This window comes from Mytilus californianus, unplaced genomic scaffold (genome assembly GCF_021869535.1).
Source record: "Mytilus californianus isolate M0D057914Y unplaced genomic scaffold, xbMytCali1.0.p SCAF_2, whole genome shotgun sequence".
Taxonomy (NCBI): Eukaryota; Metazoa; Mollusca; class Bivalvia; order Mytilida; family Mytilidae; genus Mytilus; species Mytilus californianus.
This window is the reverse complement of record NW_026262668.1, coordinates 49,241,071-49,384,543: the sequence shown is the minus strand read 5'-3', so window position 1 is coordinate 49,384,543 and position 143,473 is coordinate 49,241,071. Positions and strand designations below refer to the sequence as shown.

General features: G+C 32.6%; 4 protein-coding genes and 1 long non-coding RNA gene across 5 annotated transcripts; 3 read left to right on the top strand and 2 right to left on the bottom strand.

Moving 5' to 3' along the window:
* Positions 1-32,678: 32,678 nt before the first annotated feature.
* On the bottom strand, positions 32,679-75,674 carry LOC127729917 (annexin A6-like). The gene is made up of 26 exons (XM_052237854.1): positions 75,563-75,674; positions 70,105-70,242; positions 66,553-66,706; positions 65,567-65,765; positions 64,414-64,525; positions 61,464-61,663; positions 59,974-60,145; positions 58,644-58,747; positions 58,388-58,463; positions 55,050-55,195; positions 54,017-54,098; positions 52,582-52,676; positions 51,909-52,022; positions 50,888-50,978; positions 49,916-50,242; positions 46,662-46,843; positions 45,714-45,792; positions 45,090-45,175; positions 43,495-43,576; positions 43,220-43,314; positions 41,680-41,793; positions 39,955-40,045; positions 38,694-39,020; positions 37,994-38,175; positions 34,823-34,907; positions 32,679-34,415 (listed from the first exon to the last, which is right to left on the bottom strand). The coding sequence occupies exons 2-26, from the start codon at positions 70,214-70,216 to the stop codon at positions 34,402-34,404; spliced, it is 3,321 nt and encodes a 1,106-aa protein (XP_052093814.1). The 5' UTR covers positions 70,217-70,242; positions 75,563-75,674; the 3' UTR covers positions 32,679-34,401.
* An 18-nt stretch (positions 75,675-75,692) lies between these two features.
* On the top strand, positions 75,693-90,064 carry LOC127729930 (nascent polypeptide-associated complex subunit alpha-like). The gene is made up of 7 exons (XM_052237913.1): positions 75,693-75,758; positions 77,994-78,138; positions 82,223-82,316; positions 83,194-83,324; positions 84,277-84,414; positions 88,767-88,889; positions 89,958-90,064. Exons 2-7 carry the CDS (start codon positions 77,998-78,000, stop codon positions 89,970-89,972), a joined length of 642 nt encoding a protein of 213 aa, XP_052093873.1. The 5' UTR covers positions 75,693-75,758; positions 77,994-77,997; the 3' UTR covers positions 89,973-90,064.
* LOC127729936 (uncharacterized) lies at positions 78,574-86,382 on the bottom strand. The gene is made up of 2 exons (XR_007994902.1): positions 85,999-86,382; positions 78,574-78,860 (listed from the first exon to the last, which is right to left on the bottom strand). It is a non-coding gene; the product is annotated as an uncharacterized LOC127729936 (long non-coding RNA).
* An 8,014-nt stretch (positions 90,065-98,078) lies between the features above and the next one.
* LOC127729924 (acetylcholine receptor subunit delta-like) lies at positions 98,079-100,011 on the top strand. The gene has a single exon (XM_052237904.1). The coding sequence runs from the start codon at positions 98,209-98,211 to the stop codon at positions 99,397-99,399; it is 1,191 nt and encodes a 396-aa protein (XP_052093864.1). The 5' UTR covers positions 98,079-98,208; the 3' UTR covers positions 99,400-100,011.
* A 15,861-nt stretch (positions 100,012-115,872) lies between these two features.
* On the top strand, positions 115,873-128,025 carry LOC127729928 (thrombospondin-2-like). Its single transcript, XM_052237910.1, has 5 exons — positions 115,873-116,015; positions 120,252-120,407; positions 121,012-121,161; positions 121,748-121,897; positions 127,585-128,025. The coding sequence occupies exons 1-5, from the start codon at positions 115,922-115,924 to the stop codon at positions 127,899-127,901; spliced, it is 867 nt and encodes a 288-aa protein (XP_052093870.1). The 5' UTR covers positions 115,873-115,921; the 3' UTR covers positions 127,902-128,025.
* The last annotated feature ends 15,448 nt before the right edge of the window (positions 128,026-143,473 follow it).

The following is a 143,473-nucleotide window of genomic DNA, read 5'->3' as shown; positions in this document are numbered from 1 at the left end:
GTCCTTGAGAGAGATCAAAGACCGATAACTCTGCATGGGAGATTGCAAACGTTCTTGAGATATTCTTCCGCATGCGTTAACACAATTTTTCTGTACGTGTGCATAGATATTAATGATTTTTCACTTATATATATATATAACAAAACATTTTCATATTATTAATTTATGTTCTAAAAAAAATATTTTATGAGTATTCATTGAAGAAATGAATTTATAACAAGCGATAAGGAATGTTATTTTGCACTCAATGATGTCCGCGTATTTATAGATTATATATCGGTTACCAGTCAAACACGAAAGTTACGTAATGGAAATCTCTCTCGCAACAATACATCGGAATGCCTTCACGGTCATCGCGATGTAAAAACCAATTGTCCAAAGAACAAATGAAGGCCTTTCCACATCAATGTTCTAAATAATTGATAAGAAGCTACTTCTTGTTTACTCAAAGTTACTATTGGCGTCCGATCATAGGTTTATTCATACTGATTCAATAAATATATGGTTCTATATACTTTTGCCTGCAATGAAGGAGATAAGTGCCAACTTCCGGTTTAGAAAATGTCACTTCCAGTCTCATATGATAGCTTTATTTACACTGATTCCAAAAATATATGGTTTATATATACTTTTGCCTGTAAAAAGGGAGATAATTTGCTACTTCCGGTTTAGAGAATGTCACTTCTGCTCTCATATGATAGCTTTATTCACACTGATTCCAAAAATATATAGTTTGTATATAATATGCCTGTAATAAGGGAGATAATATGCTACTTCCGATTTATAAAATGTCACTTCCGGTCTCAAATTATAGGTTTATGTATGCCCATTTGAAAAATATATGGTTTTTTAGGTATTTTTTCCATGAAATAAGTGCAAACATGACTACTTTCGGTTCACTCAAGGTCACTTCCGGTTGATATTTTTCAAGGTCACATGTCACTTAACATTCTCTAAAAGACCTTATTGCTTTATCATGTACCAATCTGAAGTAATAATCAATTTACCTTAAGATAAAACATTTCAGGGGCAATAACTCCTATAAGATGGCACTGGATTGTTTCAGATGAAATGTATCATATCTTCATCACAATAAAACAAACATTTTGCACAAGTTCTTTTATGTATAACGTTAAAAATATCAGAGAAAATGCAAAAATAAGCAAAAGACAAAATTGAGAACATGACCTTGACCTTTGACCTTGACCTTCTTTTCTATGTTATTATCCAAGGACCTCAAATAAAAAGATTATCGGTTTATAAGTCTTACGGTTTATGAGTAACAAAAACATTACGACAAATCTATTTGATAAAGGTAGATAGCTCCTATAAAATTTCACTGGATTGCTTCGATCCAAATCAGCCAAAAATTTCTTAGGATGTAATGAACAAATATGAAAAAGAATTTTGTTGTTATCTTTTTTGGTTACGGAGGAGATACACTAACAAGAAAAACAGTATTTGGGGAGATAACTCTTACAATAACAAGGCTTCGCCTTAACAAGATGAGTTTTAAAAGTTCAATAACTGTTCGATATGATATCCAAAATATCTAAGCGACATCTTGCGAAACAACTTTATACCGCAAGAAACAATAGGTCTTTCCACAGAAAAGTGGAAAAACCTAATAAATAATCAGAACAAATACAATAGGTCTTTCTACAGAAAAGTAGAAAGACCTAATAAATGGAAAAAATGGAAAGAAGGCGAAAGAAAAGGGATGGGTGTGCGCCAGGGAGACATTTTGGGATATAAATAGTAAATTAGAATGGTTAAAATTGCACATTTATAATATAAATCTATTGTTTTGTATACAGTTGTTAGCGGCGGTCTTTCCCCTCCGAAACATTATTGATTGATTGGTTGGTTGGTTGGTTGGTTGGTTGGCAAAAAAACACATTGGGCCTAGACTGTAGGAACATGCGAAAAGCAAAAGGAGATCCCTCATCCTCTATTAAACACATGGACCAGACACCTTCATGAGTGGTTGATTGTTTGGTTGTTTGGTTGGTTGATTTGTTGGTTGGTTGATTGATTGATTGATTGATTGGTTGATTGATTGATTGATTGATTGATTGATTGATTGATTGATTGATTGATTGATTGATTGATTGATCTTGATGATCACTTTCTGTGTGCGAGGCAGCGAACTTAACGTCTATATTCTGACCGAACGTGACTGCGTATTTATACATCCCGCACAGCCAAACGGACGCCTGAGATGTCCTCGTAAAAATTGATCCTAGCATCCTTCGTTTATAAATTTTCTCTATTTTCTATGTCATCTATTTGTTGTGTATGCGTTTTGTTTGAATTTGTAGGAAAACTGAGTAAATTTTATCTTGGAAGTTTCACTTTCTTTATTTGGATATTGAATGTTTTATTCTAAATTTAGGTCCGCGCGCATGATGGTGTTGTGAAGTCACATGATCCTCGAATATATATGTCTGGAGTTAATATCTTTTCAAGGGAGACCGTTGAACAGAGCACATGTGTATTGATCAGAGTAAAACGATAACTATTGATTTTATTTTTAAAGGTCATTGATGTCGGATCATGCATGCATTTTACGCACACATGTTTACGGGAGCACAGATTTGTATTTTTAAGCATGTTTAGAAATTTGATTGTAGGATTTCAGTAATTTTTACGAACTTGGGAGCGATTTCTACGTCATGGATTTTAATGTAGTGTAATAGACCACTTTCGAGTTCATCCTTCACCGGAAAAAACTGTTTTGTAAGTACTTAATCACAATTCCCTAATGACAGCAGTGCTGATTGTCAATTATGAGAATTTAATTTTCCGAATAATTCGTGCAATATAGCATAATACTTTTCCAACCTCTCGCTCAACGTTGGAACGGAAGTGACGATGCCCCTAAACGCACGAATGATGTTCACTAAAACCAGAGTTTTTGACGGAAATGCATCGAACTCGAAAGTTGTCTATTGCCTTGTAGTTCCAGGGGGTTTCCCCAGCCTGTCACGAGGGTACTGGTACAGCACCGAGGGATCCGAAGGGACACATGACACAAGGGTAACAGTTGGGTACTTCCAGCCTCTACTTCGAGGGTATCTCTCTCTTACCGCGGAACAAGCAAGGCAAGGAGTCTGAGATCTAGGACCTGACGAGGTTAGCAGGGACTGACACCTAGTAGGAAGGTAAGGGCACTCTCACACTAAGCATAGCTTGTATTAGCCCCTGGGGTAACCGTAGAGCCCAGCGAGACAGGCCAAATAACACTTTACTGGTAGTTGCGGGTGGTTTTAAATTTTGGTCCTGCAGGGGCTGGGACGCCATTTTGGGCATCACTTCAAAATTTTGAGTGCCTTCGGTCAACCCTGAGAATTGGTATTTCGTCCTTAAGAGTCATACCAGGTCCCGTGTTTTACTTTCTGGGTGAAAGTAGGGAAAATTACATCGTAATTGAATAGTTTTTGGGCCCGGAAAAACTTTTTGAAAGTTGCTGTAGTTTGATAGCGAGGTCACGCGAGGTTTTTGCCGCGAGATTTGGGCGCCATCTTAAATTCTTAATTACGGATGTAAACAAACACGGTGTTTTTGTGCATATTGTATAACGGTGTATACATTTTTGGGAAGTTTGCTAAAGCAATACTATCGTAAGGCGTCGGCCTTAAACTTTCCGTGACAGACTATCGCAAATGTTCTGCTCCAAGATAATGTAGTACTAGTGTTTGAATACTGATTCTAGGAAGATGCTTTTGAAGTTTTGAGTCCTTTTGAAAAGATTACAGCTTGAATAAAAAAGGAATGAATGTTCACCGACAATTCAACTGAATTTAACTTCATTTTGAAAATTTGAAAATGAGTATCACAAACACTACTTCGCGGATTTTCCATGCGCTGAAGTGAAAATCAAAAGAAATCTACGCGAGACATCGTTTTATTCATGAATATTCATGAATATTTCATGAATGATCATTTCCCCGCGAAATTTTTATTACGTACGATATTTACAAATGTCTATTATTAAATATAAAGTAAAAGCCCGAGTGTATCGAAAGAATCCCGTATGACTGACATTTCTGAATGCAACATGTGTATATTTTGACCAAGCCGTCGGATAATTGACAAGTGATAAAAGTTTGATTGAACAATTGTACACAGGTGACAGAAATAATCGATAATTATATGGCTTATGTCGCACGCCAAGGCTGAGTAAAGGTAAATACCGGCTATGATAGAAAAGTATGTATGTGAAGTTAGCAGCCGGTTCGTTATTCGATATTCGATATTCAATATCCAACCGGCTGCTAGCAGTCGGTTGGATATTCAAAATTTAGTTGAAAATCATAAAAAAATTAAATACTTGATAACATTAAAAGCACGATTTTCATAGTTAAGAGGACTAGTTGATAAGATACGTAGGAAATCGTTCGAATATAAACCCTTTTCTAAGTTGCATATTTGTCTTTATGTAATATAGATTTTTATCAATAAAACAACTTCAAATATGTACTTTTATATAGGATATTTCTTAACACAAAAGGAAAAACCTATAACTCTAGAAACATTAAGAAATATAAATAGAAATATTTATGGAAAGCCCAAAAAAGAAATATATAGTGAAAACCTACCTGAGACCGCTTAAATGAGGGTGAGACCCCCCTGGTCTTTCAATGTCCATAGAATTCAACGTAATCATAGACTCTGTATATGTAAAGGTTGTATTAGAAGGATTTCCTAGAATAATGTCATCTTCGATATCTACGGAGGGGTTAGATTGTCACTTTTCAGCTAAAAATTGTCAAAATGTTAGGACAAAGGGCACAGGGCAATGGTGAGAGCTCCCTGATCTCTCAATCTTTCTAATATTATGCAGACATTTAGTTAATAGGTAGATACAAACGTGACTAAAAGGAATTTGGGTACACTTCCTGTCTTCCATGTTTACGGAGCGCCCAAAGTGCCAGTTGGATATTCAAAATATATAGTGAAAACCTACCTGAGACCGCTTAAATGAGGGTGAGACCCCCCTGGTCTTTCAATGTCCATAGAATTCAACGTAATCATAGAATCTGTATATATAAAGGTTGTATTAGAAGGATTTCCTAGAATAATGTCATCTTCGATATCTACGGAGGGCTTAGATTGTCACTTTTCAGCTAAAAATTGTCAAAATGTTAGGACAAAGGGCACAGGGCAATGGTGAGAGCTCCCTGATCTCTCAATCTTTCTAATATTATGCAGACATTTAGTTAATAGGTAGATACAAACGTGACCTAAAGGAATTTGGGTACACTTCCTGTCTTCCATGTTTACGGAGCGCCCAAAGTGCCAGTTGGATATTCAAAATATATAGTGAAAACCTACCTGAGACCGCTTAAATGAGTGTGAGACCCCCCTGGTCTTTCAATGTCCATAGAATTCAACGTAATCATAGACTCTGTATATGTAAAGGTTGTATTAGAAGGATTTCCTAGAATAATGTCATCTTCGATATCTACGGAGGGCTTAGATTGTCACTTTTCAGCTAAAAATTGTCAAAATTTTAGGACAAAGGGCACAGGGCAATGGTGAGAGCTCCCTGATCTCTCAATCTTTCTAATATTATGCAGACATTTAGTTAATAGGTAGATACAAACGTGACTAAAAGGAATTTGGGTACACTTTCTGTCTTCCATGTTTACGGAGCGCCCAAAGTGCCAGTTGGATATTCAAAATATATAGTGAAAACCTACCTGAGACCGCTTAAATGAGGGTGAGACCCCCTGGTCTTTCAATGTCCATAGAATTCAACGTAATCATAGACTCTGTATATGTAAAGGTTGTATTAGAAGGATTTCCTAGAATAATGTCATCTTCGATATCTACGGAGGGCTTAGATTGTCACTTTTCAGCTAAAAATTGTCAAAATTTTAGGACAAAGGGCACAGGGCAATGGTGAGAGCTCCCTGATCTCTCAATCTTTCTAATATTATGCAGACATTTAGTTAATAGGTAGATACAAACGTGACTAAAAGGAATTTGGGTACACTTCCTGTCTTCTATGTTTACGGAGCGCCCAAAGTGCCAGTTGGATATTCAAAATATATAGTGAAAACCTACCTGAGACCGCTTAAATGAGGGTGAGACCCCCCTGGTCTTTCAATGTCCATAGAATTCAACGTAATCATAGACTCTGTATATGTAAAGGTTGTATCAGAAGGATTTCCTAGAATAATGTCATCTTCGATATCTACGGAGGGCTTAGATTGTCACTTTTCAGCTAAAAATTGTCAAAATTTTAGGACAAAGGGCACAGGGCATTGGTGAGAGCTCCCTGATCTCTCAATCTTTCTAATATTATGCAGACATTTAGTTAATAGGTAGATACAAACGTGACTAAAAGGAATTTGGGTACACTTCCTGTCTTCCATGTTTACGGAGCGCCCAAAGTGCCAGTTGGATATTCAAAATATATAGTGAAAACCTACCTGAGACCGCTTAAATGAGGGTGAGACCCCCCTGGTCTTTCAATGTCCATAGAATTCAACGTAATCATAGACTCTGTATATATAAAGGTTGTATTAGAAGGATTTCCTAGAATAATGTCATCTTCGATATCTACGGAGGGCTTAGATTGTCACTTTTCAGCTAAAAATTGTCAAAATTTTAGGACAAAGGGCACAGGGCAATGGTGAGAGCTCCCTGATCTCTCAATCTTTCTAATATTATGCAGACATTTAGTTAATAGGTAGATACAAACGTGACTAAAAGGAATTTGGGTACACTTCCTGTCTTCCATGTTTACGGAGCGCCCAAAGTGCCAGTTGGATATTCAAAATATATAGTGAAAACCTACCTGAGACCGCTTAAATGAGGGTGAGACCCCCCTGGTCTTTCAATGTCCATAGAAATTCAACGTAATCATAGACTCTGTATATGTAAAGGTTGTATTAGAAGGATTTCCTAGAATAATGTCATCTTCGATATCTACGGAGGGCTTAGATTGTCACTTTTCAGCTAAAAATTGTCAAAATTTTAGGACAAAGGGCACTGGGCAATGGTGAGAGCTCCCTGATCTCTCAATCTTTCTAATATTATGCAGACATTTAGTTAATAGGTAGATACAAACGTGACTAAAAGGAATTTGGGTACACTTCCTGTCTTCCATGTTTACGGAGCGCCCAAAGTGCCAGTTGGATATTCAAAATATATAGTGAAAACCTACCTGAGACCGCTTAAATGAGGGTGAGACCCCCCTGGTCTTTCAATGTCCATAGAATTCAACGTAATCATAGACTCTGTATATGTAAAGGTTGTATTAGAAGTATTTCCTAGAATAATGTCATCTTCGATATCTACGGAGGGCTTAGATTGTCACTTTTCAGCTAAAAATTGTCAAAATTTTAGGACAAAGGGCACAGGGCAATGGTGAGAGCTCCCTGATCTCTCAATCTTTCTAATATTATGCAGACATTTAGTTAATAGGTAGATACAAACGTGACTAAAAGGAATTTGGGTACACTTCCTGTCTTCCATGTTTACAGAGCGCCCAAAGTGCCAGTTGGATATTCAAAATATATAGTGAAAACCTACCTGAGACCGCTTAAATGAGGGTGAGACCCCCCTGGTCTTTCAATGTCCATAGAATTCAACGTTATCATAGACTCTGTATATGTAAAGGTTGTATTAGAAGGATTTCCTAGAATAATGTCATCTTCGATATCTACGGAGGGCTTAGATTGTCACTTTTCAGCTAAAAATTGTCAAAATTTTAGGACAAAGGGCACAGGGCAATGGTGAGAGCTCCCTGATTTCTCAATCTTTCTAATATTATGCAGACATTTAGTTAATAGGTAGATACAAACGTGACTTAAAGGAATTTGGGTACACTTCCTGTCTTCCATGTTTACGGAGCGCCCAAAGTGCCAGTTGGATATTCAAAATATATAGTGAAAACCTACCTGAGACCGCTTAAATGAGGGTGAGACCCCCCTGGTCTTTCAATGTCCATAGAATTCAACGTAATCATAGACTCTGTATATGTAAAGGTTGTATTAGAAGGATTTCCTAGAATAATGTCATCTTCGATATCTACGGAGGGCTTAGATTGTCACTTTTCAGCTAAAAATTGTCAAAATTTTAGGACAAAGGGCACAGGGCAATGGTGAGAGCTCCCTGATCTCTCAATCTTTCTAATATTATGCAGACATTTAAGCGGTCTAAGGTAGGTTTTCCCTTATATTTTGAATATCCAACTGGCACTTTCGGCCCTCCGTAAACATAGAGGACAAAAAGTGTACCCAAATTCCTTTTAGTCACGTTTGTATCTACCTATTTACTTACTCTCTGCTTAATATTAGGCAGATTAAGAGATCAGGGGGCTCTCACTATTGCCATGTGCCCTTTGTCTTGAAATTTTGACAATTTTTAGCAGAAAAATGACATTCTAAGCCCTTCGTAGATATCGAAGATGACATTATTCTGGGAAATTCTTTTGATACAATCTTTATTTGTACAGAGTCTATGAATTCGTCGAATTTTATGGACATTGAAAGAACAGGGGGGTCTCATCGTCATTTAAGCGGTCTAAGGTAGGTTTTCGCTATATATTTTGAATATCCAACTTGCACTTTGGGCCCTCCGTAAACATAGAGAACAATAAGTGTACCCAAATTCCTTTTAGTCACGTTTGTATCTACCTATTTACTAAATGTCTGCATAATATTAGGCAGATTGAGAGATCAGGTGGCTGTCACCATTGCCCTGTGCCCTTTGTCCTGAAATTTTGACGATTTTTAGCAGAAAAGTGACATTGTAAGCCCTCCGTAGATATCGAAGATGACATTATTCTGGGAAATTCTTTTGATACAATCTTTATTTATGCAGACTCTATGAATTCGTCGAATTTTATGGACATTGAAAGAATAGGGGGGTCTGATCGTCATTTAAGCGGTCTAAGGTAGGTTTTCGCTATATATTTTGAATATCCAACTGGCACTTTGGGCCCTCCGTAAACATAGAGGACAAGAAGTGTACCCAAATTCCTTTTGGTCACGTTTGTATCTACCTATTAACTAAATGTCTGCATAATATTAGGCAGATTGAGAGATCAGGGGGCTCTCACCATCGCCCTGTGCCCTTTGTCCTGAAATTTTGACAATTTTTAGCTGAAAAGTGACATTCTAAGCCCTCCGTAGATATATAAGATGACATTATTCTTGGGAATTCTTTTGATATAATCTTTATTTATACAGAGTCTATGAATTCGTCGATATTAAGGAAATTGAAAGAACAGGGGGGGTCTCACAGTCATTTAAGCGGTCTAAGGTAGGTTTTCGCTATATATTTTGAATATCCAACTGGCACTTCGGGCCCTCCGTAAACATAGAGGACAAGAAGTGTACCCAAATTCCTTTTAGTCACGTTTGTATCTACCTATTTACTTACTGTCTGCTTAATATTAGGCAGATTGAGAGATCAGGGGGCTCTCACCATTGCCCTGTGCCCTTTGTCCTGAAATTTTGACAATTTTTAGCAGAAAAGTGTCATTCTAAGCCCTCCGTAGATATCGAAGATGACATTATTCTGGGAAATTCTTTTGATACAATCTTTATTTATACAGAGTCAATGAATTCGTCGAATTTTATGGACATTGAAAGAACAGGGGGGTCTGATCGTCATTTAAGCGGTCTAAGGTAGGTTTTCGCTATATATTTTGAATATCCAACTGGCACTTTGGGCCCTCCGTAAACATAGAGGACAAGAAGTGTACCCAAATTCCTTTTAGTCACGTTTGTATCTACCTATTAACTAACTGTTTGCTTAATATTAGACAGATTGAGAGATCAGGGGGCTCTCACCGTTGCCCTGTGCCCTTTGTCCTGAAATTTTGACAATTTTTAGCTGAAAAGTGACAATCTAAGCCCTCCGTAGATATCGAAGATGACATTATTCTGGACAATTCTTTTGATACAATCTTTATGGTACAGAGTCTATGAATTCGTCGAATTTTATGGATATTGAAAGAACAGGGGGGTCTCACCGTCATTTAAGCGGTCTAAGGTAGGTTTTCGCTATACATTTTGAATATCCAACTGGTACTTTGGGCCCTCCGTAAACATAAAGGACAAGAAGTGTACCCAAATTCCTTTTAGTCACGTTTGTATCTACCTATTTAACCTACTGTCTGCTTAATATTAGGCAGATTGAGAGATTAGGGGGCTCTCACCATTGCCCTGTGCCCTTTGTCCTGAAATTTTGACAATTTTTAGCTGAAAAGTGACATTCTAAGCCGTCCGTAGATATCGAAGATGACATTATTCTGGGAAATCCTTTTGATACAATCTTTATCTATACAGAGTCTATGAATTTTATGGACATTGAAGGAACAGGGGGTCTCACCGTCATTTAAGCGGTCTCAGGTAGGTTTTCACTATGTATTTCTTTTTTTGGTGCTTTCCATATATATTTCTATTTATATTTCTAAATTTTTTCTAGAGTGATCGGTTTTTGTTTTTGTTTTAAGAAATATTAGATATAAAATTACAGTTTTGATGTCGTTTTATTGATAAAAATCTATATTACATAAAGACAAATATGGAAATTACATAAGCATTGATAAAGGTTTAAATTTGAGGACAACGAGAGTTTAAGACAACTTGGAGGGGTCATAAAACGATTTCCCACGTATCTTTTCACTCCTTTCAGCTATAAAAATCATGCTTTTAATGTTATCAAATATTATATTTTTTATGATTTTCAACTAAATTTGAATATCGAACCGACTGCTAGCAGCCGGTTGGATATTGAATATCGAATATCGAAAAACGAACCGGCTGCTAACTTCACATCCATTAGAAAAGTGCGTTTTTGTCAAAACATCGATCGGAAGGTTAGTTTTGATGCCAAAACATTTGAAAACTTTTAAATTCCGCTATTTAAATACTAGCTATTTCACATTCCAATGTGGATTTAAGGACCTTCACTCGTCCAGCATGCCCAGTCACGTGGATCAAACTGACAGCTAAAAAACATTGACTCGACGACAGTTCGTACATATCACATGCAGCCTCCTCAGTGTTACGATTAACAATTACATTTGTACACAAATCGTTACAAGGATAAGGCAGACAAGTCAGCTTCTACTTAAAATGACTCAGCTAGTGTATCAAGACAAATGATGTAGCAATTATATAATGATCTGTCCATGTAATAGCAAAATGACTCTTTAATAGTGCTAGTCCAAATAATTATGACGCACCAAAAATCTCACATGTTATTGCCTCAATGCTAAATTTCACAGCATCAACTATAAAATGTGTTACAGGGTTATAAGCACCTCTATGAATCTAGTGTATATTAACTTTTTATTCCTGTCATCATACTGCTATTGTTATGTCCCCACCTATTAAGTTTTACCCTATTTCTTCTGTAAGTATGTACGTCCCTTATTTGTACATACGTCTGTACATCCAAAAATTGGTTTCTGTTCTCTAACTTTAGTTTTCCTAAACCAAATTGTATGAAACTTATATGCAATGCTTATTTCCACAAAACACAGGTCAAGTTGAATTTTGGTGGCGTCGATTTTACAATACTAGAGTTATGCTCCTTAACAAATGAAAAAGTTGCTTGAATTTTTTGTTTACGATCTCTAACTTGTCTCAACCAAAAGTTATAAACTTATACACAATGCTCATTATCACAAAACACTGATTAAATTTGAGTTTTGGTGGTGCCAGTTTTACTGTGCTAGAGTTATGCCCCTTTACAAATTTAAAAATTGTGATTGTTTTCGAGCCTTCGACTTTTGTAGAAAAAGTGAGACATAGCGATCCTACATTGCGTCGGCGGCGTCCACAAATAATCACTTTGTGGTTAAAGTTTTTGAAATTTTAATAACTTTCTTGAACTATCCTGGATTTCTGGAAGAAGCTTGTTTATGATCATATACGATAGTACCCAGAAGTAAATTTTGTAAAAAAAAAAATCCATTTTTTCAGTATATTACTTATAAATGGACTTAGTTTTTCTGCTAGAAAACATTACTTTCACACTGTGGCTAAAGTTTTTAAAATTTTAAAAACTTTCTTAAACTATCCTGGATTTGTACCAAACTTGGACAGAAGCTTGTTTATGATCAAAAGCTAGTATCTAGAAGGAAATTTAGTTAAAATTTTGTTCTTGTTTTTCCATATTTTACTTATTAATGGACTTAGCTTTTCTTCCAGTTAACATTACATACAGTCTGAAGTTAAATTTTTTAAAACATTTATTAGATTCATAAACTATCCTGGATTTTTACCAAACTTGGACAGAAGCTTCTTACAATCAAAAGATAGTATAGAGAGGAATATTTTTATTTATTTTTTTTCCTCATTTTTGTTGAGCCTGCGATTAACAGCAAAAGTAAGGGAGACACTGGGTTCCGCGGAACACATACACATTTTTTTTCAATTCCGTGCTCTAACTTTAGTGTGCCTCAACCAAATGTTACGAAACTTATACACAATACTTTTAACCACGAAACCAAGATCTAGTTTGAATTTTGGTGCCGTCATTTTACTGTTATGGTTAGGGTTATGCCAAGTTACAAATGGAAAAAAAATACTATAAAATCACAGGCCCTAGATATGGCATGTGCACTTTAAGAAATTAACAGAGCGTATTGTATATATGATTATTTTAGAACAACAGTTTAAGGTTGCTCAAGTTGCATTAGAGAATATCAAAATTTTATATGACAAACATATGACAAAAAGTGATTTTTATACGACCGCAAAAACTTTTTTCGGTCGTATATTGGTATGACGTTGGCGTCGTCGTCCTCGTCGTCGTCCGAAGACACATTGGTTTTCGCACAATAACTTTAGTTTAAGTGAATGGATCTCTATGAAATTTCACCATAAGGTTCAATACCACAAAAGGAAGGTGGGGATTGATTTTAGGGGTTATGGTACCAACAGTTAAGGAAGAAGGGGCCAAAAAGGGGCCAGAAATAAGCAGTTTTGTAACTTCCAGACAATAACTTGTGTGTTAGTGTATGGATCTCTCTGACATTGTACCACACGGTTCCATATCACAAAGGGAAGGCTTGGATTGATTTTGGGGGTAATTGCCTCAAAATTTTAGGAATTAGGGGCCAAAAAAGGGGCAAAAAACAAGCATTTTTCTAGTTTCATGACAATAACTTGTGTGTAAGTGTATGGATCTTTCTGAAATTGTACTGCAAGGTTCCATATCACAAAGGGAAAGCTTGAATTGAGTTTGGGGGTAATTGCCCAAAACGTTTAGGAATAAGGGGCCAAAAATAGGCATTTTTCTATTTTCCAGACAATAACTTGTGTTCAAGTGTATGGATCTCTCTGAAATTGTACTGCATGGTACCATACCACAAAGGGAATGCTGGGATTGATTTTTGGGGTAATTGCCTCAAAATTTTAGGAATTAGGGGTAAAAAAGGGGCAAAAAACAAGCATTTTTCTAGTTTCAGGACAATAACTTGTGTGTAAGTGTATGGATCTTTATGAAATTGTACTACAAGGTTCCATATCACAAAGGGAAAGCTGGGTTTGAGTTTGGGGGTAATTGCCTTAAGCGTTTAGGAATTTGGGGCCAAAAAGGGGCAAAAAACAAGCATTTTTACAGTTTCCAGACAATAACTTGTGTTGAAGTGTATGGATCTCTCTGAAATTGTACTGCAAGGTACCATACCACAAAGGGAAGGCTGGGATTGAGTTTGGGGTGATGAATCATAAGGGGGTTCAAAAAATTAGGGGGGGATTTTTTTTCTTTTATTTTTTCTTTAAAATTTTCCATTTTAAGTTGGTTATTTTTGAATTATATATAAAAGCAAATAATAATGATATGGTTTGATTTCATCAAAAATTTAAATATTGGGGTTCTTTATTATGCTGAATCTGACCGAGTATTTAGATTCTTAATTTTTGGTCCCATTTTCAAATTGGTCTACTTTAAGGTCCAAAGGGTCCAAAATTAAACTTGAATTCTTGGGGTTCTTTGATATGCTAAATCTAACCGTGTATGTATTTAGATTTTGGATATTGGACCATAATAGGTAAATTAAAAAATTTTAAGTTCTTAGACCACATTCATTCTGTGTCAGAAACCTATGCTGTGTCAAATATTTAATCACAATCCAAATTCAGAGCTGTATCAAGCTTGAATGTTGTGTCAATACTTGCCCCAAATGTTCAGGGTTCGACCTCCGCGGTCGTATCAAGCTGCGCCCAGGGAGTATTTTATTTATAATTGCTGAAAAGAAAATGGTTTAGTTTAAAACATCAAAGCTGTGATTAAATACATATTTGAAATAATACACATCTATAACCTATTTGAAATAATACACATCTACAGTTGCAAACTTCCCATAGGTGCTATCCAGCACTTTGATTATATTGACTTTTTTTATTTTGAATAAAGGTTTATTGTTGCTTTAATTACATTGAATATTAATTATTGCTTTGTAATTTATATTGAAATAAAGTAAAATAAATTAAATAATTTAAATATTATAAGTCATTATGGAGAGAGGAAGAGGGTACACTATAAAGATAAACACCTGTCCTGAGGTGGTACTGAAGTGTATGCCTGGCATAGGGGATGCCATAGGAAACAGGATAATGGATATCAAGAACAAGGGGATCTACATTGATAGGGAGGTGTTAGAGCAAATCCCCTATCTGAGAGTAACTGAGGGTCTCCTGGGAATGATTGATTTTGAATCTAGCCCAACTAGGGAGAATGCTGGTGCAGGGCACCCCAGTATTCCAGTAGTAGACAAGGACAGACAGTCGACGCCTATTTTTAGCCCGTTATGTGTGGATACACATGAGGATATTAGAGACGCGCCTTTGCGCAGTATCTGTTCTGACCCAGATGTGGGTAGATCAGAGGCATATGGAGATTCACCATATTTTAGGCCTATTCCTGCTCATCAACATGAGGAGAACAAGCAAAAGATTGCAGAGATGTACAATTTTGGTAATAAGGTCAGTAATTGGATTGAAGAACACCATGCTAATAGGTTCACACACAGGTTCCTATAAGGTCAAACCACACCTGAAATCAATTGAACAGCCTGATTTCAGACAAACAATCTCACCTTTTGCAATGCAATCAGTCCTTGAGTCCGAGTTAGAGAAGGTGTCTGGTGAAATAGAGAGTTTGCTCGGTGAGCTGGGACATCTCAGTGATGTGTCTGATAGGGATAGTCTGACACCTTCCCCTCGGACCAATATGGTTGTTCAACACCAACAAGAACAACAACATTTTGCTGACAGCCTACAACCACAAGAAGTTCTAGACCTGAGTACACATAGCCATGATATCAAGCTAGTTGAGAATCAACAAGTACCACCTGTGGCTAATTTTCAACAAATAGACCAACATGGTATCAAAAGACCTCAACCAGTCAACAACAGCCATCAACAAGATATATTACCTGTGACGACTGATGAAATGCCAAGTAACCATGTTCTCCACTTTCCACCAAGTGTTCAACATGACAACATCTACCATCAACAAGATCAACAGGTAGCCAGCCACCTTCAACAGACTTCACCGGCTTATCACAGGTCGTCAACTAGTGAAAATCCTGTAAAACAACATAGGGATATATACAAACCTGACACGCCAACAGTTGAACGTGTTCAACCATTCCCACTACCTATTCAACATGATGACTACCACCGACAACCAGAATTCAACCAGCATGTAAATCAGACATCTGGTATTCACCGCCCTCCACCAATATCCAACAAATTGGTAGAACATCAACAACCAATTCACCATGTAAGTCAACAACACGACTTCAACAAGTATCAACCAGAAAAGTTACCTTCTGATCATGTTCACTTCTCATCGAGTGCTCAGCATACAGAATCCTACCTTAACAAGGTTACAACCGTCAACAACAGGATATTACATCCCATCATTTTCAACCAACTACACAGGGAAAATGTTCAACAGCCTTACCTTCAACTAATCAATACCAACTTAGTATTAACAACATACAAAGCGGTGTCAACATGGTTCAACAACCAACGGTACAATCTCAGACTTATGTACCGAGTCATCAACAGGTATCCCAACATCAGATTGGTTCCACCAACCAACAGCCAAGAATCAACAAGGTTCAACAACCGATGTTGCCAGTTAAAAAAGGTTTGCAATTGCAACAACAGGTACAAGGCCTACACCAACGGCTAGCCCAACTATGCACAACCTATACAACAACAAAATTCAGCTTCTGCGCCGGTTTCCTTACCTCAACAGCAGCCGAATCAACAACAACCCGTTTATCAACAACCAGGGTACCAACCACCAAATTTTGTACCAAGGACACAACCACCTACAACGATTGGTCACCCAACTTCTATGTTTCAACCTCCTAGGGGTGGACCACCACCACAAGGACCAAAACAGTCCTTTCACCAACAAAACATGTCTAGTGTAACGTACCCAGTCGTGGGTCAGCCTACCTTTTCAAGGCCTCCAGACACAAGTAACTATCAGCCACAGTCACACACATTACCTGTGCAACAGCAGCAACCTTCATTATCAGGAGCACCACCAGCACATAACAGCCAACCGTCAGCAAGACGAAAGGAGTACGATAGTGATTATCACGAGAGACAGCGTAGGTGTGATCCAGGTCGTTATTACACAACTGTTTCGGACACGTCTGATGCTTCACCATACCGCCAGACCAGGAATAAGCGTAGGTCAGAACCTGCTTACCTCGGTGATCATTCACACAGAGACTTCTCACCTATAAGAAGTGCAAGGGCCTCACCAGTACATAGTAGACATAGTTCTAGGAGAAGCCATACTGCTAGAGAGTCGCAATCAGAATCTGAGACAGACAGTCGACATTCGAGGAGTCAGTCAAAGAAAACCAAAAAGATTGAGAAAAGACAATTTCTGTCCTCAATTCCTAAAACGCTCCGTTATAGTGGGAAAGGCAACTGGAAAGCCTTTTATACTAAATTTTCTGGTTACGCTAAAATTGCCGAGTGGACTGACGAACAAAAAAGGGTACAGCTCTGTTGGTGTCTGGATGATGCAGCCAGTGAGTATTTTACCTTACTGCTGGAAAACAACAAAACAGCTAGTTTTACTAATATCATATCTAATATGAATAAGAGAGTTGGTCACCAAGAACTGCCAGAAACCTCAAACGTTCAGTTCCAGACAAGTGCCCAAGGCGAAAAAGAGACCTTGGAGGAGTGGGCGGAACGAGTGTTGTCTCTTGCCACTAGAGACTACAGCAGATACAGTGAACAACTGATGACTGAACAGGCAATCATGAGATTTGGCCAGGGTTGCAATGATACTGTTGCTGGAACAGAAGCCTGTATCTCTAAACCTAAGTCTATGGATGCAGCCTTGGACATTCAGTCAGCGCCATTCAAAAACCTGGTAAACCAGCAAATGAATCTAGTTCAGAGAAGCCAGGTAACTCACCAGTAGTTCTTGGTGTAGGTAGCACCAAGTCCAGTATGGACAATCGTCTCTCCCGCATAGAGGAATATATAGTGAAAATGATGTCAACAGTAACCAGTTTGGTTCAAGAACAATCAGCCACACAAGGAACCAGTACTATCTCTAGGTCACCTAACCAAGACAACAGATCATCCAATTATTCGCCTAGACGTAATTATGGCCGAGGTCGTGGGCGAAGGAATAATTCGGGTGATAGGAGATATACCAGACGTGGTTATTATAATAATGAATGCTTTAATTTTCACAAGCAAGGTCATTATGTCAAAGACTGTCCAGACCTATATGTACAAGATACTGGAATTCGACAGTCAGTACAGAAAGAGCCAACATCTCAACAAGTATCTTTAAGTGAGAACAAAGATGATTTTTATGAATCTGAAGGAGTAGTATCAGGAGTCAGTACAGTTAGATCACTAGGAGCAGCCAAACTCTTCAGAGTTGAAGTAGATATAGCTGGAAAGAAAGTACTTGCTCTAGTTGACTCTGGTTCTGAAGTAACTATTCTAAAGGACACAATTTTTGACACTTTGGAACCTAATCCCTATGTTATCAGGGAGACCACCATGTATGGTGCTGGTACCAACATGACCATGCCATGCAGGCTTACTAGTCCTATCAAGTTCAAGATTGGAGATATGCAGTTCAATCAACAACTGTATGTAGCTCCAGTTTCATGTGATATGATACTGGGATGTGACTTTATCATACATAACAAAGTTGTCTTGAATATTGGAGAATTATTTTAACTGTACAAAACAGGAACATGCCATTATTCCTAAGGGATGATAATACTGTCCATGAACCGATTGTCAACGTTGTTCATGGACCGAACACTGCAGATTCATCATCTGATGAGAAAACCAGTACAGAAGGGTCAACACAAAGGGCTGATTTTCATTTTGAAACAGTCATTCCTCAAGTAAAGTCTAACCTAGGCATGATGGCCTCGACATCTACACAGGAATATGATGAAAGAGGAATACAAGAAAAGCCTGATCAATGTAGAGACAGTAAGGATCAGTGCTGTTCTAACAAGGTAGAATCAAGAGAAAACCTTGGGTTTTATACTTGTCCTAAAAGTGGGAAAAGGGAGAAGACTTGTGTTCAAAGTCTTACAGACCGTAAATGTCCTGTAAAGAACTGCCCAGTAGTGGTAGATAGAAGAGACGTAAAACGACATTGTTTTGAAGAACATCTTTCTGAAATCTTTCAGACCTATCATTCCAAAAGACTCCTGAACGACAGGGGATTTCACCAAAATAGAGCTTATGTGGTTATGCTTATAGGAAAATGGTTAACCAGGCAGGAAACAGTGACTGCCAAGGATTTGATGAACTTCCTTAATGAGAAGTCTTTTGTGCCTCGTTCTATACATGATACAGGGATACATATGCTAATTCATCGTACAGTGTGTAAAGAGATGGGGTGGACAAATTATTTCAGGTATAGCTTGAGACCGATAAACAGCCCTGCTTGTTTACTCAACTGGAGAGTTCTAACTTCAGTACTTAACTTTTTAACCCCTGAACAACAAGATATGGTAGCCGAGGGATTTAACTACAATCCTAGAAATCCTCCAGAACCTGAGGAACTTGCTGAGATGAATGCCAATTTCTGGCCTATCTCTGATATTAAAACTCAAGATGAGTCAGCAATCCTTCAAAAAGGGGGGAGGAGGACAATGTTCAGTCTGAACAAGAAGAACGTACCATAGTAATGGACGAAATAGAAGAAATTCACTATGAGAGTGAAAGTTTGAACACTGACACATCTAGCAAAAAGAGAAAATTGCAGTCCAATATTGCTGACAATGACACAGATGCACACCATACTCCGGAGAATGAAACTGCAATTCTCCTGGAACGTCAAGTTTCATAACTAGCTGAATCCCAGGTAGAGACTTCTTCGCAGCTCAAGCCGATCCAGAGCCCTCAAGTTCCAATACTTGTAGTTATACAGTATGAAGTTTTGCAGTGTATGGCAAGGGTTAGTTTAATGGCAGAACTGTACAATGCGGTTACAGAACGGTTCCCTGAAAGTGGGAATGTTTCACTGATCTGTGAAGGAACAGTCTTAGATGATAGTGAATGCTTTGACCTGTTAGGTCACCGTCCTCACATTGAGGTGAGGCGCCTTTAGTAGTAAAATTGTCAGAACAGAACAGTTTTCCCAGATTGGGGTTTAACGCCTTTGAAATTGTGTTGAGTGTGAACCATTATTGTATTTTATGTGATTTTTATTAATTATTTGCTTCACACTCTCACATGTAAAGTGTACAAATATGTTAAATAGTTGCAACTGATATTAAAAGCGGTGTCATGACTCTGATATTATGTAAATTGTAGTTATACTAACTATTACAGTAGTAAAATAGTTAAATGTATCCTTATATAGAGGCACTATATAGGTGGGATTTTTGACAAGAGTCAAATTATTTATGGTCATGTACATCCTTCCCAGTTATGGGATTACAGACATATATTATTTTGTCGGTTGTAAATTAGGTATAAGGGTATACATATTAGTTATTTCATTTGGAAATTCAGGGCGGTATTGATGAATTTGTCATCAGGACTTTTAAGATTGTTTTATAATTGTGCATTTATATTTTGAAATATGATTTTCGTCAGTTCAGGTCTGAACAGTTGATACATATACTTGCATGTTAACGTTACACAGAGTCGGGGATTTTAGACGTGTTGAGCACGCAGTTTATTGTCTTGTAGTGAGACCTGTGTCCAGGACTTGATAATTTGGAATAGCATATGGCTATGGTCGACGTGGAGTTCGACTGTTATTTGTCCTGAAAAACCTGTTTAGGCTAGCACCCTGTGGCAACTCTGGTTTGTAAATTGTTGGGAGTTTGGATACTCTATAGCTAGATAGCTGTTCAGTCCTGAATTTTCAAGGGTAATAATTTTTTTTTCTTAGGGAAAGATTAAGTTTGTTCAATTTTCCCCTTATCCAGGATTTCGGGGGGGGGGGGGGGGGGGGGGGGGAGGGGGGGGGGGGGTAGATATTTTAGATACATTGTGTCATGGTGGAGTTAGGGAGTTAGTAAAAGACGCTGCCAGTCTTCCCCTGGGGAGTTTTTGTAAGATTTTACAGTCGTTTTTTGTCGGAACTAAAGTTCCTCCTTTTTAAGATGGAAGGGGGGTGTAGTGTAATTGCCCTGTAGTTCTAGGGGGTTTCTCCCAGCCTGTCACGAGGGTACTGGTATAGCACCGAGGGATCCGAAGGGACACATGACACAAGGGTAACAGTTGGGTACTTCCAGCCTCTACAACGAGGGCATCTCTCTCTCTCTTACCGAGGAACAAGCAAGGCAAGGAGCCTGAGATCTAGGACCTGACGAGGTTAGCAGGGACTGACACCTAGTAGGAAGGTAAGGGCACTCTCACACTAAGCATAGCTTGTATTAGCCCCTGGGGTAACCGTAGAGCCCAGCGAGACAGGCCAAATAACACTTTATTAATTTCTCAATCAAGCGCACCGCACGTGTATTTATAGCTAACGGGAATATATTTTCTTGATTCATTTTACAGGTAAACTGATTTCTAATCGCTGATCACGAGTCTTCATTCATTGCTGCTATAGTATTTTAACAAAACGTTCATCGATTAAATTCAGAAAATACATAAATTGGAGTAGATTTTTGCAGTGATGGATTTCTATTTCAAAAGTTTGTTCATAAGAAGGATTGTAAATTTTACAGTAAAATGTACGGGACTGAAGGCGATTTTCAGTTTATAGAAATAAAATTAAAAAAAAGGGGTTGTTGTTGGGTGGTGGGCCTTTGTTGATTAATTAAGATAAGATGCATGTATATATCATGATAGCTGCTAAGTTTGAAGCTATAATTGGTTAATTTGTTCATTTTACCATTTCAGTGGGATGGAACCCAACAAAAAACAATGACGCGTACTATTTCGACAAAAACTGCAGTTATATCATGTTGCAACTTACATTTTGATCAAATTTTTTTTGTCGATATCTTTAACTTTTTCTGAGTAGAAGCAGCATGAAGTGAATGTCAAAATTTAGAACATGACCTTGACCTTTGACTTCATTTTCTAAGTTTGGACCCAAGGACCTCAAATAAAACGACTGCTTATGGTTCATGAATAACAAAAATATTACGACAATTTTTTTTGGTTAAGGTAGATAACTCCTACAAGATTTCACTGGATCACTTCGATCCAAATTAGCCAAAAATTTCTGAGGAAGTAACGAACAATTCAGAAAAAGAATTTTGTCGTTATCTGTTTTCGTTACGAAGGAGATGCACACACAAGATAAACAGTGAATTGCGTGATAACTCTTACAAAGAAAATTATTCAGCTTAGCAGGGTGAAATTTAAAAGCGCATAAACTGTATGATACTTATAAGAATTAACTAAGCGACATATTGCGAAACAAAAATTACACGCAAGAACAAAATTTGGCGGAAGAAAAAAAAAATGTAATTGAAAGTCTTTCCACATTACATTTGTAATAACTGACAAGAAGCTACTTTTGGTTTACTCAAGGTAACTATTGGCGTCCAATCATAGGGTTTTTCATACTGATTAAAAAAATATATGGTTTCTATAGGGTCCAATCAACAGTTTTTTTCTATGACGTCATATTTTAAGGGACCATGCCTTAGTGACCCTTAGTGGTGGAATGGTTAATAAAGATACTTGTATAAAACTAGATATCACTGGAATCAGATTTTTCTCTAGTTTATATTGAAATAAAAATATAGTGTACTTTTAATATAGTAAAAAAGTTCTATCCAGAGAAAATGGGGAAAAAGTTACCTAATCTGAACATAAAAAACCTGAAATCAGGTCATGTGCATAGCAATGTAAACATGATACAGGCACATTTCCCATAATCAAAACTGTATGAAATTCATAGGTTTTTACCTGGCCATTAATAAAAATCTTGTTTCAGGGTACGGTTTGCTGCTTCGAAAAGAGCTACAGTGGCTGCAAATAAGTTTTCAATTTTCACTGCAAAAAAACAGGATGTTTACAGTGTTGTCTCCCCTCAAAACATGTATATCTAATCTAATTTTTAAAATTATTTTAATCATTCAACCTGTTTAAATTGAAAGCTAATTAACTAATTTTTACAATCAAATACAAAAAACATGATACTTTTTCACCAATTATATGAATAAAAAGGGATTTCCCTCCATGGTTATTTTTAGTCGGGGAATAACCCCTAGTTTTTTTATACGAAACTGTTTATAGCACCCATATTCTTTTGACTTAAATATGGGAGATAATTTGCTACTTCCGTTTAAGAAAATATCATTCCCAGACTGATATAATAGCTTTCTATGCACTGATTCCAAAAATATATGGTTTTATATACTTTTGTCTTAAATATGGGAGATAAATCCCTACTTCCGGGAAAGAAAATGTCATTTTCGGTTTCATTAGATATTTTACTTCCACTGATTCCAATAATATGGCTTCTATATACGTTTCTTTCAAATAAGGGAGATAATTAGCTACTTGCGGTTTAAAGATGGCAGCTTCTGGTGTCATTTAATGGTTATTGTATGCTGATTTTAAAAACATATAGTTTATAAGTATTTTTTCCTTGAATTAGTGCAAATATAGATACTTCCGGTTTGCACAAGTTCACTTCCGGTTGATATTTTTCAAGGTCATGTGTCACCTAACCCTTTGGAAAGACACTATGGCTTCATCATGTACCAGAATGAAGTTATATTCGATTTACCTTAATTTTAATATTTAAGGGGGCAATAACTCCTATAAGATATCATCAGATCGCTTTGAACTAAATATACTATTTGTTTGTCTCAACATCCCAAGCATTTAGCATCAGTTCTTTTATATGTAGCTTTTATAGTATAAGATAAGATGCACACACAAACAAAGGGCAAAATTTTGAAAATGACCTTGGACTTTGACCGTGACACCATTTTATATTTTGGTGGACCAAGGACCTCAAATCAAGATACCCTAGGTCTCTATCACTTACGGTTCATGAGTTACATTTGCAAATCACTTATGTCAAATACAAAAGGGGAAATAACTCTAATATAGAGTCTCAGTATCGCTTCGGTTAAAATTGACCGAAGCATCCTGAGAATTTAACGAGCAATTTGGAAAAATAATTTTGTCGATTTCTTTTACGGTTTCAAAGGAGATGTACACACAAGATAAACAGTGTATGGGGAGATAACTCTTACAAAGAAAATTGTTCGGTTAAGCAGGATCAAAATTAAAAGCGCATAAACTATTCGAAAACATATAGCAAATATCTAAGCGACATGTTGCGAAGAAAAAATTACACGCAAGAACGGTTTAAAATGTCATTATCAGTGTCAAACGATAGCTAATTGTTTGCTGATTCCAAAAATATATGGTTTCTATACAATTTTGTTTGAAATAAGGGAGGTAATTTTATACTTCCGGTCTGAAAAATGTCATTTCCGGTATTATTTGATAGTTGATTTGAAACTGCTTTCAAAAATATATTGTTCTATATACTTTTACATGAAATAAGTACAAAAAATACCCACTTCCGGTTTACACAAGGTCGCTTCATATTTGCTTTTTCAAAGTCATATGGCTTGTAATTTAATGCATAAAGTCCTATGGATTTATGATGTATAAATATGAATTTAAAGCAAAGGTCAAAATCTAGAACGTCAAATTTACCTATGACCTTGACCTCAATTTCAAGGTCATAAACCAAGGACCTCAAATCAAAAGACACTAGGTCTTTATTATATATGGTTTATGAGTTATATCATCATACGCGTAATTTTAAATATAATAGGGGAGAAAACTCCCATTTAATGTCAGCTTACCCTTTCAACCAAAATGTATGTGTTACGATATGTCGCATGAAAATAAGCCAAAATCAAAATTTAGAATATGACCTTGATCTATGACCTTGACCTAATTTTGTTTTTTTGGACCAAGGACCTCAAATCAAAAGACCCTAGGTCTGTATCACTTATGGTTTACCAGTTCGAAATGCATATCACTTATATCAAATGCATAAGGGGAGATAACTCTCATATGGAATCTCTATACCGCTTTGGTCAAAATTAATCAAAACCTCCTGATGATATAACAAGCAATTTGGTAAAATTAATTTGTTCTAATCTTTTACGGTTGCGAAGGAGTAGTACACACAAGAAAAACAGTGTTCGGGGAGATAACTCTTACAAAATAAAATATTCCTTTAAGCGATGTCAGCTTCAAAAGCGTATAAACTGTTTGATATCATATACCAAAAATCTAAGCAACACATTTTGAATTAACAATACAGCGGAAGAAAAAAATTAGGCAGAAGAAAAAAAAACCAAAAGCAAAAGGTCTTTCCACGGAAAAGTGGAAAGACCTAATAATAATCAGAAGAAAAGCAAAAGGTCTTTCCACGAAAAAGAGGAAAGACCCAATAATAATCAGAACAAATACAATAGGTCTTTCCACAGAAAAGTGGAAAGACCTAATAATAATCAGAACAAATACAATAGGTCTTTCCACAGAAAAGTGGAAAGACCTAAAAATAATCAGAACAAATTCAATAGGTCTTTCCACAGCAAAGTGGAAAGACCTAATAATAATCAGAACAAATACAATCGGTCTTTCCACAGAAAAGTGGAAAGACCTAATCATCAGAACAAATACAATAGGTCTTTCCACAGAAAAGTGAAAAGACCTAATTACTTCAAAAAGTATTACTTCAAATAGTGAAAGCTGGAATACTGGATGGAATATCAAATATCAGTGTCAGTAAATAAATAAACAAACCAGTTTATTCATAACTATTATTTTTTATATTCCACTATGCATGAACACTTTGTACAAGGCTCATGTCAATAAGTATTGAACAAATGTCTAAACGAAGGAATGCACACATTTGTTCTGGTGTTTTTTAATCCTGGAAAATTATGAAAATTATGAAATAATTAAGATTTCCACGAGAGTGAAAAATAATCTTTTGAGTTATCTTCCATTAGATAGAGCGAATGAGATAAAAGAGGTCTTTTTCAACAATATAAAAGAAATCCAAGCACTCATAGTATTTGAATTTGAAAACATTCAGAGGAAATGTAGTGCATTATATGACATGCAAGTTAATACCCTGCAAGAAAAAAAAACCCATATAATTATATTCTTGTTCTGGCTTGCTCACTCTTGAAATTTGAAATGACAGTAAAATAAAAATCTATCCTTTTTCGCCTAATGTTGTGTTTGGAAATTGTATGGCCAATTACTTCAAGGAATACATTCATTTCAATGAAAAAGATTGTAATTACAATGTGTATTCCCTTTACTTATTTTAGAATTATCTAAAGAAAAACATGGGGAAATGAAATTTTAAAAAAAATCAGCAGTCTTTAGCAAATATAAGAACATGGAATACTAGTAATTTTGCATATTTTGGCCATATTCGAGCTTTTTGCATACCATATATACTTATTTTAACTGTAGGCATGTTATGTTATTTCACAACGATAAAACTTGAAACCTTAATGGCACATGGATAAGTTTTGAAAAACAGTGACAATTGAACAGGTAAATCGATGGGACAGCATCAAGGTAGACTGTATATGCATGAGTGATTACCTATTGTCAACTCTTAACAATACCAACTGGTCAATTTAAATGTCCCAATTGTATTATCAATTTTACAATCTGGTAAGTCTACAAAATAGGTAAAGGTAAACAGCAACACCTATAGTCAAGTCACAGTAACATGGCTTTTGTTTATGATAAATTGAAACATAACTAAATGTATATTGTTATATATGTACATTTATGGATACTCATGGTCCTACATCCTGTCGATACTGTTTAATTATATTTTGGCATTGTAGGTCTTGCGAACCTCGGGCTGTTTATGATATCTTTACACTTAATCCTTTGAATTTGAACTGATTGATACTTTAGTCTGGGAAAACATGATTTATTTATTAGTTGTAATTGGTTTTGAAATAGTTTTCTGTAACTGCTTATACGCTTATATCGGTACTTTATTTCTACTGTTTTTATGTTATTTTGGCTTGTTTGTGCTTCGTATTGATCTATTGAGTTAATCCATTTGCAACTGATTTTTTACAGTTTGTTCTTTTGGTGTGCTGTAATACCAGTGTCCAATGTTAACCACTGTCCCATTTTAGGGGAGCGTTGAGCGTTCACAAATATATTCAACCCCACCACATTTTGTATGTGCCTTTCCCAAGTCAGCAGTCATGCCGTACGGTGACCTATAATTGGTTATCTTCGTCCTTTAAACTCTGGTAGATGGTTACTTTTATATTAAAAATATATCAACATATACTGGCAAATGGTATCCCAGGGGTTTTGAAGTCCTCCAGACTCATGCAGTACCTATCCAGTGATCGTAAGATAACATACGATACCGATTTCAATGCGCACGGCACTTATTTCTTGAATGATCTTCACCAGGTAATCTCGTCTTCAAAAGTTTTGAAAGCCAACATTTAAAACGTTTGAGAGCTTAAAGACCAAAAGCGCATAAACAAACAACAAAATCTGTCAAAGTCAGCTTCGCTTTAAAGAGTTGCAACTTTAGTTGTAGAACAATTACAAAATTTATAAACTGTGAATTGGAAAATACAAAATGCATTCAATCTATTTTAAAACTGAAGAAGATGACTAGAGTGCAGTAAAGAAAGACCTTATTCCAAGAAAAACAGACAACATCATTGCAAAAAGAAAAACGACGAGTAGACAAACAACAACCCCACATAATAAAAATCGAAAATAAAAAATAATCAACATGAATCGAGCAGCTTCTGTCGTATAAAATTTTAATCCTGGTATATATGATGAGTTTATTAACACAGCTTCAATACCTTAGCTGTATGTCAAAAATAATAGTTCTGTGCATTATGCAATAAATTTTCTTCTCATATTTGCAAAACAGAACAGGAATTATCAGGAGTTTAATAGAATCTGCAAGTACCCATTAATTAACTGCTTACCAAAAATCAGATAAAAATACTGATAACAGAGCAGAAAATGTAATCGACATTAATTTTTTTTTTTTGAGCGAAAGGAGATCAACTTTGGAATCAATCATTACGTTATTAATATAATGTACCAAACATCAGCACATGACTGAAAATGGATCACAAAACGGTTTTCTAGAAAAAAATCTTGGTCCAATGTCCATTATAAGGTAAAAAGTATGGTAGCTAAAAACATGTGGACACTTATATATGATGCCCCCGCTTGCATATCATATAGTTATAAAGAGACATAACTGAAGAACGGTAAAAGTGACGCTACCCAAATTTGAACTTGATCGGAGTTTTGTGGTAATAAGCATTGTGTGTAAGTCTCATAACATTTGGTTGAGGCTAACTTTAGTAGAAAACAGAAACTAAAAATTCAGCAATTTTTCTATTTGTAAACACGCATATCTCTAGAACAGTTGTGTATAAGTTTTATAACATTTGGTTGAGACAAACTAAAGTTAGAGAACGGTAACTAAAAATTCATCAATTTTTATGTTTATAAATTGACATAACTCGAGAATGGTAAACGTGTCGCCACCAAATTCCGTACTTAATCTGTATAATGTAGTAATAAGCATTGTGTATAAGTTTCATAACATTTGGTTAAGGCAAACTAAAGTTACAAAAACGGAAACAAAAAATTTGCACTTGATCTTAGTTTTGTGGTAACGAATATTGTGTATAGGTTTCATAATGTTTGGTTGGGGCAAACTTAAGTTACAGAAAGGAAACTAAATATTTTGCAATCTTTCGATTTATAAAGGGGCATAACTCAATAATGGTAAAAGTGACACTACCCAAATTCAACTTGATCTGTGTTTCATCAGTGGAAGTCAAAATCAAACATTGCATTGTATAAAGCATTGATTGTAGTTGATTCAACTATAATCATGGACAAAGGAAGATAACTCCAATCTTAAAAATTACTTGATATTTAGAAGAAAATAAAAAATTTGCAATTTTTAGCTCACCTGGTCCACAGGGCCAAGTGAGCTTTTCTCATCACTTGGCGTCCTGCGTCCGTAAACTTTTACAAAAATCTTCTCCTCTGAAACTACTGGGCCAAATTTGACCAAACTCGGCCACAATCATTATTAGGGTATCTAGTTTAAAAAATTCGTAAGGGTTCCGCGGAACCCAGTGTCTCGCCTACTTTTGGTGTTAATCGCAGGCTCAACAAAAATGAGGAAAAAAATTAATAAAAATATTCTTCTCTATACTATCTTTTGATTGTAAGAAGCTTCTGTCCAAGTTTGGTAAAAATCCAGGATAATTTATGAATCTAATAAATGTTTTAAAAACTTAAACTGCAGAATGTATGTAATGTTGACTGGAAGAAAAACTAAGTCCATTTATAAGTAAAATACAGAAAAAATGGAACAAAATTTTATCAAAATTTCCTTCTAGATACTAGCTTTTGATCATAAACAAGCTTCTGTCCAAGTGTGGTACAAATCCAGGATAGTTTTAGAAAGTTGTTAAAATTTTAAAAACTTTAACCACAGAGTGAATGTAATGTTAACTGGCAGAAAAACTAAGTCCATTTATAAGTAAAATACGGAAAAAATGGAATTTTTTTTTTACAAAATTTACTTTGGATACTATCTTATGATCATAAACAAGCTTCTTTCCAAGTTTGGTAGAAATCCAGGATAGTTTAAGAAAGTTATTAAAATTTCAAAAACTTTAACCACAGAGTGAATGTAATGTTTCCTGGCAGAAAAACTAAGTCCACTTATAAGTAAAATACGGAAAAAATGGAATTTTTTTTTTACAAAATTTACTTTTGAATATAATCTTATGATCATAAACAAGCTTCTGTCCAAGTTTGGTACAAATCCAGGATAGTTTAAGAAAGTTATTAAAATTTCAAAAACTTTAACCACAGAGTGAATGTAATGTTTCCTGGCAGAAAAACTAAGTCCACTTATAAGTAAAATACGGAAAAAATGGAATATTTTTTTTACAAAATTTACTTTTGAATATAATCTTATGATCATAAACAAGCTTCTGTCCAAGTTTGGTACAAATCCAGGATAGTTTAAGAAATTTATTAAAATTTCAAAAACTTTAACCACAGAGTGAATGTAATGTTTCCTGGCAGAAAAACTAAGTCCACTTATAAGTAAAATACGGAAAAAATGGAATTTTTTTTTTACAAAATTTACTTTTGAATATAATCTTATGATCATAAACAAGCTTCTGTCCAAGTTTGGTAGAAATCCAGTTTAGTTTAAGAAAGTTATTAAAATTTCAAAAACTTTAACCACAGAGTGAATATTTGTGGACGCCGCCGACGACGACGACGACGACGACGACGCCGACGCCGACGCCGACGGAATGTAGGATCGCTATGTCTCGCTTTTTCGACAAAAGTCGAAGGCTCGACAAAAATGTGTCCGGCCATCCCGCCAACCAACCAAGATGGCCACCATGGCTAAACATAGAACATAGGGTAAAAATGTAGATTTTGGCTTATAACTCTAAAACCAAAGCATTTACAGCAAATCTGACATGGGGTAAAATTGTTAATCAGGTCAAGATCTATCTGCCCTCAAATTTTCAGATGAATCGGATAAAAATGTAGATTTTGGCTTATAACTCTAAAACCAAAGCATTTACAGCAAATCTGACATGGGGGTAAAATTGTTATTCAGGTCAAGATCTATCTGCCCTGAAATTTTCAGGTGAATCGGATAACCCGTTGTTAGGTTGCTGCCCCTGAATAGGCAATTTTAAGGAAATTTTGTTGTTTTTGGTTATTATCTTGAATATTATTATAGATAGAGATAAACTGTAAACAGCAATAATGTACAGCAAAGTAAGATCTACAAATAAGTCAAAATGACCAAAATGGTCAGTTGACCCCTAAAGGAGTTATTGCCCTTTATAGTCAATTTTTAACATTTTTTTGTAAATTTTTGTTATCTTTTACAAAAATCTTCTCCTCTAAAACTACTACAACAAATTTAACCAAACTTGTCCACAATCATCATTAGGGTATATAGTTTAAAAAATGTGTCAGATGACCCCGCCTGCCAACCAACATGGCCAACATGGCTAAAAATAGAACATAGGAGTAAAATGCAGATTTTGGCTTATTTCTCTTAAACTAAAGCATTTAGAGCAAATCTGACAAGAGGTAAAAATGTTCATCAGGTTAAGATCTATCAGCCCTGAAATTTTCAAACAAATCAGACATTCCGTAGTTGGGTTGCTGCCCCTGAATTGGTAATTTTAAGGAAATTTTTGTTTTTGGTTATTATCTTGAATATTATTATAGATAGAGATAAACTGTAAACAGCAATAATGTTCGGCAAAGGTTAATCTACAAATAAGTCAACATGACCAAAATGATCAATTGACCCCTTAAGGAGTTATTGCCCTTTATAGTCAATTTTTAACATTTTTTGGTAAATTTTTGTAATCTTTTACAAAAATCTTCTCCTCTGAAACTACTGAGACAAATTTAACCAAACTTGGCCACAATCATCATTAGGGTATATAGTTTTAAAAATGTGTCCGATGACCCCGCCTACCAACCAACATGGCCGACATGGCTAAAAACAGAACATAGGGGTAAAATGCAAGTTTTGTCTATTATTTTTTGAACCGTTATAAATAGAGAAAATCTGAAAGTAGCAATAATGTTCAGAATAATGAGCTCTACCAATTGTCCATATACATGTATGTTTTTGGGGCCCTTTATAGCTTACTGTTCGGTGTGAGCCAAGGCTCCGTGTTGAAGACCGTACTGTGACCTATATTGGTTTACTTTTATAAATTTTGACTTGGATGGAGAGTTGTCTCATTGGCACTCATACCACATCTTCTTATATCTATGTCAAAATTGTTAGACAAATTCTTATAGTTTTTGCCCATAAATGACAAATTTTACCATTTTTTTCATTTTTGCCTATTATCATGAAAACTATGATATTTAGAGAGAAACATTTTTCTGTTATGCCTTATATGATTTAAATTATAATAGATAAATAAACACTTTAAATCATAAAAATTATCAGCAAGACAAGATCTATGAAAAGGTAAATTTTGCCGATATAGTTAGTAGACTGTCACTCTTCATAGGAGTGATTGCCCTTAAATGAGATTTTTTTTTACCCTCTATTGTGTTTTGAGCAAAAACTAAAGACAATAGCGAGAAACTAAACAGAATAAAAGATCAGTAATACAAGATCAATAAAATAGAGATTTTTGTCATGAAGTCTATTCTCGTCTACAATGTTGGAGAGTGTCCTTTGTTTGATATGCACATACACCAAGGTGAGCGACACAGGCTCTCTAGAGCCTCTAGTTCCATTTATAAAGGGGCATAACTCAAGAACGGTTAATGTGACACCACCAAAATTCAAACTTGATCTGTGTTTTGTGGTAATAAGCATTGTGTATAAGTTTCATGACATTTGATTGAGGCAAACTTAAGTTAGAGAACGGAAACTAAAAATTTTGCAATTTTTCAATTTATAAAGGAGCATAACTCTAAAACGGTTAAAGTGACACAACCAAAATTCAAACTTGATCTGTGTTTTGTGGTAATAAGCATTGTGTATAAGTTTCATAACATTTGGTTGAGGCAAACTTAAGTTGGAGAACGGAAACTAAAAATTTTGCAATTTTTCAATTTATAAAGGGGCATAACTCTAGAACGGTTAGAGTGACGCCATCAAAATTCAAACTTGATCTGTGTTTTGTGGTAATAAGCATTGTGTATAAGTTTCATAACATTTGGTAGAGGCAAACTCAAGTTAGAGAACGGAAACCAATTTTGGGACGGACGGACGGACGTACGGACGTACGTACAGACGTACGTACAGACGGACAAGGGTAAAAATTAATGCTCCCACGGCCACGGCGGGGTCATAAAAATGTCATATGTGATCTGTAATTATGCATTACATAATCATACATCAAATGTTATCCACACAGATGCAAGGTTGGCTGGCATAAAATCAGGAAATAAAATTAAAATGCAGCAGCAGTAATTATGCCGGTACTTGGGCTAACGACTTTAACTAAAAATGAAGAAATAATACGAAATAAGTAGATGATACCATGGCAATACCTAACATATGCCTTTAGTTCTATGACATAGAAATATTAGACATGAATGCAGGAGCAATGAAACTGATCCTTAAATGGCCTGGTCAGTCAAGTCAATATTTCATTTCATTTATTTCTTTTTATTTAATATATTATTTAAGACTAACAATAAGACATGCATTTACAAAATATAGTAAACAATTATCACAGATAGTAACAAATAAACCTTTACAAAAAAATTATTGGAATGACAAAATGAATTAAAAAAAAAGCTCAGCCATCAACATTCTGAAAAAGTTCCAAAGTTTCTGATAAAAACTAACAGAATGTTTTATAACAAATTTGTTGAATTTTCAAATTGGTTGTGAATGACGGTATAAAATTTGGCAAAAAATTTTTTTTTTTTTCAATCAATGAGCTTGATTTCATGTGTGTCTTCCAAAAAATGGGAAATAATATTTTATGGTACATTTGTCCTTGACAGGCACATAAAAATGGATTTTAAATTATAAACATATAGTCATTGAATTTAAAAGGTAATCTACAACCAAAAAATCAAACATCCTAAATTATATAAATTCTTTCTATATAGTTTGTCTAACATATAAATGCAAAATGTATTATTTCATTACTTTTTTATATAAATAAGACATTGTCATTGAGAATAGACAAAACAAGATGGAATGTCACAGAAATAAATTACCTATTAGAATGTAGACACTTAATTATTCACAATTGCAAATAAGCTTTTAATTATTCTATTTCAGAAAAATAAAACTGACGGAATGTTGTATTATTAGAAAGTGTCTGTTAATATTTATTTATCTCGAGTCTTGAAATAAGTATATATATCAACACAAAACCCTCTATTTCAGAAACATTAAATATAAAAATACCTTTTAAGGTAATGTGATGGAATGAAAAGATTACAATTAAAATGCTAAGTTCATGAACAGGGTTAGCAATATAAACAAATAGAGCTACATACAAACATATGTAATAGGCACCAAGAAAACAAAACAAATATAAAATAATGAACTACAACAGTATCAGAAGACATTTGGCAGGTCATGGCTACAGTTGTAAAATGATTACAAAACAATTATTATCTTGAAGAACATTACATAATTCAAATTACCCTCAATATTTCTTACATTACAAAGTAAAATTTCAGTTTTTAAAGTAAAAATTAGGTATTGGAGTCTCATTTCATCAGCTTTATCAGAATATTGTTAACATACTGAAAAACAGATACACGCTAATATAATATTGGCTGACTCTTATACTTTCCCAAAGTGAAAGAAATGAAAATATAGAGTAATATGTCTTCAATTAAAATTCGTACAGATCCCTGATCCTCTGTACCTGGTGTTCTTATCAATTTAAAAATTAGCATAATTTTATCAATTAATATTTTATGAATTGAAGAAATATTCTGGATGGAGATTATACTGAAAACATGATAAGATTTAGTTTTGTTTTTTGTGATCTAAGTGTATAAGAAAACTAAGTCTTTAAAAGTAATTTTTGGAACGACCATCATAAGCCATTGTATCATCTTTCCATCAAATAGTTAACTTTCTATTTGTTTCTTCAATACAAGTATTTATAATACATAGCAGAATTTAACTGCAGTACATATACATATTCTATATCATATAATGTTGTAAAATGCAATAGCTTTATAATATCCCTTTTATCTATATCTAACATTTAAAGCTTGGTCCCTATAACAGTCTACCGGTATATCCTATTCTAAGATCCAATATATCTATAATTCAATGAGTCTCTTTATTATAATTCTGGGTAACTGTTCCACATCATTGCTTCACCATTCTTTATGAGAAAAATCCTGGAAAAACAAATATAATCATGTACTTTCAGTATTGTAACAGTATTCCTTTTTGTAACTATTTAATGAATCATTGAAACAGGTAAAGAATACGAAAAGTTGAATCTTTGAAATACATGTCTCTACATTAAATAATGGTCGCTGTTAGCAATTACAATTACCTAGTTTAAATCATTGATGTTGTTTAAATTCCATGTAGAGTTGTCTTTGTTTTCAATAATTTGAATGCATGTAATTTTTTGTTAAATGTCAATAAATATGGAGAAAAAAGATGGGAGTATATATTTATGACCAGGTTCCTTATCAAAAAGCATATATTTGATGCTTAAGGAAAAGACCTAGTCCAATGTATCAAAATTCATGATGTTTCTCCAATTTTTTAGTGAACAACTAATGCTATAAATTACCTTTTTTCTTCTTCTCTGCAGGTGCTGCTTGCTGTTCTCCTAACAAAGCTAAACATAAATCTTTGTAGTCACCACTGACATCATCCTAAAATACAAATTTTTGTTCTTCAAATTTCATTTACTTTGGATTTTTCTCAAGGACAAATCAATTTTATTTTAATTTTTTTATATGTTAGGGTTAAAAAAGAGATGCCAGAATGTAAATATGATATGGAATTCTTATTTAATAAAAAGAAATCTTGCTGTAAAATCTAAATTCTAACATCATTAAAAATCCTATTTATATCAATTCAACATTTTGTGAAACAAAAAAATTATCATTGGAATTAAACAGTAACAAGAGGCTCTCAAGAGCCTGAATCGCTCACCTTTAATTTTTTGCTTAAATCTTTCATCAATGATTATTTTTGCTTTTCAATATATATTAATGAGTGGCTTAAAAATGCAATTTAAATGTTCTTTGTATCTGTCATATTTTCTTCAAAAGCCAAAAAATGCATTTTACCCCTATGTTCCATTTTAGCAATAGTGGCTATGTTTCTTGATGTACAAGGAAATAAAATACAAAATTTATACTAGATACTCTGAAACTCATTCAGCCCAAGTTTGGCTGAAATTGATTCAGTAGTTAGAAAAGATAAGATTTTTTGAAGTAAGCAAACTAGATGAACAAATTGTGAAAAATTGTCTTTAAAGGGCAATGACTCCTTAAGGGGTCAATTGACAATTTTGGTCTTAACTGTATTTGTAGATCTTACTTTGCTGAACATTTGTGCTGTTTACAGTTTATCTTTATCTATAATAATATTCAAGATAATAACCAAAAACTGCAAAATTTCCTTAAAATCATCAATTCAGGTGCAATAGCCTAAAAATCAGATACCCGATTTGGCTGATAAATTCAGGGCAGGTAGACCTTGACTTAATGAATATTTTAACTGATTTGCTCTAAATGCTTCAGTTTTTGAGATAAAAGTCAAAAAACTGCATTTTACCCTATGTTCTATTTTTAGCCATGGCATCCATTTTTTCTGAGAAAACATAAAATAAAACACCAACTTTATTTTAGATAACTTAAGAATCATTCAGCTTAAGTTTGGTTTAATTTGGTTCAGTAGTTTCAGAGGAGAAGATTTTTTAAAGTTGACATTTTTGCTGTTTACAGTTTATCTTTATCTATAATAATATTCAAGATAATAACCAAAAACTGCTAAATTTCCTTAAAATTACCATTTTAGTGGCAGCAACCCAACAATGGACTGTGAGATTCATCTGAAAATTTCAGGGCTGATAGAACTTGACCTATTGAACATTTATACCCCATGTCAGATTTGCTCTAAATGCTTTAGTTTTTGAGATATAAGCCAAAAACTGCATTTTACCCTTATGTTCTATTTTTATCCATGGTGGCCATGTTTTTGTACGAAACAGAAAATTAAACACAAACTTTATTCTAGATACCCTAAGAATCATTCAGCTTAAGTTTGGGTGGAATTGGTTCAGTAGTTTCAGAGGAGAAGATCTTTGAAATAGTTTACACCGGACGGACAACGGACTCCAAGTGATGGCAAAAGCTCACGTTTCCTTTTCAAGGAAAGGTGAGCTAATAATATTTTCATTGCATTGTATCTGCCTTTTTCTATTACAATAACCTTCTCTAACAATGGTCTAAAATATTTCACCAGTTGATCAGTTCGAATTTGAATGCCTCTTTAAAAAGTGTTTTTGTCCATTGGTGTTTGAAATAGCAAAACTTCTTGGATAAGTACATTCATATACTTTATTTCTCTACTTTAACAAATCAACATACTAAAATTCATCTTGTTCAAAAACCAAATGGATTTGCTATTTTTTTTTATTTCCTTATTTAGTCTTACATACATGTGATTCTTCCAGCGGGAGTCAAAATCTTTCGCTTTTCAGACCCCTTCCGTCCCTCCCGTTAAAATTTGAAATCTTCCGCTTTTTGAAAATCTCAACCTCGAAAAAAATTTCAGTAGACATTTACAAAATCGATACGGACAGAGAAAAAGTCAGAGAAACTCGAAATTGATATGGTAAAACTCCGAGAAAAACGGAAGTCGCCATTTCCTGTGAGGTTGAGTAATCAATGAAGGTGTTTAGGATTAGACTGTATATAAAACAATAAAAGATGATTGGTAATTGCCTTGTGATCAACTAGCTAGTTTAAGACACACACCTGGATGATTAAAAGTGAAATACTGACAATGGATTATTAAAGTTGTATAAACAACAACTCTGTAATCTTTGATGCTGTTGAAAACATGGAACTGAACCTCAAAGAAATAATTTGATATTTATGGCTTGTTTTATATCCAAGCCAATGGAATACCTATATAAGAATGTTTGTAATGCTGACACAGAAAGAACATTCTCAATGCTAAAGAAGATCCAGTCCGACTCCAGAGACAACCTAGCTGATAAGACCATAAGACCATCCACAGTCTTCTAAGTGTACAGATCAACAATTCAACAGACTGTCATTATCTTGAACTAAATATTTGAAAACCCCTATCTTCTATTTTTATCAAGTAAAAATGGCTATACAGGTTTTTAAAGGTAAGGAATCATTGTTCTTTTAACAAAAAAGGAAGATATGCAGTTTCAACACAAAAAAACCCCAATTGCGTACGTTGATAAAAAGGTTGATAAAAAATCACCTAGTTTTGAGGCCCAAACTCAAGCTGAAAATTTCCAAATCTCCAGTTGTGGCTTGACAACTCTGTCACATGTCTGGTCTTAGTAAGAACCCAATCAATTCTGACTACCCTGAATATATATATCTGCATAATATCTCATAAGCTTTTATCCTGTATCTATTTTGGTGGTGTTGTAACAGAATACTTGCTTATCTAGTTCAATTCCAAGTAATGTCAAATCAAAGACTTCAGAGTTGTTTAAATGCCTATGCATTAGAAGTAAGAGCAAAAACTAGTTGTTTTTTTATGATCTGTCCTGATTGAATGGCATATCTTCCTCTGGACTATTACTTTGTAAATTAGTAAATTAAATCTCATTTCTGCAGGTATGTCTAGTACAAAGCAGTTTCATATTGATATTGTATCATAACATAATTGTCTTGTAAATAGGTTTAAGATCTTATTGCATACAGCTAAAAGGTTGTTTCGATCTTTTTATTCATATACTTACACTGATATACATAGCCAGTGTTTGTTTGTATTTTTTCTGGAATTCTTCTTTGATTTGAACCATGTCTACTTCACATCTAGACACTAGTACTCTACATAGCGTATCATCATCAGTTCCCAATCCCTTCATAGATTTGTACAGCTCATCACAGAAATGAGAACTCTTGCTTCTAATGCATCTTACTGCATAAAACAAAAAAATAGTTAATTTATACAATATAGTACACAAAATCAGATTAACAAATTTTACATGGTAACAAGAACATTATTGCACTACAAAAATGCAATTTGACCCTAATAGAGGTTCATGCCTCCTGACATTTCATGTGGTATAACTAGCCTTGAATGGGTTTGACAAATTACAACTTCTTTGGTTTAATATTTATTCCTGCATTTATTCTAGCATTTTAATAAATAATATCTGATTGAATACAAAAATCAGATAAACTTGTTTAAAAAGAAGTTTAGGTCTAAGTGTAAATGAAGACAATTCAAAGTGAACTTTCTTTTTGTTCACACATGTATCACATATTTCAAATAATTTTGAGTTTGATATCATGAAAATGTTAGCTGAAAAAGAGGAGAGTACAATTTTAAATTAAAAAATTAATTAAAACAAACTTTCATTTTTTGAAGTTTGTGATTCTTTTTATATCTAATTATTTACTCTAAATGAAAACAATAAAAAAAAAAGAACATACCAACAGCTAAGAAGCCTTTGAGTAAGTCACCAGACATTTCACTCTTCAGAGTATCTTCTATATCTTTATTAGCTGCCTTTGCATACTCCTGGAATGTTGCACGTAACTGGGCATAGCTCCTAGATACCAAAATAACATTAAATCTCGACTCATCTGTGCCCCATTTCTTTTCTCCAGCCTCTACAAGGGCTTGAGCATCTTGTTTAGCTTTGTTTCTATCAAATTCTTTACTTTCATCTCTGTTCGCTTGTAATAAACCAACTAGCAGTCGTTTGAAATTACCCGAGGTATCGCCAGCTACGTCAGCTTCTAATTCTTTGTTATATACTGCAGAAGAAAAACTTTAAACATAGTTTATCATCTACATTTATTTTAATATTATCAATATGGATACAAATTTATTGAACAGTTAAGGAGCATATCATTGCAGTTAAGTAAGAGATATCAATGAGAACCCAAGAAGCAACTTTTCTTAATTACAGCTAATATAAAATCTTCAAATATCTAAATTCTTGTGTAGTGTATTAAATCCTGAGTTTCTATTAATCAGGTATTCTTTTGGTTTGTTGAAAGCTTCAATATAAACAAACAAGTTGTTCTTTTTCAAGATTGTTTTCGTGTTGTTTCTATAGACTACCATTGAGATAAGCATCATGGGCATCAAAGAAGAGATTACACAGATGAGTTGCACATCTCAGGTTCTTATCTATATCTCTGGTGAAATATAAATAAACAAGAATGTGTCCATAGTACACGGATGCCCCACTCGCAGTATCATTTTCTATGTTCAGTGGACCGTGAAATTGGGGTCAAAATTCTAATTTGGCATTAAACTTAGAAAGATCATATCATAGGGAACATGTGTACTAAGTTTCAAGTTGATTGGACTTCAAACTTCATAAAAAAATACCTTGGCCAAAAACTTTAACCTGAAGAGGGAGACGGACGGACGCACAGACTGAAAAACATAATGCCCCAAGGTGGGGCATAAAAAGTGACCTTCAAGATATAGAAAGTTACAATATGTTGTTCATGTTGTTCTCTTGAATTCCTTTGCTTATAATTTGGTGTTATTTCATTCACTTTCACCCCATATATATAAACTGGCTTCTATTTAACCCTTACTAACTTAGATAATTATATATATAAATGACCTTGAAAACTTCAAATTTATATGTCTTAATATAACTAAATAGAACAAAAGTTTTAATGATAAAATTTTCCTTTACAGTTCAAAACTGAAACCATTTCCTCTACTTACATCTTTTATATGCCTCTTTAAATGCTTTTATCTGTTCATTACTCCTAGTACATATAACTTCTACTAGAACTTGTTCATCTGTGCCTAAACCCTAAATACAAGTCAAAATATTTATAACACAAGCATACAATAAAATATCTATTATATTTGTTTCAATGAAGTACCATGATTTCCTTTTGAAATAAATAGAGAATATCATATGGTTTTCTGTCATGTGAAAAACATCTACTTGAGGTATAAAATAAAGTGTACATGATATGGCTTTTTTAATATCACACCTGTATCAACCAGAGACACTACTGAGGGTTGATATGGTGTGATATTGTAAATCATGAATAAATGTTATGCTTTATTGTGAATCATTGACCGCTGAAAAAATGCGAAATCTAATTAAAGCAATTGCTAAAATTTTATGAAAGAATATCAATTCTGAAATTAAGAATGAGAGTTCTATTATTGCAAACCTGATACTGTTGCATTTTTCCCGATAAGTTCTAAATTTATTTTTAAGGCCTCACAAATGCATCTTAATCAATAAAAAATATGAATTGGATCATGTTTGGACATTTCCTGGTTTTCATATGTTCAATCTAATACAATTGTACACTAGAAAATATCAACAACCTCCCTCTGAGCAGGTTCATTGATGCTAGTTTTTGTTAATTGTTGGTTTTTGCTAAGTTTTTTTTATTCATGTTGCAGGAATTTGGTGTTGATGGCTGATCTTGACATAGTTCCGTTTTAATTCATTCACAACTTTTTTAATAATGTTTACTGTTTATATGAAAATTCTTTCCCCACAAATGATAAAATTTTTCAAGTACATTGTATTTTTAAATCAATTCAGTTAAAGGGATCAATCAATATCAAATACAAAATCTTCAACAATGATAATGTTTATAACATACTGTGGATTCATTTATTTTCGTGGATATCAATTTTCGTGGATTGAGGAAAACTTACGTTTTCGTGGGTATCAATTTTCGTGGATTGAGGAAAACTTACGTTTTCGTGGGTATCAATTTTGTGGATTGAGGAAAACTTATGTTTTCGTGGATATATGATTTCATGGTTTAGCAATCTCTGTATACAAAGCCTATATAAAATTTTTAATTTGTTGAACATTTGAATTCGTGGTTCATCTGTACCCACGAAACCCACGAAAATTTGTATCCAACGAATAATACTGAATCCACAGTATGCTAACATGAAGATGTAGATCTATATACTGAGCAGTTTGCAAAAATGGTATACTTTACTCTAGGGCTGTTACATTTACTTGATTGTTTGCTTTTCTCTCCACCTATTACATAATAAAGATATAAGAAGATGTGGTATGAGTGCCAATGTGACAACTCTCTATCCAAGTCACAATTTGTAAAAGTAAACCATTATAGGTCACAGTACAGTCTCCAACACGGAGCCTTGGCTCACACCGAACAGTAAGCTATAAAGGGCCCCAAAAATTACTAGTGTAAAACCATTCAAACGAGAAAACCAACTGTCTAATTCTATATAAAAAACTAGAAACAAGAAACACTTATGAACCACATCAACAAACAACAACTACTGAACATTAAAAATTCTGACTTCAAACTATTCAACTGGTCAGAAATGCTACCAAACTGATGTAAAGGAACCCCACTAAAGTCTTGAATGTTCCAATTTTTTTGTGTTAGTGGATGTATGTTCAGATTATTACATCTATTGTAGTTGTATGCTAACCTTGATGGCTTTGTTGAGATTCATGGCATCAAAATCTGGAGAACTCATACACAGACCTACACATAATTTCTTCAATCCTCCACTTAATTCTCCCTTCAACTCATCTATCAAATCCTGATAAAAGAAATGATTCATGGCATTTCATTATTTTCAACATTACTCTTCATAAATGTTAAGTTACATTTAGTTATGTTGTAATCTGTGATGATTGAATACACTAATTTCAAAATTTGAGTACCGTAGAAAGGCTTGTATAGTCCGCGGTTTTATTCTCCAAAATTGGACCTTCCAGACGGGGTGCGGACTATAGAGTACAATAAGCAAGAAATAAGAGAAAAATTTCAATTTCGCGGTCGAGGTGGTTTGTTTACGTTCCGCCATCTTTGTTATTTCTATTGTAGAGGGCGCTCTTATCATTTTTCAAACTAATAATTTTAACTCATCCATATTAATAAGTTATTTCTATTCAATATCAAATTAATACTGATAAATATAAAAACTAAACCTTTCATTACAAATTTCTCGTTTCTTTTCAATGCATTGGTTGAAATAAACTGGTATCTGCTCGATTGAAACGATACAAACATAGTGAAAAAGACAACCGTAAACCAGCTTAGAATTTGTAAACTACAAAACGAAATCGGTTATTGTTCGTTCCGTTTTGGTGTTTCATACTGACTAATATGGTTTGTATTAGCTTAAGACCCTTCAAACATTAATGTGATAGATATATTAAAGACTGTTTTACAAAAGGATGGGACTGTTTTGCTTTCAAAGTCGTATTATAGTGATATCTGTTATGTACGGATTTCGACTCTCACCGGTTAATTTCTTCTTTTACACGTGCTTTTTAAACTTCCTGTTTAAACATACACAAGTTTCTAAATTGTTTTTTAAGTGAATTAAACTTATTTTAACAATCATGAAGCGTTCTAGAATCATTAACAAGCAGTTTCAGCTTCTGTTTGATGATGGAAAACAGGTTTTTCCAAGAAAATACCGCAAACGACCGCACAGGATTTGAAATTACCGGAGTTTCATTAGACCTTTTCAAACAGTTACAAAAAGTTTTTTTTCCTAAAATTTCGTGGGGAGAAGGGGGTGCGGACTATGTACCACTGCGAACTATACAAGCCTTTCTACGGTACCTTAATTTTGCACCAGCCAACTTTATAATATTTGAAAAAATGGCTGTATTGGTGTGTGCAAAATAAGTAAGGCATCAAACGTTTTCTGTTTGGCCAAAAAGAAATCTATGGAAGTTATGTTCTAACTGCCTTGAAATGTAATTGTTTATCTTATCAAATGAGCCACTGAATTTTAACATTAGATATTGTATTTTGAACTCAAATCAAGTGCAACCCTTTAAAATTTTGAATCAACATATTGCAATGGTAAAGTTCCCTAATTTACATTTGTGTTGAGGTCATTTGTTAACATGAATATTCATATGCTGAGAACAAAAACTCATATCTTGAAATCACTGATGGCATTTATTGACTAGAAAGTAGAACTATTTACAATTCAGAATTTTCCTTACCTTTCCAACCATAGTTTTAAAAGATTTGGCAATTTCTAATCTCTGAGCATTGTCTCTAAAACCCAAGACATTTATAATAGCTTTTTCATCAGTACCTGAAAAACAGCAAAGTAAATCAATCATTTTGGATGTCTTTTTGAATAAAATATTGTATTTGTTGAGAAAAAAATTGTATAAGTTCAATATAAAACCACTTTGGTTATATTAAAAAAATTTATGACAAGATATTAGTTAAATTATTACAATACAAAAAAGTTAAATTATCCTAATCTTACCAAATCCTTTCATAGCTTTCCTTAAAACTTCTACATCATTTTCTGCATTAAAGTTTTCAGCTGCTTTTACAGTAGGGTCTTCCTATTCAAAAACAAAAAAAGGATTCATGGGTGAAATAAATCTAAATTCAAATTGTATATCAACCTATAAATGTAATTTTGTTTTTATTTAGTTCTTGTCTCATTCTTTGTATACTCCAAATTCCCTTTATTCATAATGACTGTTTTTTACTCAGTTGTATTATTTATTTCATGTAAACAAATTGCATATATTCTAAATAAAGGAAACAGCATAAAAACTGCTCCTGAGAACTATGATCTTTTCATCTGCTTAAAGCCTTGACATAAAGGTTTCTGCCTGATCTAAAACAGCACATACAATATTCATTTGATATAAGAATAGGAGAAGTCACCTTTGAATTGAGGTTTAAAATGCATGGGTATTACAACAGCAAAAAAAGAAAAAGGTCACAGAAGAAGACAGGTTTTTGCTTATTAAATGTGACCTTTATAGCAGGTTGACTGTAAGCTTTGTATGCCAAAAAACTCATCAAAGACACCAGGCTTATAATTTTGTATGCGCCATACGGCCCCAAATGTGAAACAATTAAAAAAAGAAAAACTAACAGCCTGATTTATGCCAAAAACAATAATGATTGGCAGCAACCAAGGACAACATATTTATCCATTTCTTTTTTAAAAGCCTTTTTATCTATTTTTTTAATTTTTGACCCTTTTTAACAATTAGAAAACAACTGATATTAACAGAAAAAAAACATCATAAGCACTGAATGAAAATAAATTTATAGCAATTATTTTGTGATAAATAAGATAAGTCAACTCAGGAATTTCCTAAATTGACACAACTCACATTTTCTAGCAAAGGACATACATGAATATCTAGATGCAGTCATAAATTAATAAAAGTAAGCAAAGACTTCTGTTTTACTTATCTTCTTTATGATTTTGAGATGATGATTTAAGGTTTTATCAAGGTTGTGTAGTATTTTGTGCCAAGAATTAATTATAGAATAACTAATCGAAGAATTCAAATAGAGAAAAATATTCAACGAGTGACCGAACAACACATTAATTCACGAATGCGCATAGCGCATGAGTTAATTATCAGTGTTGTTCGGTCACGAGTTGAATATTTTTCGATATTTGAATTCTTTGATTAGTTATTCTTTTTATTACATTGGCAAATGGCTTTTTTTAATGAAATTAATGTAGAAAATGTAAGGAACTATATCTTTTTTCTACGCATTCACAATTTGTTTTGATCCGACGTTATCGACGTCTTGACAACGCCTATTGTTGTATGACGTCAGAGAGTGAAATAACCACGTTTATTTCACATGTGAAATTATCGGTTTTTACTTGACTGGGAATTCAATGTAATTCAATGCTACCAATGTAATAATACATTTTCTATTACACATATTTTCTGAAATGTACTATATTTTGACCAAAGTAACATTAAATTGTCAGAATGTTATCATTTTTCAGTTTTTAGATAGATAATCTATGTTGATTGTAATATTTCAAACCAAACAAGATAAATAATGCTTTCAAAGGAGGTAAACCCAATCAACCTGTATATTTTCGGATTCCATTTTGACTTCTTCATCAAGTTCTTCTTCTGTTTTATTTTTAACAGCTTCTACAAATGCTTTGCCAGCTAGAAAATTAATAAAAGAAACAATTTGATAAAATTTTCATAAAATCAATAAATTGTTTATATTTCAAAAGAGATCTTGATTCAAACCAATATATTTGGATGTCATTGCTGAATAAAGACATATCTGTTCATAATACATTATTCAGATCATGTTGAGTTATGTAGATCATATTATTTTGGGTATTTTCCGAATTTCCTAAAATTAACAAAAGTTTATGTAATATGTATTTAATATTGGTGTTCTAAACTTCACAGATAATACAAATGTAATACTCCTTTTCACACAAGGATTTGTCTGATATATTGTGTATAAAAAGCACAAAAATAAATTAAAATCTGTTCTTTCCAAATATTTTCTAAATATCCTGAAACTGAAACATTTTTGCAATAACAGTCAAAGAACAAAAATATAACTACATAATATCATATAGAAAATGTTAGAACTATAAAATGATAATAGCAATCTTACAAGCCCATCAAAAAATCACAAAGATGAAAAATGCCTTGCAAATAGAATGCACTGGTACATTGTACTTACATTTAGCAGCAGATTCTGGTGGTGGACCTCCTGTTACTATAGACAATATTATATTTCTGTAGTCTCCGCTTAAATCATCCTGCAACATAAAAAGCATAATTCCCCAAATCATGTCAAAAAGAGATTTATTCAGGACTTTAAAAAAATATTGATGTTAGTCTAACAAAGACTTAAACGTGATCCCAACAGTTGACCCAACCCTGATTATTTTTGTTTTTATCATAAAAATTATTCATACAAATTCCCCAAAAACATGTCATAAAAATGTACACAGAAGACAAGCTGAAATCAATTTGGTAGATATAGACATGTGATAGCATATAAAAAATGGTTGGTAGGACTTTTCATTTACAAAATTCAGCTCCTATGTAACATTTCAAATACATGTAAATAAAACTCCATTAAGTGATTCAACGCTGTTGTGTTTACTATTGGTAGAGACTCCTGAAGTGGATACCTTTGTAAGCAGGTTTGTTAATCAATATTTTAAAACAAAGTACCAATTTGACAACAATACAATTTCATTAAATCTAAAAAATGTTATCAGAACAATTTACATATAGAAATTAAGTACTGAAGTATAAATGTAATTGTATGATCAAAAGGTTTAAGAAAATTGCATGGATCAGTATCTTTTTCTTTAGCTGTCAGAAATTGATGTTATTTTCTTACTTCAATCCAGTGTTCTTACATTTTTCTCTCTAGTTTGTAGGATATGAAAATATATTAACTACAGTAGAAATTTGATTCTAGAACACCAATGATTAGAAAACCAAGTATTTTTGACACATTTCTAGCTGTTTATATGATTTATAGGTCTTGAAGTCAATGTTGCTATGTAATAAATGCCCAATTCAGGGGATTTTAACTTATATATTTTGATAAGTCTGAGATTGATCACTTGTATTAAGAAAATTACACATGTATGGTTTATGCAAAAAAACTTACAGCTACAAACTGTTCCAAACTTTGTCCAGTAAGTTTCTGGAATTCTTCTTTTATCTGTACCATGTCAATTTCACATCTAGATACAACAATTCTGACAAGTGTATCATCATCAGTTCCCAATCCTTTCATGGTCTTCTGCAACTGTCTAGCAAAATGTCCAGCTTTGTTCTTTACACATCGTACTGTAAAAATAATATACAGTAAAACCTGTATAAACCAGTCGGCTATTATGGACTAGGAAAAAGGGCCAGTTTGGACAGTGGGTTGGTTTATTCAGGTTTCCATTTTGACAGGAAGTTATTGACTTGTGACGTCAGATATTGTGCATGTAAAAGTTCTGTTTTATTGTTAAATGTAAACTAATAAATTTATACAAGCACCATAATAATCTATTTATTAAAAGTTATGTCATGATTTGTGTGGAAATATTGTGACAGGAACATTACAAGTGTTCCCTACCTTTTCACTATTACCGTTTTGAGTCTTCATATTCATTGGCTTTAGAAATTTCAGAAATTGGTTGTCCCCCGAATTCAAAATAATAATGTTTTACATATCCTCATATGTCAAATCGACCTTGGTAGCATAAGTCTCTGACTCGTCAGATTCAGTTTCACTTTGAGTTCATTGTTTTCATTTGCACCAGAATCCTTGCATTGTTTGAACTGTTCAATGAGAGTTTCATTTTACTTCCATCATTCATTTCCCACGTTGGTATAGCCGATTCAAAAACAAGAATTTTATCAAACGAAATTTCATCATGATTGAAACAGTGTCGTACAATGTATGATAACCATACACTCAACAATGGAATGTCGTCATCCTGGTCTTCTTCATTATCACGTTTATTGGTTTTGGGGTTCACAAGAGGGAAACCAGCATTTTAAAAACATGATGTAAATTTCTTACTCAGCAATTTGAAAAATTTATCAAAGTTACAACATAAGTTCTATCTTGAGATATATTCGGCGTTTCTTTTAGTTTATTTCAATTAAAACTTAACAGTGCCTCAATAATAAAGCTCACTACTGTAAGTTCACTGTTGAACACCTTGCTAATTGATTTCTTGCAGGGATGGGCACGATTACTGACAAATGTAATCGATTAATAATCGATTACATGAAGGTATTTTGTGCAATCGATTAATAATCGATTACTCAGATTTTTGTATGTAATCGATTGCAATCGATTACTTTATCAAAAGTAATTACATTACTTTTCGATTACTGTCAATTACATGCTTCAAAATTTAAAAAAAAATAAAGTAAGTTAAACACTATCATGTTGATCAACGTTTGTATAGTAGATGTTTAGAACTTTACCAAAAAAACAACATTTAAATCATTGTTTCCAAATTATTAGTTGACAGTTGTTATCTAGATGGAATCTCTTACTGAGGATCAGAATTATTAAAAAAATCTTGAAATTTGACTTTCAACATGAATTAGAGATGACATTGCATTCCATCAATCACTTATATATATGTTTAAAGTTTTTTTCAATAATTTTGCTTTCGTACTGACTTAACTTAGCTTTTTTGTTTTTATTCATTAAAAGCAGGTATATTTTAGCATAGTTATTTACAATGTTGGAAGTTTTCTCAGAAGAAAATATAAAAAAGTAGAATTATTAATTAGTTCAGCTAATTTTAAGGATCAAAATTTATAATTATAATGACAAACATGATTTAATCCTTTTGTTTGAAAACCACCTTAATTATAGGTTATAAAACTGCGAATGGAGTACAATTTATAACCTGGGGCAAAATAATGTAAATCTCCATCTTAATTAGACAAACAGTAATTGAAATAAAAACAAAGTATGTGTCTTATATAGTGATTAGAAGACTTTGATCATCTGATTAGTAAAGACAAGTTTGTTAAGATTTTTTTATTCTATAATAAAATTATAAACAGTATATATTTATAGTGTCAACGAGGGATACATGTATCTTTTTCTGAAAAGAATTTCAATGCATAGGCATTGGTTCATTGTTAAAAGGATTTTGTGTACTTATTTTTCATATACATGTATATCTTAACATTATAAGAAATCAACTGTTTTATCTATTCTAAGCTTAAATCTTATTGAAAATTATGCTTTTAGGAAATTTAATACAAATAACCTTACTACTTTAAGGAAGTACAGAACTTAACTTAAGACACATTTCTTATTTTAAATCCATTTTCTTATTTTAATATAAAAGGTGTTGACTTATTGACAAGCACATCAATCCATTTGTTTCAAAAGCTAGATATAAAGTAAATTATGGTAGGGGATCTGGTTGATCATAATGCAGCTTGAGACAATAGATAGAAATATAAAGGCAGTTGATAAACTCTTAAGTCATATCAGTACTTCAAAGTGATGAATACATACATGTTTTCATTTAAAATACTAGGTTATATTTCATCAAACTATTTTACTAAAGTAATCGAAATGTAATCGAAAGTAATCGATGATTACATCATGATTTTTGCTGTAATCGATTAAATTACGATTACATGTAATCGAAAATGTCTTCGATTACAGATTACAGTCGATTACTGGAAAAAATGTAATCAATTACAATCGATTACGATTACAGATTACGATTACCCCATCCCTGATTTCTTGTATAAACAATTATGTTTTCATTGCATATCAATCAATACTGTTATCATGTTAAATTAATTAAACAAACCGGTTGTGACAGGTAATAATTAATGTAATTAAGAGTATTGGGAATGCATAATTAGACGGAATTCGGAAATACACAGTGTCCAGTTTACAGGGGCTATTTTAACAAAGCCTTTGAAGGGGAAAAAATGGGATTTCAATTTCAGGCCGGAATGAACAGAAAACCGGTTTATTCAGGGTCCAGTTTACCCAGGTTTTACTGTGCAATGTTAGTTGAATTTTCATTGGCCAATGGAAGTATTTTATAATGTTATTGACTTCTTTTAACTGGTTCATTCAGATGTGACACACCATAACAAAGTACATCTTTCATATATCAAATATCAGTCTTTTTTCTATATATAATTTCAGATAATACAAAAAGTGTTCATCTTTATAAAACCTTAATTCTAAATAGAAAACTTGTACAAATCAAACTGTTTGGTGTTCTTTCAAGAACAAAGAAAGATTCACTATTTTAAAATTATGTGTTGTACTTGCTAGATCTCTCATAGTGATATGGAAAACCCTTCAATAATTAAAAAATCACAAAATGTTTGATACCCAAGAACAATTTGTGCATAAAAAAATCTTACCTATCGTTAGGAATCCTCTTAATAAGTCTCCTGACATCTCGCTCTTCAAAGCATCTTCAATATCTTTTTTAGAAATTTTCTTATATTCTTCAAAAGTTGCCCTGAGTTGTGGATAGCTCCTTGACACAAGAATGACATTAAATCTAGATTCATCAGTTCCCCACTTCTTTTCCCCAGCTTCATACATAGCCTTTGCGTCTTGGTGAGCTTTGTTTCTGTCTACCTCATTACTGTCACTACGATTAGACTGACACAGTCCCACTAAGAGACGCTTCAAATGTCCTGATGTATCTCCTATAATGTCTTTTTCTAATTCTTTATTAAATTCTGGAAGACAGGACATATTATATGAGGAAAGTACTTATTTATAAATGAGAAGAAATGGTTTAGCAGGACTGATTTTACTTATTCATTTTTGTTAGATAAATGTAAATTATCTCCCTTTAACATTGTTATTTGCTGAACATCTTGTTGCCTACTTTGTATGAGACATTTTGACCATTAAAAAAAACAAACTTTAAATAGTATTGTAAAGGCATTATCTAGAATTACTCCAAAGATCTACTTTTGGAATTTTTATGATTATTTCAACAATAAAAGAAGTCCCAAAATATTAAAGTAAAATAGTTACTGAATATGAACAAAAAGGAAAGAATATGTATGCCTCAAGATGACAGCAATCTAAAAACACAACAAAACTAAATAGATATCTTGAACATATGTTATTCAAAGACAGAAAAGTGCTTAAGATATATGTCAAGCCTTAAATTCCTGTTGGTCTATGTGAATAAATTTAACAGACTAACAAACATATGCCATCAGCACCAAACAAACATGGACAACAGCTGACATGGCTTCTGACTTGGATGTGCACATCAACATATGACAAGGTTAAAATAATTTTTGAGTGTACTAAATCCTCCTCTATGATACTCTTGTAATTTTCAAATAATGTCTCAGAAATAAGCTTACTTTCTTTGTACACTCTTTTGATTTCTGTTATTTGAGCATTTGATCTGGTACATAAAATTTCTATCAGCACATCTTCATCAGTTCCAAGACCCTGAAAGCATAATTAAAAATATGGTCATTTTTTGCTTTTAAATTTAATGAAACAAAAAAAACTCCTTAAACAATGTTGAGAAAAGAAATTTGTTTAAATTGGCTGAAAGTATTTGATGCAAAAACAAATGTGTAAAACAAAAGAATTCTCATCATAATTTTGCTTCACAATTGTTCACCACACAAGTAGATTCAATGATTAGCCAATAGAGCATGCAGAAGAAATACTGTACAAAGTTTCTTCAATTATTTCATAGTAACTGAAAATATTTTTTTCTTATCTGTAGATACTTTTTCTAGACATCAAAAAGTAAAATTACAAAAATACTGAACTCCGAGGAAAATTCAAAAAGGAAAGTCCCCAATCAAATGGCAAAATCAAAAGTTCAAACACATCAAACAAATGGATAACAACTGTCATATTCCTGACTTGGTACAGGCATTTTCTGATGTAGAAAATGGTGGATTGAACCTGGTTTTAAAGCTAGCTAAACCTCTCACTTGTATGACATTCGCATCAAATTCCATTATATTGACAACGATGTGTGAACAAAACAAACAAAAACAATAGGTAAAAATGTCATAAATAGGGGTAAATAGTCTAATTCGGTAGGTCACATTCGTGTAAAGGGAACGGGATTGTAGCTACGACATAAGGAACATATCCGATATCATCTGTGAAACGGATATTCCATAACGGTCAACCAACTCGTGATGGCGTCTGTAAAATTTACAAAGTGATGATTTCAACTTCACCATTGGGAACTCTTGGAACTCAAAGTTTAACAAAAAAAACATATATTTGACTCCACTGATTTGTATGTAATAATTGCCCAAAGCATTCTTTATTAATTTCATATATTTAAAAAGAAGAAAAAAACAAATTATTTTACAAATAAAAGACATTATTATACAATATGATTTTAAATACCTTAATTGCTTTGCGTAGCAAGTAAGCATCATATTGAGCTGGCTGCATCAACAATGCTTTACATGTATCTAAAAATCCTCCACTTAATTCACCCTTCAAATCTTCTATCAAATCCTGCAATGAAAATAAATTCTTAAAAATAGCTGATGAAACTCCATGAGCTTTTATTTCACAATATCTTTTCTAAATTTGTATAAAAATTGGCAATTGTTGCTAGATCTACACATGAATGTGGTTTATATTAACAAACCAACAGACATAGTAATTCTAACTGAAGAATAAAAAGAACACTTACTTCCATACGATGGATACGAAACCATGAGAGAGAAATCTAACCACAAAGTTTTCTACTTTTAATATTCTTGAAATTGTAAATATTATTTTTCTGCAATGCAAATGCATTTTTAGACCTGAACCGCTTTGCATATCAAATAAGAATTATATTCTGTTGACTACATCAACATTTTTCTTTTACATCCATTAAAAAATCTACAATAAATTATATAGTTTTCTGGCTAACGCACACCAAACATAGTTCAGTGCACAACAAACATTTATGCCATGTGACCATTGGACTTGTTTGATCCTTAATATGTCATTTATCCTAATTTGACCATATCCTATCCATTTGTTCCACATAGAAAGGACAGTTTAACAAAAACTAGACTATTACCTTTCCAAACATTGTTTTGTACGTAGTATATATTTCATGTCGTTGAGGATTAGATCTATATGCTAACACATTGATGATTGAATCTTCATCAGTTCCTGTAAAATATAAAACATATGTTTTAAGGATGTCTTCGATCTTGTTTCTGATATTTTGTCAGATATTCCGAATCCTCTGGTTTTATCCATGAAGTGCCATTAAATATTTTGCCCTCTTACCCCTACATTTCTTTTTATCATTTCAATACATATAGTTTAAAAAGTGCCATGTTAAATGTATGATAAATCTAAGAGAGAATATTTTCCCACCAAATTTTACAGGGCTTATATCTCAAAAAAAAAAGGACACAGACCTTTCATTTTTGTTCTGCTTTTTAGTTTGGTTATTTATTTACTATCAATTTACAGCAGTCTTTTAAAAAGCTTGTTATTTATAAACAGTGTTGCAGCCATCCATCAATTAAAATAGACAGGAATTCATAATTTTTAATTTTTTTTTAATATATGCATACCATTCATTTTTTATAAATATTATTTTAAATAAAATAAAAATTCTATGTGCACCAAAATGTTTGTAAAAGATTACCTGCCATGCATGCAGATAAATTTGTTACATTATAATAATATTCTTACGGTAAACTAACTATATAGTGAAAGAAAAATCCACTACAATTTTAATGTCTAGAACACTATTACATGTAGTGAAAAAAAAATCATGAATTTTTTGTTAGTTTTTTTAAGCCCAAATAAGTTAAATTATATTGTAAGACATCTGGATCATAAACCATCCCCTTGATTGTTCTAGATGTGAAATTCATACTGTAAAACAACTTATTCTTAATCTGGTATAAAATTTGATTCTCTCATAAGTCTCATTCCATGAAGGTTTACAATTTTATCATGTCAAAAAAGTTTAATCCCAGACTGTCTGTGAATGTTAACTGTAAAACACTATGTCCAACTATCAGAAAATACTGAAAATGAAAAAAAATTATTTTCAAAAGTTTGCTTTAGAATCTTTAGACATTATCTCTTAATCATAAAAAAGGTTCTGCCAAATTTTCATAACATTCTATGAAGGTTTGATAAAGTAATTGATGTGTAACAATCTTTAAACCCCAGACTGAATTTATTTGTTAAAAGTAAAAAAAAACTAAGTCCATTTATCAGTTAAATATGGAAAAATGAAAATAAATATTTTCAAAATTTTTCTCTGAATACTGTATTTTGGTCATAACTAAGCTTCTGTCCAAATTTCATAAAATTCCATTAAGGTTTGACAAAGTTATTGATGTCTAAAAAAACTATAACAACAGACTGAAACTAAATGTTGACGCCGATGACAGAATCTAGGATCGCTATGTCTCGCTTTCAAAAAATAAATTTTGCAGGCTCAACAAAAAGATCCAATTAAAAACTATGTAGCAAATTTTACTTACCAAGTCCTTTCATGGCATTTCTTAAGACTTCAGCATCTTGTTCAGCATTGAATTTATCATATGGTTTCACTGTCCCTTCAGTCTGTAATTATATCAAGCCCTAACATCACTACTTCCATCCCATTATATTTTAAAATGTTTTTTTTATTTGTTTGTATGTACAATTCTTGTCTGATATGTAGCATAGGGAAGCCTTTTAAGATAACTTTAAAAAGTTAAGGCAGAATTCACAATTTCATAACCTATGCCCTCTAATTATGTAGATATGGCAAAGTCTATGTTTGCTATGGAAAATCCCAAAAATCAATGATAAAAAAACAAAATAAGAGATATACAATACCATTATGTACTCATCAGGTGTTGGTGGTTGGTACACTCTGTTGTACTGTCCAATATATTTGGTAATTCTTGTTATTTTTCATATATTTTTGTATCATGATTCATTGGAATATTTATTGAAATCCTGAGTTGCTTAAGGGTTGTAAGCACTCAATACTGTATACCTGGTTTTATTCGAATGTGTAAACTTTAGTGGTTCTACATTGAAAAACTATATGTGAATTTTTTTATTTTAGTGGATTCCTAATTTTTCAATACATATTTTGGCTAATGCTGATCTGTAAGATGGATTGTCAAATTTAACATTTCACATGTAAACTGTAATCTTCAAAATATATTTCTTGATAAGTCATATTGTCAATTAAATGTATGTAATATTTGCAATTGAACATTTCAGCAAACGTCAATTAATCAATATAATAGACACATATTTTGTTACCCTTTGAACAAAATTTCATCTTCTGAATATAATATAAATAAAAATGCTTGAAGACCAGAACAACTCATGAACAAGGATTTTCTGTGCTTGTCTACATGTCTTTGTAAAGTAAAGTTGTTTCTTTTAAAAAATATTCATAAACCACCTGCTGGTTGTTGTTTGATTTATAATTTTTCAACTCTGCTTCACACTTGTCTTTCAAATGGAATTGCCTTTAAATAATAAAATCTCAAATTTCCTTTCATATTTGTATACCTCTAAATTTTCTGTTTCCATGGCAAAATATGGATCAGACTTTTTAGGTGGAGGTGTTTCTTTAGGTTTTGGTTTACCATTGCCATTTGTCTTTTTCTTTGGTTCTACTTTAGGCTCAACTTTGGGTGGTTTTCGAACAGATCCCCCTGGCAAATACAAAGAAAACAATAGTGAGAATAGAGTTCATTGTTTTTTATTATCTAATTCATATTTCATTTGTACATATTCATCTAATTATACACAATGGTGATATATAATATGCAAATATAACTTCATATGTCATTTTAAATAAAAAAAAATACATAAAATACAAAAATGAAATATTGAAATAAAACTCAAATATCACAGGCATTGCTTGTTATTTTTTGACCGCCAATAAATAGATTAGAAAAAAGAAAATGTGTTCATAGGGCACTCTAACTATCACATTTCCATGTTCAGTGAACTGTGAACTCAGGTCAAACTGTAAATTTGGCAGAAGTTTAAAGTTTATTGGACCACAACTTCATAGTAAACTACCTTAACCAAAAACTTTAACCTTTAAAAATATCTCATTTTTGGCATAATCTAACTTTTTAAGCTGTATCAATTTTATTGTATAAGGGGCATGCTGACTTTCTATCTGACAGGTTTTAATGTTTTTTTAATTGTGTTTCTATGTATATATCTAATTATGCTGCGATACAGACAAAGAATGTTCAATGGACATAATATCGGAAAGATGCACAGACCAGAAAACATAATGTTCCCAACTATACTAAGGGGAGCATATAAATATTCTTTCTATGCACTAAGTACAATGTACCCTCGGTATAAAAAAACTTTTTCACTATACACAGGACAAGCAAGGTAATTAATCTAAGGATACATTCTAACAGAAATTATACAAGCTTAAAAGTGTAAAAAAAGTAGGGAGCCCTACATATGACTACAAAATTTAAGCAAAACTCTTTAAATAAAAAAGAATAATATTAAATTACTGTACATCCACTTTGAAAATAAAAATTACATGAAACTTACAGTGGCTATAAAATAGTGGTTAATTCATTAAATGCAACTAGTTTTAGGTCATTCCAATTAACAGTAATGTGACTATGAACCGACATGAATTAAAGGAACAATTTTAATATTTCAAGATAAGGAATAGGCTCCCAGTTACAGGATACCAGTTCAGTACCTACGAATAAAGTCCCTTAATAAATCTTCCGTCTTTTAAATGGGATATTGCACAGAGATGAAAATTATGTAAAGATGCTAAAAAATGTAGTACATGTATATCTAAAGGGTATTCATTAAACTTACTTCTGTTAAATTTTTAGTGATTCTTAAATGTATAGGGTTGATGATTGTCTGAGCAAATGGTCCAAATTTTATTTTCGATTTTTACCAGGAAGTTAATAAAATGACCCTATTAATACTCAAAACAGTATTGCTCTCTTAAATGCCTGCCACGACCCTCCAAGAATTATTTAATGAATTATGAAGGGGGCTACTAAGAGAAAGTAACTGAAATTTTGCAGTCTAATATAGGGAATATAAAATCTGCCCCTCAATTTGGATAAAATTGTATTGAAATAATTAAGAAATTATTGGGTCCCTGTTCCATTATTTTTTATCAAACAAAGCATTAAGAAGTTCTTTGTCCATTAATTACTAGCAAGTGTTTTTCCTGATACAAGTACTATGGTGGCAGATATAACATATTTCAAACATGTATTACAACCAGCATTGTATAAAAAAAAAATGTAAATTATGTCTATGAAAAAATTTGAGATATGAAACTGTTATACATTTGTACTAATCATGCATAGGCAAACATAAACTGACAGTATGAAATATCTCCAAATTCCATCAATCCCAGACCTAACTATAACATGTATAATTTGAAAAATTAATAACGCACAAAAATATTGTCCTGAAATAACTAAACAATAATGTTCACAATACAAAGCTCTTTCAAAACATTTAAATAACATATCATTGTTTATGGTTACACACAAAAGTAGTTAGTCTGGTATCATACATTACATTATTTGGGAGGGATGTTCTAGAGAGCTATAATTGTAGACAGCATTAAAAGAATTAAGATACTACTCTATTACATGTATTCATAATATTAAAGATGTATTAAAAGATCTTTAATAAGACTTTAAACATTTTTTTTATTACAAAGTCAGAGATGTCAGTGTGGAAAGAACTGAACCTTGGTATTTGAGACCTGAACATGTACATAAACCCTAATATAAATCAGTGCAGCATGAAATCAAGGTCAAAATGACCTTCTTTTTGTGGTATACTGCCATATATACTTTCCTTAATAAATCCTTATATCTCAACTTAGAATTGGCTGCAGACAATAACAAAAATACACATGGTCACATGAAATGCCAACAGCACTCCATCAACTTCATTGAAGCCCACTGAATATATAGCCATTTTCTTCGCATTTTGTTATGTGGAAGGCAGAAGGAGGATATGCCAATCAGATAATGACAAACAGAATGTCTTTTATATTTTTACTATATGAACTGTTGAACAAGAATTTTTAAAAATTCAGAAATATTAAAACATTTATAAATGTGCAAGCCAAATATCTTTAGCAATAAAAAAGTATTGTTCCTACAATGAAAACATGAGTATCTAATATAGGAGAAAGTATGATTTGGGACTAAAACATTCCTTATACATGTATGTGATTGTAAAATTAATTTTCAAATTTCTTTTATTAGCAGAACTAAACTTTTAATCAATTTTCTTCAATAAACATTGTTGTATATGTAAAAAGAATTGTCCTTTCATCGGTAATACAGACATGAAGCAAAATGGTAAAATTGTACAAAATCGATTGTTTGACATGCACTTGCAGAGAAATAGCATAGAGCACATATTGTTCTTGAAGCTTTTATTCAGAAATATAAAAGTTATTTAAAAAAAGGTTTCACACAAATTCTGTATTCTTTATCTAAATTTACCAGGCTAATAGCATAAGACCCAAAACATACCTTCACCTTTACAGTATACATTCTAAAGCTAAATAAAATACACCTATATGTACAACAAGAATTTTGTTCTATAATAACATCTAAACTAACAGTAACAGAAATCTGTTGTATATTTGAATTACCTTTTCAGTTCTATTTATTTAAGTTAAAGAAAATAGTAAGACTTCATAATAGAGCTTTCTACTAATTGCACCTAAAATAATATTTGATTGACATGTAGTTTTGACAGAAATGTTGAAACAAGGTGAATATCAAAGCAACAGATTTCAAAATATCACAGAATATGTTATATAAAATGCTAAGTTGTTATACAAATGCATGCTGCAGTTCACTTACTGGGCACACCTGGCTTTGCCATGACAACTGAGACTCTATATCCATCACCTTCATCTTCAAACTTTGCTTCTAACATCTGGAATTGTAAATTCATATATCATAATATTTTCGAAGGAATATTTCATTAATTCTTCACACTTCTTTGATACTGTTTAATAGAATGCAAATAGATGGTAATTTTCTACCTTAAAAGTCTTAGTTAATTTTAGTGATCCAGTGAACAGAAAATAAAATATAGTTTAAAACTAGAATTTACCTTTCCCATTTTTGGCTCTGCTACCTTCAATCTGAAATCTTTATTTCCTTTTGCATATTCAAGCATATGGGCATATACATGACGTATATTTTCTTTAAAATCACCTAAAATAAATAATCACAATAGCTTCACAAAGAAAAAAAGAAAAGAAACAAAATTTCATAAATAATATTATCACAACAGGGAGCAAAGAGATTGGTGTCATAAGTGGAGCAGGGACTGCTGACCCTTCTGCAGCCCCTGAGTTTACCTTCCCTTGGTGGGATAAGTGTTTCTCAATCTTTGTGTTTCCTTTTTTAGTGAAATGCTGTTTGTCAATTTATATTTTTCTTTTGGGAATGCTATTGTCCAACTTTCTTTGACTTATGATTTTTGATTGAAGCTCCACATGACATGTATATAATTATATCATAAGAAATTATAAAACAAATATGATCATGTAAAATAATACTATGCAAGTCACTCTTTGTGAAAGTCCCTTTAAAAGATTTTTAATTTTAGATAATAAAACTAAGCTTATTTGCAGATAAAGTACATTAAATTTTGATTTTGGTTTAATAGCTTTGTAATACTTCAGAAATAAATAATCTTGGGATATTTTTCTATTAATAAAATTTCAAGACAATGCAGTAATGTTAAATGTTGATTTTTGAAATATATCCTTGAATGCAAGTAATATAAAAGAAACAAATTAAAATACTCTCTCCCCACCCCCACCCCCCCCCCCCTTCCAATAATATTTTCTACTTTTAGGTTTTGACACATTTAAAATGTAAAAGAAATATATTTGACCATTTATTATTCTTTATATCTGCCTCTCAAGTATACTAAATGTAAAAGATAGAGCATCTATTTATTAGAATGTTGGTATGCAATCTCTTTAGGGCTATTCCATTAAAATGTATGTGGGAGGGTAGTAAGGGAAGTTTAATTATTGAATGTGGGTCATGGGTCTTTTTTCAGTATGCATCTATTACCATTATACAAAGTTATCTAAAAAATGGTTCTTGGTTGTAGGGATATTTTGAAAGTCCCTTCCTACCCACATACATTTTAATGGAATAGCCCTTACACAACTGGGCACTTTTTTAAACATATAATCCAGAATGCATTCATTCTCAAAATAATATGAAATAACAAGTATGATTTCATATTGATAACAAGACAATGTTCCCATGCATGGTTACAGATCAGCCTCTGTAAAATCAATATCATCCTTAGTCTTACAATCCAAAAAATATTAAACTTAATTCAAAATGAGTGTCCCATCATTCCTTGAAATTAAATTTTTCATTACAACATAAATTAACAAAACTGTCAATTTATTTACCATTTCCAGGACTAATAGTATTTGGTACAGGATCTTTTGGTGGATATTCTATAGCAGGAGGGGGCGGACTTGGAGGTGGAGAAGGAGGTTTTTCTTTTATTTGAGGTTTTCTTCCTTCCATTGATTTTCTAAGTTCTCCAACTGTAACATGTCTGTTTTCTGGATTACAACCCTAAAAAATCAATTAATAAGTTATATGTATTGTTATTTCAGAATATTGCTGTATATAAATTAATTCAGGTCTATAAGTATATACACAAGTAAGGCATTTGCATATAAATATAATCTATGTCAGACACTTTATTCAATTACAATATTTAATTACACTAATAATTTGGGATCAGTACATAGACTTAATATCTGCAAAATTCAAAACGTGTCTGTGATCTTTTTCAAAATTATAATGGAAGAAGCAAAGATTATAGTAACTATTTGGGAGGGTTAGATTTCAAGAAAAATTCTGATTCATGTACGATAATTAAGATAGCCTAACGACAATTAATTTCTGTTTGCATGAAATCAGTCTGAATCAGACACTGTGACTAAATAACAATCATGAAAAGACCACACTATCTTAAGTATCAAATACTTCAAAATAAAAAAAAACAAAACAGAGATATAGGTTCCTGAAAGGGTCAATATTATCAGATTATTACATGGCAATTTTCATATCAGATGCATTATCAGCCCAAGGTTCAATATCAGCCCAAGAACCAAAGGCTCTAGGGCTGAAAATACATCTGATATGAAAAATGACATGTTAAGATCTTTTTATCATATGCTTCAACAATGGAGAAAAATAACAGTTTAATATATATTTATCCTTTTAAGTGGTTCTCAAGTAGAAGTTCATAAACTGAAAAGTTTGCGGACGACGGACGCCAAATGTAATACATCCGATATGAAATCTTTCTATCATATGCCTCAACAGAGGAAAAAAACAACAGTATAATATATTTTTATATTGACGATAAAAAAAATTAACAAAACATAATGAACACTGTTTGGAAAAGTCAACATTTGTAAAGTAACTTGCTAAATTATGCTGGAAACTTTGAAAAATGCATTTATTGTATCATTTGTTTTGCATTTTACATAATACATTTTCCTGTTTCCTAATATTTGTTTTGTACCCTACTTTGTTATGTTTTTCACTGAAAATGAAACTATTGAGGTGTATTTTCCGGAATTTGCCAAGTAACGTCTGAATGCCATGCGATAATAGCTGGAAGCAGTTGATAAATTTTTCATATCAGCGCGCAAAGCACCATTTCGGGAAAATATGGAATTCACGTAAATTTAATGCTATTATCATACTGTAAAAATTATAAGTTATTTACTCTAAGTATATGATAATGTCCCTTATTATCCATAAAAAGTTCAGTAATTTTCATAAACAAATAGTGAGTTTTAGGGTCATTCTAAGGTTTCCTGACCCTTTTTTCCTTTAGTGAAGTGACAACACAGTTATTAACCAAAATCAAAATTACCTGAATCATATTTTCTGTAAGGTAACCAAATTGTGTAGAGTAAGGTGACATTCCCTGATTAGGATGACCAAATGTAACTGCGCCACTGTTAGCATTCATGCCTGGCCATGCATTAGGATTACCTCCCCATACATTTATCTGTGTTCCTGAGTAATTCACAGGATTAAATGGTCCATCTGGTATCTCAGGGGTGGGATATTCTGAAACATTCAAATATAAAATGATATAAAAAAACACATATTTTTCTTCAATAATACCAGTGTTTACTGGTGTACATAAGTGGGGCTTCCAAATATATTTTTATTACCAAATTGGAAATGTCATTCTAAAAACAGTCACCTTAGAAGAAAAAGAAGTTCTATTTTTTCTTCACTTTTACCATTTTTTTCACCGCAAGTAAATCCTCCTCATACAAAATTGACAAGTCATTGTTGAAATGTTGACATCAACGGAAGTGTAATTCTAACAATTTTCTGTTTACATTACTTCTAATGATGTTAAATTCTTAATTTTATTATATTCATGTTCAAGATATGTTGCACCATGTACATTCTATATGCGACTACAATGAATTTGATTTCACAATATTGAACATTTCTATGCCTGTAATTCTTTTTTCAAACTACTTGATATAATCCTTAATGACACAAATGAAGTTCGATATTCATGACCTTCCTTCAGATGCATGGCTGTTATTTGCTTTTTTTTATTATTCCTTTTTTAGCTCACCTGGCCCGAAGGGCCAAGTGAGCTATTCTCATCACTTGGCGTCCGTCGTCCGTTGTCGACCGGCGTCAACCGGCGTCGTCCGTCATCGTCGGCGTTAACTTTTTACATTTTGAACTTCTTCTAGAGAACCACTGAATGGAATGAAACCAAACATGGCATGAATGTTCCTTATGAGGTGCTGACCAAGTGTTGTTACTTTGTAGCGGATCCATCATCCAAGATGGCCGCCAGCGGGGGACTTAGTTTAACATAGGACCCTATGGGAAATACATACAAATGTCTTCTTTTAGAGAACCACTGAATGGAATGAAACCAAACATGGCATGAATGTTTCTTATGAGGTGCTGACCGAGTGTTGTTACTTTGAAGCCGATTCATAATCCAAGATGGCCGCCAGCAGGGGACTGAGTTTAACATAGGACCCTATGGGAAATACATACAAATGTCTTCTTTTAGAGAACCACTGAATGGAATGAAACCAAACATGGTATGAAATTTCCTTATGAGGTGCTGACCGAGTGTTGTTACTTTGAAGCCGATCCATAATCTAAGATGGCCGCCAGCGGGGGACTTAGTTTAACATGGGACCCTATGGGAAATACATACAAATGTCTTCTTTTAGAGAACCACTGAATGGAATGAAACCAAACATGGTATGAATGTTCCTTATGAGGTGCTGACCGAGTGTTGTTACTTTGAAGCCGATCCATAATCCAAGATGGCCACCAGCGGGGGACTTAGTTTAACATGGGACCCTATGGGAAATACATACAAATGTCTTCTTTTAGAGAACCACTGACTGGAATGAAACCAAACATGGTATGAATGTTCCTTATGAGGTGCTGACCGAGTGTTGTTACTTTGAAGCCGATCCATAATCCAAGATGGCCGCCAGCGGGGGACTTAGTTTAACATGGGACCCTATGGGAAATACATACAAATGTCTTCTTTTAGAGAACCACTGAATGGAATGAAACAAAACAAGGCATGAATGTTCCTTATGAGGTCCTGACTAAGTGTTGTTTCTTTGAAGCCGATCCATCATCCAAGATGGCCGCCAGAGAGGGACTTAGTTTAACATAGGACCCTATGGGAAATACATACAAATGTCTTCTTTTAGAGAACCACTGAATGCAATGAAACCAAACATGGCATGAATGTTCCTTATGAGGTGCTGACCAAGTGTTGTTACTATGAAGCCGATCCATAATCTAAGATGGCCGCCAGCGGAGGACATAGTTTAACATAGGACCCTATGAGAAATACGTACAAATGTTTTCTTTTAGAGAACCATTGAATGGAATGAAACCAAACATGGCATGCATGTTCCTTTTGAGGTGCTGACCAAGTGTTGTTACTTTGAAGCTGATCCTTCATCCATAATGGCTGCCAGATGGGGACAATGTTTAACAAAGGACACTATGGACAATACATACAAATGTCTTCTTTTAGAGAACCACATACTGAATGGATTGAAACCAAACATGGCATGAATGTTCCTTATGAGGTGCTAACTAAGTTTTGTTACTTTGAAGCTGATCCTCCATCCATGATGGCCGCCAATGGGGGGACTTCCTTTAACATAAGACCCTATGGGAAATACATACAAATGCTTCTTCTAGAGGTGCACTGAATGGAATGAAACCAAAACATGGCATAAATGTTTCTTATGAGGTGCTGATTAAGTGTTGCTACTTTGTTGCCGATTTACTGTTCAAGATGGCCACCAGGATTTTTTATTAAATTACAGGACCAATATTAAACCAAATTTGGCCTCACTCATTATTAGGGTATCTGTTATGATTTTAATCTATTTTTACATGATTTCCAAAACCAAAGTAGAATCAGGTGAGCGACACAGGCTCTTGAGAGCCTCTAGTTACAATTTTCAACACAAGAACTGCTTTATACTATAACAATTTATATGGCCTATTTTTATGAGTGTTTAAGTGTCTTGGCCTTCCTATCAGCATATCAGGTACTGTTTAAACAAGTAGTATTAGATTCAATTATTGAAAGAATTTTAGTAAAATAGAAATTGTTAACATAATTTGTAGTTCATGAGAAAAAGTTACTGAAATCCCATTGGACAGATGGACGGACAGACAGGGTGAAACTTTGTACCCCTCCCTTGGAGCAGTGGCATAAAAATATGAATTATTACAATAATTCAACAGTATACTTTCAAAATGAAATATTTCTGTATAATCACTATTTGTACCTGGTCCATCATAAGCTCCCACATCTAGAACAGGTGAACTACTACTGGCCCATGCTTCTTTTGGTGTCTTGGTCTTCCTGAGAGGGGATTTACTTCTGATTGGTGTTGTACTCTGAAATATATAACAAAAATACATTAAATTTAATCAAATATAAAATTAATTCAATTTACTTATCACAGTTTGGATTATATTGCAATTTGTTTATAATTAGCCTGTCAGTTTAAAAAAAATACCTGTAGAAAAAAAAATAAGAAGATATGGTATGATTGTGAATGAGATAACTATCTGTGAAAGACTAATGGACAAGGATGGTTATTACAGAACTGTGTGTCATATATCTCTTGGAATTGATATCATGGCTATAATTCTCTTTTTTTTTTTAATTTCAAAATTAACCACAAAATATTCTAAATAATAACTTTTCAATAGTTTTACACTACCACTTTCCTTTAATATTCATTCAAACATTCAACTTTTCCAAAAAGGCATTTTTATTATGTAGAAGACCTTCACAGTGGAAAAATAATCCATTTTGGTCTTTTATTTGTTATTGTTTTGTGTATGTTTGCCAATTTTTTTATTTCAAGAACAGCTTTCAAAATACAAATACACTTGATTTTTTGATAAAATTATATGGGGTAGGTCTTGAAAAAATGTTTTCCTTTCTCTCTAAGCTTTATAAGATGATTTTTTCTTTAAATAACCCTTAGATGAAACAACTTGACTTTTATATCAGATTTACCCATGTTCTGAACATATAAAACTTGTTAAAACAGTTCTCATAACATGTAAGCACTGTGGAATCATTACTATTCATGGGATACCAATTTTGTGGATTTCATTCAGAGGTGGATTAAGGGGGGGCCAGGGGGCCCGGGCCCCCCCCTTTTTGGGGAAAAATTTGGTTGATTATATAGGGAATCACTGAAACATGACTGGAGCGGGCCCCCTCTTAGGCAGTCAGTGGGCCCCCACTTATGAAAATTTCTAGATCCGCCACTGTCATTAGTAAAGGTGAACAACGAATTTTAATGTTTAATGTTTATATTGTATACAGACTTTGGCAAAGCCAGGAAAATCCATGAGAATACAATTTTTCCTCAATCAACAAAAAATAAATCAATCAAATGAACAATAAGTTGAGAGATTTACCCTCTGAGGTTTCTTCTTTAGATTTGATTTTTTATGTGATGACTTTAATGTTGATCCTGATGTCAATGTACAGTCTGTGTCTAGGTCTGATGTTTCAAAGAAACTGTTGTAGTCATCTGTGGTATAATCTGCAGTTGGAGCACCAATATCTTCCACATTAAACTGTTTTGTGACAACGTCACTCTCTCGCATCCCATCTCTGAAAAATTTATATTTACATTTATATTCATGATTGTGCTTTGAATTGAAAACTGCATTAATACAATTCATTTGTAATGAAGTTTAATTGCTGATATTCATACTCAATATCTATTCTACAAGGCATTAGACATTATGTATTTTTACATTAGTGCAAAAAGATAAGTTGAATCTGTTAAGTGCAAACAAAGTTATTCAGTTGTAACTTCTAAATGTCTTAGTGATTTTCACTATCATGATGGTTAATTTACCACTATTCTGAATTTTCCATGCATATATTCAACACAAATCAGAGTTTTGCATTTTACTACCTTTTTTTGCTTATTTTCTCTAAAAGCAACAAACTGGAATTTTGCTTTCACAATGGATAACAACAATATTTTTTAGAAAATTTCTTTTTTTATTTAATATAAAAATAAGGAGATGTGGTATGATTGTCAATGAGACAACTATCCACCAAAGTTCAAATAAAGTGGATGTAAGCAATTGTAGGCAACCGTACGGCTTTCAACAATGAGAAAAACCCATACCGTATGGTCAACTATAAAAGGCCCTGACATGAAAAATATGAAACAATTCAATTGAGAAAACTAACGGCCTAATTTATAACAAAACAATTTACGAAAAACCATTTGACAGACATGAACCAACGACAACCACTGAACTACAGGCTCCTGACTTAGGACATGCACATAAAGAATTAAGACAATTTTATACACAAATTTTAACACAATTTCCAATTATTTTTAAAAAGTACATATTGATTTAATTAAAATGGATATACATACCTGCTGACAGCAATGGCTTTGAGAGTTCTTTTGCCAGATCTTAGTGTAAATGGGCCTACATACTTAAATGTGACTTCCTTCCCACCTATCTTCCTCTGGAAGGCTGATGGTTTACTGCCATCAGAGGTAAAGTATAATTTACAATCAGGAGTATCTATAAATTAATAATAGAACTTTTTTTAAGAAATATGCAATTTTAATATTCTAAAATTAGAAACCTTGTCTGGACTTGTCTTCACTGTTATTCATTATTTGGAGAATTGGGTCTTTATAACAGATCTTTGATTGTTTCTGTAAACTTTCTTCACATGTTTTATATACATATACTGGGACATATTTTTTCTGTTTTTAAAGGTTATTTAACTCTTATACTTAATATTTCCAGGAAAGAGGTAAAAAAATCATAGCAATATTTCACTTCATTTTACTTCTTTATCACTAAATCTTTGAATCAAGAATCAAGAATTTGAAATTTGAATTAATCAAACTTTTTTGGAATTTCAAATACCAATTATATTATTTATTTTTCTAAGTTTGAAGTGGGTCTCATTGGGGTCTAAGCGTGACCCGGGATTGCCGATTTTTTGTAAGCGTAACACTTGAAAGTCAAAATATTGTGCAGTGAAAACGGGAAATGAAGTCTAGCGGGACACAGGAAATTACAAAAAAATGAGAATTGCTTACGTACATAGTGTTAGCGGGATACGGGAATCTGACAAAACAGTAAGCGGGATCCGGGATCAGAACCCCCCCCCCCCAATGAGACCCCCTTTGAAAGAAATTAAAACCAGATGAATGTAAACAAACATAAATATGATGTCCTCTATGTGTCTTATGGTTTTTGTGTTGCTGTCTCATTGATGTTACATGTATAATCACCCCTTATATCTTTTTATTTCTATGAATTAACTTTTTAATAAGAACACTTCACTGACTTCACTCACACCTGAATTTAATTTTAAAAGATGATTTTATAGACTATCCACCAAATATTAAATATTCCTTTGCATTGTGTAATAGAAATATAGATATATATCTCAAGGTCATTAATTTCAAAATTTTAAAAGTCTCTATTAAATTTATTCACAACTTTGCCAGACTATAAGCGATTTCTAGCTGGACATGTTGGTATGACACTATAGCTGAAGACTTTGACCTCTAGATGTTTTTTTCTTTGTCATTTGGCTACTGTGTCATTGTCACATCTCAATTTAAATATAAATAAATGATTAGCAACTATAACTACAGATTATAATACTAGGACTATTTTTTAGTAATTATTTATTTTAGAATTTTACTTCAATATCTTCATAAAATGATACACGATCATGAATAAGAAACACTTTTAATACATGCCAGCTCTTAGTTACAAATGCTAACGGTTTTATTTCAGTTTTAATATACAAAAAACAGACCTTTTCATCGCCAATGCACCAAATATCTATTTTTATAAAAGTCTTTAGTCAATATGTTTTGTACCTAAGCTATTTCATGTATGTCTTAGATTTTAAAAAAATTGTAAAGTTAAACTATATACATAGAGATCCAATTTTATAAATTATCTTAATCTTTGTTTGCATATAATTATGCCAAAAATATAAACTATTTATACCAATTTTTCATTAGTGACACTATAATAATGAATAAACAAAACTAAAACAACAAACTTAAATGTGGTTGCATATGTACATGCATTTCATGCAAACAATCATTACTATAAAAAACAGCAACTTCATCAAAAGCTGTGTTAAAAAGCATATTTTATTATATCCTACTTAAAAAAAAAGCATATTTTATTCTATCCTATATAAAACTTCAATAACATATGAGAGACTAAAGCATTCGCATAAAGGTGTCTAGACTATAAACATGATAAACAAAAAGGCAATCAAAATTTGATATTTAAAAAAAAATAAAAAATAAATGAAACCATATGGTATCAGTTTTTTTTAACAGACAGTTTGGGTAATAGTTATACAAGTAACTAGTAACAAGTAAAAAATACTTGTATAAGTACATTTCTGGAAAAAGATAAAGGGGAGATTATTCAAGCCTTCTAAAGAAAATCTAAATATGACAAGTAAATATCATGAATATTACTTAAATCTTCCAGAACATAAAAATTACTTGTAAAAATATATTAAATACTCCTGACTTTTAGCATATCCAGAGTACTGTAAAAACATGTTTGAATTCCCAAAGAAATTTACAAGTTGAAAAGTGTTTCATATTAATGATTTCCGATATCTGCCGAAAATCATGATGTTTGCAGATTTATGCAGAATATCCAGGGTTTTTTATAATAGTGTGGTCAATTATTGCCCTAAATACCTTGAAATGTGTATTAGTCACAAACACTTATATTTCACAATGTATATACCCATATTAAATTAACATGCTCTTAACATTCTTGTTTCATTATGATCATCTTACTTCTTTTTGAGGATACAAGTTCAAATCATATTGTCTAAACTGTGGATCCACATGCCATGCTATTTTAGCAGTTACACATAAGTGTGTCAGCATAAGCTTTTGAGCCATTAATATAAACAATATTCATTTGAATTAGTAATATAGTATATTATACATGAAATAGATAGGGTTCAGAAACAAGCCAAGTTGCTTATACTACTCTGTCTCCTAGCCATTGATATCATGACATGCTTTTTAGCAGTTTCAGCTAAAATTAAAACCTAGTTTTTCCATGCAGACTTGCCTGACTGAATGGCCATGAATGTCTTGGTATCAATATTTGACCCAAGAACACCAATTTTTGGGCGGCGTAATGGAACAATTATGGGACCTGCTATTCCTCCACTAAATGGCATGATGAAAATAATGGATTGTTTCAATAACCTCTGATGAAATTTAATTCAGGATTTCTGGAGAGACTGTAAATATTGCAAAATGAACATGAACAAGAAAGCTTCAAACTTATGTAATAACTTACAATGTTAATGTTTCTAAGAACTGCATACAAGAGATATTTATCATATTAAGTGATGCATTTCCTATAAGTCAACATAGTAAATTGTAAGTTTACAACCACCACTCCTATTTCTACCTAAATTTGGCAACATTAATGATTCTTTTAACAAAAATACCTTAACCTGACTCAAACCCACATCATATGTTACACCTTACTAAAGCATATGTCTATGGCATCACTGCTCAAATTCAAGCTACACCTATAGACTAGCTTTGTCGTCCATGAAAGTCATTATTACATTTCTCTTACTTCCTGAGTTATCATTACATGTATATTGTATAAACATTGATACAGTATGTGTACTGTAAATTCAGAAATTATTGTGTGCATTTATTATTACGATTCTTAAAGAAAGGACAAAAAAGAGATTTATTATTGCAATTTCAGGAAAATCTGCATACACTCATATGTATAAGATATCATAATGCGACTTCTTATTTTTGCAATTATCACCCAGACGCATTATTTGCAATAATATAATTCCCACAATAATTTCTGAATTTACAGCATTTAGTTTGTGATCTTGTTTTTCATTTTTACAGGTTTCTTATTTTTATTATTACCTGAAACTAATTCAATTAAAGTTGTAGTATCAACCTTTGACTTTACGATACCAGGTATGTGTTTACGTAAAGGAGTAATTTGAGGGGGACAAACAGCACCAGCACTTGGCATTCTAAAACTTCAAGGATCAAATTTATCTGAAAGTAAAGAATATATATTGTTGTAATAATATTGCTTTGAAATTCGATATTTGAATTCCGAAAAGAAACTGTAAAGTGACAACTCTGTTGAACAAAGGGAATAAGTTTTGTATGCATGCCCTTTATTCATAAAAAACAAAACACTGAGAGAAATTCCCCGCCTAGGCACAACACAACATTCACAACTTAATTAATTATATGGAAAAAAATCATGCGTTTATCTCTGTTATTGATCTTTAATTATTTAAAATAAAATTGGATGAGCGCAATCCGTATTTTATTGCTCGTTAAAAGTCCTTGGTGAAATGAAAAAAAAAGAATTATTTCAACAATTACTATAGAAAAAAATCAAATATATATACGAAAAATATTAAAATGAAATTATATCGTGTACCCAGATGCTACAAGAAAAAAATATGTGAAAAAAAAAGTGGACAGGATTTTAACGATCTACACATTTTCACAGAGGATCTCTACCAACACCCAACTTAACGACATGCATCGTGTTTTCATCTTCAATAAATTTATATTGTTGACCATGGACGTATAACTAATGTTATGGTCTACGTCCTGTTTTGACTGATAAAACATTAAATAGTTAAAGAAGACGTGTGTTCGTTTATTCGGAAAAGGATTATATTTTAGATTCCGGTTAATCAATTGTAAAAGGACCTTCTAGAGCCTCAATACTAACGCACAAAAATTTCAATCATTAATACAAAGCAACTTTAAAAACCTGAATGAATTTTCCCACTGTCGTTCAGAGAGGTCACCTGAGTTTACTGGTACGTGATATTATTTCCCACCATATATATATCTCGTGCTGTGGATAAAATTGATGTCAGCTATTTTTAGCATTTAATATTGTGAGCGAAGTCAAGTTCAAGTTCAACCACACACTGTTGATCACTGAGATGTGTATCATCGAATTGTCTTCCTACGGCAAATTAATTTCTTTTAAAATCTTTTAAGATCACTGTCCAAAATACAACACACAAGTTTACATTCATTGTGCGTAAATAAATATTATGCAAAGACGAGTTAATTTTTTTATGATTAGATGATTAATTTTTAATTGGGATCTATCAGATTAGCTGTTAATCATTTTAATTGGTATTTACAAAGCTAATTTGGTATTATTGTTCTGTGTTTGGTGTTAATAAAAATACAAGTAATTGTTTTGATAAGAATAAAAACAAAAAAGATTTTCAATAAACAAGAGTGCACACGCTGAAATGTCTCGCTTTCTTTACTAATCATTGGCATTATGTTGATAGTCCTAAATATAAAGCTTTATTACAACTGTCACATAAACTTAACATTAACCAAGTAAACTAAACATTGACTAATGAACCATGAAAATGATTTCAAGGTCAGATGAACCATGCTAGGCAGGCATGTACAGCTAACAATTCTTCCATACAACAAATATAGTTGACCTATTGCTTATAGTTTAAGAAAAACAGACCAAAACACAAAAACTTAACACTGAGCAATGAACCTTGAAAATGAGGTCAAGGTCAAATAAAACCTGTGTGACTGACATATAGATCATAAAATATTTCCATACACCAAATATAGTTGAACTATTGCATATAGTATTAGAAAAAAAAACCATAACTCAAAAACTTAACTTTGACCACTGAACCATGAAAATGAGGTCAAGGTCAGATGACACCTGCCAGCTAGACATGTACACCTTACAATCATTCCATACACCAAATATAGTAGACCTATTGCATACAGTATAAGAAAACAGACCAAAACACAAAAACTTAACTATAACCACTGAACCATGAAAATGAGGTCAAGGTCAGATGACACCTGCCAGTTGGACATGTACTCCTTACAGTCCTTCCATACACCGAATATACTAGAGCTATTTCTTATAGTATCTAAGATATGGACTTGACCACCAAAACTTAACCTTGTTCACTGATCCATGAAATGAGAACGAGGTCAAGTGAAAACTGTCTGACGGGCATGAGGACCTTGCAAGGTATGCACATACCAAATATAGTAATCCTATTACTTATAATAAGAGAGAATTTAACATTACAAAAAATCTTAACTTTTTTTCAAGTAGTCACTGAACCATGAAAATGAGGTCAAGGACATTGGACATGTGACTGATGAAAACTTCGTAACATGAGGCATCCATATACAAAGTATGAAGCATCCAGATCTTCCACCTTCTAAAATATAAAGCTTTTAAGAAGTTAGATAACACCGCCGCCGGATCACTATCCCTATGTCGAGCTTTCTGCGACAAAAGACGCAGGCTCGACAAAAAATTGAAAGACAATTATTTTGAACAGCTTGGAATCTTCTGCCTTTCTTTAACAAGTCTTAGAGACAAATCACTTAGTCTTCAATTGATCATCATGACAATATTCATTATTCTGACATTTTGTCAAAATAATTCATAAAAAAAAACTTATTTTCTTTATTTTATAGCAATACACTAACTCATACCTGCCAACTTTCCCGATTTAGGCGTGTATTACACGATTTTGACCCTTTGTCACAATTGCACGATCTTGATTGTGAAAATACCTCTAAAACACGATTTTGTGAAAAATCTACACGAAAAATTGTTCCTGATTTTGAATTGTTTCCAAGGGAAGACAATCATGATCAGCCAATCAAATTCTGTGTTTCTTATGATCAAATTAATAAGCCAATCAAAAAGGTTTTCTCTGAAGATTATTCTAACATGCTAGATTTTGAACTTGTGTTGTATTCCTCTGTGTGTTAGCGAGAATTGTAAAATCGTGAACATGGAAGATTAATTTTCATCTGCAAGGAGGTTCTTAAACAGCTTAAGAATAAAAGCATGGCTGATTGACAAAATTCAATATGCAGTACTGCCATCAAGATAATAAATGGTAGTTTATTCACTAATTTATTGACATTACACTTGCTGTAACATATGTCATTTTTGTATTCAATTAAATTACCAAATGGGGCAAATCATTTAAAGTACAATGTACTATACATTTTGTACTTCATTTTTTACAAGGACCAAACAAACCCCCAAATGAGGGTATATCCCTCAAATGAGGGACTGTCCACAAGACATTAAGACAAGGGGTCATTTTACTGTTGTAAATAAAAAAAAAAAAACTTAAGATTTTTTATCTTAAAAGTGGGAAAATTCATTATATTTGGAACAACTTTTCTAAATGAGGGGTCCAATTATTTTTAATAATAAAGAAGATAAAAATACAGGAACATTACAAAATTCTTGGACATGTTTTGACCATATAATACCAGATAGATGTATAATTCTTTAGGAAAAGTTTCTTCAAATAATATAGATATGTGTTCATTTGTACTTAAAATTGGGTTTTAATGTCCTTACATTGAGGGTTACCCCTCATTTGGGGTGTTGTTCCAGTGTTCTCCATTTTTCACTAAGGTAAGGTGGGTGTTTTGAAAAAATCACTTGCAACCGGTTGGTTTTTTTGTTTTTGTTTTTACCTTTCCAACCGGGTTTTTCTTTACTGTTTTTTGGGACACAAAAAGAAGGATTAGTATTGTATTCACATTTAATAAAATTGAACCGTTCTTTGCTATCACTGCTAGCCTTTTATTTGACAAATTAGTTGTTAGCATCTCGGATAGCAGATATGGCTTTTGCAGGACTCCCTTCTCCTACATACATATATATATGTATGCATTGCTTATCAATCCAAGTTTCTGTCCTGTTCCTCGCTCTAGTGTTGTATTTTTGGCACACAGAACAGAAATATCCTCCTTCTGTGCCGATTAGCCATTTAAAGTCCTATTCATATTTATCAGCTTGGGAACAACCCCTCAAATGAGGGGTAAACTCTCAATGTAATGACTACCCCTTTTATGAGGGGTACATTTCACGAGATACAAATGAACTCATATTTATTTTATTTACAGAAACTTTTCCCAAAGAACTATACATCTATTTGGTATTATATGGTCAAAACATGTCCAAGAAATTTGTAATATTCCTGGACTTAATCTGCTTTATCATTAAAAATAATTGGACCCTCTTTTAAAAAAGTTGTTCCAAATTGACCAAATATAACGATTTTCCCCCTTTTAAGTTAAAAAATCTAAGTTTTTCTCTTTTCTTTTCTTCAACAGTATTGACATGACCCCTTGCCAGAGAGACAGTCCCTCATTTAACGGATATCCCTCATTTGGGGGATTGTTCCCAACCTGTTCATCTTCGCGATCGCTTGCGTGCCTTTTTCGTTGTTTGATACTTTTTTTTCAATTTCAACAATTTCAGTACAACTATCCGTTTTAGTTGACTTATTTGGCATAGAATTTTCCTTATTACCATCGTCACCTGCCTTTCTCTTCCCCTGATTATATAAAAAGAAAACATTGAAATTTGACGATCCGCCATTTTTGTCAATGAAAACAAATGCGAGGCGCGATTAGTATTTGAATTTTTACGGTGCGGAACCGAAAACAATCCGGAATTTGAAAAAAAAGCCAACAACCTCCTAAAATGGAAAGGTGGTCGGCTTTCAAAAGAAGGTGGTCGGCACACCTGGCTTAAATGCCGAATGGAAAACACTGTGTTCCCAACCTGATAAAAGTCCTTCTTTGTGTATAATTTTAAATTTTAAACGTCAACAATCATTTGATATCCTAACACAAGAAAATAAATCCTGATCTTCTAGCTACAGATTCATCTTTTCTACTGATATATTAATAATAACTAGAATCATGCTAATAAACTTAAGAAAAAGGCTTGTAAGCTCATCATACAAATATGACACTTTTTCTAGACCACAAAACAGCTCGCGCAAAATATGTCCCAAAGAATTGTTGTCGCGCACTAAAACCCCCATGGTGACTTTCAAAAGTTGGCAGGTACTTAAGCATGATTCAAAACTTATTCAACACAAAATGCACCTTTAAAAAGGTTGCAAATGTACCACAGGTGCGAATGTAAGGGGTGAGAACGTGAAAGGGGGCGAACGAGTATGGGAGCAAACATGATTTTGGGTGAACTGACCCGGATTCCCCCCAAAAAGAGCATAAAATTTTCCATAAATTCTATATCCATGATATCTGACTGCCCAAATGTATGAAGACATGAATTAAGACAATAAAAATGAAATTCTTTCGATTCCACAAAAAAAACTAAGAGAGCTCACTCATCTGGCTCGTATTTCCATATATCGACTGTGCTAAAGTACAAATAATCATTATAAATATATGAATGGACATGTTATGTTTGAAATTTGTGTTGACACATGGTGTGAAACGCAAGGTATTTTGCTATAATTTACCTTAAATTTAGATCTCTTATTGTATTTACCTATAAACTGGTCGTACATATGTACATGATTTGTAAAAGGTTGTTTAAAATTCTCTGTTTTGGAAATATTTATGTTTATGTGTTGTCAGGCCGCCAATCAACCTAATCTGCCTTCTTTTTAAAAGAGCGCGCACCTGCCGGAAGTTTAACAACCGGAAATTCCTTTTTCACCATATTCGAACCAGTACACAAAACCGTAAGCATGACAGGCAAAAATCCACCCTAATCATCTTCTTTAACAATTAAAAATTCACCGGAGACATTAAGATGATTACTTAACATTTCGATAATTATGATCAAGCGTACATTTCTTGCAATTGAAGTATGATGAGTAGAAAATAAGGATTTAAAAGTGCGAAAGTTTCAGTGCAGCATCGCATCTCATTTCAAACTTAATATTTATATCGACCAATAAGGTCAGAATCTGACTAAGTTATTATTTTGCTATTTAAAACTCTTGGGAGGAATGATCAAATATCGCCGACCGGCATGACTACCCACATTTTGAATGAAATATATTCTTCAGAAGTTCATTTTGGAGAGCTGCATTAAATATACAAACCGAACTCCATGACATTATACAGATCCGAATTTTCGGTACGTTCTATTTATATTGTCTCGAAATTCGGGTCTGTTAATTGGGGCGACCTGAACATGGGTTGCAATTCTGAATGATTTTACACATGATGTCATGAGTAATCTACATGTAGCCACACAAATTTATATCATATGAATGGTCAACCAATAAACAAAAAAATGTCCCATATAGCACAAGAGCTAGGGTTATTATGAGGAGTAAGTCCTCAATAACAGTAGATCAATCTGCGAAACTTTTTCTTCAGCTTGCATTTGTGCAGAAAACATTTCAGGTATTTTTTCTTTCTTCCTGTATCCTACCCTAGTCTATAATCGGTCATCATGTGGGTTCGATTGGACTTTGTTATTGTACTTATCACACGGGAAAACTCCGCATTGGTGTCACTACACTAATACCAGCGTACAAAATTAGTGCAGAATACATTATTTCTACTCGTCTAAATAAACAAACATTTCTAAAGATATGTTTTCATTGTTATTCTAAAGTATTGTACAGAAATGCCAATTTTCTAATGGCCGTTTCAAACCTGACTTCAGAATGCCTAAAAACATTCCAGAACTTCAGAAAATCCCTCTTCCAGCCTCCATTGCTTTGTTTACATTTTATTAATATAAGCGTCATCAATCTTAATGGCAGACCAAACAGGCCAAGCAAATCGTATTTTTAAGAATTTCAAAATGGCAAGCACCTTGCGAAAAAAAACCATCCAAATTGAAAGAAAAACTTTGGGAAACAAACGATAATCATGCCATATTTATGTTCAGGAATATAGAGTAGGTTAATAAAAAACAATATACATATATTTTTCAAAAAAAAAAATTTGGTTCAATATAAAGAGATCGATATTCTGACCATAAGTAAATATTCATATAAAATTCCAGTGATGTCAAATTTCATGGCTAATAATGAGGTTTCCTATTGAATAAACCCCAAATTTATTGCAAACTATTTCAAAGCAATATCATACAATATCATACAAATAATATAATTGCCTTGTACTAAAAAATCACCTAATTGACAGTAGAACAATTTGATTGGATATAACGATTCAATGTGTCACGTGGTTTTGAAGCCATTAGAATTTGAATGTAAACAAACAGGGTCAGCTGCTGCAGTATGGAACAACAATGTGCATTCAGTGACTGAGAAACAATTATGAGTAACCAAGCTTGACAATACACAGTAATAAAAAAAAAAGCTAAGTCTACAGAAAAATAAAATAAAAAATGGCTTTAAGTGCACGACTTACCACCATTGCTGGATATATTGTTTGTTTTGGAGGCTGCACAATATAGGAAGAACATCATATGATTTCCAGGAAATATGTATTTGGATACCATAAGATTATTGGCAGTCAAACAACTAATATAAATTTCTTTTCAATTTAAAATGAGTCGAGTGCTCATTAAACATGTTTTATAGCAAACAAAATGTGTTCCCTCGGGAACTCGCTGGATCAATTGGGCAGATATCAGTACCTGATAGGAATAACAAGCCTACTCTGTATCTTCATTGTTTAACAGTATAAACATGATAAATGATTACATTTTTATTCAAATAATTCTTAATATGAAAAAAACATTACCTGATGATAGCGTTTCTTTGTTTACAATGAAAATGATGTCTTATAAACTAAATTTAAAATCTTGTAACAACAGGACCAATACAGAAACGTTTCCATATATTTTTTTCTTTTTTTCCAACAGAAAAATTATTTAAAAAATATGCTGGGAATACAAGTAATAATTTATACGGAGTTTATCCTCTCTCACAGGTTACACCTGCTTTTTTTTTTAAGTGATTTAATAACCAATTGTTTGATATCATTTACAGTAAAATGCCAACAGAAGCAGTAGAGAAACCTGTCGAAGAGACAAAGGTTGAAGATGGATCTGGATCAGGGAGCGAATCTGAAAGTGATGACTCCACTGGAATACCAGATCTGGAAGAAGGAGATGTCTCTGCTCAGACAAGTCAGGTACGGTAGGTAATAGTGGGAGAATTAAGGTTCATTATAATAAATTGACAAAATGGCTGTTTACACTAAAAAAATTACTCCGTGGTACAGACAAACTTATGCAGTTGCAAAAAGTTTTAATGTCTAGCTTCTGATGAATCTTAATAATTTGAGAGTTGAAAAACAAAACTCAGATTGTAAAGTTATTTGTTTTTGGAGTATGGAGGAGACGATTTTAACAGACTAATGTTTAAAAAAAAACGAGGGTGCTAGCCAATGATTGAATAGAATCCTGTTTGCAATGATGATAATTTTCCCCAACCTATCGATAAATGACGATAGTGATGCTGTTATATAGCCAGTACAAATCTGATGCAACATGATTCAGTAACAATACAACAATCTTAGCATTACCTGCATTTTGAAATGAATAATTTAAAGGTTTCTTTTCTTTAAGAGTGAAGTCTGACATAGTGTAAAATAAATGTAATACTGTTTTATGTTTTGTTATGTAAACATTGAAAATAAAATCATAGAGTAATTTGTATCAGATTCATGGAATGTGTTTTTTGTTGTCTGATATTTTTCTCATGTGAATTTTTTAAGAAGACAATTTTGGTTATTCATGAAATCACATTGTCTGTTTTTTGAAGAAAGAGTTTTCCAATTCATATATTAAAGCTTAATTTTGAAGAAAATGTCCATAAATATGCATGTTTACTATGATGACACTTTTCCCCAACCTATCGATAAATGACGATAGTGATGCTGTTTAATAGCCAGTACAAATCTGATGTAAACATGTTTATTGGTTTTACTTGAGAAAAGAGTTTCTGTTCTTTTTTAAGTTTTTGACTATATGGTGTTGATGGTTTAAGGATGTTTTAGTTAACACCACTAATACAAATAAATCGAATGGACTTTGAACCTTGAATTGTTGTGTAAATGAAATATTTTTTTTCATATTGTGTAATGAATGTTTCTTATGGCAGAATAATGTTACAAGAAATAATATCTCATAGAGAACTTTATTTAAATAAACAAGCAAGATGAGACCAAACATGCAAAACATTAATTGGGAGAATGGGGAAGATTATTTTAACTAATACTATTGTGAAGGAAGTATTGGCATGTAAACATGACATAGTGTCAAAAATTGCAAATTTTGTTGATAAATAGGAAAATGTTTGCTATGATGATAATTTTCCCCAACCTATCGACAAATGACGATAGTGAAGCTGTTATATAGCCAGTACAAATCTGATGCAAACGTAATATAAATCAACTTTATTGTCAATGGCATATACAGTACAAATTTCGCGAAAGGCTTCCCAAACTCCGAACACCAAGTTTTTTCTTGGTGTGACACCAGGAAACTCCGACATCCCTCCCTAAATTCTCGGAGAAATTTGGGAGTATTCCCTCCGACTTCCGCGTAAATTCGCTACCTTTTGTTTATTGTATTAGCGACATCTCTCCCAGTCCGGTGTGACGCGGTGTCACACCAGGTAATTAATTGCCCTAATCCTTCTGATCTATACCGGCACGCGACAGTCAAGGTATGTGAGATTACTTATGTAATTAAACAATTGTATTTCCTGTCTATTGATAATCAGGTTATATTTCTGATTGCTTGAAAAATAAAAGATTTAAAAGCAAAACGTTGTTGTTAATTCTTTCAATTACACTGTACATTTAAAAATAGTTTTACTAAAAAAAAATTATATTTGATTTTTACCTCGTTTTTTTTTTCTGGTCAGTAAATTAATATTTAATTTACAAAAGAGATATACTTGTGTAAAAATAAACAGAGACTTACGCTGAATAAATGTGGGCAGTTTAAAGGAAAATTACATGTCTCAAAGTTTCGTATACCAGTAAAAAAGAAAATATTATTCACTATTCGTTATGCTAATAAGTCCACGCCATTTTCATTTTACGATTACATAATTGCTTGAAACAAATTAAAGATTTAAAAGCAGAATGTTGTTGTTAATTCTTTCAATTGCATTAAAGTTTTATAACAAAAACTATACTTGATTTTGACCTTGTTTAAGTTCATCGGTAAATTATTTTATTTACGAAAAGAGACATACTTGCGTAAAAATAAACGGAAACTAACGCTGAATATAAAAATGAGCAGTTTGAAGAAAATTACGTGTCTCAAAATTTGTATATGCAAGTAAAAAAGAAAATACTATTCACCATTCGTTATGCTTAATAAGTCTACGGCATTTTCTCTTTACGATTTGTTGGCATTACTTCCTGATAAATAATTACATTTCGGCTACAACAGGAATACTTCTATAGCTGCATCAACTCGTCGTTGCATAATATTCATTTACGCACAATGAATGTAAACTTGTGTGTTGTATAAAGGGCAGTGATTTTTAAATTTTTTAAAAGAAATTAATTGCCGTGGGAAGACGATACACATCTCAGTGATCAACAGTCCGTGGTTGAACTTTGAACTTGACTTCGCTCACAATATTGAATGCTAAAAATAGTGACATCAATTTTGTCCACGAGATTTTTATTTGGCGGGAAATATCACGTAACAGTAAACTCAGGTGACCTTTCTGGATGACCGTGGGAAATTTCATTTGGGGTTTAAATTTGCTTTGGAATGATTGACATTTGTATGCCTTAAGATTGAGGCTCTAGAAGGTCCTTTTACAATTGATTAACCGGAATCTAAAATATAATCCTTTTCTGAATAAACGAACACCAGCCTTTTAATTTTACGTTTCTCAGTCAACACAGGACATAAACCTGGACATTATTTATACGTCCATGGTCAACAATATACATAAATGGTAGATGAAAACAGGATGCATGTCGTTTAGTTCCTGTTGGGCGTTGGTAGAGATCCTCTGTGAAAATGTGTAGATCGTAAAAATCCGATCCACATTTTTTTCACATATTTCTTTCTTGTAGAACACGATATAATTTCATTTAAATATTCTATAGTATTAATTGTTGAAATACTTCTTTTTTTTATTTCGCCAAGGACTTTTAACGAGCAGTAAAATACGGATTGCGCCCATCCAATTTTATTTTAAATAATAAAGGATCAATAACAGATCATAACAGAGATAAACAACACATGATTTTTTCTTCTTCATATAATTAAATTAGGTTGTGATTATTGTGTTGTGTCTGGGCGGGGAATGTCTCTCAGTGTTGTGTTTTTATGAATATAGGGCACATTGCATACAAAACGTTTTCCCTTCGTTCAACAGAGTTGTCACTTTACAGTTTCTTTTCTGAGTTCAAATATTTCAAGTCGGTAATCTAGCGAGGTAGTGAAACATAATATTTTACATTGCAAAATAAATTGAAAGTAACAGAGTTCACTTATTGATCCGATAAATTAACTCTTGGGTTTATATTGGACAAATTACCGTAAAAACATCATTTTGTTTTAAGCCAGTTGATATTTATATATTGAACAATTATAATGAACCGGATATTGCTCACTGAGTAGGTCATAAAAGATTCTAATTGTAGTAAAATCGTCTTTGTAGAAAAAACAAAAATTATGACCTGACCGGACTATAATAAAAATACAAAATAAGTGTTTTATTCGTATTTTTATACGTTTGTACGTTTTATTTCAAATGACAATGACATGGAGCAAATACATACAAGAATAATTATCTTATTTTGAATGAAAATGTCACATTTTTATCTGTCAAAGAAAGGAAATTTTAATACCGTGTTTTAAAGCACACAGGTGCAATCAAGATCGATTAAATGTACAAAGGTAATAAATCTGGCTAATCCGATTATGTTGTCACGCCTCATTAATTTTCAGTACATCCGATGGGCAATAAACCAATTAACAGCCACGCGGTGTTGGGAGAGAATCTTTGGAGGAAATTGGGAGTATAATCCGTGATTCGCGGTGTGACACCGCTACACTCCGAAATCCGTGATTAGAGTTCGCGATTACAAACTCTCTGTGCGTACTGTAGGTTAGGGTAACCAATTTACCCGTACAACAAGCCACCTACTATCACCCCAGCCTATTTCCAGGCTGGAACATTCCTGTGGCCCTTTAGATTTACACAGAAATTTCATGTTATCAATTTTGTTTCAACAGGTAGCACAGGCTGCAGGTATTCAAGAAGAGCTTGTCAGTAGAGCTAAACAGAGTAGAAGTGAAAAGAAAGCAAGAAAGGCAATGTCAAAACTGGGTATGTAATGCACCACCTGTACAATAAAACACATTTTGAATATAAAATACATTCATATTTGCTGTACTATCAGTATGTGACACATGTACAAGGGGCCTCAGTGGCCGAGTGGTCTAAGTAGTTACTACTGTAATCACTAGCCAGTCAACACTGAGGTTGTGAGTTTGAACCCCATTCATGCAGGTGCACTCGACTCCATTCTTAATTGACTAGGATTGTCACTTTTCCTATCGAAGGTCGGTGGTTTTCTCCGGGCACTCCGGCTTCCTCCACCAATAAAAACTGGCCGCCACGAAATAGCCCAAAAGCGGTGCTTAAAAGTGGCGTTGAAACACCAAAAATCAAAATCAAATCACATACATGTACATGAATGATTACAGATATCATGCAAACCTTACACTTAATGCACACATTTTCAATACATATATGCATACTAGCGTGGTAAAAGCTTAAATAAAGTAATTGTTGAATTAGATTATACTTGAAGTTATGAGTAAAAATTTTATCAGAAATAAACACTATATTTGTGAATTCATTAAAAAAAAAGATTTCATGAAAGTAGATGAACATATTTAATAATATAATTATATGGCTTTGATTACCGAACAAAACATTCCAACCTCCTCCAGTGATATGCTTTTCTAATATTTGCCAGCAAATAAAAATACAGAATATAATAAAAAGCACGATAGGAATATAAAAAAAATGGATGTAGTTAAACAGGCCACACGAACAGCTGACACACAACCATGTGAATAACCAAGCACAATAATTGGAAGAGAAGTACTCAAAAGGTTTAATGATTTTTCAGAGTGAGATACTAGAGACACTTTTATTGTTTTCACTTGTTGATATTCCTATAAATTCTATTTTCCAGGTTTAAAACAGGTAACCGGAGTAACACGAGTTACAATCAGGAAGTCCAAAAATATTTTATTTGTAATTAACAGGCCAGATGTATATAAATGTCCAGCATCTGACACCTATATTGTATTTGGTGAAGCAAAGGTACGTTTAAACAGTGTCTTAATACACTTTCAATTTCCAAATAATTCGTGTGGGTATTGGATCCACTAGTGAAACATTCATTCTTCTCTGAGAATTTGTCACTTTGGTCTAATAATCTTAAAAGCCTTTTCTTATGATAATCATATATTAGAATATTAAGGGTACCAATATTACTGCATCAGATGCTAATTGTCTATCAAAGGTCTCTTTAGTGATCCTCTAAGCCAAAAAATATATGAAAATCCCAAAACCTAGTAGAAGTATTGAACAGCTCTGTCCAATTCATCATTGACATTCTTTTCCATTTAAACTTGTCCAATTGTTCAGATTTAAGATGCTCAGTGATTTTGGACCCTAAAAAACTTCTTTAAAACATCATATCTAAACCCAATATATATATAGTGTGCTTAATTAAAACAATTGTTATATATCGTGTCTTTACTCAAATTTCTTTTTTTGATAAAAAGGTAGATAGTAATTGTAACATAGTTGCATATATACCTATGTTGCACTTAATAATATATAAATGTTATAACCCTGCTATCAGACAAAACCAAGATGCCAGATGACCATTTACCTAGCCTTGATGATACACAAACCAATTGTCCTTGATTAATATTAAGAAACCAGAAACATAATGATGATGGATACCTTAGTATCCAGAACATTAATTGACTTTCAATAAACTTATGATTTAGAACATTAGTACCTCACCATGTGTCTGTATTACAGAACCTCTAGTATACGATCACCAGACAATCTTATGACTCTATTAATTGATAGACATTTTGTAGCTTGTCCAGAACTATCTTGGACTCACACCGATGTGCATATAGACATTTATTTGTTCTCGTATTATGTACATGTAGTTCTAATAAAATTTATCATTTAAACCTTTGTGTTCATAAACCATATTAAAGTATCTAGTTTTCCTTATTGCATATTTGTGCAGATTGAAGATTTGAGTCAGCAAGCACAGATGGCAGCAGCTGAAAAGTTCAAGACACCAACCAACCCTGCTGGTCTTGGAGAAGATATCGCCAACCCTGTTCAACAACCCATCCAAGAAGAATCAGAGGAAGAGGGCGAGGTAAAAAAAATATAAGCCTAATAAATACCAGTATTTCATACAAAAAAATTGAAAGACTATTAGAATAGTTTTAAGGGATAGTTTAAGCATCCAGTATAAACATATGTTTTCTGGGGTTTGTAGATTATGAAAGGTCCTACAAGAGCTCTATTTTTGGAAGAGCATGAAATGAAATGGTAGGTTTTTAAGAATTGAATTTTACTGCATGCTTCAAGCAAAATGACGGACTGAGACATGACAAAGAGTTAAACAATAAAAGTGTATTAAAAAATGGCATGTAAGTTGAAAACAAATAACACAACATACAACATTTTTTCCCAGTCATCATAATGTAAACACATGCCTACAGAAATTTGCCATTATACCATGTTTACGTTCCAAAAGTAAATCTTTCAACTGCTGTAATCCTGGTATCTTAGTAATGATTGAAAAACATTCATAGTAGCATATCTGTTTAAACTGATTCAATAATTTTGAAATAAAATGTCTCATTAATAAGTGCTGAATAAGATCCATAAATAGATTCATGTTTGCTATGATGATACTTTTCCCCAACCTATCGATAAATGAAGATAGTGATGCTGTTATATAGCCAGTACAAATCTGATGTAAACATGATTCAGTAGATGTAAAGCAATTAGTTGTGCTTGCATTATGGAATAAATAAGTTGATAGTTTTGTTTGTTGATTCAGATACACAACAGAACTTGTGAAAAATATATATTCATTCAAGAAAGGAGAAAATTGTCAAATTCAGTATTTTTTTCTCACTTGACAATTGCAACTGTAATATATAAATCAAATCAACTAGTATTTGGAGATATTTTTTAACTTTTGAACATTGTGTTAATGAAGTCACGTTTCATGTTGTAAGATTTAGTGTTTCTTGAGGCAATACATGATTTTTTTTTAATGAAACTGAATAAAAACTCCATTTTTGAAATTGACAAGCATAATTTAAGTAGAGATATGATAAAATAAAAGTCTTGGTCATCTTTTTGAAGATTTATAAATTTGCTAGATTCCTGAAAAAAGTATAAAAGCTTAGATTGAAGAAAATGTCCGTAAATATGCATGTTTGCTATGATGATACTTTTCCCCAACCTATCGATAAATGACGATAGTGATGCTGTTATATAGCCAGTACAAATCTGATGTAAACATGAACAATACATGATTTTTTTTAATGAAACCCAAAAAAACTCCCATTTTGGAAATTGACTAGTGTAATCTAAGCAGAGATATGATAAGTTTGATGAAAATAAGCAAATCCTACCATTAAAAGAACAGACATAAATTTTGAACAGAACTTAGAGTAAAAATAACTTCATGAGGTTACACAAAAACTCAAAAGATGTAATGGGTGCTCATGGAAGGGATGAGGTTTTTTTTCTTTGAAATTGTTCTTTTAGAGAAATTTTTGAGTATTTGCTTGTGATTTTCATGAAATCCATGGTCAGTCAGCCTTTTCATGCTTTTGAAGAATTATAAATTTGTCAAGATTCCAGAAAAATGTATTAAAGCTTAGTTTGAAGAAAATGTCCGTAAATATGTATGTTTGCTATGATGATACTTTTCCCCGACCTATCGATAAATGACGATAGTGATGCTGTTATATAGCCAGTACAAATCTGATGTAAACATGAATAATATTGGGTTTCAATTTTTTGTGGCTTAAAGGTATCCACCAAGTGTCCAGGATTTTTATTCTAATAAGAAATTGAACTTTATTTGTTAAAAACACCATTTATGTTATTTATTTCATGGCATTTTTGACTAGATGGGTGAAAGTTAAGAATTTAAAGGAAGTTTGAAATACAAATATGAATATTAATGGTAATTTGTTTGAAGAGGTTAGGTAAACAATTTGTTAGCGAAGTCATCTCATGAAAATATCAAAAACTTTGATAAAGGTGTGAAATTAAGGTCATATTTGATACACAGAAATAAAAATTCCAACAAACACCAGGAAAATTAGGAGGGTGTGGTAGTCCTGTTTCCTGTTCATTATATTTTGTGAAAGGCCACAATCATGACAATGCAGAAGCCGTGAATTTATTAATATCTTGATTTTAACTTTAATTTACATGTTTACTATGATGATAATTTTCCCCGACCTATCGATAAATGACGATAGTGATGCTGTTTTATAGCCAGTAAAAATCTGATGTAAACATGTTTAATATTGATTTCACTTGAGCAGAGAATTTCTGTAATTAAAAGGTATTCATTTAGTATTGAGGATTCTTATTAGGACAATACACAGAAATTGGAAAAAGTTTGTTAAAAATGCAAGTAATGTCATTTATTTCATTCCCGTTGGGATAAGCTGTGTAAAAGTTAATAGGAAGTTTGAAGTATCAGAATAAACATTAATAGCATATGATCTAGTTTCTAATAGCAGGGTAAAACAGCTTCAGTCTTCTTAGTGAATATGTTTGACACAAATATAAAATAGGGTTAATCCAGAAATGATGGTTGATACATGTAAGGAAAAATGCTTCTTGCATTCACCAGGATTATAATAAAAGAAATCGTGTTTCGCTCTTTTCATTTACTATTGGTGATGCCATACTGCAATCATAAAAGTGGATGTTTTAGTGGCTGGATTATTTATTAAGATTGCATGTTTACTATGATGATAATTTTCCCCAACCTATCGATAAATGACGATAGTGATGCTGTTTTATAGCCAGTACAAATCTGATGTAAACATGTTCAATTTGTACTTCCTTACAAAAAAGTGTGTTTAAAAACTTGGTTCTTATGACTTTTCCATGAATAATACCCTTCAATTTAAAGAAAAAAAAAATTACAATAGCATTTTATTAAAAAGTGTTTTTCTATCTGATCTAACAGCTAACTGAAGAACAAATTTGTACTGGACCATACACTTTGTCTAAGTTGTAACTATATTTCCTCTTTAATGAAATTGTTTTCAATAACATGCAAACACAACTGAAATTTGATGTTTTCATGGAAATAATTACTTTAGCACAAACATAGATGACAGTGCCACCTAGGTTATACTGTTACTTCAAAATTTTGATAGTTGCATGTAGATTTGAAGTTTCTAAAGTAAATGCAACTTAATACATAATATTAGCTTTTCTTCAAAATCACTTTTTGGGCTAGTTGGACACCATACATATGAATACTTCAGCACAAACATAGATGACAATGCCACCTAGGTTATACTGTTACTTCAAAATTTTGATAGTTGCATGTAGATTTGAAGTTTCTAAAGTAAATGCAACTTAATACATAATATTAGCTTTTCTTCAAAATCACTTTTTGGGCTAGTTGGACACCATACATATGAATACTTTTGTAATAATATGTAGTGTAATTGATAAAGATAGTTTTAACAAAAATTAATTTGCATTGATTGGCATTGATTTTACTTAATCTTTATTATTAAAATTATATATAGCTTAATGTACAAAAAAATGCAAGTTTTGATACCTGTCTTGAAAAAGAGTTTTTGATCTACAATAGGAGTTAATTAGGCAGTTGTAAGCTTGCTATGATGATACTTTTCCCCAACCTATCGATAAATGACGATAGTGATGCTGTTTTTTAGCCAGTACAAATCTGATGCAAGCTTTCAATTTTGCCAACAACCTACACATAATGGAGAAATTTTTTTTTCATCAAAAATTATATTAAACCTTCTGTCTGCCTTGTTAAATTCCTACCACTTTTCAGGAAATTTGTCACTGAATAATTTTGAGGGAGAGCAAGATAACTGGATAACATTGAAATCAACTCATATATCACGTATCTTCCGTATATAGTTTCTAAAGTCTGGTCTTACAGGATACATTTTTTTTTGGTAACACCTGAACATGCTCAAGTGGCAGACTAATGTTTCATAAATATTTTGATGAAAATCTTTAGATATTTTCACAAATACCCAGTATAGCCAATATCAGTATTATCATGTAGATGACATGGATAAAACCAATTTGCAAATTCATTAGCCACTTGAAAGTTTTACAAAAAAGGATAAATGAACTCTTTTCGTTGATATTCTATTTTGGGTTTTTGTTTTTATTCCACAAACTTGAAGAGATGTGTTCTAAACACCATCAGCTTGCTATGATGACACTTTTCCCCAACCTATCGATAAATGACGATAGTGATGCTGTTTTATAGCCAGTAAAAATCTGATGCAAGCTGTTTTTCCAGTAAAAGATTTCGAAAGAAATTCAAAAACAGGGGAATTTATTGTATATAAAGCTTTCAGCCAAGTAATTTATGACTTAAAATGTTACAAAAAAGCATTTGTACAAGTTATTACTGGAACACACTTTCCATATTTGATCACCTTTCAACTGTTTAATTTTCAGGTGGATGAATCTGGAGTAGAAGCTAAAGACATTGAACTTGTGATGTCCCAAGCCAATGTATCTCGAACAAAAGCTGTGAAGGCACTTAAAAATAATAATAATGATATTGTGAATGCAATTATGGTAAGTTGAGTTCTTTAAGAGTTGGTTTCAGTGGAAATGAAATGAGTATCTCACAACTGCCCAATATACTTTTCTAAGAAAAGTTAAAATTTTAAAAAGTCGTTTGAATTCAAATATTTATTTTAATTCTGGTTTTTTGTTGTGAATTTTCAAATTGAATTTCAAGAGTCAAACCCAATTGTTGATTGGAAAAAAAATTCATTTTGACGGTATTCTATAAAAAAAACTTTTTGTCTTGTATACATGTAGCAATGTATAGGGGACAATGTCAGTGAAAAAATTCTTTTATTTTAACTATTATATTATTTCACTAGAATGAAAGATGATTTGAGGAAGAAAATTCTTCAATATATGCATTGAAGTATATTGACATGGTTGTAGAACATTAAGATATTTTGCAATGCTTGCTATGATGATACTTTTCCCCAACCTATCGATAAATGACGATAGTGATGCTGTTATATAGCCAGTACAAATCTGATGCAAGCGTTAATAACTTGAAGAAAGATGTTTCTATGACAATTGACATTCAGTACTCACTGAACTTTGTACATAAATTTGAAATACAATGTGAAGAAACAATTCCAAATCAATATGACAGTCTATCAAAACATAATAGTCTACAAAACCAAAGATCAGTGCATTTACTGTAGCAAATCATTATGTGCTGTACACACAAGGTTATTCAGGAATATAGCACTGTTGCTCGATTGAATCATTTATAAAAATTGTGGAGGTGATAACACTCTTTGACTAAAGACCTGTCTTTTTAGTAACCATGGAGACAGTGGTTTTTTATTGAATCGCTTGTTGTGTACTGTACTACAAGAATATTCCTGACGTAATAGTAAAAATAAAAATATACAAATAAATTTATGTAAATTGAAACTTTGCCTTGATGTAGCTTTTCCTCAGTGACAGAAAGTGGTTTAATGACTCCTTGAAGCAGTCTAATTTGACAAATTTGGTGATTTATTCAAGTAGTATTGAGTCTTTATTGGTATATAACCATTGTTAATTGTTTTCATTAATTCAGATAGAAATAATTTTTATCATTTTATTTTTCAGGAGCTGACGATGTGATGACTTTCTATACCTGTGTTTCTTTGTGTTGCCATGTTTTGTCATAATATTTATGTAAAATGATTCTTTAAAAAAAGTATCAAAAATCAGAACATGCATGTTTTTTTTTTTATGACTTTGAACATGGTTTATATTGATGGTCCTGTGAAAACGTGATTTACCATCCATAAATTGCTTCATTGAGTTGTTCCTTCATTTGAAAAGGACCGTATATCTACTCCTGGAATGTTTTTATGCATTAGCTTGGGAATTAATCACTCTGATTGAAAAAATCCAGCAAATTATAAGATTTGGGAAATGTATAGTCCGTTTTTGAATTAAAATTAAAATTCAGATCCTCTGTCCACGCTTCCCACTATGTTCTACTCTCTGTTCTGGTAATTATTACACCAGCCAATGAAATGCCTGCTTACAAATAAAGGTTGTTAAAACTGAAAGTAAAACAGCATTGTAGATGTAGCACGGACACAAGATCTGTACTTTAAATTCGTTTTATGTAACCAAGATAATTACAAAAACCTGACATTATATTTTGTTCGATTCATTAGTGGAAGGTCAAAGATATTTGGTATGCAGTTGTATTATCATTGATATGTCTCATTTCCATGGAGATTATATGGCCATGCCCCTTCATCATGGTTCATTGACTTTGAAACTTATGCATAGTTTACATGTTAAAGTTTGTAATAAGGTCAGTTTTAGGGAGAACATTTATGATGAGTCCGTGGTATGCCAGTGTATTAGCATTGGCATTTCTCATTTACACCAAGATTATTTTACCCTGCACCTTCAGTCATGGTTCATTGACTGAATGTTTTGTGTAATTATGGGTTAAAGTATTGCCTTTTTAAAATTTCACCATTTGCATTGTACTATCAAAGTTTCATAAAGGCAAGACATATCTCTGTGTTAACAGTTAATTTATTTGTACAATAGTTCTACATTCCTTCTTGTATGATAGGATATCTATTATATGTTCTGGTTGACAATGTTAGTTTGAATATGAGTTTGCTTAGGGGAAAAGTTGCTTGTATGGAGTGTTTAGTGAGTGGATGACAATAATATTCCAGCAGACTTATAGAACATAGCAGGCAGGTTGTAATAGTAAGTTCCAGTTCAGTTACTTGACTAGTTTGACTTCATTGGTAGACATTAAGTAATAAAAAAAAACAGTGTAATAGTTGTGATTTTGTGGTGTTCAATTAATTAAATGTTGCAAATCCTGGTAAATATGTTCTGTATTTAAAGAAAAAAATGAAATTAAAGATCAGATTGAATTTAATCCATTCACTATTTTGATCTGTGTAGCCTGTAAAAAGGAACATGTAAAAGTGTGCTGTATTAAAATGTGAAAATGGATTAAACCCTGAAATGTTGCCCACAAAACATGAAGGAAAGTATCCATATAGTCTGCATCATTAATTTTTATTCGACCGCAAATTTTTTTTTGCTGTCGTATATTGGTATGGCGTCGTCGTCCGAAGCCACATTGGTTTTCGCACTCTTACTTTAGTTTAAGTGAATGGATCTCTATGAAATTTTACCATAAGGTTCAATACCACAAAAGGAAGGTTGGGATTGATTTTGGGGGTTATGGTACCAACAGTTAAGGAATTAAGGGCCAAAAATAAGCATTTTTGTAACTCTCAGACATAACTTGTGTGTTTGTGTACAGATCTCTCTGACATTGTACCACAAGGTTCCATATCACAAAGGGAATGCTGGGATTGATTTTGGGGGTAATTGCCTCAAAATTTTAGGAATTAGGGGCCAAAAAATTATGCAAAGTATGTGTTGGTCTGTTCTTGCCAATTAATATCTGGTAGGTTGAAGTTGCCTCCAATTAAGATTTTTTTGATGTTTTGCTTTGATGGTACTTATTTCGTCCTTAACTTTATTTAGGTAGATGTCATCTGTTTTATATGGAGGGCGATAAAATGCACCAATAAGCATTTTCTTTTTTCCTTCTAAGGTGATTGTTCCAGTTAATAGTTCTATCTCTGTTGTTCTTGTTATGCTCCCTAATTGTAATGATTGTTTGGTTGCTATCATTACTCCCCAATGTGGGTCTTTGGGACGGTCTCTTCGTTTGATGTCATATTCTAAGTAATCAGGAAAAATTTCACTTGATTTTATGTTTGGATCTAGCCATGTTTCAGCGCCTATTATTATGTCTGGATCAGTTGACTCTATAATTGCCTGAATAGGTTTACCCTTTTTTCTTAGACTCTGGAAGTTGATGTTCAGCAGTCGTAGTTGTTTCTTAGGGTTTGGCTTCGTTTTGGCTGGTTTAGGTGATGATGTCATGATCGGTATATCTGTACTAAATGTTGTATTGAAAGATGATCAGTTGATACTTGATCCTGATGTTGATGGTGTGGATGAATCCGATATACTGTCTAGCAATAATGGATTGGTAGATATGTTAAGGGAGGCATGTTTGCTGTCATCTCCACTTGGTATAAAGTATACTTTTGTCGAAGAGTTGTTGGGTTTTGAGCATGATTGGCATGTCCATGTGTCTTCGCTCTTGCCTAGATTGCTGAATTCTGTTGTAGACATTCCAATGCAATTTCTGTGAGTCCATTTGTCACAGTCGTCACAGGCTATAGATTCTAATTTGCATGCTTTTTGACAAATTGTGCATGGAAATCTTGGTCATCTTGGACCTGGGTTTGTTTCTATGCCACTTAGTAAGAGTAGAACGAGTCTTTGTGAACTATCTCTGGTGATCATTTCGACTGAGTCAATTGGATGTGTTTTTTACTGTCCTTTATCCAGTAGTAAGTTTGAGCTGTTGCTGTAATCGGGTTACTTACACGTTTCGTTGAGTATATATTTACTCCTTCAATGGTGTTATGTGAGTAAATAGAGTCCTGGTGAGTATGTTGGTATTTATGGCTAGGAGTGAGATTTATCTGATGTACCATGAAAGCCTGTCTTGTCCAGATAATAAGTGTAAGTATAAAGATAGTAGAACATTTTGTTGTTGTGAGACTTCTGGAAGAGAAAACATGGGTTTGAGTGTTGATGCTTGGTAGTGATCCAATACAAAAGGTAAGTAGTAAAACCTGATAAGATAAACTCACCTAGAATTTTACTACTCGTCTTGTCTGTTCACTGGCACCTCTGTTCTCTAAAGCGGATGAAGGTGTTGATTAGAATAGTGCGTTCAGTTCTTCTTGTTCCACTCTGATTTGTAATAATTCAGAATTCTGATCTATGTTGAAACATTCAATGTATGTGTCTAGTAGAATGGTTTTGGTGATAGCTAGACTTAGGACTTAGCAAGCGTCCCGGATGTATACCGTCCTTTTTTGTAAATTGAAAGGTTTACTGATTTCCGTATTTGACCTTTCCTTCTCCTTCGTCCTCTAACAAAGTACTTGCTGATTTTTACTGATGTTTTGTTGAGTTCACTGTTGATTTGATAGATTTTGTAATTCATTCATGTATTTGCTTAGTAACTAGGAAGTCGTCAACTTTAAATGTCTCTGGATTCTTGTGAACTTTGTACTTGTTCCAGTTGGATATTGAGAGTAATGGGCAGTCAATGAATTTTATTTCTGCATGTTGGTACTTGCTTACAATATTAATTGCTCTATTGTATTGTTCTCCTTTAGTATGGATTGACTTTTTGCTTTAAGATTTGAGTTTGATATATCTCCCTCCTTTTTTGGCGAGGTCGCATGTTCCCTTTGGAACAGTTCAAAATCGGGAAAAATCATTCTTTTCGTGTAGAATTTCACAAAAATCGTGTTTTAGAGCTTTTTTCACGATCGTGCAATCGTGACAAGGGGTCAAAATCGTGTAGTACACGCCTAAATCGTGAAAGTTGGCAGGTATGTAACTGTTTCACAAACCACGCCTCTTTTGGGGAGATGTATAAAATTCATATATACTTTGTTTTGTTTACCTACTGGTTGCCATCTGTTTCATCTCGTAGAGAAATAACTTGGGAATGTTACCAGTATAGCTACGCTTCACATGAATAGCGGCGAAATTGGAATCTGAGGAAGACCCCAAAGTGAAGGAAGGGGTAGTACAGAATTTTAGTACAAGTTTAAACTCTTAAGAAGTTCAGGGCATATAAATGTTGAAAATATGCCGCACAACCCTATATTTTGACCTTTGAAAAAAAATATTGCATATGAGCTTTCCATTTTAGGATATATTTTTTTACGAAACTTCATAGTAAAAGTGCTACAGTTTAAGTCGTATAAGGAGTTCCTATGGGAAGTTGTATTGTCTATATTTACATAAGTGCAACCTATAGTGAGGCAAATGCATGTGCAGATGAATTAAGTTAAATAACGACTAATGTCAATGAAAACATAGATGGGGATATTTTGTGTTCTGGTCTGCTCAGTCAATATGCTGCCTTGATCTAGTTGAAAGCTTTGGATGAAGGTAGTTTACCATGAATTTGTGGTCATGTCAACTTGAAACGGTCACAGTGCACATTTTCATCATCAGAGTCATACGAGTAGACCGAAATAAATGGCAGAATTGCCCACTAAAGAAATGCAGTGCTATTTTGCCGGCTCTAATAAAAATTGATGAATCCTCACTTCTATACTATAAAATGGTGTACATTATCAACATAAAAGAAAAATTGTCATTTCATATTTATGTGTGCTTTAAATTGCTGTGCAGTACTCAATTTTGTAAAAGTCTCTCAAAAAGTAAAAAAGCAAAAATACCAAACTCCAAGGAAAATTCAAAACGGTAAAATAATTTACCAGTTGATCAGTTTGTGCAAGGATTTGTATAGTCTTACTATACAGATCCTTGGTTTGTGGGAGAAGAATTTAAACTGCAATTCGGTAAACTGTTTGAGCGATTGCTATTGTGATACCCCAAACCTACTGAATAAGCACAGTAATAGGTGAAGAAAAATTATATTCCAATTCGTAAACTCGAATGAACATAAAATATTTATCAAATAACTCTCACGTGGGAGACGTGGCGCCACTTGCACAAGTGCACATTTTGTTATTCATATTCGTATAATGCCGAAAGTTCGTGTAATATACACCGAAATTTAGCAGCTGGTACTAGTTGCCGTAAACTAGTGGTCATCAAATAACAACGGCGGGATGTATAAATACCGAGCCACGTCAAAAGTATGTTACCAAAAATGGACTAAACAGTAAAGGCTAAAAATATACAAAGACAATAAAAACACTATAACACGTAATTAAGAAGATATACACCTTCAGTACCTATAATCTATACTTTAAGACCATCATGTATTATTTGTGATGTTGATACGGAATATTTATCAACAAGGCCTTGATATCTTCCGATGAACTTTTATAGAAAAAGGACGAGACTTTCTTTGACATAACCCTGCATGGTTCATCAACTGTCTGCTCAGACACTGATGACGTTTTCATAAAGTCCGAGTAGCAGCGGCACGCTCCTGAATACCGAATGAGTTGGGAAATGTATTTCCAATATGCAAGTCAAGTTGGTATATTGCTGTTAATTTCAGGGAAGTTTATAATTTCGAAATTAAAATCGTCTCGTTTGTCATAGATTCTGGTACTTAGATGACCGCTTATGTCAAATTCGACGTGTAAATCTAAAAATGAGGCGGAAGAGGCCGTGTCTGTTTTTTCTTCAATTTCTAGTTCTGGAGGATATGTTAATGGAACCCAATCAGAAAAGTTTTGATTGTTAATGGAAAGAACATCATCAATATATTAATGTGAAATTAATTGATCTGGCTTCTTTGATCTTCTTGTTTTTGACAAGTGTCTGAAGGAACTCCGACTCATATAAAAATAAGAAGAGGTCGACAAGGAGTGGCGCACAGTTCGTTCCCATAGGAATGCCGACAATCTGTTGAAAAAGTCTACCTTCAAATTCAACAAATATGTTGTCAATAGGGGGCATTAACTTAAATTCGACAAAAAAAAATATACTTTGTTTTTGTTTCAAACACTATAAAACGGAATTAAGGAATTATATTTCGGTATTAAGTCAGTTCGGATCAATTTCGTCAAAATAAGCTTTAAAAAAACATCACTGGTGTATTATTGACTAATATTAACCTTTAGGGCAAACGAGTTGCGCATGTATTCCGCTTGTGGTTCATTCATTAACCCATGGAATTGTATCGTTTGGATTGATTTTGGAGGCTTTGTCCTAACTGTTTATGAATAAGAAGACAAAAAGAAGCATTTATAACACTATCCTCATAAACTATGTCACATCCTCGTCGTTTATTATATTTTGCAGAGGAGGAATATTATTTGAACTCTCCTCGACTTTATTAACATTTTCATTATTTTCTACTAGTTTTTTTTTTTAATTTGGAGCATTATTCAATATGATGTTATCTAAATTAGTTTCAAATCTTTCCTTAGCGATTTTTGTTTTAAATTGTTAACTCTGTTTCTCTGATTCTTGTACTTCGCAATCATTAATCGAGTCGATTAAGATTGGAGCGCACCTGCCTCAGTGTTGACAGGCTATTGATACAGTGGTTAGACTACTTAGACCACTCGGCCACCGAGACCCCGCTTTGCTTGGAAAATATATCATTTTTAGCATAAAATCGTTCAAAACATGTTCGCTTCGCTAGGCAGCATATATTCCATTTTCAGCAATAACGCCCCCTTTCAAAAATCCCTGGATCCATACTTGTTCTGTATCCCTAATACATATTTAAGAAGTTGACTCGTCATTGTTATAGAATTTTCTTAGATTTGATTTGATTAAGTTATTATTGATTAACCTTTCCCAATCTAATTAAAATTAAATCTCCGCACTTCCGCGCGCGACATATAAACAACGAGGAGCAAGTGCGGAGATTTAATTTTAATTAGATTGAACCTTTCCCTGCAGAAATTATCCGCTCCTTGATGTTATAGAAGAGGCAAATGCATTCAGACGATAATCAACATGCAGATTTGAACAATTCAGATTTTTTTTTTTTAACAAGGTTTTTTTTGTCGAGAGTCAATAAACAGTGTGTGGGAAAACTTTATTTTTTGGTTGAAAGTGACTTTGGGCTAGCTTTTAGTAACTACGAGTACTACAAGTCTCGTGTCAGTTGTTTCTTGTACTTCGTGTCGTGCTAATGAATCAAACACTTTCAAACTGATTTTTGCAGTTTTTTCTTAAGTTGTGCTGTTATACTACTGTCTCAGGCAATGTGGATCGTTGAGCGCTCAAAACACATTTAACCCCTCCTTATTCTTTATGTGCCTGTCCATTGTCGGAAGCCAGTATTTCAGTGTTGTCGTTGGTTGCCGTCTGCCATATTTGTTTTTCGTGTACTTATTCAGCATAAATCAGACCTTTAAGGATTTTTTGCATGCCGCTGCTTTTTATAGCTTACTAATCGGTATTTGTCTTCCTCGAATGTTGAAGGTCGTATGAAGGACCTATAGTTGTATAAATCCTAGTCTTTTGGTCTCTAACGGATAGTTGTCTCATTGGAAATCATATCACATTTCTGTATTTTCATAATTTGCTACGGCCTACAAATATAAAGTTTCCGGCCTTTCTCTCGATGCCCACATCCCTTACCTCCCCTCCCCAGTTAAACTCTTAAATACGCACTTTCAGATGAATAAAAAATCAATGAAGTACAGCCGGAGTCTGTAATCCGCCAATGGGGATTAAACGCATAAAATGTGGTGTTTTGTCCCTAGACCAAAGTACCCTTACTTTTCGGAGTGAAATGGCAATACTACTAGTGGTCACCGGAGAGATTTAAGAAAATTGGAGAAAGATTTTATATATACCTATCTTTGATACAGGAAAATACTTTATTTGATACCCTGTCAACGACACTCCCCCTTTCGCAAAATAGGTAAGAGTTGCAAGTTCTTATATTATGAATGTAATATTTGTCACTGGACGTTAAGCACATTACAATTAATAAAAAAAATCAATTTACCACACACACTGAACTGAACGAAGCTTGTAAATACTATCAAAGTACAACCAATCTGCCTATTTGTAAACATCTATTGAATTGAATTGACAGTTTGATTTTTAAAAAACTGAATTAGTCTACCTCTTATTAAAGCTGTTATAGTATAAATGAAGTTTAAACATTCAGTCAAGCGGAGCAAATACAAAGAAAAACTCACTGTGTACATATTGTGGTAACTTACGATAAGTGTTATTTTATGTCAACGGGCTATCTATTTACGTTTGTGTAGTAGTGTACTATTAATACACGAGATTGGATAAGGATTACAAAAATATATCAAACATGGAACTGTTTGCATTACTTTGTAGCGGTGTAATCTTCGTTCTGGAAATTGGTGTAGCTTTAGGCTCGAACAATATATACAAGGATTTATTTCAAAATTATGCAAAGGAATTAGTTCCAACATGGAATGTACCAATGCCTCTTAAACTTAGCATCAATGCTGCACCATCAACCATAGTGTCGTTTACTGAACTGGAAGAGAAACTTACAATGACAATGAGTATAACAGTAAATTGGACTGATCATAGGCTAGCGTGGAATCCAACCTTATATAACAATACACATGTATTAACAATTCCGCCACATGATATCTGGCTCCCGTATCTGTACCTTGCTAATAGTGTGAACGATGTCAAACCAATCGGACAGGAGGCAGACTTCTATGTGATATTGGTAACAAATGGAATGGTTTACTGGACCCCTGGTGGAGTTTTTGAGGCACAGTGTACGCCTGATGTATCTAAATTTCCTTTCGATACACAATTTTGTTTATTTATTTTCACTATGTGGGGTATCTTTCCTGGAGAAGTGGAATACGATGTTTATTCTAAAGTTCCAGATCTAAAATACTTTTCTGCGAATTCTGATTGGACTGTTATCGATACATATCAGACTGGTTCTTTAATTGGAGGAGACTCCTCGGCATTTGTTGTGGGGATTTCCATCAAACGTAAACCCGTTTATTATGTAGTAACCGTCATACTACCCACATTATTGTTTTGTCTAATGAATCCACTTATATTCTGTCTCCCTGTAGAATCAGGAGAACGAATTTCTTTGGGTATGACAATTTTACTGGCTTACGCTATATTTCTCACGATAGTAGCGGCTTCTATCCCAGCAAAATCGGACCCATTGTGCATCATTCTTTTAGTTCTGGTTTGTATCATGATGGTTAGTGGTGTTATTGTAATTTTGACAATAATTAGTGCATATTATTACTATATGGAGGATATCAGCCATGCAAATCCATGTTTAAGAAGTTTGACATTGCGATTTAAGCGAAAACAGAATTTCCAGGACAAATTGAATTTGGAGGAAAACAAAGACACAAATTCCAATTCTTTTTCTGGTAGTTCTTTTTCTGGAAAAGACTTGTCTAAAACACTTGACATTATATTTTGCGTCATTTCTTTTGTATTATTTATTGGAATATTATCTGGGTATTTTCTGTATATCTTGATAGCATAGTATTGTAATCATTGTATTATCTCAGTTCTAAAGTGAAGATAGATTTTCTTATTTCTGTATAAAATGTCTTTGAATTAGTTGGCGCCCATGTAACTCTAAGGGGCTGGGGGAGTCAAATGTTTGCTTAAAACATTATGATGCCTGAAAATAATAAATTTGACAAAACAAGTTTTAAAGTTTCGTAGAGGTATATAAAAAATTATTATAAAAAAAACATACGAAGAGGGTAAAATAAAAGCAAAGGGTTGATTTATCATAGAATTACCTAAATCCTCGTTTAAATATATAAGCCTGTCATATATATCAGGGACAGTCTTATACTAATATAAATAGTTAGTATAGAAAGTCCCTGCATATATATACTATTGAAATGACTTTTTGTTTTGTTTTGTTTGTCGGTATTTGGATCATTGGTTTATTTTCCCTCTCTCCTCGTGTTCTGTATGTTAGTCGTTCACTGTAGCTCCACGCCAAGTTGTTTGAGATTAAATGAAACTAGAACATGCTAGAGTGTTTTTACTTTAATCGATAACAATGTCATGTTTCAGTGAAAAAGTTAAGAGATTTTTCTAGATATTCATAATATTAATTTCCAATAAAAGAAATACATCACATGTGTGTTTGTTCTGTAATTAAGTAGTTTTATACTTAAAATACTTTCATTTGCTTAGTAATTAGTTTGATAGATTATTTGATTGGATGTTTTATTGTTATGGTCAACTGTTTAATCATATTTCACAACTTTTTCCCGTTGAAATTCAACCTTAAATTTTATCATTAAACGTTTGGTAAGTATATGTAAGAGAATGATAATCCTTTTCTTCATGAGTAAGTACGAGCGTTAGCGAGTACTTATCATGATGAAAGGGATTATTATTCTCTTACAAACTTAGAATATTGTAAAGTGCTCAAGGCTCAAATGTTCTCTTGATTGGTTTTATTCAAGAATTTGTTTCATTGTCAGTGCAATGTTTATAATTAATGGATGACTTTCCCTTTTAGGCATTTTATTTTTGTATTGGTCTTAGTGATGTAAGGACTTACTTTTGATTTGGGAAATTTTATTAAATAGTGTTTTAGACATTAGATGACACAACGTTACAATGAAAGTGTAGAAATTGTATAAGTTTCCTAATTGTGAGTATGAGTGTAAATTATGTGAAATGTTAGTGAGGAATTATCTTTTTGTTTATTTACAGTTCAATTTAATACATTCAAAATCAGAGTTGCAACTAAATTGTATTCCACAGCCAATTTTATTCCAGCTCTTTACATTAAATACTACTTAATTAACTAAAATTTAAATGTTGAAAGAAATTGCTATTTATAGGAAATTCAAAAGTAAATTCAATTTCCTGTATGTACCGGTATTTTGGAAATGACTATTCTTACTAACTGCGAATAGCCGAAAACAGTAATCTGAGTTTTGATAAGCGTAATACATGTAGCTAAAGATTTAGGTTATATTTAATTTTAAAAGTTTTTTTTTTCTTTTTCTTCTTGATATTGCTTATTTTTTGTAATTTGAAAGTTCTAAATATTCACATAAAAATACAAACGATATCAATTGTACTGCACAAGTAAACTTCAAACTTATATTGATCATTTTTGTTTGTTTCAAAATTCAACTTTCAATCTATAATCTTTATAAATGTGCTTGAGGCAGTTGTAACTCATTTATAGAAATTCTTTGTATTGAACTGTAAATAGGCCTAAACAAAAGGATAATCCCTTACTAAGAACATGATTTACATTCATTCTTCACAATAAAGGAACACCAAATTCTACACTTTCATTGGGCGAGAGCACTTTGCTATATTCTGAACTGATTTAGAATATAGCAAAGTGCTCTCGACCAATGAAATTGTAGGATTTGATGCCTCTTAATTGTGAAGAATGAATGTAAATCATGTTTTTAGTAAGGGATTATCCTATTATGTGGGTCTATTTACAGTTCAAAACAAAGAGTTTCTATAAATGAGTTACAACTGCCCCGAAGCACATTTATCAGATTGAAAGGATTTATCACACAGTGATTGAAAGTGACTAAAAGTTGAATTGTGAAACAAACAAAAAACTCAAAATAAGTTGAAGTTTACTGGTGCAGTAAAATTAGTACCGTGAATGTTATTATGAAAATATTAATAACTCAAATTACTAAAAAAAAAAAGCAATGCAAAAAAATAAAAAAAAAGCTTTAAAATAAAAAATAACCTAAATATTTGGCTTTCAAAAATTTTGATTTCTGGATCAGCGGTTGGGAAGAATAGTCATTTTCAATATTCCAATAAAATAAAAAAAAAACAGGAATTTTATTTAAGTTTTGAACATATTAAAATCTTTTAACTGCATTTATTTGAACATTTCCCTGACATAATGAAATAGTATTTGGTGTAAAAAGCCGGACCAAAATATTGGCTGTAAATAAAATTTAGTTGTAACTCAAATGTATTAATTGATTTAAACTGTAAATAATAAAAAGGATAATTCCTCACTAAAATATTACATGATTTACATTCATACTCACAATCAGGAAACATACAATTCCTACCTTTTCTTTGTACTGTTGTGTCACAGAACTATCTATAACGATTTTTTTTTAAATATTTCCCAAATGAAAAGAAAGTCCTTACATCACTAAAACTAATCCATAAATGAAATGCCGAAAAAGGAAGTCATGTATCAATTATAAACATTGCACTGACAATGAAACTAATTCTTGAATACAACCAATCAAGAGATCATTTGAGCCTTGAGCACTTTACAATATTCTAAGTTTGTAAGAGAATGATAATCCTTTACTTCATGATAAGTACTCGCTAACGCTCGTACTTAATCATGAAGAAAGGGATTATCATTCTCTTACATATACATGGAAAAGGAATGTCCTCTTAGTTGAAACATATTCCTAGGGGAACAATCGGCGAGAGACTTCCTTAATATAATTAGAAAATAACGGTAGAGCTGTATCTGCCCATGACAATATGTATACCATCAGGCTTTGGATGTAAGTTATGTGTCCGTACAAGTTGACGCAGATGAACAGGCTTAACGATATCTTTTGTATAATTTAAAAAAATGGAATAATATAGCGAAATTCACTGTGTCGCCTAGCATCTGTGAGATTGAAAAATAAAAATCCTTTCCGGTTGTAGTAAGAAATAAGAGAAAACTGTGCACCTTATAATCAGCATGACTTTATCAGATGACAATACGGATACTTAAAATCCAGGCTAAAATAAGGCGTAGACCTGTGCTTTAAATCAGTCACGGACCCGCGTCGCGGATGTGTTCTATAATATATGTATATAAGTCTTAAGATTTGTATAAGATGATAATATACGAAGATGATGTAATAAAATCGTGTTGACAAATATTTCGGCTTAACAAATAGTATTAGTCAGTATCAATAATTTTTACAACACTAATTGTTTTTGTAAAATAACTCAGTAATACAGGTAAGTTTTGGTCTATTGATTTAATCCCAAATCTCATCACATAAAACAAAACTCAATACTCTATAAACGTGCCTGCGTATATATACATCCCAAATTGTCAAAATGCAGTAGTATGTAAGAATGTGTACATCATTCAAACGGCATCAATAAGAAATACTAGCAGTCTGGCCTCCAATATGTTGGTGAGTCAAAGCAGCCTTTCAACAAACGTCTCAATGGCCATAGGAGTGATATCTCTAAGAAGCTATTTCTCCGAGTTAGTCAGCAATTTAGACAGTCGGGTCACAAACTTAATGACCTTAACCGCACGAAAATCCATTCACTGGAGTGCTGCCCAGCGACAGGTTCGGAAAAGCTTTTGGATAAAGGAGCTAAATGTACATCATTCAAACGGCATCAATAAGAAATACTAGCAGTTTTATACAGGGACTCTTCTACTGTTTTACACACATTTATTTGAACATTTCCCTGACATAATGAAATAGTATTTGGTGTTGGTATGAGTTTTTAATGGGTGCGGGTGTATATTTGTATTTATCATATACTTATAGAAAATAATGGTATAATTGTACCCCTTGATAAAACTTATTTGTTCATATATTTATTCATGACTTTCGTTATCAACTGCTTCCGGTTTATATCAACTGCTTCCGGTTATTATCGCATGCCTTTCTGTAACGTTATCCTGTAGCATTTTGACGTCATTTTGCAAATTCCGGAAAATACACCTCAATGGTACATTTTTAGTGAAAAACATAACTAAGTATGATAAGAAAACAAATATTAGGAAACAGGAAAAAATATTATTAAAAAATGCAAAAAAAATGATACGATAAATGCATTTTTCAAAGTTTTAAAAAAAGTTCTTGTCTGTATGTCGTCTGATGAAGTATATGATAAAAAGAACATAACATGTCATTATTAATATCAGACCCCTTATCAGCCCATGGTCAAAATCATCCGTCGAGCCTGTCGGCTCTCGGGCTGATATCATGACCTAGGGCTGATAAGGGGTCTGATATGAAAAATGCTATGTTATAATCTATATATAGCGCATTAGCCATCCTACTATGTAGGATTGCGCCGATATAGAACGGCGATTCATAACTGTAGATAGAGAAAGGTTGGTCCTTTTTATATATACATGTCTTGCGGACTTTGGTTTTGCTGAAGCATTTTTTTTTTTCCTTTGGATTTCGACTTCATCTTATTCCTTTTATGTGATTCAGTGTCCTTTTCCTGATATTTTGACATATTAGTTCCATTATTATGTCCGATAGATTATTTCATGAAGATAAAATGTTTTTACAGATATATTTTTTACTACAACTGATAATTATGCCAGAATTATTGATATATAACTGGTTATGTTAATGTAGTTGTTTTGGTGCGACTAATTGTGTAATATTCGCAAGTTTCACGATTATGGAATGATAAAAATTCAATTAAAACTAACCTATTCCATAGTTATACAAGCCGATGTCAAGAGAGAAGTCAAACATTATAAGTGGAAGGTGAAGTTGTGAACAGACAACATCATAGCAAAAAGAAAAAGTGAATAAACAATAGTTCACAAAACATTACAACATAAACACAGAACAACCTTAATAAAACCTTGGGGTAAACTCGTGTGATCCTGAAGGTTTGATAAGTCAGGATGAAGAATCTATTTGAAAATGTTCACATATGTTTCATATCAATTTCCCTTTGAAAATTAAACATTAAGATAATTTACTTCAAATTTACCCTGTAAACGATCGTCAAATTTTAAAAGCCTTTGACCAAACATTGATACATTCACCGCTCGACTCTTTTCATTCATAAACATTAGGATTTTACATGTTCTTTGTGTTTGTTTTAGTAGAGACAGACTATATGCATATTATCACGATTAAAAGTGCTAGGAAATACAAAAGTCTAATTTAAATCATACTAAAACATAATGGACTTGGACTTCATTGGTCTTGTTTTAATAACTGCTCCAGAATTTTGCGATTTTCCCGCAAAGCTAGGCTTAACCCACTGTCCTTTCCATTTTTCTGCATATAATTGGTAGAATTGATAAAAAAGAGGCGAACGATATCAAAAGGATATTCAAACTCATAAGTCGAAAACAAACTGACAGTGCCATGGCAAAAAACGCAATAACGCATGACAATAACTTTCTTTTTCAGGTGTATATGGTATAGAAGTCGAATCCCTGTACTTCATACATTGTTAGACGACAATACACGATTGGTATCATCACTGATACGATCTTTTTGTTTTCTTCATTTTACAGTTACGGTCATTAAATGTTAAATTCATTTAAACTAAGGTTTTTTACTCCAGATTTGGGACTAATTTTTTGTAATTTTTGGTTTTAAATGCTCTTCAACTTCGTAATTATTTTGATTTTCCGATTGTTTAGATTCAAACGCCACTTATGAGTCTAATGTTGTCCGGCGTACCATCTCATATAAGCCTGAAATCTCTGATGAGTCTTAATCATTGCAATACTTTATAATCGATTCTAGACCAGATCTTAAAAGGACATCGTAATCAAAGATGAATAGATTTACGAATCAATTATATCCCTGTCCCATTTTTCTTTCGATCTTCAAGATATTTTAATCATATTCAACATAAAAAAATCATTTAAATAGAATTGAAAAAAAACACTCTCCATAGATAATCCAACGGAATTGAAAATGACAGTCTTCGTAAGTTAGTAAAGTTATCCTAACACTTCATAGACTCACAGTGTAGATGTTTGTGCTTTGTCAGAGATTTGATAAATGTGTTGTGTTTGTGTTTCCCTGATCACGGAAGTTAATTTACCATTTACTGTTAATTTTTCCGTGGAGATTAATATATTTTCATCTCCATTTCATAATTCGAAATGAATATTGAACGTGTCATAAATATGATTTACTCCAGGTTAAAATAATTAATGAACTATTGAAATAAATAAAACACAGGATTTTATACGTCACAGAACATTTATTTTGTTATCAAAATTTTGTATGATGTTATGAATATTCTTAATGAATGGATATAAAGTATTCATGTTTCATTTTCTCCTAATTTCATATTTTGCTTCGTTAATATTAATGTTTTGATATTAAGTGCCAATCTGCCTATACTAAGAATCAGTCAGTGGTGAAAGCATGATAAATAAAAACCCACTCAAATTTACATTAATTTAGGTTCAAAATGTATAATGGTGCACGAATATAACGTTCGTTTCCTTTTCCGGTTCTGGTAATTCAAGGTATTTGGTTGAAATGCACTAGAAATTACCAATTGAGGGGAGCTAACTATGTAATTTGCTATCATTCTAACCAAATGTTATCTAGGATCATCTAGAGATTTATCGAATTACCAGACACGCAGAAATGAAAGACCTACCATTTCTAACTCAGGATGAAGGTAACTTCAAAATAGAATGGTTAGGTTGGTGGGTTTTCTTTAGCCATGTTTTGCTATTTGAAAAAATAGCCTGATTCTTACAAAGACTGGCACTTAAATATACTCGTTCGTAAATTGAAATTAAGATACTCTTAGGTTTATTTTATTTAAGCCAGCCTTCACATGATTAATCGGCCATAAGATTTAAGATAGTATTTTATTCTTCAAACACATTTTCCTAGCATAACATTTCTCCAGTCGATGAAGTCATTTTATGAGAATTAGCAAAAGGCATATTGATACTTATTGGTTGGCATTGCACAAGGTCATGCATTTCTCAAACTGTTTAGGACGTCTTTATATTAAATCCGTTGAATTTCTACTGACTGATATTTAAGTCTGTGAAAATATTGCTTTGCTATTACGAGTAAAACCTATTGTTGACCGCTCAGCCCTTTTACATGGGACAGTATTGAAACTGACAGGATGTAGGACCATTAGTGTTGATAACTCTATAGCAATACATATTTAGGTATCTGTTAGTTCATTTATACCATCAATCATTGTCAAAACGTACGAAGACAATATTTAAAGATCTTACTACTAAACTATAATGTAAAATTGATAACCTTTCAGAATAAGTTTCTTCAAAAGATCGAAAAGTTTGTTTGCAATTTCTTAAACAAATCTTTGTATCTATAAAAAATCTAGCAAAGGTTTAACCTATTTGTTTAAACACTTATATCAACAGATTTAATGCAAGCATCGTGAAACAGTTTAACTTTATTGTAACATTTATTCAATAAATTCGGAGCTCCATTGTTTAAATCGACAGAATGACCAAGTGTCATTTATTTAAAATGATGTCCTTCGATACAAGTTGAGCTTCTTATAATAGTCTAGATATCTTAACAGAGTCGTGATTTCTGTTTAGACTTTTTTGCGTTATGTTGGATCTGATTTTGGTATGCTGTGAAATGTGGAGCGAAACTCAAATCATGAATTTGTTTAATTGATGGAAATGCCATTTCCTTCGTTAGAAATAGTAATTATTCATCCTTTGTTCAGTTATATACATGTATATATAGCATTCAAGGTAACATTTACTGCATCAGATGCGAATTTCGACAATTATAAATATCAGTTAAACAAACTGGTAAGAATTTTTTTTTAAATCTTATTGATTGACATATAGGTGTCAATATACTATGTCCCAGATTTATTTAATGTTGAACATTATTATGCAGTGTTTTACGTTTGTCAATCTAGATTTGACTTTACATTTTCACGGTGACTATTTTGCATGATATTGTTTGGACTGACATACATATTTTCACATATGTACATAATGTACTTATTTCATTTCTGTCGCTTTAAAAACAACATGTTTCACTCTGTTAAATTTATCATCCCATTTTCTACACTTCTGACTTTCAATCGAATGTGATTATCAAACAATGCCAATATATGTCTCAAAAAATATTAATTTATATCTTAATTCATTTTTAAATAATTGATGAAACATGACTGAATTGAAATGAACACAATTCTGGTATCTGCATATTATAGTAGATATTTTAATTATATTATATATATATAATCTATTTAATGTGCAGTATCCTCTTGTTTATTGAATTTTGTATTTCAATTAAAGCTTTCATAGAATAAAGACTCATTGGTTACGGTTGAATAGGAACAGTAGGAAAACCAAATGAATTACGAAGCATTTACTCTTTTAAAGTATTAAAAACTCAAAATTCCAAAATTGTTTGCTTAATCTGGCAGAGTCTATCCATGCCTAGTGGTGGAACACCTTATTGTTACGAATTATTTTAATATTTTATAAAGAGTGAATTCACACAAAATATCTCATCAATGATGTGTCATGTCAAAAAAAACTCATGAAAGATACCAGGTTCTATAATTTTGTACTCCAGACGCGCGTTTCGTTTACCAAACACTCATCAGTGACGCTCGAATTGAAAAACTTAAAAGGACAAATCAAGTACGAAGTTGAACAGCATTGAGGACCCAAAATTCTTAAAGGTTTTGCCAAATATAGCTAAAATAATTTATTCCTTGAGTTAGAAAATCCTTAGTTTTTACAGGAGTGTTGAATCGTCCATAAGCAGTGTAAAAGAGAGGCGAATGATACCAAAGCGCACGATACGCCCGTCGTCTTGTGAGTGAATTTTTATGCAATAAGCATAAATAGTTTCTGACATACGGCGTGACATGCGAAAAAACCCCCCTTTTTTTTTTTTACAAAAAACTCAATATCTCTAAAATAAAATTTTGAATCAAAACCAAAAAGTATACAGATCTTTAGATTAATATAACTAAGAAGTGTGTAAAATTTTAAGCAATAATCATAAATCGTTTTTGAGATACGGCGCGACATGTGAAAACCCCTTTTAAAAAAAATAATCAATATCTCAAAAATAAAATTTTGAATCAAAACCAAAAAGTATACAGATCTTTAGATTAATATAACTAAGAAGTGTGTAAAATATTACACCTAAGGTTTTTGCCGTTCGATTTATATCTTGATGGTTAGTGTGCTCTCAAATACTTTGTATGAATTTCCACACTTTTGGTATGAATATTTTTCCAGAAACACGTGTTTTGCGCATGAATATCATATTTATATGTTTTTGTCTTACATGAAGGAAAGAAACAGGTCAGACGATCAAGCGTAGATGACCTATGTGTTTCAAATGGTTCTTTTTGGGACATACGTCGTTTTTCCCAATGGCAAGTTATATAAAAAGATCATGATCTTATATAGAGAAACGAATAAATCTATGGCAAAAGGAAAAATACATGATTCCTCATGTAAGAAATGATATGCAATTACGGTCAAACTGTTTATGCTGACAAATGCACATGAATGGTCAAAATGTCTGACCTTACCTGATCAATTGTTGTGCTTCTTTTTCCGCTGTTTTTTTTTAAAGTATTACTACATTTAAATTTATACTGTAATAATTTAATTTTGGATGTAACGCGTCTTCTGATTGGCTGACCTTGTTTTGTTTATCAGCTCATAGGCATAATTTTGTCATGTGACCTTGACGTCATCAACGTTTTTGCATGATTTACTCCGGTTTAAAATGGAATTAAGGATTAAATTATAAAAAAAAAAAGCTGTAATATTTTTTCTGTCTATTCGAAATAACATAAAAAATGTGGTGTACACTTTAAAATAACCCGCTACGCGGGTTATTCAGTATGCACCACATTTTTGATGTTATTTCTTCATAGACAGAAAAAATATTACAGTCATTCCTTAATGAATTGTAAATTTGAATAATATAAAATTACTTATTTTATTATTATGTTTATATGTATTTGTCAAATATTAAAAACATTTATTTGTTTTTCACCGCTTTATTCTTTAGAAATGTTGTGTTAATGACAGATCTTTGATAGTCTTTGGTTAATTATTTCACAACTATTCTCGACCCTGGCCAAGTCTGAAGCCTTAATTGTTTCTATTTTTAAGTAAATTAACGCTATGTTTCTATTTATATGTATATATATTACATATGGTGTAGCTTCTCCTGTCTTCATTGAATATTTCGATCACTTGTTTCAAAGGTTATTTTATGTATCCGAAGCCTTGTTTCTATTTTTAAGGATATTGACGCTATGTTTCTATTTATATGTATATTGACGGTCAATATAAAAAATCTTGCTAAATTTAGATTTATGACGTCATGACGTCACACATAACAACCATGGAGGTAAACTGGAATCCGCTTGTATTACGCTACACTCAATTGAACAAAGTGTAGTAATCAGCCGATACCAGCTTACCATGGAGGAAGCGCCGCAGCAGACGAAAAGAAAATTTGCAAGTTTATGAGAAGGAGATATCAAGAATTTGATGTTATATGCAGACGCATCAAGCTGTTTAGTTGTTCAAAGCATATCTCACGGAAAATCAACTAAATACAGACTTTGAAAAGTACGTTGTTGAAACACTTGACAAAACCCTCACCAAATTTTATGCAGAAATTCGTGACAAGAATGGAGAACTGTACAAAAAGACAGCACTGACGTCATATCGACAAAGCATTCAAGGGCTCCAATGATGCATATGCCAAACTTATATAACTGCTCAAATATAACATTCAATTATAACTTTAATGAATAATGTTCAAAAGTAGACTGAAGAAATGAGTTCCATTTGAATCGGCTTATTTGTTCTAACAAGAAAAAAATAAAATATGTTGTGTTTTTGTTTACAATAAAACAAGTTCATCTTTTTTATTGATATTTTCAATGGCATGTTAAAAATCTTGCAAAATACAATTTAGAAATACACAGAAAGAACATACACCTTATCGCTAATACATTATTTACATATTTCACTTTCTATAAGGCTATATATATTCGTCCTCGGTCAATATAATCTGAACAGGTACATATATAACGTATTGACCTCGTCAAAAGTCCATAATTGATAAATATATAAGTATATATACATAATTACTCTAAATATCAGCACAACAATGTTAAAGCGGAAGCAAATTTTTGTTCTTCCCTCGCCGAGATTCGAACCCATGCTATTGAGATATCGAGACAACAGCGCCTGCACTGTGTCCAGCGCTCTAGACCACTCGGCCACCTAGACTGAACTAAAAATACAGCTTTCGGTTACCTAGTGTTACCTTTTCTCGTCAGTAGAATCTAGAGTTGTAACACAGTACATGATATATAAGGCATGAAGATGGAATTGATTGCAGATTAGCTAAATTATCTATCGTAAAGGATCGTAAGATACAGTCACAGAAATAATTATTTTGATAAGTACGTCTAAACAAGTGACAACTCTACGACAGATCCATCCTTCACTGGTGATACACGGCTGAAAACACATATTATATTCATAATTATTCTAAATACCAGCACAACAATGTTAAATCTGCAAATTTGCGGAAGCAAATTTTTGTTCTTCCCTCGCCGGGATTCGAACTCATGATATATATATATAACTGACGAGGAAAGGTAACACCCGGCCACCGAAAGCTTGATTTATATCGAGCCTAGGTGGTCGAGTGGTCGATCGCGCCGGGCATAGTGCAAGGCGATTTGGTGCCACGATATCTCAGTAGCATGAGTTCGAATCCCGGCCAGGGAAGAACAGAAATTTGCTTCCTCAAATTTACAGATCTAACATTGTTGGGCTGTTATTTAGACTAATCATATATACAGAATGTGTTTTCAGCCTTGTATCACCATCACTGGTGATCCGATGGATAAAATCTGTCGTAGACTTGTCACTGGTTCAGACGTACTTATAATATAAGTATTTCTGTGACTGTATCCTATATTAATTTGTAAGATCCTGTATGATAGATAATTTAGCTGATCTGTAATATTCCATCTTCATGCCTTATATATCATGTACTGTGTTACGATGCTAGATAAAAACTGACGAGGAAAGGTAACACCTGGCCACCGAAAGCTTGATTTTTTTCGAGCCTAGGTGGTCGAGTGGTCAAGCGCGCCGAGCATAGTGCAAGGCGATTTGGTGCCACGATATCTCAGTAGCATGAGTTCGAATCCCGGCCAGGGAAGAACAAAAATTTGCTTCAGCAAATTTACAGATCTAACATTGTTGAGCAATTTAGGCGAATTATATACATATAATAAGTACGTCTGAACCAGTGACAACTCTACGACAGATTTAATCCATCGGATCACCAGCAATGGTGATACATATAGCCTTATAGTAAGACTCTGGAAATATTTGACTTTTCGAGTTTGGTGAATGAACTTTTTGCCTGTAAATTGAATATCTTGTTAGCTCCGCCCAATCAAGTTAAAAATTACCTTGGAGTATGTATTCAGTTTCCAATTGTAACTCTGTGCTATCTAATGATATAATGTAAAATCGATATGTCAGTAATGAAAATATTAGAAAATTTTATATTTGTTTTATTTGAAATATGAATGTAATTGTGAGTTGCTTAAAGTAAGGAATTATATCGTTGAAAAAGAGTACAAATAATTTTCATTTGAATTTCATAAATGGATATCCTGAAGAATAGTAATTTAAAATGAGAACTAAAACGACTTTGATCTTATGGTGTTTGCTAAGTGCACATGACAACAAAAACCATCAGGCTTCTGGTGGTAGCAGCAGTGAAGAATGCCAAACAGGTAATTTTTTTACGGCATTACAAAAAAGGTTTCCTACATTGCGTATTTCGTTTATCAGAACGATCTTTTTTTATTATTATTATTACTACACAGCAAATTCACACAGATTACGTCTGAAGAATTTAAGCTTATTTAACATTTACTAAACATATAATTTGGACATTAAAAAAAAAGATATGGTTGTTATGGATGTTATGACACAAACCTGTATCCTTGTGTCATATAAGGATTTCTGCAAAATACGGTTTAAACAGAAGCGAAACTTAAAAAAGACGTAAGTAGCCATTCACCTTCTTCTTTATCTGATCTGTCAGCTTCTTTTGAAAATAGATATAATAATCCAATTCGTCTGTAATCCAAGGATACCGCAAATCCTTTCTTAAATCATATGTGAATTTATTTCAAGCCACCTGTAAAAGTATTATACATTCAGATAAGAATCCAAAAGTGGTTATATCGGAAGGTGTGTACAATATGTTTAAAACGATTTTACAATTTGAACGACAGATTTTTGAAACGTATTTCTTAAAAGTCTACTCATTGTAAATAGGGAAACTGTAAAAGTTTTTGTTCTGCTCTCCGTACAGATATACTTGTATTTGAATTATTAAACAAAAATTGGAACGGAATTCGAGGAAAGATTTATTAACACATATACATTTGGGGTAAATTATCAGATAATTTATGCTTCAATTTCACTACAATTCGTCATACGAAATTACAATTACATTTTAAAGACTTTTTTTTTATTAATACATCAAAATCAGGTATAAATATAAGTAATGTTCGGTATTTTAAAATATCAGTTTCAGTTCTTTCAAATGACTCTTTTATAAATATTTTGTTTTGCCCGGTCGTAAAAAAATCGTACGGTGCAATTTCCGTTAAATCAAGGTCAAAGGTCAAGAATAAACATTCCAAATTTTTGCGATAATTAAACAAAAAGCCATTTTCTGGTTCTTGTACGATAAAATTATCATTATTATTATATAACATGATACAGTAATTCCAAAATGAAACAAAAATCAAAAGGTTAGTTGCGCAATATTTCCCTAAAATTGTAATTCTTAACAAATCCTACAAAAATGAGAAAAATGCTCTAAAAGCAAAATATATCTTGGGTAATCGATATTTGTATGCTCACAAATCACATAAATGTATGGTTTGTAGGTCAAGGAATATTTTTTTCATAATTTTAAAATGCAATTAATATATATTGTTCATGGAAGTGTTTACAGTTGCCCAAGAAACTGTAATCTGAGAATAGCGATCATCTTGTTTTTCTATGTTTAGATAGCACATCGCTAATTGTCAATATCAGGGAGGACAATAATTGACATGTTAAATGTGTTAAGAAGTTTAATCTAGTTAATTATTCGAACGAAAGCTGTTTTGAGTGTTTTCACCAGAAGCTTTTAAAACACAAATGCAGGTAATTGTGTATGTAACGACATTATAAGTAGCTGTGTTATTAAATAAATGAAAGGTTGAATATCCTTCCTGACCTCATAAAATCAATTGCGGTTCGTTTTTATAGTTCGGTGCTGTGTTTTGTGGACTGTTATTCGTCTGTTAAACTTTTATTTTGTTCATGGTTAACTTTTATCTCAGTTTCTTTGATTAATGGTTTGAAATTGTCCCCTTAGTCTCATTTTACTTTGAAGACACTTAGATACAGTAATGAAAATCGTCAAAAAATTGCCTCAAAGTAAAGCAAAGAGGACAAATATCCGCGAAAATAAGTTATGTTGCTCACAGGGACATATAACCAATTCGGAATCATGACACATTCAACCACGGTTTTTAAAACTCATAACTAAAATGGAGGCGAAAGATATCAAAGGGACAATTAAACTCATAACGTGAAAACAAACTGACAAAGCCGGGGCCTTTTTATAACCGCCTATACGGTATGGGGTTTTCTCATTGTTTAAGCCCGTACGGTTGCCTATAATTGCTAACAATTTTCTAAATAAGACTATATAATATTATACAAGCAATTATATTGATATTCTTCACCACAAGGATACCTTAAATAGACATATGTGTAACAATTGAAAGCATGAGTTCGAACAAATCAAATACACAATACTTTTTTTGCTAAAGTTCAATTCAATATACTAGACAGTCTACTGTCAAATTTCCACGAGGACGAGGAAGGTGGCTTTGTTGGAATAGTCGTGCAAGGTAGGTTCTCCTGACAGAAGTAAAACGTTGACGTTCTGTTGTCGATGTTTTTTGTATTTCTTAAACAAAACACGTTGGATACCCCCATACATTATCGGTATCTGGTTGGCTTCTGTGTTGGCCTGAGTTTTATAACGTATGGCTATCAGGATGTAGATGTATTGGTGTGCAGTTATTAAAAAAGCTCGGCAAGTGGTGGAATCTATATATGACCTATTTATAAAAATTATTAATATTGTTTCTTCCCATCTGATATATAAATGAATGTTAAGATTATAATCAAAAGATGAACAGTATTAAAAGATCGTAATTTTTATACTTAAAGCTCATTCATTTTTCAATTGTTTTATGAATTTAGTTACCATTTGACATATATTATAAAAAGTATAATATGAAAAATATTTGATACATCGTATACAGGTAGCACAATATCTTACATATAACAACATTTGTAATTATTATATCAACACCAAGTCCATCTATTATTTGACACTTTTTGGATAAACGTGAATCAGATTTTTCAAATGTTGGAGAACCGTGAATAAACCAGTGAAAGTGGTTTTCTTGATTAAAAATACCACAAACTGTTGAAATAAGCGTAACGTCCTTGCGTTATAAAACGCTAAAGGGCGATCTTTCAACAGATCGGTACAACATCTAAAAAAAAGTCGTTGACCCTATGGTAGTTTTATAATCAGAGGTAAGTATTACCTGTGAAAAAGGACGAATTCCGAATTATTTTTATGATCCTGTTTGATAATCAGCGGGAATTCGTATGCTTTACAACATGGCAGCCTCAGTCAACAGACTAATTCACAAATGCAAATGTAAAAAAAAGGTATGATTTTGGATTCCCTGGTATATTGATTTTTATTGATTTTGATTTTTATTGGTTTTCTTACTGTTATTGAGGACTTCGTCTTCATATAAATCAACCAGAAATCGTGACAACAACATGTCATTTTTTTAGGAAATGTCTATATATTGGTTTTGGAGATTTAATTATTTTGGACAATTATAAAAACGTTTTCACCTATTTTCCATGCTTTCTATACCAGTGTACATCTATTTTGAAAGAGTTAATGCGAAAATATTTCAGTACCTCAGTTGTATGTACAATCTGTGATTTGACGCAAGAAGTACAATTTCACCTTAAGCAGACATTCGTAATTATCATCGTCAACATTAACAGTCCTGTATAAGATGAAGATAATGATCCATAAATCCATTTTAGTCATGACTTATAAAATATTTTTCCAGAATTTTGGACTGAGTGGGATTCTTCAGGACGATGTTCGGTAACTTGTGGAGAAGGAATGCAGACTCGATCCAGAATTCGTTTCGACTGTTGCCAAGCAAAATATGAAACAGACACTGATGATGTAGTCTGCACCCAAACCAAATGTCCAGGTAAGAAAACTTACATCAATAAATGTAATTACTAAATCGAGTGCGAAAAAAATTCTTTGAATGCGTTTAGTCTCTGATGCATGATTTTTGTCGAGCCTTCGACTTTTGTCGAAAAAGCGAGACATAGCGATCCTACATTCCGTCGTCGTCGTCGACGTTGTTGTCGTCGTCGGCGGCGTCCACAAACATTCACTCTGTGGTTAAAGTTTTTGAAATTTTAATAACTTTCTTAAACTATCTTTGATTTCTACCAAACTTGGAAAGAAGCTTGTTTATGATCATGAGATAGTATCCAGAAGTAAATTTTGTAAAAAAAAAATCCATTTTTTCCGTATTTTACTTATAAATGGACTTAGTTTTTCTGCCAGTTAACATTACATTCACTCTGTGGTTAAAGTTTTTAAAATTTTAACAACTTTCTTAAACTATCTTGGATTTGTACCAAACTTGGACAGAAGATTGTTTAAGTTAAAAGCTAGTATCTAGAAGGAAATTTTGTTAAAATTTTGTTCCATTTTTTCCGTATTTTACTTATAAATGGACTTAGTTTTTCTTCCAGTTAACATTACATACAGTCTGCAGTTTAAGTTTTTAAAACATTTACTAGATTCATAAACTATCCGGATTTTTACCAAACTTGGACAGAAGCTACTTACAATCAAAAGATAGTATAGAGAGGAATATTTTTATTTTTTTTTCTCATTTTTGTTGAGCCTGCGATTAACACAAAAGTAGGCGAGACACTGGGTTCCGCGGAACCCTTACGAATTTTTTTATTATTATTTGTTTTTGGCTTTTAACTAGCTGTCAGTAACTGCGAGTACTCTCAAATCGTACTTTCTTGTTTATGACCTGTTGATACTAATTGTAATGCTTTTTTGTTATTTAATGTTATTCAGGGTTATATCTGGTCTATATACCAGCTTTGATAAGTGTTTGGTATTACTATAAATTTTCACTTCTTCGTACTATGATTCATACATCAAAATTATTTATTTTGTAAAAATATTTCCTTTCTCTATCTGAACTGTACACGTATACCTAACAACAAAATTATTTTTATTTACCTGTGTTTAAAGTAATTGCAAATGGCTGATATTTTTGTTCAAGTATATTGTTTTTCTTAAAATGTTTAACATTTCACAGCGGTATAACATATTACTTTAATCATTCTTCCCTTAGTTTATTTATTTTGTATTTGCATTGTATCATAGATCACCGGTGTTTATATCTTTTGATTGAGTTAAGCCATTTCAATTGATATTTTATAGTGTGTTTTTCTATGTTGTGATGTTACACTATTGTTTCAGATAAGGGTGAAGATTTGGTACCATTAAAACGTTTAAACCCGCTGCAATTGTTTGCACCTGTCCTAAGTCAGGAATCTGATGTTCAGTAGTTGTCGTTTGTTGATGTGGTTCATAAGTGTTTCTCGTTTCTCGTTTTTTATATAGATTAGACCGTTGGTTTTCCCGTTTGAATGTTTTTAATTTTTGAGGCCCTTTATAGCTTGCTGTTCGGTGTCAGCCAAGGCTCCGTGTTGAAGACCGTACTTTGACCTATAATGGTTTACTTTTATAAATTTTGACTTGGATGGAGGGTTGTCTCATTGGCACTCATACCACATCTTCTTATATCTAATTGATAAACTACACTCCTTTGAATGCCACTTTGTATACCGTTACATTTCTTAACTCCAAAGTACACTTTGACACAATCTGATCAGACAGATATTTCCTCCTCCTTGTCGTCGTCGTCATCGTCATCGTCATCGTCATCGTCATCGTCATCATCATCGTCATCGTCATCGTCATCGTCATCGGCATCGGCATCGGCATCAACGTCATCGTCGTCGTCATCATAATCGTCGTCCTCATCATCATCCTCATCATCCTCCTCCTCCTCGTCTTCGTCGTCATCATCATCCTAATGATCCATGTATAACAGAGTATAACATTGAAAGTTTTTTTTAAATCTTAGTTTAAACAATATTTTATTTTTTCAAAAGTGCACAAATTACAATTGTACAATAGAAATACAGGGATTCGGAAACAAGAAGAACTTATATAAATCCGTCTCCCTTAAAAAAAATGACAAAATTGGGAACATAGTGTAAGAAACCCGCATAATATAATTTTCAATTTACATTGCATGTTTATTCTGTGGTTTGCCCGTTACTCAGAAGTCAGTTTGATCGAAAAATGTGATCAACTCATTTTTATAATTATGGTCTCGCATGTAGCTGTGAAAATAGGTAAATATTTCAAAAAATAAGGTTAAATTATAAATTATAAAATTTCAACATCTAAATCGACATAAAAATAAAAGTTTATGAACCAAATCTCCCTGTTTCCAAAATAAAACTTTGTACAACTTTAAAAATATTTTCGTTTTCCTCATCACTGATGAGTTCACTACCTGATAATAATGTTTGTATATTATACCTTGATAGTGTGTAAATGGTTTGTGTCCTAATGAGTCTACAATTATGACATTCTAGCAGATAGTGTTTGCTGCTATCAACTTGTCCACATATACAGAGGCTGGAAAGAACAATATTTTTCTGGAAAAGGTGTTCATTTAAGCCACTACAGTTCAACCGGAGTCTGGCGTGAAGTATTTGGCCTTTTCTAAAACCAGTATTATAATATGAAGGGTCTTTCTTAATATCACGATTTAAATAATTTTTAAGTGTGATTTTTGTTGGATTACACCTTACATCTTGTGGAAGGCTGTTCCATTCACGAATAACAGATGGTATGAAGGAATTTTGATAAAAAGAAGTTCTACAGTTCATGTTTTGAACATTAAATGCCCTTCTACTATTATAGTTATAAACTTGATAAAGTTGTTGAGGAACGAGACTACAAAGATAATCGGGAGCTTGATCATGAAACATTTCGTGAAATTTGATAATTTTATGTCTGTATCTTCTTTCACTCAGAGATACCCAACCAGTATCATTATAAAGTTTAGTTTTAGAACAAAGTTTGGTGGCACCTGTGACGATACGAGCCGCTTCTATTTGGATGCTCTCTAGTTTGTCCTTCAAATAAGTTGGTATGTTATCCCACACAGTACCCACATATTCGAGAATAGGCCTGATGAAACTGATATAAATAACTTGTAGATGATTACGCGATAACTTAAACTTTAAGCTCCTCATAAGATTTAAGCGCGGCGTAGCTTTATCAATAATATAATTTACATGACTTTCCCAACAGCCGTTTTCTTGAAAAATTAACTCTAAATGTTTATGTTTTTCAACCTCTTGTATCAGCGTATCATTCATATATATTGGTGGATTATGGGGTTTTGCTGTTTTTCTAGATATGGTCATGGTTTCGGTTTTTCTTGGATTAAAATTAACGAGCCATTGTTGAGACCATAAGTGAATTTTTTCTATATCAGAGTTCATTAATTCAGCCGTAGCATACTCGTCCTCAACAACTATATATAATGATGTATCGTCAGCGAAAAGTCTGATATTGCATGATATGTCACATACAATATCATTCATAAATAATAAAAATAATACAGGGCCTAAAATTGAGCCCTGAGGGACACCGGCTTTAATACTATAAACATCAGAGGTCTGTCCTCCTATGGCAACTCTTTGTCTTCTCTCAGATAAATAACTTTTGAACCATTTCTGGAAGTCCCCTCTTATTCCATATTTTTCTAGTTTAAGAAGGAGGCCTTCATGCCAGACCCGGTCGAACGCTTTACTGACATCACAAAACACAACTCTGATTTCCTTTCCAGAGTCAAGAGCTTTGGCAATATCGTGGGTAATATAAATAAGTTGATTAACAGTACTATCTCCAGGCATAAAACCTGATTGCATCTGTGTAATTATTTTATAGCGAGAAAGAAAATTAAACAAATATTTAAAAATACATTTCTCCATCGTTTTAGCCATAATAGATAACAGAGAGATTGGTCTATAGTTGGATAAAATTTCTTGAGAACCACTCTTGAAAACTGGTATTACATTTGCTATTTTCCAGTCATATGGATAAATGCACAATTGAAGTGACTTATTGAACAACAGAGCTAGGGGATAGCTTAATTCGCGGGCCGCATATTTCAGAAATCTTGGACTAATGCTGTCGGGGTCTGTTGCCTTAGACACGTCTAACAAGAGGAGTTGGTCATAAACTTCCTCTTGCGTTAGAATTATATTATCTAAAGTATGAATTACGTCATCTAAGTTTATTTCTGGAATATTTGTAGATTTAGAATCTTGGAGCGTGTGGGCTAATTTAGGAGAGTGTTCTGTGACTTGTCAAGAAGGGAAGCAGTATCAGACGAGACACCGTTTCTTACCTTTGGTACAAATAAATGAAACAGTCATCAAAGAAAATGTTTGTTATGGGACCAAATGTCCAGGTAAGAAAGCTTATGTGATTAGAGGTATTTAGTATTTCTAAAGTGTGGAAAATGTTTTGAAAGTCTTTAATAAGCTACGCTCGTTTGACTGTAAATTTGTATCTGCATACAGTTAAAATTTCTTAATTTGTAGTACACTTCCACACAATCTTATCAGGCAGCAACTTTTCTATTTAATTAAATGGTCTTTTAGTAAGATTGGATGTAACTATACATTTTAGGGTATTTTAATATTCATATTTTAGTGAAAAAATCTCATCATAGATACCAGGATTACAATTTTGAACGAAACCCGCTTTCGTCTACAAAAGACTTATCAGAGACGCTCGAATTAAAAATATTAAAAAGGCCATATACTGAACGAAGTTGAAGAGTATTGAGGATCCAAAATTCCGAGAGGTTTTGCCCAATAAAGCTAAGGTAATCTACTCTTGGAAAACTTAAGAAAAAATACTAGTTTATCATGGATAGAAATGCTTAAAATCAGGTTCTCTGTTTGGTTATATTTATTTTCGTTATAATCATCATCCTAAGAGTCATTAATAAGGTACGATACTGATCCATGTACAAAATTTCAGATTATAAAATTAAATGATTTTTTTAGAATCTTGGAGTGTGTGGGCTAATTTAGGAGGGTGTTCTGTGACTTGTGGAGAAGGGAAGCAGTATCAGACGAAACACCGTTTCTTACCTTTGGTACAAATGAATGAAACAGTCATCAAAGAAAATTTCTGTTATGATACCAAATGTCCAGGTAAGAAAGCTTATGTGATTAGAGGTATTAACTATTTCTAAAGTGTGGAAAATGTTTTGAAAGTCTTTAATAAGCTACGCTCGTTTGACTGTAAATTTGTATCTGCATACAGTTAACATGTCTTAATTTATAATACACTTCCACACAATCTTATCAGGCAGCAACTTTTCTATTTAATTAAATTGTTTTTTAGTAAGATTGGATGTAGATATTCTTTTTTGGTTATTTTAATATTCTTATTTTAGAAAAATAGTAAAAAAAAAACCACATCATATATATCAGGATAAAAATTTTGAACGACAGGCGCGCGTTCCGTCTCCAAAAGACTCATCAGTGACGCTCGAATCAAAATATTTTAAATGGCCAAATACTGTACGAAGTTGGAGAGCAGTGAGGATTCAAAATTCCGAGAGGTTTTGCCAAATAAAGTTAACTTAAAGGTATTCTATTCCTAGAAAAATTATGAAACAAAAATCATCATCATCATCATCATCATCATCATCATCATCATCATCATCATTTGTAAGAGTACGATAATGATCCATGTACAAAATGTCAGAGTTATAACATTGAAAGTTTTTTTTAGAATCTTGGAGTGTGTGGGCTAATTTAGGAGGGTGTTCTGTGACTTGTGGAGAAGGGAAGCAGTATCAGACGAAACACCGTTTCTTACCTTTGGTACAAATAAATGAAACAGTCATCAAAAAAAATGTCTGTTATGAGACCAAATGTCCAGGTAAGAAAGCTTATGGGAGTAGACGTATTTACTATTTCCAAAGTGTGAAAAATGCTTCGAAAGTCTTTGATAAGCACGCTTGATGAATGTCAATTTGCTTCTGCATACAGTTAACATTTCTTAACTCCATCGTACACTTTCACACGATCTTATCAGACTGAAATTTTCCTATTTAATTTAATGGTCTTTTAGTTAGTTAGTTAGTTTGGATGCTGCTATGTGTGTTGTGGTACTGTGTAGTAATGCTTTGGAATTCTTGGATATACGACGCTCAATTGAAGATAAGTGTGTTTCTGTTGACAGTTACGATTTCTTGACTCTATATAGTATACTTCAAAACAATCTTATCAAACGTAAAATTTATGTTTCTATTTGATAAAATGCCGTTAGTTTTCTAATTTGAATTGTTTCATATCTTTCATAGCCGACTATACGGTATGGATATTTCTCATTGTCGAAGGCTGTAAGGTTGCCTACATCCATTTCATTTGAACTTTGGTAGAAACTAACAGTGACTGTTGTTTCATTGGCAATCATACCACATCTCCTTATTTTTTTTAAGATAAGTAAGGGTGAAAATGTTGATGTCGTAAAAATTTTCGGTAATATAAATCAGAAAAGTACACTAATTGGGCATTCAAAGAAATTAAAGTCATTTATTTGTGCTTGATAATATCAATATGGACTACCTGGGTCTTTCTTAATGCAGAATATATTCCTTTTCACTTCGTGATTCACGCTTTTTTACAATAAAATAAAGAATGGAAATGGGGAATATGTCAAAGAGACAACAACCCGACCAAAGAGCAGACAACAGCCGAAGGCCACCAATGGGTCTTCAACGCAGCGAGAAAATCAAGCACCCGGAGGTGGTCCTCAGCTGGCCCCTAAATAAAATTGTGTACTAGTTCAGTGAAAAATAGTCGTCACACTAATTTCCAAAACTTCAAAAAGACCCAAAGAAACACCACTGCTAGACATTTTAACAACATCAACGAATTACATGTAAATCGCACATTAATAAAAGGCGATGTCCTTTTTCAGAACTTGATAGTACAATTTTTCATGCTAATCTTCAAGTAAATTTTATGATAAATGGAACAACTATTTCTTTCTTGTTGTTAATATTTATTTTATTTTCCTTTGATGTGCTCCTTTTCGTAATATACATTTCAAAGTTATCATAAATTGGTCAAAACTTTTATCAACTTAGATCACCAATATAGAGATTTATTGTGGAAATATGATCGATCTTCTGCGGTTGAATAATTTCTTTTTGCAAACAGCTTTTTACGATAAAATTATTTATTAAGCTTAAACAGTTCAGAAATAATCCTTGGCGGTAAACATCAATTCTGAAGCAAAACCGAAATGTTTCTTTTGTCTTCTGCATTTGATTTCGCTGCAGTTTGTTCTGCGCAATGCACAAGATCACGTCTTCTTGTACTGATTTTGACTTTGCTCTATGGAATCGTAAATGAAGTACAGTTGCCGATTTTAGGGCATAGCACGTCATGATAGCATATCAACAAGCTAAGTACTTTGAGTTTGTATTTAGTAGCTGTGAGCATTCTTTGATAAGTATAAATTATATACAATTGTTGAATAACTGTTGTTTTTTTTTAGCTTTTAAACCGTTATTTTAGAGTTAAGTGTTAAACTTTTCCTGTACCGCTTTTTATTGTATGATCATGTATGTTCCTTTACTTAGTCTTCTGTCAGAAATATAAGGGATAATTTGTTCTAAAAAAATGACCCAAATAGTCTTTTTTAAAAGATTATTTCGAGAATATTCTAGAGCTTGACAAATTGTATAGACAACAGTCTGTTGTTGGAAAACTGTATGTTGAGCTTTTGGGAACAGTTTAATTTTGTTTTGTCGTTGGGTTTGCTGTCTTATTGACGTATACGTCACATATCCTTTTATAAATATTAGACACAACATAAACATCGGAATAGCTATAAGATGACAATACATACAGTGAAAAATAATTTTAACCGATATAATAGGAGATATTGATATATAAATACTAAATTGAAAACTTTATAACTTATTTTATATGCATCAGAGCTTTGCAATGTATTATACAAATTTTGCAGCTTTGAACACTAAACTGGCAAGATTAAAAGTATTGATAATTTTGAAAGTCAAATAGTGTACAAATTTTATATGCACAACAGCTTGAATAATTCAGCAGTGTTTACAAGTAAAATAAATTTGTATGTTTCAAGGCACAAGTTATTATAAATAAATAACTAGCCTTCAGTAAATCCAAATACTCGTACATTGGTACGTTGTGTCTTTTATCATTAGTTCAGATCTAATGAGCCCAGCCTTTTTTCAATTGAGTGTTATAACTTGTACACCACTGTCCCAGGTTTTGGAGTGGATATAGCGTTCACAAACATGTTCAACCCTGCAACATCTTATATGCCTTTCCCATGCCAAGAGCCTTTAATTAAATAGTTGTCATTGCATGGTTGCTGTTTACAACAATTGTTTTTAGTTTAATGTTATTAGCTTAATTCAGACCTTTGGTTTTTTTCTTTTGAATTGTTTCACATTTTTCATCACGTACCTTTTATAGATTACTATATGGTAGAAGTTTTGGTGAAGGCCGTACGATGATATGTATTTATGTGCAACTGTGTTCTTTTGACTGGGAAGATGATTGTGTCATTTGCAACCATACCACATCTGCTAATTATTATATTCGTAGTCACAATAGTCTATCGCGTAAGCATTGTGTGAATATATGTCATTAAGCATAGTTCCGAGGATCATATTTCGGTGGAAATTGAAGCAGTTAGAGTTCAGACAAAAATATATAACTACTTTGAATACGGCTTCTTAAATTGTCGTCTCTACAGTACCTGACCAAATCAACTTTATACATGGCAAAATTTGTACGTGAATTAAGACAGATTTTTGTCCGTGATGTAAATAATACACAGGCCGCAAGTGGTATATGGTATATGCACGTACAGAGTCGACAGCGAAGTTAGAGTTTCGATACAATATTTACTGACCGCGTATATACCATACTAGGTCACTGATAGACTGTGTAATATCTATGTCTTACCGACAATCTAATACTTGGAAAAACATGAGTTTCTTTTACCAACTAAGAAAATTTAACAAATGCCGTCTTATATCAGACAATGTCAATCTGCTGAAATATTAAGAAGGTAGGAAATTGAACAATCCATCCTCTCGCTCTGTCGTTTCTTTATATGGTTACATGACACACCCATTTCTACATGCAACGTTTTTATTTCAGTTTTCTTCGAATGGACAAACGATGATATTGTTTGCTGGTTCTAACTTTTTTGTTTACAACATCTCATGTACGGACACCTCAAAGATTTGACCGTGCAGAGAACATGGCACTCTCAAAACATTGGGCTTAGATTTAACATCCAATTTCTGATCGAACGTAGATGTGTATCTATACAGCTCCGACAGCTAAACGGGTGCCCCCACCCCGCGCAGCATGGGTTCTATCTGAAGGGAGATACCAAACTGACCATATTGCTTTACCCCAGTTCCAAGTTTAAAAAAATTAGAACCGCTAAGTTGATCTACGTCGACTTGTAGGTAGCGTGGTTGTTAAGTGCGGGATGTCGTTGATCGATTACCGATTGGTTAAAAAAACTTTTAAATTTGGTGTGTCATGCTTTTTCGCCAATCACCCGGCAATACGGAGTAAAACCAAAGACTAATCGGCTCGGAGCTAAAATGTTATATGCTTGAGTAAGGTGATACGTCTTCCTTCAGAAGCTAGCACTAAACAATCCGACTGTATTTGTAATCTAGTAAAATTAGGGAAAAAACATATTGTATTTTAAGTTTGGCCTTCGTAAAACGTAGATTTTTCTGTCGCAAATTGAGTAAATTACCTAGCGACGCGGAGCGGATTACGAAGGTCAATCTTAAAATACAATACAGTTATTTCCATTCTAATGCGACATTACGAAATGTATTCCATTGTAGGAAATATTTTGGCTTAAAAATGCCATAATGAAAAAGTCCACGAAACTGTTACATCGTCTTTGGCATCTAAACAATGTGATGTCATAGGTGTACTCCCGATGTCAAACATAAACACTAGAAGTATTTATACTATTCTAAATGGTTTACATTCTGACATAAAGAAGATTTTGAGGCACAAAATGTGACTTTTTTGTTTATTTTTTGAGAAATGACATACCAAAAAAATTCTGAATTCAAAATAGTTGCTTTCCTTAGTTACGGATTGGTAGAACGTGGAATCTAACCCTTCAAAATATTTGTCAACGTCCAATGAAAATCGTCGTTACAAAAGAATTGCATTAGAACGTGTGATATTTACTGCTTTATGTTAAACAGCAACTAATAAATCGATTATGAAGTAGGTTCATCTGAATGTTTAAAGCTTAGAAGCGGAAAATAATGCAAACACACCACCTGTCTAATTAGAATTATCATTTGATATTAAGGGGATGAAAACCAGATTAAACCTTATTTATTCTTTTGTTGCATTATTGATATTATCAAACATACAGGTATGACCTTACTTAAGGATGTATTCTTCTGATGTTTCAGTCTCGTTGAAATCTCGTTCGGGATTTTTTTCCAAAATATGTGATACAAATAAAAAATGTCAATGAATTTAAAAAATATTATAATCAAACTAAACTCTGTGAAAAAATTGTGTACTTACAATAAGTATTTTTTGAGTAATAATTTTTTTAAATTTTATAACCAATCCGGTCAGTGTCATCAGTCAGAATGTTGAGAAAATGGGTGAAGAGTACAAAGAAATGATTTTACCAAAAATATGTACATCCCATATCAATTTTTTCATTTCAAAATTCTTAGATATGAATTTTTTCAATCATTTATAACAAAGGAGTTGAAATAATATGATTTTTGTTCTAAAAAAAAAGAGAAAAATTCCAATTTTTTTACAAAATTGACAGCATGGTCAATTTGACACGAAAAAGCAATAAAATATTATAAAACTTTCTTATATTAACACCAACCTATAGTTTTTTTTAAGTTAGATTTATTCAGATTGGTCCACTTCATCTTTAGTGAAAGTATGAAAAAAAGTTTAATTGTGAAACTGATTTTTTTCATGATAATAGCCCAAAAATGGGTAAAAATTTATGAAAAATGGGAAAATCATTAAAAATGGGGTACTTTCAAATGGCCGTAGCAAAAAAAGAAGTGCACCACCATATGATTTTTTCTTCGTCAATTACTTTCTAACAGTCATATCAACCCAAAAATCAGGTTAAGAAAAAAAGTTTAATTCTAGAAATTTTTGGCTCCTCAGATGTGTACATCCTTTAAGTTGCTCTGCCGTCATCGAACGGTATACGTTAATAACATGCAAGTCCTGCTCAAACCTAGACCGAGATTGCTTTGAGGCATTTTGGAGAACTTTCTGGGGCCGTACAAGTCCCTAAATAAACAGTCAGACGTCAGAGCAATATCGGACTTGGTTAAACCAGGAATGAAAATGTCTGAAAATTGTCTTATTTAATCTTTATTGTTTTCTTTTTATCCAGTAAAGAAACAAACTGATTCTGATTCTAACATAACAAATCGAAATAAGAAATAAAATAAAAATAAAATAAAAAAAATTGTGACTTAGGATACAGACCATGTTTTGCTAAAGTTACAAATTTTTTTTCTGTAGTTTTCAAATGGATTAACTTGAAATCAGAAAACCTTACAATAGAAGACAAGAAAGAAATGATGAAAGGAGAATTAGTCGATCTGAAAGCAAACCTGACCATTGACAAAAAGAATACATCGGCTGCAATCAGACGTAGAACATCAGCTCGTGACAACAGGCCCTTTGCTACGTTAATGGGTTATGTAGGGGTTATAATCCTGATTATACCAGTGGTTCTTATTATTTATGCAGATTTCACCAAATGTTGTCAGTCAAAAAAGATATCTAGAAAGAAAAAGGTTCATCCCAGACTAAGTGCACCTAAAATTGACATATAGACTATTACAGCACGTGATACAAATTGTAGAAAATATAGAAAGTAGGATAGAAGAAGTGTTCATAGAAGTACATTTGAAAACTATAAATACTGTTTTATTTCAGTATGATCTTAAGTAGCTTCGTTCATTAAAATTTTTTATTGAAGAATTACTCCAATTTGAATTAATTCGATAATGTCATAGCACTCAATTGGTGGAATATATCATAATGTCTTCGGTAACCCACGACCTGTAAAATGCCGACATACTAGTATACCACATACAAAATGCTCGAGTGCACTTGTTGTATAATGTCAGACAACATTAGAAATAACACAACTTTGTGTTATTACGAATGCTGCCGATATTTGGAATAAATTCACATTATAAAAAATTTTTTTTTTCAAAAAACGCAAAGAAATGTAAGCATTGTCATTTAAGGGCCATATATCCTATAACGACTCTACTTATGATTTCAGTCAATTATTAGTAGATCTATTCTGTTCATCATTTTTACAGATTACAGTTTCTCTCTATCTACTATAGTTTTCACAATAAACGAAAAAATGGGTAAACATTCGTCATCAAAAGGCAACAATTCATTTGAGTAGTCGACTGACGTTTTCGGTCACATTGATTTATCAATTAGCAAACCATCGTCAAACCACGGGTCCCAAATCTTTGACGGGCAAAGGGTTCGGTTTAAATGCCTGCAAGTGCTTAATCTCACTCTAACCTGGTACAACAGCACCAAACAAACAAAAACTAAAAATAAGTTGGAAAGATTTTGACTCACCAAATTGGTACTAAGTACAAAACAACTAACCGAAAAACAAAGGACACAAAGTACAGGTCTAACAGCTCTCACACTTACGGACCGCTAAATTAATTCAAAGTCCAGTTTCAACTAATAAATATACCAGGCTTTCTAATGGAAAACTGCGTCTTAAATATTAATCCTCACACCTACAATGGATTTAATGGAAATACGTCATAACCTATTTGAGGCAAGCATCACTTTGTGCCAAAATATAAGTATGGACAGGCTGTAGGACTATAAACGTTCACGAAAAGAGAGCAATACATGAATACCTATGTATTAAAAGTATCTAAAATAAAACCAATGTCAGTATTTATCAAGACAATATTCAAAGATCCCACTTCAATGACACATTCTGACTTTTCTTTGGGGATTTATGATTATAGAATAGAAATTATTAACATTATACTCAGACCGGAAATTTTTATGAGGGTTTTGAAAAATGGCAACATTCTAATTACAAAGGCAATTAAATTATCACAAATCATTATTATTTATATATTAATAGATATATCACTTTCAATCAGCTAACACCAGATAAGGTATTTGTAAATAAGGGTAGAAGCAGGTTAAATTGTGGGTTTTTGAAAATTAGCAAAATTCTACATTACATAGAAACAAAAAATTGTTATAAAACTTTAATGCATTTTGTTCATACAATTCCATTTAAAACAGTTACAACAAGATAAAGTATTTTGAAAACAAAGAAAATAGCAAAAATAAATAAAATTTTACATACATTTCTTTGAAACTTGTAAGTTTTACAGAGTATTCCGAGTACGCTGAAATTAAAAACGATAACGGTGAATTAATCATAACAATGAACTATTAAGCCAAATGTATTTAACAAAAATTATAATTCGTGAAATCTCGCTTTTGATTCGTTTTATGTCGAAGAAGAAGCACAAAGAAATAATAGATGTAGTTTTAATTTGATGAAAATTAAGTAGTTGTAAGATATATTTATTAAGTTTAACTTTGGAAATTAACTGTATTTGAGGACATGAGGTAAGCCCTATCTGTTGTTGTAAAGTAATTGTTAATCTCTGTTCCGTGATCGTTTTAGTTTTATGTAGTTCTTCATTTTGGGTTGTTGTTACTTTCTTATGATGGCACCTCTGGGAGGGCAAGAGGGTTGTGTATTGGGATTATATGTCGTTTTTGATGACTCAGTTGACAGAAAAGGTGTTGGACTCGTCTCTCACAAACTTTTTAAATAGAATAAATCTGTAGTTTCGACTCAGTTTTATTATATAGAGAAAACAAGTCATTAAATTCATGTCATACAGAATTGCAGAAAATTATAAGATGAAAGACAATGAGAATAATCATACAGAAAAACATGTATTGATCGAGTTGAACTTAAGTAATGCACGGTATCATTGAACATGCATTTAGTTGTTAATCTAGAGTTCAACCGGGATAGAAGCTACTTTCAGTGAAAAAAATACGGAATTAAGAGTCTGCATAATTAATCTATAAAAAGGTTGAAATGATTAGTGGTGGATTTATAGAAGGACCCGATGCCTATTTCCACTGCTTGTGGGATAACAAATATGCGTTGAGCGTGAACGAGGATATTTTATCTTTTATGATTATTCTTTTAATTACCAAAAAGTCCTATCCAATTATCTAGGGATTTCGTGATTTTTCTCTAAAATGGCAACCTTTAGTAAATTGAAACAAACGTAAATTAAGGCCATACTTTTAATCTTATTTCATAAATAAAATGTATGTTATTGTACATGTAGGTCCATGTTTACATCCACTGGCGCACTGGAAACATAATGTTAGTTATATATCTGGATGATGTTGAAATATACAACCGAATAGAACTTAAGTGGTTTGGACTTACATTACGTATGTCGGTTTGTCGAAGTGTTAAATCAACTAAGTAATTGATAAAACAAAAAAAATAAATAACGTATTTTTTCGTTGTTGGGTAGGACAGAAAATCAATTAATCAAAAGCAATGTGATTAAATGAATCAATAAATAAGTCAGTTGTGAAAAGAAAATTATTATACAATTAACCATGAATAACTTCAACAGTTTATTAAAAGTTAAATGTTTTAAAACATTTTTTACATAACCAATGAGAGTATATGATATTTATATCAAGCCAGTTTGGGCATAGCCCGAATGACATACTCACAGATATTGATAATTCATGTCGATAAAAACCTACAGAAAGTCTCAACTTCTTTCATCAGAAATAAACACATTTATTCTAAAACAAGTTGTTGGCATGATACGGGTTGTGTTCTTCTCGTATATTTATTGATGTTTTGATACTAAACCCCTAACGGGAGGGATTTTTTGTGCTTGATTTTCATATGATGAAGACATAATCTTTCAATCAGTTAAATTGAGGTCTGGAGCTGGCATGTCAGTAACTGCTAGTAGTCCTTTGTTAATTTATGTTGATCATTGTCATTTTGCTTAGTTTCTTCTGTTACCTATTCTAACATCGGACTCGGACTTCTTTTGAACTACATTATTGTTTAGGTGCCAGCTGAAGCCCGCCTCCGGGTGCGGGATTTTTTCGCTGTGTTGAAGACCCATTGGTGGCCTTAGGCTGTTTTCTGCTCTTTGGTCGGGTTGTTGTCTCTTTGAAGCATTCCCTGTTTCCATTCTTGATTTTATTCTTTGTTTAACACATTTGTAATTGCGAAAAAAAAATTTCATATCAGAAATTCCAATTTCTTTCACTTTCGATCCTTGAGTTTTAGACATTCCTAGGTTACATAAATTTTAACGGTGTGATTTTACAGTAGTATACTCGCCTAAGGTCTGAAGTTTATATATGTATCATGTAGAACTTTAGCTTTTGGACTAGCATTTTGAAAAGTCAAATTCAGGGTGTATATCCAGTGTAAAGAAGGGTTTTCATTCATATCATATTAACATGTTCCTGACATGTATATTACTCAAATATTGAAAATGGTTGGATCCAAAATCACAGAGATTGTCATGGTGTACAGTCGGCAATAAGAAGGACACAGTTAGTCCAAATCGGAATACCAGTCATTTGACAGTGAAAAAAATTACTGGATGCAGACTTATATCAACGAATTTTTAAACGGTTCCTTGTGCAATTTAGAAAACCGATGTACAAATGTATAGTTGGAAACTTGTGGTGTTCATTAGCAGCGTTTAGTTCTGGCATTTTTGCAGCAGTTCATTTACGATCTTTTCTTCAGTAAAAGTCGTAGGTTTGAACGTTTTTCACTTTTTTTTCTCATATATATCGAGTATTTCAAGATAATACTTACGTCAAACAACGACAACGCCTTTGACTTCTTTGTTAGTTTTATTACCATTTACATTTTAATGTGACAGAAGAATAATGATGATCCCGTTTAATTATCATTGATACGTGTACCGTTCGACTTCGTTTTTAGCCAAGATCCAAACTATTAATTGATGAGGTTTTATAAATGTTTCTCTTTCCCATCATGTTATACTTAGTGCGAGGGTGTATACAGATTGGTATTTTTTAATCCAGAACATTCACATTTTTTTTAAATTATCTTTCAATTTTGTCATGTCACTGCTTTCCAAAAGTTAAAATTTTATTATGTTCTTATGATTGTAAGGACAAATTCGTTCAACTAATGAATTTCACAATAAGAAATAAGTAAGAAATACCCCTAGGTTGTACTTTTTACTACGATTTCCGTTACCCTTTGACAGCACGATGTATACTGTCTTTCAGGGACAATAATATGAACTTAAGTAAACCAATACATACAGAAACGTGTTCATTCTATCTTGGGAACAAATAGTGAAAAGTACTATATTGTTTTGTATGTCTTTTAATCAGAAAGTGAATATATGTATGTATAAAGGATTGCAAATGATTAATAACTAATGACATTGGGGTTCGAATCCCGTTGAGGGAAGAACAAAAAATTATTATAGATATAATATGGTTGTTAGCCCTGTAGTACCACAGGTTATCCGATGGAGAATTTCAGTCGTAAATTGTCACGTTTTAAGAAGTATATAATAAAAATAAAATAAAAATTTGATGTGGTGGCATAGTTAATAATGTTATCATCCTTTACGACAGACATAACATAGATGATCTGAAAGCTACACCATCTACTTGCCACTATACATCATGTACTGTGTTACAACCCAAGATAACGTCGACGAGGAAAGGCATAACTCGACTAACGAAAGCTATTTTTCAAAATAGCCTAGTTGGTCGTGTGGTCTAAGGCGCTGGACACAGTGCAGACGGTGTTGCCAAGATGTCACAGAAGCAGGAGTTTGAATTCTTCTTAATACGATAGACGAATATATATAACTTTTCCTCAAAGATATTTTCTCATTTCAACAAAAACAACTCTCATCTCATTGGATATAATACCATATTTCCTTATTTATTGTAAATTGAAATTATCTTTTTTTGAGAAAAAAAACCCAGGGAAATGCACTTGATTTCTGCATAATCTCAATCATTCTGGTTGGTATAATACCTTTCACGCTGTCTCCAGAAACTTATATGCATTGTAAATGCCTTTAAATCTATGCAACGTCCAATAAGGTTTTAAATACTTTCAAAAATAATTAGCGTTTTCCTGCTCGTTCTTATAGGAATAAATGTAAGATTAATCGCCCCATTACGTAAATATTTGATTAATGTTTGTTTTATTCAAAATTCCAATGCTACGGTAGATTATTTAAGTAATCAAATGCAATATTTAAAGAGTGCAAATTTTTACAATTGACATTTCGCAGATGTATGTTAAAAGGTAAGTTGCGATAAAAAAACGAAATGACGTTCACTTCATATACATAAAAGAATTGATGGATATGTGAATCAAATCAGTTGTGCATGCCAGGTAATGTCTTTTTTTTCTCGTTAAAATACAAATATGATTTTAAACTTTTCCTCTTTTCTATTCCTTTTTAATTTTTTTTTTCAAAATGATCTTTTGTCTGAAAAAATCCATTAGTAGCAATGACGTTAGGGTATGGCAAGCTGTTCTCGTCAAAACTATGTTTAAACCATTTTTCGAAAAATTAACACACTGAGAGTTTAAAAAACCTAAAAACACACACTGAGAATTAAAAATTACACACTGAGATTTCATAAAACCGCACTGAGATTACAAAAAATGAAAAACATACACTGAGAATTGAAATTACACACTGAGAATTCAAAATTACACACTGAGAATTGAAATTTAAAGAATTGAAAATGACACAATGAGATTTCAAAAAGACACACTGAGATGAAATAAACTGAAAAACACACACTGAGAATTCGAAACTACACACTGAGAATTTAAAATTACACACTGAGATTTGTGCGCACTTTTTATGCGCACATATCTAATTAGCATACTTAATCTGAATCTATTGCAAGCTTAAAACAACTAGGGGACAGAACTATTGGTCCTTCAATTTGGCGCTAAATGTTTTATAAAAAACATTAAAAATACAACATATAGAAAAACAACGGTATTAAAGACCAATAGAACAAGAAAAATACCCACTTACTCTCATTACAAAATATAACCAAATGGTGAAAAACTTTATTAAGATTATAAGAACACATTGGAACAATCTGCAAAAATACAAACTATGCAGTGAATTTTTTTTCCCAAGTGCCTATTATAGCATATAAACGTAACAAAAATATAAAAGATTACCTTGCGAAATCAGGGTAACAATTGAAAGTCTTTTGAAAAGGGGCCATGCTTAAACAGTTTTAAGCAAAACATCTCGATATACTGTTAGTAATAATCTGGATTATAGGCAACAAACTTATGAATATGAGTTAGCAAAAAAAGTTGTTAAGTCTTGAAATTTATTAGGCACTTATTACGAATGTTGGTTGTAGGAACCGCATTTCATTGTAATGACAAGAGTTCGGGAGACCAAGATATTAATCTGTTGAATTATTCATCTCATGAATATTCATTAGCAATTTGCATATTAATCTCAGTGTGTATTTTTGAAATCTCATTGTGTAATTAACAATTCTCAGTGTGTGTTTTTCAATTTATTTCATCTCAGTGTGTCTTTTTAAAATCTCAGTGTGTAATTTTAAATCCTCAGTGTGTGTTGATCATTTTTTTAAATCTCAGTGTGTAATTTTAAAATCTCAGTGTGTAATTTCAAAATCTCAGTGTGTAATTTCGATTTCTCAGTGTGTTATTTTAGGTTCTTAAATCTCAGTGTGATTTTTTTAATTCTCAGTGTGTAATTTTTTCGAAAAAATGGTTTAAACATACATGACTTACTACTACACTACTTTATGTACCAGTATGTTGTTTGTACCAGTGTTCCACTCAGTGCCATGTTTGTGAACGCTTAAAAAATTTCTTCGCTAAAAACCAAAGAGTTGTTGCAAGGATTCTTAACGCACAGATAATTTGGTAATCTCTCTTCACGACGAGGCATCGCATTTAACGTCCCAATTGTGACCGGACGTGGCTGCGAATTTATATATCCCGCACAGCCAATCAGCTCTGTAAGTACTTATGTATATCTATCGATATTTTCAACGTTTATGATAATAATATGAAACATATAGATCATGGCACACTTTAAAAACAAGTATACAATTCAAAACCATATATGACAACAGTCATATAACACTGCACAGAAAACTTCCGATTGAGCACAAACCCCACCAAAATTTGTTTTGCCGAATTCAGAAATACTGTATAGTGTTATAAATTCAAAGCATATATCAACTCGTAATTCAAAGTATCGAAAGAATGAAAGTAGACATTTGCCAGATTCGAAAAGCGCTCATACGTTAAAAGTCACCATTTTCAAGCTGACCAAATATGAAGTCATTCTGTGCAGTAGTGCTTGAGAAATATGTGACGAAAATTTTAAGTTAATTAAGCGTATTAATGTATTAAAAGTATAGGCAAACAGGAAGCAGGTGTTTAAAATATCTGAAAAGTGCCATTACAACTCATCAATGTCAAGCTGCTGACCAGACATAATATAAATCATTCTGTTCAGTAGTACCTGAGAAAAGTGTGACCAAAATATTTGTAGGACGAATGGACATACTAACAGACAAACTGATCGACATGGTGATAAGGCAAGCTTAACAAAGAACTTGTTATTAACTTTTGTAATAAAGTTTATGAAAATAATGGTTTTAATTTTTTTGGGAGTGTTAAAAATTCTTTAGAGGTTTTAGATAAAATACGTGCTTTTGATGGTCCTTTTAATTCTGTTGACAGTTATGATTTTTCTACTCTCTACACTACACTTCCACACAATCTTATCAAGAAAAAGTTTTCACATTTAATTAAATGGTCTTTTAAAAAATCTCAATGCAAATTTATTTGCTGTAACTCGTTTAAAGCCTTTTTCTGTAACGAAAAAGGAAAGTATGCTAGATACACTTACTGGAAATGTGAAGATATGATTGAAGCTTTACATTTTCTCCTGGACAATATATATGTACGTTTCGGCGATAAAGTGTATCGACAGGTTCCTATGGGCACTTAAGCCCATTTAATAGCAGATTTATTCCTATAGTGCTATGAATCACAATTTATGGCCAAAATCAGTAAAGACACTTCATTGTTACATTTGGTTGACACATTCAACAATACCTACCGTTATCTTGATGATATTTTTTCATTAAATAATCCAGAGTTCTCTAAATATACTACCGAAATTTACCCAAAGGAACTTACTTTAAATAAATCTAACATAAACAGCAGTAGTTGTCCTTTCTTAGATTTAGACATTTCAATTTCTAAAGGGAAACTCAATACAAAAGTTTACGACAAAAGAGACGACTTTTCATTCCCCTATTGTTAATTTTCCTTTTTTAGACGGCGATGTTCCTTTGGCTCCATCATACAGTGTTTATATATCCCAACTCGATCGTTATGCCCGTGTGTGTAGTGATGTCATAGATTTTAACGAATGTAATCAATGTATCACTGGTAAATTATTAAGTCAGGGGTTTCGTTACCATAAATTACTTAAAACCTTTACTAAATTCTTTCATAGATACAGAGATTTGATTAGTAAATTTGGCTGTATCTGTAGAAAACATATTAAAAACGGTATTTCACATCCTAAATTTTACGGTAATATTGTACTAAAAGCGCGGAAATCACTATGTGATCCGTGTAAACTTATCGAACCTTTAAACAGACTTATTAGTAAAGGTTATCTTATTAATGTGGTAATAAGATCTTTGAATATTGTTTTCATTGGCACTAACATCGATTTTGTCATCAACAAATTAAAACATAACTAAATTTGTATTCTTTTTGAATGTTTTTTGGGATGTATATATACACATCCAGGTTTATTTTCTATTTAGAAATTGTTTTATCTATACATAACATCATACATATCTATTATAAGGTTAAATCCTAACTATCCTACTGCCTGTCGTTAAATTTATTTTGGCATTGCACTAGTCATGTCTTCTTTGACTGTCCATAGCGTTAAAACACTAAATCCCTGCCTGGGAAGTGTTTTAATTGATTTTAGTCTCTGATGCATGTTTTTTTTTATTATTAATTGTTTTTGGCTTTTAACTAGCTTTCAGTAACTGCGAGTACTCTCAAATCATACTTTCGTGTTAATTTGACCTGTTGACACAATTTGTAATGCATTTCTGTTATTCAATGTGTACTTATTTTGTGTTATATCTCGTCTTACTATTTTTTAATATGTACCACCTTTGATAATTATTTAGTATGACGATAAATTTTCACTTCTGTACTCTTACTATGAACAACAAATTTATTTTGTAAACAATGTTTCTGTACTCTTAACAACAAAATAATTATTTTTAAATTCACCTGTGTACGTTACTTTATTTAACGCCATTTTGTCCTAGGTTAAAGTTGTCTTTTTGACATTGATACATCTTTTTTATTTATATTGTGTCATAGATCAAACTTATTCGTTCAGTGTATATTTACTTGTTTTTGTGTATGTCTTTTTGATCGAGTTAAGCCATTTCAATTGATATTTTATAGTGTGTCTTTTTATGTTGTAATGTTACACCACTGTATCAGGTTATGTTGAAGGTTGGCGCCTGTTAAAACCCGCTGCATTTTTATGCACCTGTCCTAAGTCAGGAGCCTGTTGTTCAGTGGTTAACGTTTGTTGGTGTGGTTGATAAGTGTTTCTCGTTTCTCGTTTTTTATATAGATAAGACAGTTGGTTTTCCTGTTTGAATTTTTTTACACTAGTCATTTGGAGGCCTTTTATTGCTTGCTGTTCGGTGTGAGCCAAGGCTCCGTGTTGAAGACCGTACTTTGACCTATAATTGTTAATTTTTTACACATTGTGACTAGGACGGATAGTTGTCTCATTGGCACTCATACCACATCTTCTTATTTATATTAAACATATTTGTGAGCGCTCAACCATCTCCTATCATGGGAAACTAATGTATCAACCTGTAAAATTTATTTGATGAGGGGTTGACTTATCACATCGGTTCAAGGTACATACATGTACATGTTATATCAAAATTGAGTTTTTATAGTAAAATTATGAATAGCTAAAAAAAATTTAATAGAACATAAACAACAAATAAAAAGACAACAGGCACAAAGTACCGATCAGGATTTTGCAAATATCTAATGATAAGTGAAAAATTGTTATCAAAATATGCTCTTCTATATTTTTATGTTTACCCTCTGTTCAAGAAGGTCAAATGAAAAGATTGGTCACACTATTGCAAATAAGAACAAATTTATAAAATCACATATTTTAAAGAAGATTGTAGATGAGTATCAACCCTCAACCAAGGTATCCCTAATAAGAAATTAAACCACTGGAATATGTATTAAATCAGACAAATATAGACTAGATAATGGACTTTTTTTCATATTACCGACTTTTAACTCCAGAGTTTATAATTTTTCGACAGGTTACCTACAATAGGATAGGAAATTTTGGTACTCGGTAAAGTTAGCGCAACTAAAAGAAGTAAAATCAAGCTTACAATCGGTGCAATTCGGGGAAAATATTAACTGTTTTCCGAAGATTTTTTCGTATATAGAAAACAAAAATCATTAATTTTACCTCAAGTTTTTGGATCAAATTTGAAGAGACGTATGCTTTCAGTGATGTCAATCGGATGTGGATTGTTAAAAATAATACATTTACTTCGTTGTCTTCAATCAGAGTCACTATACTTTTAAAACAATATCAAACGCTCGATTTTGCGAAAGACCAGTAGGGGCATTCTATCTTTTAAATTGATCATTTCAAACCTGACATTTCTTACTTTTAACTGATATTTATAAGTTCTATCTTGACATTTCTCAGTTCAAAATTAAGATTTGTAAGTTTTAACTTGATATTTCTCACTTCCAAGTTGAAATTTCTTAATTTAAAGTTGACATTTCTGACTTCCAACTTGATATTTCTCTGTTCAAACTTGGAACTTTAACAAAAAAGAAATTTTAACAACAGGATGTCCCTACCGGTCTTTTGTACGATTTTCTACACTCTACACTGCTGCTCATTCTAATTTGAAAGATTATTAGGCAAATGAAAACTATTTCCCATCACCATTAGCTTTCAACTTCATGCACACCGAATTGACTCACAAATCCTAAAGATTGATGATTAACATTTAAACGTATACAATAAGTCAACGAAATCGGACTTTCTTATGGCCTCCCTGGTTTTACTTTGTCAGCTGACATTTTTTTTCAAGAACCGAGCAATTGATCGCCAACTTGAGGTCAACATATTATGTCACATGCAATACAGATCCAGAGAAGACAATAATGTATCGGAGAAATATTAGAGCTTATTTTGACAAACTTATGGTGGCCGGATGCGGCCATTTCGCCTTTTCGCGTTTTCGCGTTTTCTCCTTTCACTTTGCAAACGCTAAATCGAGAAATCGAGAAATCGGGAAATCGGAAAGTGAAAGGAGAAAACGCGAAAAGGCGAAATGGCCGCATCCGGCCACCATACAAACTTGAACCAAATTGACTGCTTAAAGCGAATTATTATCAAATATCAATATTCTGTTCAAACATTTAAAGAAAACATACAATTTCTACTTTACTTTTTTTTCAACTTATTTTGTCAAAGCTTAAAATGCCGATTAAATTATTAAATACAGAATATTTTAAGGATACTCTTTATTTTTTTTTATCACTGCAATTGATACTGTGATTGTCGTGAATTTACTCAAACTTATAATGCATCATTTGTGGAGGAGGGCATGTTTTCTTCTCGTAACAAACATTTTTTCTCAATATAAAAATAAGGAGATGTGATATGATTGATATTGAGACAACTATCCACCAAAGTTCAAATGAAGTGGATGTAATTAAACAAATATAGGCAACCGTGCGGCCTTCAACTATGAGAAAAACCCATACCATATAGTCGGCTATAAAAGGCCCCGACATGAAAAATATGAAACAATTCAATTGAGAAAACTAACGGCCTAACTTATAACAAAACAATTTACGAAAAACAAGTATGAACCAACGGCAACCAATGAACTACAGGATCCTGACTTGGGACAGGCACATATAGAATGTGGCGGGCTTAAACTAGTTTGCTGGCGCCAAACCCTCCCCTAACCTAGGACAGTGGTGTAACAGTACACCAAATGAACAAACTATAAAAACCAGTTGAAAAGGGCTTAACTCATCAGATCGATACAAAGCAGAAAACATCTAACGAATTCACAGACCTAACGTGGTAGCGTATCTATACATCCTACAACAACAGACAATAAGTAAAGATCTGAGAGTACTCGCATTTACTGACATTGATTAACAGTCAGAGAAAAACATTACCTTGCGCAATGCCAAAATATAGGAATCGGCAGATTGTAGTACCGTGAATGTGTATAACAATAATATTTAGTATGGTTTTAATTTACTGATAACAAAATCAATATCTATACCAATAAAAACAATATTCAAAGATCTAATTACAGTGTTGAATTGGTAACCTTTAAGAATAAGTTTATTTAAAGGATTGATAAGTTTACCCGGATCGTATCTAAACTTTCGGGCTCTGTAGAGCATTCCCGTAAAAATTAGGATGTGCTATTCCGTTTGAAATAAGTTTTCCGCAAAAAGCAAAATTGCAAACCAAATCTTTGTATCTATGGAAGAATTTAGTAAAGGTTTTAAGTAATTTGTGGTAACGAAATCCCTTACTTAATAATTTGCCAGTTATTCATAGATTATGCTCATTGAAGTCCAAAACTTCTGCAAAACACGGGCATAGCGAACGAGTTGTGATATAAACACCGTAAGAAGGTGCTAAAGGAACATCACCGTCCAAAAAAATAAAATTAACAATACGGAAAGAAAAATCGTCCCTTTTGTCGTGAATTTTTGTGTAGAGTTTCTCGTGTAAAAACTTTATTCAAAAACAAATTTTTTCAATAACATACAGAAACACAATATTTTTCAAACTCTCTGTCGTGTTCATTTTGCTCCCCAAATTTTCAATGGAAACACAACTTTTTTTCCAAATTACCTTCTGTATAATTGTTTTTTTCTAAAGATATTTAAAATCAAAACATTTATTGAAAAACTTTTTTTCTAATATCCGTCTCGCTCGAAAGTAATGGAGGAATATTGTTTATCACTTCATGTCATGAACTCCCTATTCGCACTTGAGTCCACAAAAAATGCTTTTGCTAAGTTAAACGTTTTAACGTCCAAATAAAATTACAAAAACGAATCATTAAATTTTTAGATTAACAAACTGTCAACGAGATTTAAACGCCTTTGATCTGTTTCTTTGCAGTAGAATAACACATGTAAGTGCAAAAGACAGCAAAGCATCTTTTTAAAGCTGGATAAGTCAAACTAAAGATTTTTAAATAGCTTAATATGTTTACATTTCGATTTGGTTTTAGATTTAATCGTCTAGCCCAGAATGTATATCCGACTAGTAGTTTTGTACATATACATAGTGCTGGTTTGTTTACACCGATGTAGAGGCATACGTCTTTCCAACGGTGAGTATTTGCCTTACTTATTATAGCACATCACATAAACTAATGTGTAAGCGTAAATGAAGATCTTGGGTATAAGTCATTGAGACAACAAACCTACGACAACAATTAGGAGAAATCTTCAACAGTATACAGGTGTCAAAAGAATATTTCAATCTATAAGAACCCGATGTGATCAAGGTCTGCCATCAATACCAACGTCCATAAGTGACAAAATCATTTAAGTATAACAAACGAACACCACTGATTCCTTACTTTCAACAGCCATATTCAAACATGCTTTTGGTAAAAGGAGATTTGTCTTTAATCTCAACCCTCAATTTCATTTAGTGAAATAACAGAACGTACATAAAAAATAATTTAAACCATTGCTGTGACATCAGCTAATTCATTAACCTTGGTTTCTTTTTCTAGAACCAACGCGTCTTGCAAGTTCCATAAGTAAGAATATAAATACTATTTTCCGTTTTGCAATTAGATGTAACATAGATGTTGTATCGCTGCTTTGTTACTGTGCTGCTGAAAGAGTGGTCAGTGTTGGCGACTTTACAGCACTTACAATTGGTTCTTCCGCATTGTTTGTAACACCCAATTTTAGAAGTCTCTTGTTTCTTTACTGTAGATGTGACAATTATGTCTTTGAGATTTTTGGGTCTGCGATAGGCAATAACAGGAGGTGAGGGAAAAATTTCTTTTATGGAAGAGTCATTTTCGATAAGACGCCAGTGCTTGCGGATAGTAGATGACATATTTGTCAAATCGGGATGGAAGGTGACAACAAACGGAATTCTATCTGCGCGGGTCGTCTTATCTTTGTATTCCATGAGGATATCTCGATCTTTTTCTTGGGCTTTATCAAAAGCGTCTGTGATGTTTTTGGTTTTGTATCCTCTTGATTTTAGTTGTTTTTTTAGTTGTCCCAAACGATAGTTGAGTTTGGATTCGAGGAGCATATTCGCTTTAGTCTGATGGCTTGACTGTAAGATATGCTCCTGGAGCAGTGTTTCGGGTGACAACTTTTTGGAGAAAGGAACTGGTGTTTATCAGTTTTCTTTGTGTGGAGATCAGTTGTCATGACCCCGTTTTTTACAAATGTTGTGGTGTCGAGAAAAGCAATTTTCTCGCTTGAAAATTCAGATGTAAATTTAATTGAATGATGGAACTGATTACAATGATCTAAGAAATCTTGTAAATGTTCTGCAGTATCGTTCAATTTCATGTCAATAACATCAATAAAACGGAGACATGACAAGGGTTTGTATGGCACACTCAAAAGGATGCGTTCTTCAAGATCCCCCATAAAAATGTTGGCAAAAGAAGGTGCCATTTTTGTTCCCATACTAGTTCCGTCAATCTGTAAAAAGTGCTTGTCGTTGAAATAAAGTTGTTATTTTCAAGCACTAGCTTGAGCAATTGAACTAGACAGTCAGTTTGTGGATGTTTATTCTTTCGAGTGTTCCATACTTTTTCACACGCGGCTATTCCTTCATCTTTTGGAATATTTGTGTATAAAGAACACACATCCATCGAAACCAAAATTGTGTCATTAGGTAAAGGACATAAGGAATTCATTTTCTTCAAATAGTCAGTTGTATCTTGAATATGAGATGGCAGTTGTCTAACATGTGGTCTTAGGTGGTAATCAACAAATTCTGAAATTTTTTCGGTGGGATGGCCATTAGCTGATACTATAGGTATACCTGGAATCCCTTCTTTATGGAGTTTAGGAAGTAAGTAAAATCGACCGGCTGTGCAAGTTTTGTCTGGGCGTAGATAATCGTACGTATCGTCATCAATTTGT

What these genes read in the sequence shown, in the direction of transcription:
- LOC127729928 (XM_052237910.1), top strand. Translation starts at nt 115,922, where the DNA reads ATGCAGACTCGATCCAGAATTCGTTTCGACTGTTGCCAAGCAAAATAT. An exon ending in CACCCAAACCAAATGTCCAG is followed by an intron (nt 116,016 to 120,251) that starts GTAAGAAAACTT and finishes GAATATTTGTAG; the next exon opens with ATTTAGAATCTTGGAGCGTG. An exon ending in TTATGATACCAAATGTCCAG is followed by an intron (nt 121,162 to 121,747) that starts GTAAGAAAGCTT and finishes AGTTTTTTTTAG; the next exon opens with AATCTTGGAGTGTGTGGGCT.
- LOC127729924 (XM_052237904.1), top strand. Translation starts at nt 98,209, where the DNA reads ATGGAACTGTTTGCATTACTTTGTAGCGGTGTAATCTTCGTTCTGGAA.
- LOC127729917 (XM_052237854.1), bottom strand. Translation starts at nt 70,216, where the DNA reads ATGCCAAGTGCTGGTGCTGTTTGTCCCCCTCAAATTACTCCTTTACGT. An exon ending in TAAAGAAGAAACCTCAGAGG is followed by an intron (nt 64,526 to 65,566) that starts GTAAATCTCTCA and finishes TATATATTTCAG; the next exon opens with AGTACAACACCAATCAGAAG. An exon ending in AAATGCCATGAAAGGACTTG is followed by an intron (nt 52,677 to 54,016) that starts GTAAGTAAAATT and finishes TATATTTTACAG; the next exon opens with GAACTGATGAAGATTCAATC.
- LOC127729930 (XM_052237913.1), top strand. Translation starts at nt 77,998, where the DNA reads ATGCCAACAGAAGCAGTAGAGAAACCTGTCGAAGAGACAAAGGTTGAA. An exon ending in AAAGGCAATGTCAAAACTGG is followed by an intron (nt 82,317 to 83,193) that starts GTATGTAATGCA and finishes TCTATTTTCCAG; the next exon opens with GTTTAAAACAGGTAACCGGA. An exon ending in TTGTATTTGGTGAAGCAAAG is followed by an intron (nt 83,325 to 84,276) that starts GTACGTTTAAAC and finishes ATATTTGTGCAG; the next exon opens with ATTGAAGATTTGAGTCAGCA.